General features: G+C 38.5%; 3 protein-coding genes and 1 long non-coding RNA gene across 10 annotated transcripts; 2 read left to right on the top strand and 2 right to left on the bottom strand.

The window, feature by feature from the left end:
* The first annotated feature begins 28,211 nt into the window (after window positions 1–28,211).
* On the top strand, window positions 28,212–103,343 carry map3k1 (mitogen-activated protein kinase kinase kinase 1). Of its 3 annotated transcripts, none has more exons than XM_062972398.1 (20): window positions 28,212–28,686; window positions 69,927–70,077; window positions 70,979–71,185; window positions 71,827–72,027; window positions 72,459–72,575; window positions 74,869–75,017; window positions 78,503–78,624; window positions 79,183–79,264; window positions 79,856–80,033; window positions 81,253–81,543; window positions 84,360–84,481; window positions 85,657–85,748; window positions 88,027–88,216; window positions 88,401–89,661; window positions 91,638–91,790; window positions 93,349–93,511; window positions 94,950–95,081; window positions 96,314–96,456; window positions 98,354–98,485; window positions 100,697–103,343. In XM_062972398.1, the coding sequence occupies exons 1-20, from the start codon at window positions 28,304–28,306 to the stop codon at window positions 100,844–100,846; spliced, it is 4,419 nt and encodes a 1,472-aa protein (XP_062828468.1). In that variant the 5' UTR covers window positions 28,212–28,303; the 3' UTR covers window positions 100,847–103,343. The 3 variants fall into 3 exon arrangements, with proteins under 3 accessions (XP_062828468.1, XP_062828469.1, XP_062828470.1); XM_062972399.1 differs by lacking the exon at window positions 28,212–28,686 and adding an exon at window positions 30,877–30,935; XM_062972400.1 differs by lacking the exon at window positions 28,212–28,686 and adding an exon at window positions 31,069–31,464.
* A 3,464-nt stretch (window positions 103,344–106,807) lies between these two features.
* On the bottom strand, window positions 106,808–114,553 carry LOC134296746 (uncharacterized). Its single transcript, XR_010003589.1, has 2 exons — window positions 114,492–114,553; window positions 106,808–107,089 (listed from the first exon to the last, which is right to left on the bottom strand). It is a non-coding gene; the product is annotated as an uncharacterized LOC134296746 (long non-coding RNA).
* setd9 (SET domain containing 9) lies at window positions 106,932–118,635 on the top strand. 2 transcript variants are annotated; one of them, XM_003216179.4, is made up of 7 exons: window positions 106,932–107,040; window positions 110,865–111,229; window positions 114,929–115,052; window positions 116,634–116,749; window positions 117,120–117,225; window positions 117,382–117,507; window positions 118,059–118,635. In XM_003216179.4, exons 1-6 carry the CDS (start codon window positions 106,952–106,954, stop codon window positions 117,467–117,469), a joined length of 888 nt encoding a protein of 295 aa, XP_003216227.1. In that variant the 5' UTR covers window positions 106,932–106,951; the 3' UTR covers window positions 117,470–117,507; window positions 118,059–118,635. The 2 variants fall into 2 exon arrangements, with proteins under 2 accessions (XP_003216227.1, XP_008100985.2); XM_008102778.3 differs by lacking the exon at window positions 114,929–115,052 and having other exon boundaries at window positions 110,865–111,257.
* A 1,994-nt stretch (window positions 118,636–120,629) lies between these two features.
* Window positions 120,630–141,718, bottom strand: mier3 (MIER family member 3). 4 transcript variants are annotated; one of them, XM_008102776.2, is made up of 13 exons: window positions 141,604–141,718; window positions 140,230–140,307; window positions 136,510–136,655; window positions 135,880–136,014; window positions 135,172–135,292; window positions 133,394–133,479; window positions 132,470–132,545; window positions 129,583–129,734; window positions 127,783–127,864; window positions 126,642–126,733; window positions 124,869–124,996; window positions 124,573–124,718; window positions 120,630–124,482 (listed from the first exon to the last, which is right to left on the bottom strand). In XM_008102776.2, exons 3-13 carry the CDS (start codon window positions 136,606–136,608, stop codon window positions 124,028–124,030), a joined length of 1,572 nt encoding a protein of 523 aa, XP_008100983.2. In that variant the 5' UTR covers window positions 136,609–136,655; window positions 140,230–140,307; window positions 141,604–141,718; the 3' UTR covers window positions 120,630–124,027. The 4 variants fall into 4 exon arrangements, with proteins under 4 accessions (XP_008100983.2, XP_003216254.2, XP_016846350.2 ...); XM_003216206.3 differs by having other exon boundaries at window positions 140,283–140,307; window positions 141,604–141,715; XM_016990861.2 differs by lacking the exon at window positions 141,604–141,718 and adding an exon at window positions 141,172–141,444.
* Between the last annotated feature and the right edge of the window lie 2,461 nt (window positions 141,719–144,179).

Below are 144,179 nucleotides of genomic sequence, written 5' to 3'. Positions count from 1 at the left end.
TGGGCACATCTGCTGCAAAACCCCATATTTCCTGATTAAATTAATCAGCAATTCACATGCCCTCCAGAAACACAGAATGCAAGAGCTGGAAATTACTACTGTGACCTGAGATGACTTCTTCAAATATGTCCTTAGACCTGTAAAAATAATATATTCTGCTGCTGTATATAGGCCAATTTGCATGTCTCATGTATATTGTATCTTCCAAATGTACAGAAATAATTTTGAGGAGAAAAATGAGGTGCCTGAGCTTTAGAGCTAAAGAGGAGACGAGTGCAAGAAGAAGTCCAGGAACCAGGTGCTGAGGAAAGAAATTGGAATTTGGAGCCAAGGAACACAACGAAACACACACAGTCAGGAAGACCATAATCTTTTTGGCAAAAATTGAGATCAAACAGGAACTGTTAGAATCTGAGGAACCCCAAAGGAAGCCTGGGTGAGCACGAGTTATGGAAAGACTCAGACCTTAAGGACTTGTCTACACTGATGAAAAAATTATGTTTGAACCTGCATTGATCTCATTAATGCTAAACATGTTCTAGTAAGATTGCCATAACTAGCCACACATTTCTCCCTGTCGGATTCACCTTACTGTTGTGGGGGAGCCCATATTTCCAATCCTTTGTATTATTGTCAGCCACATAGCTCAAAATATTGTGGCTGCTTTGCCTCCCACCCCACCCCACCAAATGTATGCGAATATACATATTTTCTGTTAATTGGGGTTAATGCTGATGAATCCAACTTGGAGAAATACACTTCCTGGTGGGAATAATCACTTCCCACCAACCTTTTCTATCCACCACTAACTTCTCCCCCACTATTCCACAGGAAAGCAATGTCATCTGGAGGTCTGGCCACACAACAAAAATAGAGACTTTATGTAAAACTCCAAAGTAAAAGGTAATATCTTTGAACTGGATTAATTCCCAAGCATTGCAAGCTAATTATCAAGAGCGTCACGTGTCAGGATTGCAGCACCTATGAGGTAAGTACCATTTCTTTTAGCCCATGTAGACAGGTCCTAAGATGTTCTCAGATGAAGGGCACTATCAAACACATGGGTTTATATCCCTGAGGCTTCCCATTTTCATTTCTGGTGGTTCACAACTCTGCTGTGGACCCTATGGTCCATTCACTTAGGTTCCTTGCACAGATAACAAGGTCTCTCACATTAGTCATTGATCAAATGCTAAAGGCTAAACTGTAATTAGAATGTAGTTTTACAGCAATCTGCACATTTTAATTATTGTTTTGGTTTGCTTGTTTGTTCATTTTGCAGGGATAAGATTATCCCAGGTCATAAGATTTCAGAATCAAAACGTGAAAAGTAGGGATTATCGCTTTGGTGTCATAGCAGGTGGACCCTGGTGATGTTACAAATATTATGTCACAATGTTCATTCCTGTTAATGTCCTTAAGCATCAATCACAATAGAGTATAGCATTCAAGTGAAATAGCAAATCTAAAAATGATGTAAAAGTATATGTGCACACTTTTCACGGTAGTCTCTTGTCCCTAGATTCTTCCTCCTTGTCCTGAGAACTGGAAGAAAGAGCCCAGGCTCTGCTATCTGTGGAGCTTAATGACATTATTGGCAACTCTCATGTATGCCTGCAACAATCTTGGTTCGTAGCCAGGCCTGCGAGCCAAGAACAGAAAATGGCTTTTATAAAGGATTTGAATTACTTCTATGTCCTGCACATACTCTTGCTTGTTCACGAGAAAAGCCTTTGAAGTATCCCGCTAGAATGTTCTTAAAAACATAACTTCCATCCACGTACCCACTGTCATTTAGTAGTAACTTTAATATTGTGAAATTTAAGAAAATAATATCAAAAGTATATAGTTCCTCTAGTAATAATGTGTACTACTGGAGACTGGCTGTACCTTTACATCTACAAAAGAAATGAGAAATGCAGTAGACATGCCCCTGTTAGGATATTCTAACTGTTAACTCAACAAATGCATGTGGAAGCCTAGCTTTTCTCCTTTACTCATTTCCATAATTTTCCTCTGTTGGATCCTCACTGAGGATCCCGCTGCTTCAAAATAGCAATTTCCCATGTTCTCAATTACATAGTACACCTCTATGTATAGAGGAGATTCTCTTATTTAGAAACCCACTCGACATATGGGGAAATGGTGAGATTGGTAGCAGCTTTAGGGTGTTCCCCCCTTATGTAAGCATATTTCAACTACCTTAAGACTGGAATGTTGAAGTTTCTTAGAACTCTTGACTCTTTAATTAAAAGTTTCCTGCTTTGAAGCCTTGCCCTTTTCTTTGCTTTGAGTTGATCATGATGGGGATGCTAATGACATATCCATTTTTCTTCTCCATTTATAAATACAGTAGAGTCTCACTTATCCAAGACTCGCTTATCCAACATTCTGGATTATCCAATGCATTTTTGTAGTCAATGTTTTCAATATATTGTGATATTTTGGTGCTAAATTCGTAAATACAGTAATTGCTACATAGCATTAATGTGTAATGAACTACTTTTTCTGAAAAATTTGTTGTCTAACATGATGTTTTGGTGCTTAATTTGTAAAATCATAATCTAAATTGATGTTTAATAGGCTTTTCCTTAATGCCTCCTTATTATCCAACATATTCGCTTATCCAACATTCTGATGGCCCGTTTATGTTGGATAAGTGAGACTCTACTGTAGCTGCATATCACAGTTTCATTATCAATATCAAAAGTGCAGTATTAACTTCTCAGTTCTCATGTCTGGGAGATGGGGCTAGAATGGCACATTGGGGAGATTGTGGCAAGAAGCAATAGTATTGATAAAGACCTTTTGCTGGGCAAAATAGAAAACGTTTTGTCATGAGTTTTCTCATGTTTGTTTTCTGCTGCCCTGCAGACTAGGACACGGAACAATGGCTTCAAACTACAGGAAAGGAGATTCCACCTGAACATCAGGAAGAACTTCCTCACTGTGAGAGCTGTTCGACAGTGGAACTCTCTCCCCGGGGCCATGGTGGAGGCTCCTTCCTTGGAGGCTTTTAAGCAGAGGCTGGATGGCCATCTGTCGGGGGTGCTTTGAATGCGATTTTTCCTGCTTCTTAGCAGGGGGTTGGACTAGATGGCCCATGTGGTCTCTTCCAACTCTACTATTCTATGATTCTATGATTCTATGAGTGGGCATGACACTTTAAATTAATTCCATCAGATTGCTGGCTAACATATTTTCACCTCATGGCTTCTGTGACATATTTTAAGTGAACACGTATTATAGCAATTTCTAATGTATTTTAATTGTCTTACAGGGTATATGTTTTAATGTTAGATCATGTTATTAGTGTTGTTATGTCTATCGGATTATTTTATAAACCACCCTGGGTCCCTTCTGGGAGAGAGGACAGTCTAGAAATAAACAATTTTCCCCAAAATAAGGCCTACCCCAAAAATAAGACCTATTGTGATTTTTCATCATTTCTGAGGATGCTTGAAATATAAACCCTATTTCAAAAATAAGCCCCAGATATAGTTCATTTAAAAAGTCAATTTGGAAAAATCAAACAAGTTCTAATTAATATAAGAACCTGTCTTATTTTGGGGGAAACAGATGGAGAGAACTAGACCTGTGAATGCACTAGACCTATTCCTGATTCATTCCCCCATTTGGGACCTGTGCAGAGAAGTGTTTTTTGCTAGCTCTAGAACCAATTTATCACAGCAGCCCAATATATATTTAAATTCTCTCCGTTTCTGTCAAATTAACATGAATCTAGCGGGTTCTTTCTTACCTTTAACCACAACTACTAGAAGTCAGCAGGGCTGAGAATAAAATGGTAGATCCATCTTGTTGTTCCGCACTAGTCCCACTTGATCAATAATTTCCCTCTCCATTGGAACAGAAACTGATGTTGGAATTGTTAAGTGATTCAGTCAGCAAATTGGGGTTTATTTGACACTTATCCCTTAGAGCTACAATCAGCAGGAAACAATACAATAAGCAGGACCTGTAAACAGGAGCATTTTAATTAAGACTGGAAAGGACATTTATTGAATGTGACATGCCTGGAGAAGAATCCTGAGTAAATGTAAAACACTGTTGAAAATTATGCTACTGTTTGTGGGGGCAGCTCAAGTTTTTATATTTCTTTAAATGTTATTCCGAGAATCCTTTTGTGATTTATGATGAGGGGTGCATTGGGATACACATTTTAGAAGTATCTTGGCTGCCATTTACATATCTAAGCATCCAGATAGAAAAGTTGGCTGTTGCCAATGCCATGCAGAAATGTCCTATGTTTTGAACATGCAGATACAGTAGCCTCCGATGGTCTAGGGGATAAAAGCCTTGTGACTTGAAGGTTGGGTTGCTGACCTGAAAGCTGCCAGGTTCGAATCCCACCCGGGGAGAGCACAGATGAGCTCCCTCTATCAGCTCCAGCTCCATGCGGGGACATGAGAGAAGCCTCCCACAAGGATGGTAAAACATCAAAAAACATCCAGGCGTCCCCTGGGCAACGTCCTTGCAGACAGCAAATTCTCTCACTCCAGAAGCAACTCCGGTTGCTGCTGACAACGAAAAAAAAAACCATGCAGAGATTACCAATGTCCATAGCTAGTTCAAAAATGCACCCACTGACAACCTATGCAAGGGGTAGGTCTTAAAATGGCTGGATCCCTGGTTATCTTTGTTACAACCTGTTAAATAAATAAAAAGATGAGTATCTCTTTTTAAAAAAATCCAGTTAAACAGACATACCATTTAGATTTTTCAAGAGTACAGATGATAGTTCAGTACCTAATTGACACTGAAAGCCAGTAAAAGGCAAATGCCCAAGCAGCAGCTGTGCCCTGGAAAACTTCAGTTCCATATACTGCACTTTGCAAGACTCTTCAATGCATTCCATTAGCCAGAACGTATAGAAACCCAGCATTCACATTAGCTATGCCCTACATAGCATATATAGTGGCTCCGAGCTTTCACAATGTCAGCTTTCTTTCATACCATATATATGCATAAGTGTTTTGTCAGATCTAGCAGAGAGCTATTAATATGTCAAGCCAACTTCTTCCTGCCTCCCACTACCCACATTACTTTTCCACAAGAAAAGTATTGCATAAAATCAAGAATGATCTTTAGTGCTTCTGTTTTCTCCAAACCAATTATCTATTAATGTTTTCTGTTTGGGCTCAAGCAAGTAATCTGTGGACAATTGCAAGTGTGAATACTTTCCACATCCCATTGTGACTTCTTCAGGATCTAAGGAAACATTTCCAATCATTTTGTGATATTTAATCTTTCCTGGACTGACATGTTAATGCTCAAAATAGATAGTATTTTGCTTGTAGTGATCATTACAAAATCATTCTTACAAGCGATCCTCTGTCTTTGACTTTATCTGTCTGTGGTGTCATTGAAATTGTATTAGATTTCTCTCCCTCTTTGTACCATTATCTTGAAAGACAATGATCCAAACGGCTACTTAGGCCAAGCCAGCAAGTTTTTTGATAAAATGATTGCAAACTGATTTTGAAAGCTCTTCTTGTTCCAAAACTAATTTGTCACATCAGTCCCAATATATATTTTAGCAATAATACAACAATGATAAACTAAACCTCACACAAATACAATGTTCCAAAGGTTTCATGCATCCAAAGTAGTGTCAGTACAAGATGTAATTGCAGAACTCTTCTGCCGGTGCTGCTCAGTAATTTTCAACCAATGGCCACTAGGCTTAATGTCACCCAACGCAGTAACTCATGGTGTCACCAAAATTACTGTCTACATCTACAACATGTTTGTGCAGTTAGATATAACAAAAAAAAAAAAACATTGTTATTAAGCCATGCGTATATTTATGATATCAGTTTACCTGAAAGGCTAAAAAGTTCTGCTAATATGTTTTTGAATTTTCTAATGTGCAGGCACACTAATCAGAGCTGCCATTATTATCCAGTCACAATGATGCTTTGAATCATGTGGTTTTGTCTGCACATGGTACAACATTGTTGTTTTCATTGCTGCTGGTTTTTTAATACTCACTAACTTTGTCAAATTATCTGATATTTTAGCTACTGTATTATGATATGGACTGTAAGACAGGGGATCTACGGTATGTGGGTGACATTATGAACCAACCCTCATGACGCCACTAGATTTCATAATAATGAAACACATCATTCACAACATTCACAAAATATTTGCAAACTATGCAAACTATTTAAAATTTAAGGGTCAAACAGAAGAGGGATATTGACATTAAGTACTGTATATATTCATATATAAGTCTAGAAGTTTTAGCCACAAAATCATCTCCCCAAAAATGGATTGACTTTTCCATGAGTCAGTGTAAATACTGTACCTTAACTCTTATGAAAAAAATAAACATCCCCTTCTTTAAGTAGCGTGGTGAATTGAACAGATTTATTGAAGATGAGTTTTTATGGCCTACAATCCTTTTCCTAAGGAGCATTGATGGAGAACAATATTCAGGCCTCAGGCATAAGTCACATAGTTCTGGATGTATGTAGCACTATTTTACTTTGTTTGGCATTATTTTACTTGAAGTAATGTCTTTAGAACTTAGGATAATTTCTTTTATTTGCTGTCAGCAAATGTTTCTTCAAAAGCTAGTTTATCATCATGTGTTTCCAATTGTGTTTTAACTCATTCTGTTTTGCATTTTAACTTGCAAGCTACTTTAAATGTCATAAAATGTTGGGATATGAATTAAGAAATAAATCCCAAGGAAAGCCATCAGTTATTAAACTAGGACAAAAAAGATGGATCTCCAAATCCTATTTAAGATATGGACCAGATGTATAGCGCAACAGAATTTAATGGTTAAACAAATTTAAAGATGGCTAAGTGGACTAAAGATAGGGGAATATTATTTTAATACTTTCTGAAGTCTCCATTACCAGGCTTAGTTCAACAAATATACATTAATATTAAGAAAGATGGAGGTTTGTATGGCAATGGATGAACGTTTTAATTTCTATTGTACAGTAGAGTCTCACTTATCCAAGCTAAACGGGCCGGCAGAAGCTTGGATAAGCGAATATCTTGGATAATAAGGAGGGATTAAGGAAAGGCCTATTAAACATCAAATTAGGTTATGATTTTACAAATTAAGCACCAAAACATCATGTTATACAATAAATTTGACAGAAAAAGTAGTTCAATACGCAGTAATATTATGTTGTAATTACTGTATTTACGAATTTAGCACAAAAATATCATAATATATTGAAAACATTGACTACAAAAATGGCTTGGATAATCCAGAATCTTGGATAAGCGAAGCTTGGATAAGTGAGACTCTACTGTATTTGCATATTTTCAAACACAAGGTTGTTTCAGCCTGTTTCTGCAGTAGTCTTTTTTTTAAAGCAGAAATATGTGTGCATATACAAATGTTTACAAGTTTATACCATCATGGAATTGCATTTCTGTGATGATGGGAATGAATTTTCCTATGAGGATCATCAATTTTGTCATAGGTTTCTGCTGCTCAAAGTGTTTTTGCATTGCTTAGCATTAACTAGCTGAATGAACTAGTGCTGAAAAATATCAATAAATCATACTGTCTATTAAACAACCAAGAACAATTAGAATAAGACCTTAGTTTTGTGGAAAGGTGGCTATAGTGTGTAAGTGATTTCACAAAGGGCCTTTGGCGTTTATCTATTTTAAAAGCCTGCTGATTCAGTTTCCATAATCTTCACAGGCAATGAATTACTAGTGCAGTGGAGCAGGAGGGAACTGGATGGTCTTGGCATGAAAGCATTCCATGATGGACTAGGCACTAACATCACTGCTGGGTTTGCTTATTCTCCTTGACAGTTTTGTAGACCCTACAAATACATATTTCAATGGAAGGAGAGAGAAATCATGCTGTCATTCTGGCTAGCACGTATGAAAGGAAGCAGTGGTCTGCACTGTCAGGTATAGATTTGAAGCCAGAATCTCAGTTAAGACAATCTGGTGGGTCTGGTTTTAAGAAATTAAAAAAATAGACCTGTGTCTAAGAAAGCAGTGTTATAGAATGAGCCAGAACAGAGAGGCACAGCAACATTAGCACCTAGCTGAACAGAACATCAGACTTCCACTTTATATAGGAAGCTGTATAAAGTTAGAGAGAACCTTTAGATTCTGTGTGATTCCTACAGCATCTGCTCACGCTTTACACTGCCATTAGCTCCGTGTCCTGGATGTCTTTTGCTAGTATATGGTGTAAACTTCTGAAAAACTTTAATTGTTTAAATAAATACATCTTTTCTAGTGTGCTCTACCTGCTGCCTCCCTGAGCAGTTGAGAAAGCTAATAGTATACTAATGACATTCAGCTTTCAAAACATGGAAGTATGGGTGTGGCCCTGCCAGGATTTTGGATTGACTATTACAGTTAGTGATGATGGAAGTTGTAACCCAACATCATTGAAGGCAGAGATGGTTTATGGTTGGATATTGAGGTGTTCTCATCTTGCCTTTGTAAGGTGAGTTTTTCTCTCTCTCTGTTGGACCACAATGTCTAGAAGGATATTAATTGATCATTCCTATTCCAAAAGTTTCTACACTACAAAAACATTCTTAAATTTTATGATCTCATTTATCTGTTTATTTTGCATCTTCCAAGAAATGTAAGGCAGTGCTTTCTTGTGGTGAATAAAGGGTGAAGTAACATTATTCTATGAGTTTCATACAATGGCTAGCTCCTGCTTATGATCCCAGGAAGCTGGTTCAACACATCCTGTTAGATATTTATCAGCCAGTCTCATAAATTCAATTTTCGGGCAAGGTTCTGGACAAGCTCCAAGGGGTTCTGGACAATATGAGTTATCTAGATTCATTTTGATCTGGCTTTGTGCCTAGTTATGGGCTGGAGAAGACTTTGGTTGTCTTGATGGATAATCTAATTATTTAGTCATTTATTTATTTAATTTATATCTCACTTTTCTTCCAATTTAGGACCCAAGCCAGCCTATGCTGGGAACTGGATGGGGGAATTTATCTTTCATGGTTCAACAGGACCTTTCAATAGTTATCTTAAATTTAAGGGTGAGGTGTTATCAGTATGCTGATGACATCCAACTGCTTTAATCTAATCTTTAGGAAGTTGTTTCAGTGCTAACCAGTGCTTGCAGTCAGTAATGGACTGCTTGAGGGCAAGCCAAACTGAAACTTTTGGCATGTCCAAAGTAAAATAAGGTAAAGGTAAAGGTTTCCTCCTGAAATCAAGTCCAGTTGTGTCCATCTCTGGGGTGTGGTGCTCATCTCAATTTCTAAGCCAAAGAGCCAGTGTTGTCTGTAGACGCTTCCAAGGTCATGTAGTCGGCATGGCTGCATGGAGTGCCGTTAACCTTCCCGCTGGAGCGGTACCTATTGATCTAATCACATTTGTATGTTTACGAACTGCTAGGTTGGCAGAAGCTGGGGCTGACAGCGGGAGCTCACCCTACTCCCTGGATTTGAACTGCCAGCCTTTCAGACAACAAGTTCAGCACTCAGCAGTTAAACCCGCTCCATCACCAGGGGCTCAGTTTAATCTAAGGACTCTTCAGAATTGACAAGACAAGACAGAGGTGCTCCTGGTCCGTTGAACAGGAAGATCTTGGAATCAGGATTAAGCCTATGTTGATAGGAGTATACTCTCTTCCTTGAAATCTCAGGTCTGTAGATTGGGCGTACTGTTGGATTCATCCCTGAGCAGCATGCAGGCTCAGGTCTCATCAATGGACAGAAATGTATCTGCACAATTGTTTGATTTATTTAATTTATATCCCACTTTTCTTTCAACATTTAATACTTGTCTAAAGTTTTCATGGCTGAGCATGGATTTGAACCCTGGTCTTCAGAGTTGTAGTCCAATGTTCAAACCACAATACCAAACTAGCCCCAAGAACGGCAGTCAAACTGATAATGTTAGCTACCTACAGAGAGTATAACATCCTTACTGCAACAGTTCCACTAGCTGCTGGTCTGTTTCTAGGCACAATTTGAAATGCTAGTTTTGATCCATAAAGCCGTATACAGCCGGGGTTCAGATCTATATTCTCCCAAATGAACCTGCCTATGTTTTGGAATATTCCAGGGAAGTCCTTCTCTCTGTCCCACCTGCCTTATAGCTGAATCTGCTGTGAATATGCAATAGGACTTTATTAGTAGCTACTCTCAGGCTCCAGAACTTACTTCCTAAAGAGGTAAAACTGGCACCCTCCCTACTATTCTTTCATGAGCAGGTGAAGACTTGTTGTTTTTGACAGGCCTTCTCAGGCTGGTTGTCCAAGCGAAAGTGCATTTCAGAAGGCGCCTTCTTTGTTTTTTCTTTTCTTTTTGATGAACATGCATTTAACAACTGTTAAATTATTATCAGTTAACGCTTTTCAAAGCATTTCAAATTACAGTATATGTAGTTAATTTTAAAACTGTAACTGTTTTTGTAATCTGTCTTGAGTCTCAAAATGGGGATAAAGTGAGATGAAGATGATGATATTCAAACAAAATACCAGAATTCAACTCTTGGATGGAATAAGGAGGTGGTGTAAACTATAATTGTCCAGGTAATTGGGACTACTGAGTACAGAAAGTATGCAAATTAATTGTTACGGGATGAAAATAGTAATATTAATTAACAGGTCTAACTATGATTGATTTTACAAAAATCATGTGAGCAAATTTTGAACTTCTGAAACCTGACTAGAGAGGATTTTAGAAACTTATTTGGGGCATATGCATGATACATACAATGAATTCAGATCTGCTGAATTGTACAGCTGGTTTTTAGTCCACAACCATAGTGTGGCTTACCACTGAGACTTGGCCTAATTTTTTTGTTTACTGCCGCTTGGGTGTTTCTTTGCTTTCCCTGCCTTGTTGTCCTGTGGTTACTGCAGCTGTTCTTTGTAGCTGTTAGTTTGCTGGGCTCTATTTTTTGCCAGTGTGAGCAGCAGGAGGAAAAGAGAATATTTTAATCGTCTTTGCTATATTGCTGGGATTGTGAACTATTCCTAATTAGTTTTCAAAACCTCAAGCACCAAAGATCCTAAAGGGCCACTTCATCTAGGTGTAACTTTTCTCAAGGCCAGGCTTACAGGTGAAAAATGTAGACTGTATCAATTGAGAAACATTGGGCTTTAGGTGATGCGAGACAAAAGAAGCTTTGGTTTTAGTGCCTGATGATCTGCAGTGACTACATTACATATTTGACACAAGAAAATATTTTATCTTGCAGCCATTCTATAATCGACATGTATGTTTGCAGTAAAGAGATTAGATTATCATTGCTTTAACTCTGAAGAATAGGGAAGGACCCCTTCGCCACAAAATCAACTTTATATTCATGGTCTTTTACTGTTTTGAATCAGCCTCATGGATCAAATTAACCTATAATCTAAATTGAATGCATATTATAAAAATAGATACACTACATGTATATACTCCCCTAGGGGAGATAGGGCAGGCTACAAATAAAGTGTTGTTGTTGTTGTTGTTGTAGTTGTTGTTGTTGTTGTTATGGTTACCGTGTTGTTGTTGTTGTTGTTGTTGTTGTTATATTGGATATATAATGGGTAGCAGATTTGAATGGTGCAGATTCCACATGCTAGATGCATGTACCTATTACTTATAACTTTCCTGATTACTGGTAATCATTTTAAATAGTCTGAATGATATGGGGCCAGGCTATCTGAAGTGTCTTCTCTATTACTATAATTTTGCCCATCTGTTAAGACCGTATTAGAGGCTCCAGTATGCTTTTCAATAGCCTATGAGATATACAGTATTTATTTGGAGTGAAATGGGAGAGGTTTGCCTTGGTGATTGCAACTGTTTACTGGAGCTCTTGACGATTTTCCTTTTAGGTAGGCATTTTGGGGTGTGATTTTAATTTTTATTTGTGCCTGTTTTCTGAATATAATAATGAATTCTATGCATGGTTCAGAAAGTTGGACAGTGAAGAAAGCTGCCAGTAAGATAATTTATTTGAAACGTGATACTATGGATATTGTGGACCACCAAAAAAACAGCAAATCAGTCAATTGAAGTGTCCTTAGAACCCAAAATGATTAAACTAGGCTATTAGGCTATTTTACTTTGGACATGCCATAAGACAGCAAGAAACGTAGTAGGAAGAGAGAAAGACAGTGGATGAACTCAATCAAGAAAGCCATAGTCTTAATTTGCAAGACCTTAGCAGAACCGTTAATATCAAAGTGTCTTGAGGGATTTAATTATTAGCATTGCCATAAGTCAACGCTGACTTGATGGCAATATAACAGTGCATTGCTGATATATGTATACAGCTATAAGTGTGTTTTTTATATGTAAAGCAGAAAGACTACTATTTTTATTATCATTTTTGTTGATAGTTGCTTAGAACTGCTAGGGGGAAAGGCAGAGCATAATGTGTATAAACTATGCAATTAATGTACTCCCCATATATTTTGAGTAGCAGCATTCTAACCTGCAATCCAATTTTTCCCAGCTCAACTTCTTTGGAAACTTTGTTGAGACCCGTGAGATGTGCTACCCAATAAATGTATGTCAGACTACAATGTGAGCATGCTTCTGAGTGCCTGTCTGCAACTGCCTCTACATTCCAAATGTTGCATGACACCAAGCCGAGGGTGCAGGCCAGAGGCTTATGTTACCCAAACAGCCCTGGGTGTCGCCACTTCTAATTCAGAGGGAAGTTACATGCTGGAAACTGCTTAAAGCTTCATGTTACACCAAGGTACTATATTTGAAATTTAAAACAACCAGCTGAAGATCCAGGAACTAAGATCCTCTTGTGACTACATTGTTTAGGAATACATCATTTAAGGTCTTTTGGACTCCATTAATACATTATGGATGTGGACCAAGTGCAGCTTATACTTTAGGTTCATTAAAAACTAGCATTAAGCAGGCCAGTCTTTAGAACTGTGTGACATGTTAAGGGGCATACTTAAACCACCTACTTACCTATGACAAACTTAACTGCCCTTAACTGACTTTTATTTGTTTTGTTGCTCATTTTGCTCTTGATTATACTTGCTTCCTTGTATTTATTGTATTGCATTTTATTAGATAGGAGACGTGGTGGCACAATGGATTAAACCCTTGTGAACGGCTGACCTGAAGATTGATTGGGTTGCTGACCTGAAGGCTGCTGATTCGAATCTGCAAGATGGGATGAGCTTCCGTCTGTCAGCACTAGCTTGTGGTGACATGAGAGTAGCCTCTCAGTAATACATCCGGGTGTCCCCTGTGCAACGTCTCTGTAGACGACCAATTCTCTCACACCAGAAGCAACTTGTAATATGTTCTCAAGTCGCTTCTAACATGATAAAAATGTTATTAGATGCACTTGGTGATTTTAAGAATGCTTGTATGTAGATTGAGCTTCTGTGAGGTCAAGTACTATACAATCAGAGAAAGGGATAGATAAAAAAATGTCAGGGATAATTTTCCTGGCCATGTGAAAGGTGTCAAGGTACATAATCTAGTTTGTATTTCTCCTGCAAAAAAGAAGGGGCATCTGCTAAAAGAGCCATCCCACATCTGAACAAAAAGAGAGAGTTTTGTATTGCACAGTTTGTGCTTGTATGGGAGTTTCTTATTTCTATTTCAGTCTCAGCAGCTATTCAGGTTGTACAGAGGTGTGGCCAGCTGAGTGGCAATTCTAGGGAATATTCCAGACAGGATACATATTCCAGACAATTAATGGCACGGCCTGTTTCTTTTTTAGACAGGGTGCTGATGGATACAACTGAAGGTCTACTGAAGGTCTGCAGATATAAGCTGTGGTGCAGCAGCCCTTCAAAAAAGGGTTCTATAGTGTATGAAAATCTACTGATCTTGCCATCATTCATATTCATTTTAAAACTGCAATCTAGATAGAAGACTGTGAAAGTAGCCTTTTCTTTCTGTATATATTTAGACAGGGCCATAGACAGAAAAAAATTCAGGAGCGGGGAGTTTGCATTTTTTTTTAGAGAATCATGAAGAGTAGTTCCATAACACAAAAATAATTTAGAAATCAGGCTCCATAGATAAACTTCAGTGGACACTCAAAACAGATAAACTTCATTGGACACCCATGGGGATTTGGTTAATCAGTTAAAATTCATGAGTAAACCACCTTTTTTAAACCTGAAAAATGGGGAGGGGAGTTAAACCCCTAACACACACACCCCTTGGCTACAGCCCTGCATTTAGACCATCAGATAAGAGCCACACAATACTGGAGTGAAATTATCCGAACATAAAGTAGCCTGTCATGTTAAATCACAAAGAAAGATCTTCCCTTACAAATAATAAAAAGATGATACAAGTGATTGTTATTTACTAGAGTTAGACTTCCAGATGTTTAGCAGATGTTTGCTGCAATCCTAAGTACATTAGCTCAACACTAAGTTACACTAGAATTAGCAGGACTTAACAAACATGAAGCTGCCATCAAAGAGGCAATTCCTTGTCAAGTTATTGCAGCATGCAGTACAATTTATCCCATTCACCGACATCTGTGTTATTCATTTCCCTGCCCCCGTCCCACATTATTAATTGCTACTGTTAGAGAAGAGAAACATGCCACATAAAGGCAACAAAGTTAGAATCACAGAGTGGAAGAGACTCAAGGGCCATCTAGTCCAAACACCTGCCATGTAAAAAGACACAATCATCTGGACTCTGAAAATCTATAGAGAAGGAGACTCAGTTCACTCTTGAACAGCTCTTTCTATTAGAAAGTTCTTCCTAATGTTTAGGTGGACTCTTTTTCCTGCAATTTGAATCCTTTCAACTATTTAAACATGGCTATCATGTCCCCTCTCAACTGTCTTTTCTCCAAGCTAAACATACCCAGCTCCCTCAGCCATAGGGCTTAGCTATCCTTCATAGCTACAATAAAATTCTGCATTAAAAATCAATGTATTTGGAAGTTGCTTTATGATAAGTTACACCAGATCTATAAAGCCCAGACTGGCAGTAGCTCTTCTCTTCAGAGTATTTGGCAGAATTCCTTCCTAATCCTGCCCGCGGATTCCTGATGCTCTCAAAGACTTACACACTAAAGATACAAAGCATCTATTTTTCTTAAACACATTTATGAAGTTAAAACATTTGTGTTTCATCTTTTAAAAAGGCCACTTGAGCAATGTGTTTTAGCATTTTATTTATTTATTTATTTTATTTACAACATTTATACCCCGCCCTTCTCACCCGAGGGGACTCAGGGCAGCTTACAAAAATTGGCAAAATTTAATGCCCAAATTGCAATCATAAAAACAAAACAATATAAACAGATCTGTTAATAACATTGTTAAAACACAGTATAAAAACTTTAAAAACGTATATATAATTAATTCCATTCATCCGAAATCCTCATGCTTTATCCTTAAATCAGGCCATGTCAACTTTGTCATTTACTCATTTTCCTTTGTCTGTTTCCTGTATATAGCCACAATGTCAGCAAAATTCTTGTGGTTTGCACTGTGTAAAGAGATAAATGTGTATAATAGGTAAATCACTTAAGATATAGTTATCTTTACCATTGAAATCAATATTTTGTAGTGATGGAAAACTTAATTTCATAAAAGGATGTGTTAACTACAGGAAAAGGGAATCCACTTAAACGTTAATAAGAACTTCCTGACAGTGGCAGCAGTTAAATATGTTGTGTGGCCTCGAATTGTGGAAGAGTTTCCTTCTCTGGAAGTTTTTAAACAGAGGTTGTATGCCCATCTGTTAAGAATGCTTTGATTGAATACTCCTGCATGAAAGAATGGGGTTGGACTGGTTGGCCTTTGTGGTCTCTACCAACTCCATGATTCTATGTTTACTTATTTCAAGAGTTATTTTTCAAATTATATTATATTTGAGATTATGAGAGAAGATAGGATATGCCTCTAGATCAGGCATGGTTAATCTTCGGCTCTCCAGGTGTTTTGGACTTCAACTCCCACAATTCCTAACAGACTCAAGCCCTTTCCTTTTCCCCCTCAGCCGCTTAAGTGGCTGAGGGGAAAAAGGAAAGGACCTGAGGCTGTTAGGAATTGTGGGAGTTGAAGTCCAAAACACCTGGAGAGCCGAAGTTTAACCATGCCTGATTTAGATTATATGTTATGTCTGTCTTGATCTAAGAAATATTAGTTTTATGTTGTAAATGTCTATAATAAAAAAATCCCTTTCAGAACTGTATTTAAGATAAACACGCATTGTGCTGCTGGATTGATTAAACTGCAGTGCTGACCATGTTAATCAGGAAAGCTATTATTTCATTTGTTAGAAGCACAAATATACTGAACAAATTGGCTGGAGACGATGTGGCCCCTGTTTTCCCAAAGGACAAATGCGACACACCTCATCACTATTCCCTAAGCAGATGGGAGGAAAGGGCAGAGGGGACTATCAAATGACATTCCAGAGAAACTAAGAATGGGATTGGCATGCGCAACACTCTAATGTTGCATTACATGATTGCTGAGTTGCAATGTCAGGATGCCACTCTGCCTATTCATGGATTTGCACAGGCCTTGTCAATGACAGTGGCTCAGAAAAAGCTCAAGGATGCAAATCTAATCAAGAGGAGGGCACGTCCTTTGATGTGTGAAGATGGCTGAAAAACCATAAAGCTATTGAAACTTTGTATTTGAAGACTTTTTTGCCTTCAATAAACATTGAAGTGTCTTTCACAGCATAAGAATAACAATGACTCATTTCTTTTCTATTATTTATTCAGAAGTGCTACCTGAATTAATGAACTTATTGTCTAGTAAAGATGAGTAGGATTGCAGCTTTTTACTACAGCCCTATACATGCCTACTAGAAATAAAACCAGCCTCACTTTTTAAAGACATCATGATCTCGCTGGATATCTTCCATTGACACATCTCTCATTCAAGTCAGTAAAATAATATGGTACAAAGTAGAAAGATGGGGGGGAAACTTTACAGAGTAATACAGCTGTGCAGAAAAGGCAAATATCAAATATGACAGATATGAAAAGCAGCCTGGTTATTTTTCTATTTTCAGAAAGCATTTACTGCTTTACTATAAAAACGATTTAAAAATAGACATGCCCTGCTCAGGGCTTATCTATGCTAGTGAAAATAAATCATATTCACCTTGCATCCAGTACTGGAGTAACACACAATGTTTTTGAGGATGTGAATCTAATTCAGTACTTTTTTACCCTGAGGGTTTAAATTCAAGCTTAAATGATCAGACTTTTATCCCTCACTTTTCTGAAAAACCTGGGTATTTTACATATGTCTGTTGTCTGAGTTGGCTTTGATGGATGAGATTCTTGGTGGATGAGTGGCACACAAAGATAGGTGGTTCCTTCCTGCAAAGAAACACTACTTGTTTCTGTTTTGCTGGAGTACAATTGCTTTTATGTTTTGAAGGTGCATTTGTACAGGTACAGTCACCATTACTTTCTGGAGTATTTGTGTGGATAATTCCTTATTGGTATTAATACACATCTATCAGCATTTGAAAATGCAGATATACATATTAACACACATCTGTCAACATTTAAAAATGCGGACATGCATGAGGGGAAAACCTTGAAATGGCCAGAGCTGTGTGGCTGGAAATAATAAGGAGTATAGCATATGTGATCAACTCAGGGCTGCCTTTGAATACTGAAAAACACTGGATGGTAATGCTGCTCTCACTTCAATTGAATAAGTATGTACTTGGTGTTTACGTGGTCACTATGGACCAGAAAAATGCAAGTTTCTTTTTTGCATGCACCTCAATGCACTTCTAAACATCACAATTTGTTCTACTACTTGGGACTTTACGTAAAGAACAAACAACACTTTCTTTACCTCGTGTGTTGAAGCCAAAGGGAATATTCTCAGCACTGTGGGTGGGATTGTGTCTTCTATCACACCTCAAGCAGATTTAAGGGAAATACGGGGAGCCCCGAGTTACAAATATCCGACTTACAACAACTCATAGTTCAGAATGGGGGTGAGACAACAGGAAGTGAGAGAAATCTACCCCTTGGAAGGGAAATTCACTCCAGAAAGAGTTATTGTGGGAAAAGGTGTCTCCACTGAAGCTTTATCACCAAACCTTGTTTCGACAACACATTTCTCAAAACCCAATTATCACAGGGACAGAAAGTGAGATGAAATCTTCTGAACAGGGGAACTGAGACCAAAGCAAGCACCATGGGGGTGTTAACCTCTCCCTAGACAATATGAAGCATATGTATATATGGAGTTACACTTAAAAATGGACTTGTTCCGATATAAAAATTCAGCTGATGAACATAGCTACAGAACCTATCTTGTTTGTAACTTGGGGACTGACTGTATGCAATTTTGTCTTCTGAATATCGGGATAGGGCTGACCCTACATTTAGACAAAATGGCACAATCAATCAAATTGTATGATTTATATTACACCTTTACCCAAAAGTGGAATTCAAAGTGATTTCCAAAATAAGAAAGGGACACGTGGCTGAAAAGGGCATCAAAAATTAAGATTAAAATATGAAACTATATATAACATTTATAACCACATAAAGCATGAATTTAGAAACAAAAATTAAAACATAGATGAAGAATTAAGAGAAAGCCCACAATGTAAAAAAGCTGGTGTGGTGTAGCAGTTTGAGCACTGAATGAGGACTCTGGAGACAAGGGTTCAAATCCCCGCTCAGCATGGAAACCCATTGGGTGACAATGACAAGTCACACTCTCGTAGCCTCAGAAGACTGTAAAAGCAACCCTCCCTCTGAACAATTCTTGCCAATAAATTCTGAATGAGGTTTCCCTTAGGGTCATCATAGGTTTGAAATGACCTGAAGGCACCACAAAACGAAGAACCATAATGTAAAGCAATTCGTTCTTAAACACTTGCGCCTCAGGCAGCAGTTTGGGAATGTTACGAAAGTCAGAAAATTGTTTCTACTATGCTATCATATTTCTACTGCTGGGGAGCACACGTGGAATTTTCTGCCTTCAGGGCCAAAACAAAAGATTGAGTACTTTCTCCTTTAATTTGATATCCCCCTAAGGCAGCAAAATTGCCCTGAATGGCATACTGGGGGCCTTTGGCATCCGTTGGGCTTTGGTTGCATGACCCCCCTGCATACTGCAATCCCTGGATGCTCAGGTCCATTACAGGAAGCCCCCACTTGTCTGGGAGGTTAGGGACCTGGCAAATCACTATCAGAAAGTAGACTAGATTGAAAAGTGGAACCCAGCCTACTTTAGCTTGCAAATGCATTTCAGCCACCGAAAAACATCATCAAATGACTGGAAAGTGTCAGCAATTTACAAGCATTTAAACTATGTAGAACAGAAGTATATTATAATGGTTTGATAGCTGCTTTCACTTGTAAAGGGAAGAAGTTGGTTGTGTTTTTAACTTTTTTATTTACTTATTTTTATGTTTTTTTTAAAAGGGGGTGATAGTCTTTTTTTTAGTTGGTAGGGGTGGGCGAAATTGTGTGGAGAAAATAAAAAGGTAAAGATTTCACCTGGCGTTAAGTCTAGTTGTGTCCGACTCTAGGGGTTGGTGCTCATCTCTATTTCTAAGCCAAAGAACCAGTGTTGTCTGTAGACACCTCCAAGGTCATGTGGCCGGCATGACTGCATGGAGCGCCATTTCCTTCCTGCCAGAACGGTACCTATTCATCTACTCATATTTGCATGTTTTCAAACTGCTAGGCTGGCACAAGCTGGGGCTAATAGCGGTGCTCACCCTGTGTTATGATTGAGCCTCATGGCTCTGTTACTGACAGACGTGGGCGTAAGACTCCTCGAGAGTCAGATACTCTCGAGGAGCGAGAGAGAAAAAGACTGCGAGACATATTTGCAGCACCATCTGACGAGGAGTCTTTCGAAGGGTTTACGGAGAGAATGGAGGAGGGGCTGGTTAGCTCAGAGGAGGATGAGATGGATTGGACTCGGGTAAGGGAGGAAGTGGGTGCCACTGGCCATGATGGGACAGAAGATGAATGGGGACCTTCAGGATTAGACCCATGGTTTAGCTGGAGGGATGGGACGGGATCCACAGCTGGAGATGCTGTTGGGCGTAGTCAGAGGTGTTCCAGCTCTGACGAGGAAAGTGATGAGGAAACGCCCGGGTTAAGGAGGACAGCTGACAGTGATGAAGATTTGTAACTGGCATAAAATGGGGCTTGGGAGCAATTGCAAATTGCGTTGGGCAAGGTAATCTGGGCAAACGCTTGGGATCCGTGTGTGTGTGGGACGCTTCCCTGAAGACTTGTGTGCTTTCCTGTGCTGTGACGTAAGTTGATTGGAATCCAGGGTCAGACGGCGGGAGGGATTGTGTGGGCATTTGTTTGTGCAAACCTGTGCTTACTCTTATTAGCTTGACCCTCCGTCGTCTTCTTGACGGACGCCATCTCCTGCTTTGAGAACTCGGACTGAACTGACCACGGCTTGTCTTCCCCCCTTCTTGGACTTGGAAAAACTACAAACGTCTGCTTCTGGCTTTGATCTACGGAACGGAACTGGTCTACTCAACTGCTACAATCCTTGGCTGTTTTACTCGTGTTGGAGATCCTGTCTGCTGTGTGTGTGGGGGAGCGACGCAAGTTACTCTAAGCACAGTGTTGGCAGCAGAGAGGAATCTGCTGCCAATTAGTTGCATTCTTTGTATCTTTTGTTCCTTGGCTTTCGTTTCGTTTATACCCAGGCTGACGCAAGCAGTTTGTTTTTACCCGGATTAAACTCCGGTTTAATCCGGTTTATCTTTTGAACATTTACTTTTGCCCCTTTTTGCTCCTAAAGGCAAAAACTGCCTGGCCCTTGTGTTTTACGGGCATTTTTGAGTTCTGTAATCTAATAAACTCTGTTACTTTGAATCTTGTGGCGTTCTGTCCTTGACAGATTGCCCAACGCCCATAAAAAGTTTATTGCAGCAATAAACCCGTCAGGAAGACGATGGATGAGTTACGGGCCAAAGTAGACCAATTGCAAACGGCTTTTACCGTTAGCCAAACAGCTCAGGCTGTGAAAGGACATGTTTTGACTCCTGAACGCTTTGACGGAACCAGGTGCAAGTTGCCAACCTTTTTGGCACAAGTGGAGCTTTATTTTTCTCAGCTCAGTGCTCATGCTTTTCCTACAGACACTAGCAAGGTGGCCTTTATTTTGAGTTTGTTGACCGGTCCCGCAGGACAATGGGCCACTAATTTAATTTTGGGAAATGACCCAGTCAAGGACAATTTGAATAATTTCAAAAAGTTGTTAACTGATACTTTTGGGGATCCTCTCCGCACGGAGAACGCTGGGTGGGCTCTGTATCGGTTGAAACAGGGAAAGGGGACTGTTTTGGATTACTTAAATAAGTTTAACCTGTATCGCCACCAGCTGGATTGGGGGGAAAATGCATTCATGCTTTTATTTACTGCCGGGTTAAGTGATATGCTCCAGGATGAATTAGCACGCTTGGAGCCGGCTGAAAGCTGGGACGCCTTAGTAGCTAAGGTGCTGCGTTTAGACGCAAGGTTCGAGGCTCGTAAAAACTCAAAAGCAATGTGTGCGCCACCCATGCATGTAACTAGGGCACCTGTGGTGATGGGGGAAGAGCCCATGGAGCTTGGGGTCTTTAAAAAGCTGTCTACAGAGGAAAAGAGCCGTAGGAGGCAGCTGGGCTTGTGTTTGTACTGTGGGAATGCTGGGCATTTTGCCAAAAATTGTAATGTGAAACCTTCCCAGCTTTCGGGAAAAGGCCAGCCCTAGTGCGACGTGAGTCCAACGCACTAGGGCTCCTCAAGCAGTCAACTGAGGGGAGGAAGCATGTTTTCGTACCCATTACATTATCTGTTGGGGGAAGGGAACTTGTTTCTACTTTGGCACTGCTGGACTCAGGAGCTACGGTCTCCTATGTAGATATTGAGTTTGCTAAGAAGCATGGCATTCCTAGAGTGCGCAAGGCATGCGACGTGTGGGTGGAAGGAGCAGATGGGAGACTGCTGGAGACTGGGGTGGTTAACCATGAAACCTCAGCAGTAACGTGGGAGGTGCAGGGAGTAACGGGAACGTTTGTGTGGGATATTACGAGCTTGCCTAGATATGATGTGATTCTGGGGATGGATTGGCTAGCTGTAGTAAACCCACAAGTAGATTGGGCAACACGTAAAGTGATCTTAAAGAGGCAGGATTGTTGCACTCTAAATGTTACTCATTCTGATATGGAGGGAGTGCCTGCTGAGTATGGGGAGTTCTCGGATGTATTTTGTAAAAGAGAAGCGGACAAATTACCACCGCACAGGCCATATGATTGCGCCATCAAGTTGGCAGAAGGTGCGAAACTGCCAGCAGGGAGGCTGTATGCCTTGACTGTACCGGAAAGGCAAGCTTTGCGGGAGTTTCTAGATGAAAATTTAGCCAAGGGGTTTATTCGCCCATCTAGTTCTCCAACTGCGGCACCAGTATTCTTTGTAGCCAAAAAGACTGGGGAACTTAGGCTGGTCTGTGACTATCGGATCCTAAACAAATACACCATTCGGGATAGGTACCCGCTCCCTTTAATCTCGGAACTGTTATCAAGGGTGCAAGGGGCTAAGGTCTTTACCAAGCTTGACCTGCGGGGGGCCTATAACTTAATCCGTATACGGGAAGGGGATGAATGGAAGACGGCATTTAACACGTGTTTCGGATGCCACGAGTTCCGAGTCATGCCTTTTGGGCTTTGTAATGCTCCTGCGGTATTCCAGAGGTTCATGAACGATGTGTTCAGGGACCTAATTGACCAATTTTTAGTGATTTATTTGGATGATATCTTGATTTTTTCTAAGGACGAGAAAGAACATCGTCAACATGTCAAGCAGGTTCTGCACCGACTGCGGGCTAATGGGCTTTTCGCCAAGGCTTCCAAGTGCGTCTTTCATGTGCCTGAAGTGGAGTTCCTAGGTCATGTAGTGTCAGGTAGGGAACTTAAAATGGACCCACATAAGGTTGACGCCGTCAACTCATGGCAGGAGCTGAAGACTAAGAAGGATGTACAAAGGTTCTTGGGTTTCGCTAATTACTACCGGGAGTTTATTCCGAATTTTGCAAAGCTCACGGTACCTTTGACGCAGCTTCTGCGCAAGAAACAGCCATTTGTGTGGGGGCGGGAAGCTCACGAGGCGTTTCTACAACTAAAGTCTAGTTTTCAATCGGACAACATACTAACCCATCCTGATGTTGACAGACCGTTCGTGGTAGAAGCGGACGCTTCTAGCTACGCGTTGGGGGCTGTATTGTCTCAGAAGGATTCCTCAGGGACCTTGCGTCCCTGTGGATTTTACTCGCGGCAACTAACACCCTTCGAGCAGAACTATACCATATGGGAGAAGGAGTTGTTGGCGATTAAGGTGGCGTTTGAGGTGTGGCGGCACTGGCTTGAAGGGGCACGGCACCAGATCGTGGTCAGATCTGATCACAAGAACTTAGAGCACTTGCAAACAGCAAAGAAGTTAAACCAGCGTCAAATCCGCTGGGCTTTGTTTTTCTCCAGGTTTAACTTCAAGGTGCAGTTCGTGGAGGGGAAGGCAAACTTGCGGGCCGATGCTTTATCTCGCAAGCCGGAATTTAAGACCAATGAGCAGGTAGTATGTCAGACCATCTTGCCTACTGCCTCTCTGTGTGTTGTAGATAATGAGCTTGGGTTACATGACCAGATCCTTGAGGCTCAGAAGGATGATGTGTGGACTCAGGAGCAACTGATGCTGCTCTCTGCAGGTAACCGTACCATACTGCCGCATCTCCAGGATCAAGACGGGGTATTGGTGCGTAGGGGGCAGGTTTACGTACCAGTGGGGGCCCTCAGGTTGGAGGTGATTAGAGCCCACCATGACGAACCCATGGCTGGGCACTTTGGCAGGTTCAAGACCGTACAGCTTATCACCAGGAGCTACTGGTGGCCAAAGATGCGGCAAGACATTCTGCGCTTTTGTGACAGCTGCGCCGTTTGTCAGCAGAGTAAGACGCCTGTTGGGCGCCCTAGAGGGTTGTTATCGTCTTTACCTGTTCCGGAGAGGCCATGGCAAATCATTTCCATGGATTTTATTTCAGATTTGCCTAAGTCTGGGGGTTATACTTGTATTTGGGTGGTGGTGGATTTATTTAGTAAACTGGCTCATTTTATTCCTTGTTCAACCATTCCGGCGGCCCCTACGTTGGCCTTACTATTTACAAAGCACATCTATCGTTTGCACGGAGCACCCGAGGTGATTATTTCAGATAGGGCTCCGCAATTTGTGTCACGCTTTTGGAAACACTTCCATGAGTGTTTGGGGACTAAGTTAAACGTGTCTTCAGCTTTCCATCCGCAAACGGATGGACAGTCGGAACGGGTTAATGGGCTCTTAGAGCAGTATCTGCGTTGTTTTTGTTTAGATCAACCCACGGCTTGGGTAAAGTGGTTACCGGTGGCGGAATTTGCTTACAACAATGCGGTGCACACGTCTAGTCAGCATACGCCATTTGAGCTAACTTATGGTTTTCACCCACGGGGAGGTGTGGCGCCGTCGACCAATGTGGTCTCTTCGGACCCTGTGTACCGCTCTTCGGAAATGGCTGCTTTGCATGATGTTGCCCGTCGCTTACTGTTGGAAGCTAAGGCAACGCAGAAGACTCAGGCTGACCGCCACAGGCAGGCAGGGGAGGAGTTGGAAGAAGGGGATTTGGTGTGGTTATCTTCCAAACATATTAAACAGGCTGGGGGAAAGTTTGCGCCTCGGTATTTGGGTCCCTTTCCTATTGTTAAAAAGATTTCTTCTGTTGCGTTTCGTTTGCGTTTACCGTCTAGTTTAAAGGTCCATCCAGTCTTTCATCGTTCACTGTTGAAACTTGATACCTCTAGTCGTCGTGGTGCTATAGCGGAGGGTATCACTGCCACTTCTCCGCCATCGGGGGAGGAGGCCTTTGTGAGAGGGGATAGTGTTATGATTGAGCCTCATGGCTCTGTTACTGACAGACGTGGGCGTAAGACTCCTCGAGAGTCAGATACTCTCGAGGAGCGAGAGAGAAAAAGACTGCGAGACATATTTGCAGCACCATCTGACGAGGAGTCTTTCGAAGGGTTTACGGAGAGAATGGAGGAGGGGCTGGTTAGCTCAGAGGAGGATGAGATGGATTGGACTCGGGTAAGGGAGGAAGTGGGTGCCACTGGCCATGATGGGACAGAAGATGAATGGGGACCTTCAGGATTAGACCCATGGTTTAGCTGGAGGGATGGGACGGGATCCACAGCTGGAGATGCTGTTGGGCGTAGTCAGAGGTGTTCCAGCTCTGACGAGGAAAGTGATGAGGAAACGCCCGGGTTAAGGAGGACAGCTGACAGTGATGAAGATTTGTAACTGGCATAAAATGGGGCTTGGGAGCAATTGCAAATTGCGTTGGGCAAGGTAATCTGGGCAAACGCTTGGGATCCGTGTGTGTGTGGGACGCTTCCCTGAAGACTTGTGTGCTTTCCTGTGCTGTGACGTAAGTTGATTGGAATCCAGGGTCAGACGGCGGGAGGGATTGTGTGGGCATTTGTTTGTGCAAACCTGTGCTTACTCTTATTAGCTTGACCCTCCGTCGTCTTCTTGACGGACGCCATCTCCTGCTTTGAGAACTCGGACTGAACTGACCACGGCTTGTCTTCCCCCCTTCTTGGACTTGGAAAAACTACAAACGTCTGCTTCTGGCTTTGATCTACGGAACGGAACTGGTCTACTCAACTGCTACAATCCTTGGCTGTTTTACTCGTGTTGGAGATCCTGTCTGCTGTGTGTGTGGGGGAGCGACGCAAGTTACTCTAAGCACAGTGTTGGCAGCAGAGAGGAATCTGCTGCCAATTAGTTGCATTCTTTGTATCTTTTGTTCCTTGGCTTTCGTTTCGTTTATACCCAGGCTGACGCAAGCAGTTTGTTTTTACCCGGATTAAACTCCGGTTTAATCCGGTTTATCTTTTGAACATTTACTTTTGCCCCTTTTTGCTCCTAAAGGCAAAAACTGCCTGGCCCTTGTGTTTTACGGGCATTTTTGAGTTCTGTAATCTAATAAACTCTGTTACTTTGAATCTTGTGGCGTTCTGTCCTTGACACCCTGCTTCCTGGATTCGAACTGCCAATCTTTCGGTCAGCAAGTTCAACAGCTCAGCGGTTTAACCCTCTATGCTATTGGGGGCTCCTTGTGGCGAGAATACTATGGGGTTATTTTTGTATTGGAGTGTTTTGTTTTCTATTTTAGTGCCTTTCCACCCCAATTCGTTGAGTTTAAATGACATGGTTGAAAATTTGATAAAAATAAAAAGGGAGGCACCATAAAGCAATTGATAAAACTCTCTCTCTCTCTGTGAGCCTGTATATACAACTGGACAATAAAATGGTGCTCTTATATAAAATCACAAAATCAAGGTTTGCTTTTGGTATTTTTAAAAATGTTTTTACCCTCCTTGTGGGAGACTTCTCTCATGTCCCCGCATGGAGCTGGAGCTGACAGAGCAGGCATGGGCAAACTTTGGACCTCCTGGTGTTTTGGACTTCAACTCCTATAATTCCTAACAGCCTACCCCCTCAACCCCTCAACCTCTGAGGATGCCTGCCACAGATGTGGGCGAAACGACAGGAGAGAATCCTTCTGGAACATTTTTTTATAATTCGTTTTTATTGTTGTTTTGTCATTTTATTCCACTCCCACCCTCCCCTCCTTGTACATACAATTTATACAACAAACTACAGAAGTTACATTTGAAATATCAATCTCAATCTTAATTTTTCCACTCCACATCTTAGTACGTTCTCTAAATAGTTCTTAACTGGCTCCCACATCCCCTTGATTATTGCAATCTTTTCAATTTTATCTGTATTATTCCACTTGCAATTTGTGATTTCTACATTTAACATATCAACTACAGTAGAGTCTCACTTATCCAACATAAATGGGCTGGCAGAACGTTGGATAAGTGAATATGTTGGATAATAAGGAGGGATTAAGGAAAAGCCTATTAAACATCAAATTAGGTTATGATTTTACAAATTAAGCACCAAAACATCATGTTATACAACAAATCTGACAGAAAAAGTAGTTCAATACGCAGTAATGCTATGTAGTAATTACTGTACAGTAGAGTCTCACTTATCCAAGCTAAACGGGCCGGCAGAACGTTGGATAAGCGAATATCTTGGATAATAAGGAGAGATTAAGGAAAAGCCTATTAAACATCAAATTAGGTTATGATTTCACAAATTAAGCACCAAAACATCATGTTATACAACAAATTTGACAGAAAAAGTAGTTCAATACATAGTAATGTTATGTTGTAATTACTGTATTTACGAATTTAGCACCAAAATATCACGATATATTGAAAACATTGACTCCAAAATGGCTTGGATTATCCAGACCAAACTTCAAACTTTTAAAGCAGAGGGCCAGTCCACAGTCCCTCAGAGTGTTGGGGGGCAAAAAAACAAACAAACAAATTCCTACGCACACTGCACATCTTATTTGTAATGCAAAAAAAAAAAAAAGATGAATGAACAATACAATATTCAAAAATAAGAACAACTTTAACCAACATAAACCTACCAGGATGTCAATGGGAAGTGTGGGCCTGCTTCTTGCTGATGAGATAGTCAAGTTAATTAGTATTGTTGTTATGTTTGTGTGCCTTCCATCTCAGACTTAGTCTAAAACTGAGGGCAGGGGCCAGATAAATGACCTTGGAGGGCTGCATCCGGCCCCCGGGCCTTATTTTGGGGACCCCTGATCCAGACGCTTGGATAGGCGAGGCTTGGATAAGTGAGACTCTACTGTATTTGCGAATTAAGCACCAAAATATCACGATGTATTGAAAACATTGACTACAAAAATGTGTTGGATAATCCAGAACGTTGGATAAATGAGACTCTACTGTATATCAATTCTTCTGGAACATGACCATACTGTCTGGGAAAACTCACAACAACCCAGTGTTAGGAATTGTGGGAGTTGGGAATCCAAAACATCTGGAGGGCCGAAATTTGCCCATGCCTGTGATAGAGGGAGCTCATCTGCTCTCTCTCCGGGTTGGATTCGAATTGGCAACCTTCAGCTCAGCAAGCCAACCTTCAAGTCTTTAGTGCTGCCTTAACCCACTGCGCTAAAGCCGCCCTTGCCCCGCCTCCCCGCTTCTCTTTCCTGCTGGGCCCCTCAGGTGACCTCTAGCCCCGCCCCCCAAACCTGGGCCCGCCCCTTCGCTACGCCATGAGCGCAGCCCACGCTCTTTCCGCTTTGGGGAATCCTCCTCCTCCTCCTCCTTCCTGAGTCTGAGGCGAGTGACTGCCTGCCTTGACTGAGGGACGGACGGAGCGCGAGCGTGGGATGTGATGTGACCCGCCAGAGAAAATGGCGGCAGCAGCAGCAGCAGGAGGAGGAGGAGGAGGACCAGGGCAAGGGGTGGCGGGGATGGCTTCGAACCGCCTCTCCGCCTCTTTGGTGGGGAACGAAGCCCTCGCTGCTGCCGCTGCCGCCGCTCGGAGCCCGAAGCTGCCGAGGAGCGGAGTCGGAAGCGGCGGAGTCGTGCTGGCGAGGGAGCCGCGCGCCTCAGACTGGAGGCGGAAGCAGCTGCGCAAAGTGCGGAGCGTGGAGCTGGACGGGCTGCCCGAGCCGCCCTGCGAGGGCCCCGCCGAGATGGACGCGGCCTCCTCCTCCTCCGGCTGCCTCCTCCTCCTCCCCGGGCCCGCCGCCCACGACCCTCCGCCGGCGCCGGAACCCGGGACAGAGAGCGGGTGAGCAAGGCGAAGGGGGCTGCTTTCGTTTGAGGCCCAGTTGGCGAGCCCGCCGGGAGGTTTCCCCTCAGTGCTGAGGGGAACAGCACAACACAGCCCTGCTTCCCACACTGAGGTTCAAGAGGCTCCTGTGTGTGTGTATGTGTGTGCATGGATCTATCTGCCTTAGGCATGGGCAAGCTTGGGCCCTCCAGGTGTTTTGGACTCCAACTCCCACAATTCCTAACAGCCGGCAGGCTGTTAGGAATTGTGGGAGTTGGAGTCCAAAACACCTGGAGGGCCCAAGCATGCCCACGCCTGGAGATAAATAAATACATATTTCCGGTAATGAGGACTGGAGATGCTGTGCGTGTTTACTTGAGGGACAGTTTTGCTGCATTGTCTGGGCCCCCGTCCACACAGGCTGAATAAAATCCCACATTATCTGCTTGGACCTGGAAAATATGGCAGTGTGGACTCAGATAACCCAGTTCAAAGCAGATATTGTGGGATTTTCTGCCTGTGTGGAAGGGCCTGAAGATGCCAGTTTGATTCCAGAACTGCTTTTGGTTGTTGCTGTTTCCGTAGAAATCTACTTTACCACAACTGGATTTTTTCGTGCCAGTAAAGTTAAAAGAAAACTTTGGTCTTCCAGGTGTTAGAGGCCCCTTCCACACAGTTGAATAAAATCCCACATTATCTGCTTTGAACTGGAATATGTGGCAGTGTGGACTCAGGGCCCTTCCACACAGCCATATAAACCCAGAATATCAAGGCAGAAAATCCCACAATACTGTATCTGCTTTGTACTGGGTTATCTGGGTCCACTCTGCCATATATTCCAGTTCGAAGCAGATAATGTGGGATTTTATTCAGCTGTATGGAAGGGAAGGGGGCTCTGAACCCAGTTCAAAGCAGATATTGTGGGATTTTCTGCCTCGATATTCTGAGTTCTGTGTAGAAGAGCCCAGAGATATAGCCCTTCTTTCCACATTGAATGTGTGTCTGCATCTCTCAATACATATGTTTGTCTCAAAAGTATTGAGATAAGTTTCCAGTGTGTGTCTTTGTATGTACAGATGCAGACATGTGTATATATATTTCTATTGCAGGCATGGGCAAACTTAGGGGTGTTAGGACTTTAACTCCTGGAGTCCAAAACACCTGGAGGACCGAAATTTGTCCATGCCTGCTCTATAGAAACACATACAAGGTGTTTCAAAAATATTGCGCTAAACCTCAGTATCGTGTGTAGCTATTTACTTGAGTGAAAGCTATTTACATGCCTTCTTGTGTGTCTGTTATATATATATACATATATACACACACACATACAAAACATGTATATATATTTATATATACACACACAGAGTGTCTCAAAACAGCCATAGGCTGTTAGGAATTGTGAGAGTTGAAATCCCAAACACCTGAAGGGCCCAAGTTTGTTCCATCTAGATACATATATGTCTCAGGTAATGAGGACTGGAGACTGTTTATTAGTATGGAGAGGAAAGGTTTGTCTTTGTGATAATCAAAATACAGACATACCCCTTCTTTGTGTGTCTGCGTCTCATATGTGTGTCTCCAAAATATTGAGAGAAGTCTCCAGTGTGTGTCTTTGTATATGCAGATGCATGCATGCGGGTGTGTATATATCTCTTTCTATAGCAGGCATGGGCAAACCTGGGCCCTCCAGGTATTTTGAACTCCAGGAATTGAAGTCCAAAACACCTGGAAAGCCCAAGTTTGCCTATGCCTGCTCTGTGGAAACACACACATAAGGTGTTTCAAAAACACTGAGATAAGCCTCAGTATTGTATGTAGTATGCATTTATCTTATCTACTTGCCTTCCTGTGTGTGGGTATACATGTATATATGCAAAATATGTATGTGTGTGCATGCGTATATGTATATATAATCTCCACCCACCCACCTACACACATACACAGGGTATCTCAAAACTGTACACCTTTTACAAGTTATAATTCTGGAAAACAGTTCTCACAGCCTCCCCTAAATGCACACACCCCTGAACCGGATTTTAGATTCCAGTACTAGAGAAGCGAAGCGAAATGACAAAAGAAACTTTCCAGTGAGATTTGCCACTCTGCCAAGGAGCGCATTCAAAAGGGAGGACCCTTTGAACACCTGGCTTTCGGTTGTAATTTCAGATAGAATGTGTGACTGATAATAATCATTACTGTAACATTTATTCTTCAAGATGGATGTATTTACTTAGCCTTCCAATGGTTACTGTCGCTGTTGAAGGGTGTGTAATTTTTGAAGGGGGGGGGGGGGGGAGAGCACGAAATCCTAATATGTGTTTTGCAAATGCAGTCTTTTGACTCAGTTGGAAGGCGTGTTGTGGGGGAAACTTGCCAGGGGTGCCGATGGGTCTTTCCCAGCGATGCATTGTTTTGGGTCCCAAATCGCTGCCGCCTTCTTCCTCCTTTGCTTCCCCCCCTTCCTCTGGTTTCTCCAGACCCTTCCCACCCTCTTGATTTATTTATGGGGTTTCGTTTCCCCCTTCTCTCTCTCGAGCCCTGGGAGAGTCGCAGTGCTGCAAATGTAGGAGGAATTGCGCGCGCGTGCGTGTGTGTGCTTAATGGACGCTCGGGGGCTTGGAGGCTGCTTGAGATCTGCCCGGAGACTGCAAAGGAGCTTTTGAAGTTTGAATTTGTCGTGCTGGTGGTGGTGGTGGTGGTGGAGGAGGAGGAGGACGACCCACGACCGAATGTATCAGCCATTCAATTGTGCTGCTGTTAGACCTACTAATTCTCCAGGCAGGGCTTTTCGCGGTAGGTATAGATATTTATAGAATCCGGACTGAGTTTTGAGAGTGGAGGCTTGAGAAATGGTCATGGGTGAGACTTGCTTATGTGTGTTTGTGTGTGCAAACAATACTTTCGCGTCTATCAAATGCGCGTGTTTTAACTATCTATTTGGGTTGTCGAAGGCTTTCATGGCCGGAATCACTGGGTTGCTGTGAATTTTCCAAATTGTATGGCCATGTTCCAGAAGTATTCCCTCCTGACGTTTCACCCATATCTATGACATGCATCCTCAGAGGTTGTGAGGTCTGTTGGAAACCAGGCAAGTGGGGTTTGTATATCTGGAATTTTCAGGGTGGGAGAAAGAACTCATGTTTGTTGGAGGCAAGTGTGAATGTTGTAGTTAATCACCTTGATTAGCATTGAAAAGCCGTGTAGATTCAAGGTCTGGCTGATTCCTGCCTGGGGAATCCTTTGTGTGTGTGTGTGGGGGGGGGGGTGTTAGCTGGCCCTGATTGTTTCATGTCTGTTTTCAGAGTGTTGTTTTTTATTTACTGTCCTGATTTTAGAGTTTTTTAAAATAATGATAGCCACATTTTGTTCTTTTCATGGTTTCCTTCTTTCAGTTGAAATTGTCCACATGTTTGTGGATTTCAGTGGCTTCTCTGTGTAGTTTTATATGGTGGTTATTAGAGTGGTCCAGCATTTCTGTGTTCTCAAATAACACGTTATGTGCAGGTTGGTTCATCAAGTGCTCTGCTATGGCTGACTTCTCTGGTTGAGTGAGTCTGCAGTGCCTTTCATATTCCTTGATTCGTGTTTAGGCAATGCTGCATTTGGTGGTCCCTATGTAGACTTGTCCACAGATGCATGGTATATGGTAGATTCCTGTAGAAGTCTTGTCTTGTCCAACAGATAGTTTTTTCTCCCACCCTTGACCTTCCACAGATATATAAATCTCTTTTGCTTAGTTTCCAGCAGACCTCTCAACCTCTAAGGATGGCTGCCAAAGATGTAGGCAAAACTTCAGGAGATAATGTTCCTGGAACATGGCCATGCAGCCCAGAAAACTCACAGCAACCCAGTCCATTTGGGATTTAGATGTCTATTGAATTGGTGTTGGTGTTCTTAATTGTTAAGACAAAGACAATTGACTGCGTTTTCATTGCCCCCCCCCCCCTTCTTCTGGTTCTTGTCCTGCCTCATTATGGGCTTGGAAATGCCAAACTTTCAAAACAAGACAGAAAGAATCTATCAATGCACGTGTCTCTTAAAGGTGGATCTGCACCTTTAGAATGATTGTAGCTTGTAAAACTATGCCTGTTTTAGTTTTACAAGGTCTTTAGCTTTCTCTGCCAAAGGTTGCTGGTTTCTCAAACTACAACTCCCACAATAGTCATGGCAGCTGAAGTGCTGTCAAACTGCATTAAATCTATAGTGCAGGTGTCCTCTGTTTTTATTTTTAAAACAGACCCTGGCAATATCATTCTAGAGGGCTCATCTTGTTGAAGATAAGTGTGGTGTATACTTGAACCTGCTGTCAGTTGTCCCTGTTCTTACTGTTTAAACAAGGCACATTGATATGAGCTTGGAGTGTAAAAACAAAAGAAACAAGTTTAATGTGTTGTCGAAGGCTTTCATGGCCAGAATCACTGGGTTGCTGTGAGTTTTCCAGGCTGTATGGCCATGTTCCAGAAGTATTCTCTCCTGACGTTTCACCTACATCTATGGCAGACGTCCTCAGATGTTGTGAGGACTGTTGAAAACTAGGCAAGAGGGGCTTATATACCTGTGGAAAGTCCAGGGTTGGAGAAAGAACTCTTGCCTGTTTGAGGCAAGTGTAAATGTTGCAATTGGCCACCTTGATTAGCATTTAATGGTCTTGCAGCTTCAAGAACTGGCTACTTACTACCTGTGGGAATTCGTTGTTAGGAGGTGTTAGCTGGCCCTGATCATTTTCTGTCTGGAATTCTCCTGTTTTCTGAGTGTTGTTCTTTATATGCTGTCCTGATTTTAGAGTTTTTTAAATACTGGTAGCCAGATTTTGTTCATTTTCATGGTTCATGAAACAAGTTTAACTGTCAGTTGGTTAAAATGTAGAGCAATACATAGCTAAAAGCATCTGGAGTTCCTGTTTCCATTTTCTAGTAGCTTTGCTGTTTTTGGATTTGTGCATTTCCTCTCTGTAAGTTTCTGCTATGTTTGGGTGGTGCTCATCTTGCAGTCATTCCACACTGAAGCAGAGCACCACGCCAGATTGCAGTGCTTCAACAACAAGAAACTTGGATCTGAGTCCTAAACTCACTTCCTCAGAAGTACACTGCTGTTGATATTAATGACGATGCTATTTTTGAAAGATCAGCATTTTAATAAACACCAGTTCTAGTGACAGTGCACTGAGTATTTAATGGTGGCAATACCATCTGTGTTGCTGTTGTGTACTTTGTTAGATGTAAGAGGTGCATCCTCATACGTTATCAATGAGCTTTGATTGAAATACTTTCATTGTAGAAATGGGCTCATTGGAGAGAATTATTGCTGAAATAAATGAAAAAGTATTTTACAGAACATATATGTAATTTATTGTACAACATTGTGCATAATATGACTGTTAGCTGTCTTATTAGTATATCTGCAATAGAGGAATATCAGTAGGATTAGGCATTGCCAGAAACATGTCTTTCAAATGGGACTTGCAGATTTTTTTAGTGGTGTGTTCTGTGAGCTCAAGAAGGTCAACAATTGCACCTGGCAGTGCTACCATTGTTCATTCATCAGAAGACTTTATTGGAATCTCTTTTGTTACCTTTTTAGCAGAAATATATGAATTTTACTTATGTTTTCTAGTTAGTGCAAGTTTGTGTGCATTAGCTAAATTTCAAGAGTGTTGTATGATTTTTCAAAGGATTGTTGAGATCCTTTATATAGCTAAAGTATGTGTAGAACTATAATGTTAAATGGCAGGTATAATGCAGGGTGTTTCAAAAAGATGGACCCAATTTGAAGTCTCTATATCTCTGCCAGCACCAACCACCCTTTAATAAAGCTTTTACTGCTTGAAAGGATGGGGGATAGTGTTTCAAATGATTACCACTAGATGATTCTCCCAGTGCACAATTAGCCCCTAGCTTCAGTCATTTGCAAGCTGGTGACGTCGCAACAGAAGGCTTAATGGGAATTATATTTTAGATTTGTTTCTGATTCAAAATAGATAGTAAAACTTGATAACTCATTAAACCATTTGTAACTTTTTGTGTAATTGTAACATGTTGCCATCATGAAATATACTTCTTTGAAAGTGATTCTTCATTTTGAAACACCCTTACTTTTGCCAGGAAGACACCTAGTGGGTTATACCACAATTATTATTTTTTAAATCTTGAGTTAATTTTAAAACAGCTTGATTACTATATATATCAATGCATATTTCCTTTGTGTGAAAGAGCAGGCAATATCATTTGTCCCAGTGGGCTGGTAACTTGAAATTAACTGCCACGAAATTGTTGAAGAAATACAATAGGTCAAACATTTTGGCTCTACAAATGTATTAGTAATTGTGCTTTATTTTGCTCAGAAGAACAACTCTGTCATGTCTATAGCTTACCACAGTTTTACTGGAATAAGTTTAACTTTACAATAAGTTGTACTTAAAGAGGCAGTGTCATGCAATTTCAATATAGAATTATTGACATTTTTAATGTAGTAATGGTCCACTCTGAGAGAAAGGTGGCAGATAAATTAATTAAACAAAAAAAATGTTATTAGGGTAAAACTGGTTGTGCAGTGGGTCAGATTTATTTATCTCAGCCTCTTTAAAATAAACCAGCAGTTTATCAATTTCAAAAAGGCCAGGGTGGAGTAGTGGTTTGTGTGTTGAACTACGACTTGACTCAGGAGGCCAGGGTTTGAATTCAGACCATGGAAACCCACTGGGTAACTTTGAGTAAGTCACATTCCTAGCCTCAGGGGAAGGCAAAGGCAAAACTGCCTCTAAACATATCTTGCCAAGAAAACCGTGTGATTGAGATACTTTCAGGCCATAAGTCATAAAATGACTTGAAAGCACACAATAGCAACAACAACATAGAAGTTTCAAAGTCCCTAAGTATTTGATGTTTGTGTGATGAATTTCCACCATTTCATTTGACTTAAATAGTAAGAATTTACCATAACCACCTTGAAATGTGAATATAGATTGAATATACCCTATCTGAAGTGCTTGGAACTGGAAGTGTTCTGTATAGCACATTTTCTTTTGGATTTTGGAATACAGTACCTTTTTGGAGTAGCCTCATATGTTGTTGGTTTACTATTTGCGTTGTTCAGGGCAAGCAAGTCTGGAGGGAGATTGAGGATCTGTGAAATGGTGAGAAAATGAAACTTTTTGTTGTTAGCTGGAAGTGGTTGCTTATGCCTTCCAGGCAGTGATTATGGTGCTTGCAATACAACATCTAAGTGGGTGGCAGGCAGCTAGGCCTCAGGTGTGTAGTGGACCACTTCCAGTTCATCCCTGAGCTCATTTAGTGCCACAGTGTCTACTCAGTTCCTCCTGCAGCATGCAGCAGATCTGAATGTACTCCAGTGTTTTGAAGGTTCTGAATAAGGGAGTTCTGGATATGGGAGAGGCTCAAGGTATATCGCTAACTCCTTTATGGACCATGAATGAGAGAAAACAGGTTTGCTACCCTTCATAATGTTACAGTTTGAATATTGTTAATATTCCAAGCACAAATACTCATGATTCTATGATTCTATATGTAGGATAATTCTTTGTAAAATCCATTGCTCTGAGTTATGATTGATCATGCACAAAATAAAGTTTATTTCAAAAAGATGGCCACAATTTGAAATTGTTATAGTTCTGCAACCACTAACTATCCATTAATGAAACCCTTACCACTTTAAAGGGGGAGACATGGAGTTTCAAATAATTATTGCTAGATGTCTCTCCCAATGCACAAAGAGCCCCTAGTTCCAGTTATTCACAATGTGGTGACCCTGTAACATACAGCCTAGTAAAATATTTTCCATTTGTGGAGTTATTTTTTAGCTTTGTTTCTGACTCAAAATGGTCAGTAAAACATGATAACTCATCAAACTGTAACTTTTTGTGTAATTGTAACATGTTGCCAATGTGAAATACATGGCTTTGATGTTGGGCCCATCATTTTGAAACACCATAATTTCTGCCATTCAGATTCGAATTGCCTTCTTGTGTCTTGCAATGTTAGCTATGTATGCATGTTTAGGTTTTCTAATTTTTGCTTTGGTTGCATAGTATCAGATGATCTGTTCATTTGAAGTAGCAATAGCCTAGTCCTTTGCCTTGTAAATCTTTGTGCCTATTTCAAGTAGTCTAACTCAAATCAGATCCTGGGTCTCTTTAAAGCAGAAGAGAAAAGGCCATGAGGTGTAGGCTGCAGTTCTAGACACATGTGAGAGTAACGTCCAGTAAACAGATTAAGACTGTTAATATAGGATCATAGTGTTTATAATTAATTATACAAAATACACCTAGTTTAGCTCAACCGTTGACTTTTCAACCAGTGAATCCAAGCCCACATGCTCTCCAATATTTGTACAGCTTTCACAGATTATAACTTGATGGAGTTACATTAGGAGTGTTCCTGCAAAACTATCATGCAGCTTGACTTCCAGTAATAGTGCTACATTATAACATATATTTTAAGAGTTGAAATGATACAAAAATTAACCTGTCTTTGAAGAAAATGGGAATAGTACATAGCAAACATTGGCCTGTGTTTATAAACCTAACATCATTATCTGCCAGATGGATTTAATTGGTTCATATACGGTATAATGCCAGACCAAAGTTTAAATCCTGGCCCTCATGTGCTCTGTTTTAATGCTGCCTGGATGGAAAACCATGGTTATCTCTTGCATCTTTTTTTTTTTTTCGTGTCAGGAGCAACCTGAGTTGCTTCTGGTGTGAGAGAATTGGCCATCTGCAAGGACGTTGCCCAGGGGACGCCCAGATGTTTTGATGTTTTTACCATCCTTGTGGGAGGCTTCTCTCATGTCCCCGTATGGAGCTGGAGCTGATAGAGGGAGTTCATCCGTGCTCTGGGATGGGATTCGAACCTGGCAGCCTTCAGGTCAGCAACCCAACCTTCAAGTCACAAGACTTGTGTGTGACCCCCTGTAAATCAGAATCATACTGTGGTTACAATACTGCTTTGTAGAGATTATATACTCTGCAATTTTCTGCTTTAGCTGTAAGGACTAGTTTCCGTGAAAGCAGAATAACATATGCCTGAGCGTGAGTAGGGGAACAGCACAGTTGAATATGGGGCTCATTTAATATAACACCAAATCACATGTGAAGTGGCACTTTGAGTTGCAGGTTGTTTTTCCAGGCTTGTGAGAGAATCATGGAGGAGGCATTACTTCAACATAAGGTTTATAAAGGAGTAGCATCTCATGTTATTATGGGCTTTATTACTGAAGCCAGTATCAAGCCTAGCCTGAGAGATATATCCAGGAAACAAATACAGAAACAGCAGGATAATTTATTGAACCTATATGGATTATCTTGTACAATTTTATGTCCATCAGATACCTGGATTCTGACATATTCTTCTTAAATTACCATTAAACATTGAGGACATTTATCTGATGAAGAGCATTATTTTACCTAGTGGTGTCCATTTCTATATTGAAGGCCGCCATGGACACTTTTAGCGGCCTGATATTTTACAGGTTTAGTTGGAGGTGTATCCCCATTTGTTCAATGTAGCCTATTTTTGAGAAGCATGAGCTGGGTATGTTTAGCCTGCAGAAAATAAGGTTTGGAGGATACATGATAGCCATGTATAAATATGTGAAAGGATGTCATAAGGAAGAAGGGAGCAGGCTTGTTTTCTACTGCCCTGGAGACTTGGCCTGTGAGCAATGGGTTCAAATTGCAGGACAGGAAATTCCACCTGAATATTAGGAAGAACTTCCTGACTGTAAGAGCTGTTCAGCAGTTGAATTATCTGTCTCGGAGTGTGATGGCATGGTGGCAGCTCCTTCCTTGGATGCTTTTAAACAGAGGCTGGATGGTTATCTGTTGGGGGTGCATAGCAGCAGTTTGGACTAGATGGCCCATGTGGTCTCTTCCAGCACTATGATTCTGTGAGCAATACCCATACTTTATCTTTCTGATGAACAATCTTACTTAAAATCTTGATGCTCATTGTTGGACTCAAGTTGTGGGAAACCATAATTGAAGTCCCTATTTAGTTACAGAAACTACAGATTGCCTTGAGCAAATTACATGTTCCAAGCCTTAGAGCAGAGTTTCTCAAACTGTGCTCCTCCAGATGTTTTGGACTTCAGCTTCCACAATTCCTAACAGCTGGTAAACTAGCTGGGATTTCTGGGAGCAGAAGTCCAAAACACCTGGAGGAGCATAGTTTGAGAAACACTTCTGGAGGAAGGCAGCGACAAACCTCCTTTCAAGTAACTAGCCATTGATAGGGTATCCTTAGCATTACTTAAGTCAAAGTTGTTTTGAAATACATAACATAATTTTATACTTAAACGAGTTTAGGTGCTATGAACAAAAGTTTCTGACTTTGCTTCCAGGTGGTATACCCTGTTTTTTGCAGAACAGTTTGGTGTAGTTATACCAACCATTTAGTAGCCACGTGTCTTCAGGAATGAGACCTTGGTGGTAGGTCCATGCTTTAAATACAGATCTTATATGGCACTAGCTGTGCCCGGCCACGCGTTGCTGTGGCGAAGTCTGGTGGTATGGGAAATAAAGTATTGAGGAATTGGTGGTAGTTAAGGTAAAGAGTAAACGTTTTCCCCTGACATTAAGTCCAGTCGTGTCCGACTTTGGGGGTTAGTGGTTATCTCTATTTGTAAGCTTGAAGAGCTGACGTTGTCCGTAGACTCCTCCAAGGTCATGTGGTATGACTGCATGGAGTACCGTAACCTTTCCGCTGGAGTGGTACCTATTCATCTACTCTCATTTGAATGTTTTTGAACTTTAGGGTTGGGAGAAGTTGGGGCTAACAGTGGGGGCTCTGTCTGTTCCTCGAATTCAAACCTGCAACCTTTCGGTCCAGAAGTTTAGCAGCTCAGCGCTTTAACACGCTGCACCATCAGGGGTATTATTTTCGTAAGGTTGTGAATATACAATATTTTTGATTGTTTTTGTCTGTTGGAGGGAAGTATGAATGCTGCAATTAGGAAAAATGATTAGCATGTAATGACCTTGTAGCTTTAAAGCCTGGCTGTTTCCTCCCTGAGTGAATTTTTTGTTGGGAGGTGTTAGCTGGCTGTGATTGTTTCCTCTCTGGAATTTCCTTGTTTTCAGAGTGGTGTTGTGTGTGATATTTTATGTGCTTCTACTGTCTGTGACCCTCAGAAAACAGAGGATTTGCCAGACTTTGGCGATGGGAATACTTTGTTGGGAGGTGTTAGCTGGCCCTGATTGTTTCCTGTCTGGAATTCCCGTTTTCAGAGTGGTGTTGTTTATTTAGTGTTGTGATTGTAGAGATTATATTGTTGTGTATTACTGCACCACAGTAATTATTTCATCTTACAGTAGAATCTGTTATCCAACATTTGGTAATGCAATGTTCTGGATTATCCAATGTAGTCTGCGTTTTAGTAGTCAATTTTTGTGTATTCAGTGTTTTAAATTGTGATACTTTTTCTGTCAAATTTGTTGTGTAACATGATGTTTTGGTGGTTAATTTGTATAATGATTCCCTAATTTGATGTTTAATTGGGATTTCCTGAATCCGTTCTTATTATCCAACATATTGAGTTATGCAATGTTGTGCTGGGATGTTTATGTTGGATAAGTGAGATTCTACTGTATATTTATAATTTTGCAAGGAAGGCGTTTGCGCCATCCCCCGGGCCCTGGAAAAGGGTAAATAAGAGAAGAGGAGAAGGCGCTCTGTACGTGCTCAGGGGCCAGGTGCGAGGCGTGGCGGGGTGAGGTCTGCCCTTCCCCTTTGCCCCTCAATCCCGGCCCTTCCCCTCCTACCGGAGGTGGCGCCGGTGTGGTGGTGGGTTGTAGGCCAGGCAAGAGCGGGCTCCAGTGGAGGCGCAGGCCTGGGGCGTCGCGGCTTCCTCCCCGCCTCCGCGCTTCCCGATGCCGGCCTCCATGTTCTTCCCGCGGAGGACAGGAGGAGGCCTGAGCAGCGGCGAGGAGGAGGGGAACCGGGCCAGGAAGGCGGGCAACGTGGTGCTCGTCCGCCGCTGCAGGCCCGAGAGGAAGAGAAAGGGGTGGGAAAGGCTTCCCCTCCACACAGAGGGAGAGAGGCAGGACTCGCTTTCCCAGAAGTGCCTGGCGCGGCAATGACAGTGTTGGCGCCAAAAACCAGGAAGGTCCCGAGGGAGGGACCTTTTTGTTTTCCAGGCGAGAGGTGAGGGCAGGGAAGGGTCGGCTTAGGCCCTCCGGGTGTTTTGGAGTAGAACTCCCGATTCGAGGATGGGGAGCTCAGCCTCGTGAGGCGGAGATGTGCCTTCTCCTGCAGAGTCCCTGGCTTCGGCGGTGGAGGAGGTGCAAGAGAGGGAGGGAGGGGAACGGTTCTGTGTGTGTGCGCGCGCGCGGAAAGAGTTGGGAGGACTGTGTTTCTGCGCATGCGCAGATTGCCTGTTGTGTTTTTTTGGTGTTGTGATTGTGTTTTTTGTTTGATTATGTTGTATCTTACTGGAGGCGGGGATGATGGATTGCGTTGCCAATTTTAGAGTTTGGGGGAGCTGTAGATTTGTTGTTTTGTCCATCGCCGTGATGCCATCACTCTTTTATATATATAGATTGCTCCAAACATATGTTGAATTAGAAGGATCAGGGAATCTGCCGTTCATCTTCCGGTCCCAATTCAAGGTGCAGACCATCATTTATAAAGCCCTAAACGGTTTGGGACCCGCCTACCTTCGTGACCGTATCTCCTATCATAAACCTGCCCGACCTCTCCGATCATCGGGGGAGGCCCTCCTGTCGCCACTACCTATATCTCAGGCTCGCCTTGTAGGAACAAGGGAGAGGGCCTTCTCTGCGGTGGCCCCTCGCTTGTGGAACTCGCTGCCCATTGAAATCAGGCAAGCCCCCACCCTTTTAGCCTTCAGGAAAGATTTAAAAACATGGCTCTTCCGGTGTGCTTTCGGAGAGTAAATGTTCTATGCTACTCCCCCCCGATATTTATCCTCTAGACTGGTTCACTATCTGATGTCCCGTCCCTCGAGGTTTTATTCTGATCCCTTTCTCACCCAGAGTTTTAATTTTTAATCTAGTTTTTAAATGTAGTATTCATGCGGCCCGCTCGTGTTATATTGCTGTTTTGATCTTATGTTGTACTGTTTTATTTTATGTAATGTATTATTTAATTGTATTATGTTATGGTTTATTGTATTGTCTTGGGCATGGCCCCATGTAAGCCGCCCCGAGTCCCCGTTGGGGAGATGGTGGCGGGGTATAAATAAAGTTTTATTATTATTATTATTATCTGAAAGACCTTTATCTCTGAATATATCTGGAAATCCACTGATATTAAATTATCCTGGGTTATGGATGTCATGTCATTTGATACAAGCTTTCTGAGTTTTAGGATCAGGTAGGAAACTTCAGTCTCACATTTTTATGACCCTTCAAGGGTCTCCTCCCCATCTTTGTTGTTTTAGCAGCAAAATATGATTTTTTTCTCCGTGGAAACAAGACACGTAGGTTGTACTTGACATTTTGTCAGGTTTGAGTTTGCAAGTCCTTATCCATTTAGTTGAGGTTTACAAACAACGTCATATGCTCAAGTTCTGTTTTTGTTCATTTGAAATGTTAAAAAGTGAATTTCTCCATATATATCTGAAGACAAAAGTTCATTTTATGTTCAGCTCTGAAGAAACAATGCATCTAGTGTTTTATGACTTTTACAACAGTTATAGGTCTCTCTAAGATACTCTTACGAGAAAAGGGAAAAAAATAAGTTGGGTACTGATTTAAGCCTGAAACTAATACTGAAAACATGAAAATAATCACCAGTAAATATTAATTGGAGAAGATAGGATTGGGGGAAGCTATTGATTTTAAACACTGATTTTGAGATTGATTGAAACCTTTTCATGCCTGCTGTTGGAAACAGGATGCCAGACTTTATTTACACCTATTCTGATCTCATAGGGCTACATTTAAGGCTTGTGCTGCTTTGGTGAAAGTCTTTTTGAGATATATCTTACATCTGTCATTCATTGTGATATGGCAGGAAGGAAGAACATGTGTTCTTCTCTGTGTTACTGAACTACATCTTGTGTGATCTTATATCTGTGTTGCAATACAACATAGTCTGAAGAACTACACATTCACCATTCTTCCACTCCCAATTCTGTGGAATCATTTGAAACTGGGGACTGATAACAGGGATAGAGCACACATGGATCAAATTCTGGTGTACCATCTTGTTTTAACACAACAGAGTGAGAATGGTCTGTGTGTATTCTTGGCCATTCCCCCCCCCCCCCTCATTGAATTTGCCATGGTGGTGTCAAAAGTAACTTAGAAAGTAGAAAATAAAGTCCTCTAGTCGTTTTCCCTTTTAGTAGAGTCTAGGCTCATGAGGCATGCATATCCTTTTTTAAGGAAAGTAGTGCTTCCAAAAGTGCAGTTATCCTTCAGAATAAGCTGTACTCATCTTTCTCCTCCAAATAACGAATCGTTGTTTTGCTGCCCACATTATATCAAATTGTGATCCCCACTAGTTTCTGGTCTATTGCTGCAGTAGCATATTGTTTGGAATATACATATTAAGCTTTATCTCTTTTACCCTGTGAGACAACTTGTTTACATTAATGAGTACACTAATACAAGCATGGCAGATTAACACTTTACAACTTACTAACTCTCCCTTGCACCTATTTACTGACTATTTTCGCCCTCTTCTCCTTTAGCTAACTTAGATACTAAAGGTAAGTAGAATGGGGCAGTCAGCAAATGGAGAGAGTAGTATTACCCTTCTCATCTGCTTATTATTAATTGCAAATACTTCTTCTCCACCTTTTTCATTTCTTTACTTTGGCAGACATTGATCTAATATGTATTTGCTTAAACCTAAGCTTTAGTATAGTGTGCAGTTTCCTTTGGGAAAGATTGACAGAACTGTTGATACACCCTTAATATTTTGGCTGCCTTTGTGGTGTTTGCCCATGTAAGGCCTCACCTTCATTTCTAGCTCTGTGCATCTCTGAAAAGCCAGACATTCTTTGAAAGAAGCTCTCATTTGTAGGTATTGAGGCACCTTGCATAATGCTCTAAATCTCTGGCTTTTGGAGTTTGTCTTCTGGAAGGCATTTGCTATTTATGGGATCTTTTCAGTGTGTATAAGTTTTAAATAAAACCTCATGCCCTTTGATTGGAACTGATGTAAAAGATATATACTTCAAATTCAAGAAGCCTGGAATGTAAAATAATGTAATTTTGAGTATGTGAACTAAAGTTAGCTCATAGTTCCTCCCAGCCCATTTGTCATTTCATTGAAAGAATCCCCACCTAATAATTGTGTTGTGTTGTTGAAGGCTTTCATGGCCGGAATCACAGGGTGGGAGATCACCCTGTACATTCCACATATTTATAAACCCCACTTGCCTAGTTTCCAACAGACCTCACAACCTCTGAGGATGCCTGTCATAGATGTGGGTGAAATGTCAGGAGAGAATGCTTCAGGAACATGGCCATACAGCCCAGAAAACTCACAGCCACCCTACTGTATTGTTATTGATTGTTAAATAATTGAAAGTTGATATTTGCTGATTGTTCCAAATCATCAAGAGATCAAGCAGTAGATCCTCATCTCCCTTTTGCCCCCAATGCCATAGGCCATTTGATGACTTACATTTCTGGAATTGTTATGCTGATGAACAGCGGGAGTCTGTTGCCAAGTGGTCTTGTAGACTGCTCTGTGTCTCCTTTTTGTGTTGTGTAGGCATACATACCAAGGATATATCCCCATAGCAAACCTCCCTTCCTTCTTGTGGAGTCTTTCACTACCCCTTCCTTACCAAGTTTTGCTTCAAAGGAGTATCTGCCAAGGTCTTCATGCAACTGGGACAATTTTCTCTTGGAAAAATCCTGCTATTACAATCTTTTATGTAGGATTGAATTTGTAGTTAAGCTAATAGAAGTAAAGCTGGGAATCACTATGTTCTTGGGAAAATGTGCTGCAGGGGCACAAAAAAACAGTTCCATAAATGGATGGTGCTGTGTAAATTAGTAACAACTAATGTGAAATAATTAAGCCACATACTGAATAAGAGAATGTAGTAATTAAGAAATGAGGGAATTATTTGTAGAGACCAGAGAACAGAAATTAGGATGAAAAGTAAGGCAACATGCTTTAAAGCAATTTATGTCTTTAGCCAATGGATGAGTAGATGTATTGGAATGCATATTGTATTCCTTTTACATAGGATGAAAAGGATAGTTTTCCATGCATATGCTGAGACATGTTGTTGGGTGTGTTTATTTAAATCACAGATATGTCTTACTTTTGAAAAGGTCATCTGAGTAAATTCTTCCACTGTAGCTGTTCATTCACCCATATTATGGAGGACTATATGGAATGATCCCAATCTTACAAGCAGTTAGGTAAAAAGTTAAGTTTCCTATAAATATATGCAATATTTTTGGTTTATTGGGGATTCTAGATAAGTTTACAAATGCATTGTGCGATGTTGAGCTATACTGGCTTGAGTAAAATCCTGTATGTGCAAATTTTTTATATGCCCTGCTCTAGGTCATAATATATCTGAAGGGTTGTGAATGCTTTTGTTGCTAGGATATCATCCTATCAATGGCAGTTTTCTTTCATAACCAAAGGGAATTTGAAATATTTTACTATACTTAGAGTATAAATGGTGGGAAAGCTGAATTTTCCTATTTCTGGATCTTTCTTTTCATACTCACTCCCCTTCAATATTACCTGATTATAGAACCATATGCTCCATTATACATTGAGAGTTGATAATTAGTTTGGCATTATCTGTAATAGTAAAAAATGACAAATGGAACTGAGAATCTTCAAAGATAAACTTTGAAGGATTAAAATCTTGTTCAAGAATTTACATTTGTTCAAGGATTTAAGTTTAAAATTTTATTACCCCCCCCCCTCCAAATTTCATTTGTAACCAAGACCCTTTTTGTAGAGCAGTTATTTATTGTGCCAGGCAGACTACTTAGAATAAAATATCTGCCACTCGGAAAAATAGTTGAGCAAGTTTTTGTCTATTTGTGAATTGTCTCATGCATTGCTTTTATGAAAATAGTTAAATTGGTGTTCAAAACAGCTCTTATCTGAAAAGCAACACAAATTAATGGAGGTATTCAGCTCCATATTCAAAACACTTCATATTTTTTGTCTTCTCAGTTTGTACTCCCATTGTACATATGGCAAAATACTGACTGATTAATATATGGAAATTAATCCTCATGGTTTGGCCTATATATTTAGAAACCATTGAGTTTATAGTGTTTATTTGAGCACAGAATAAATCATGGTTTGTATGTTTTTCCTTGATATATCAAAACTATTCTGTGAATATAATATCTTTTTTTGGACTAGATTTTGTATCCATAGCTTTTTCTGTCTGGTAGAGAAAAATCTACTCCCCTTTTTTGTCAAGTAGTGGTGATGGATTCAGCTCTGTATGAAATGTAATATTCAATTGCTCTGTTTTGACCTCTTCTACATTTTCTTCAGTGTATTGCTATTTTTATCTTTACTGTCGTTTGTTGAAACAAACCTTTTAAAATAAACTTTGATTTGAATTTGACTTACTCCCATAAATTGTTGTTACAATTAACTGCAGTTTGTATGTGTCCATAGCAATCCTAATTAAACCTAAATGGAAATGAAAGCTTTTCCTCCATAGTGATGCTGGAGAGGAAGGAAGTGTGTTAGACAGAATGTGCAGCTTACTTTATAGTGGTTTTCATTTTTTCAGTATACTACCATCCACCAGATAAGCATAATTGTTATCAAAAGAACAAATTAGCATTATGTATAGGGTTTTAAAAATTGTATATGCATATAATATACAGAATTCAAACAAATGTTCAATGAAACCCTGATGCCTGATAGAAGTCAGCCAATTCCTTAGTATTTGATTTACATGTTGCTGTTTAGAGTGCCTCATTTGTATTCCTCATATAATAAATCCATTGCACATATTGTTGGATCTCATTATACATGGATTCTCAACCCTTGGATTCAACAACCCATGTCTTGAATACATACATACATACATGCACTCGCTTATCCAACGTTCTGAATTATCCAACACATTTTTGTAGTCAATGTTTTCAATACATCATGATATTTTGGTGCTAAATTCATAAATACAGTAATTACTACATAGCATTACTGTGTATTGAACTACTTTTTCTGTCAAATTTGTTGTATAACATGATGTTTTGGTGCTTAATTTGTAAAATCATAACCTAATTTAATGTTTAATAGGCTTTTCCTTAATCTCTCCTTATTATCCAACATATTCGCTTATCCAACGCTCTACTGGCCCATTTACGTTGGATAAGCGAGACTCTACTGTGTATAAATATATATATATTCTAAAACGCAATCCTTGATTTTGCTATTTAATATAAGGGAAACAATTTTACTATGCCATTGTATATAATGGGATTTGAGCATCCATGGATTTGGGTCCCCCAGGTGGTTTGTATCTGTGAGGTGGAGGTGGGGTGGGGTTGTCTTAGAATCAAACTCTAGCAGATATCAAGGGTCCATTGTATTCACCTCATTTCTAAATTAATGAGACTGTAATAAACTTTATGTGTGTGTGTGTGTGTGTGTCTATATCTATATCTATATATATAAAAATGAGAAATGTTCCTTTATGATCCGAGCAAGAAGAACATATTCCTGTATGAATCTTTTTTGGTTTATCATTTTTATCTTCAGAGAAGTGTCCTTATTTATTTATTGGAAGCTATTGTAAGGAATGAAAAAATGATTCCTTACAATCCACTCTACTCCCATTTGCTTACCTAAATTGGTTTTGAGGATGAATCAAGATTTGTAGATTAATTCTTGTAAAATGGCATTCTTTATGATTATTAAGAATAATTGAGCTACAAATTGATGTTAGGATGAGACCAGTGTGTGAACTGGAAATTAATTTTCATGTTAGACACAGCAGTTGTTGAACATTATGGATCAGATGGTGATTTGAATCACCATAAGTCCATCACTATGCATGATCTTTGTATTTCTCATGGCAGTTGGGAGGGGGCTAATGGGACTGATTTGAGAGGCTCTTTTTTTGGTAGGGGTGGGTGAGTCTTGCTTATTAAGCCAGGCATGATAGGGAGGTTGAATTTTGGAGCCAGTGGAAGTCTCTGCTTGCGAAAAAGCTTATTATGTTATGAGAGATCTTAAAAGTGTTTGCATTCAGGACATCTCTGTGATTCTTGCCAGTAGGCATGCAAGATTGTCATCCTATGGAGGTGGGAGAATGGGGACAGTCTTAGTTATAAAATTTATCAGAATTTTGGTGATCAGCAGAGGTTCTTACCTGCAGAAGTTTACTTTCCAGCATAAAGAGAGCATTATGGGTGCTTATTGGGAGAATTTGGAATGAAGAAATTCCAAATAGAGTTATTGGCAAAAGAAATACGATTTGCATTCCTTTTGCCTGTTGACCTTTTATATGCATTGTTGCCAGTTACCCAAGATAACAGGTCTTTAAATTACATAACCCTTTAGTGAAGTTTTCAGCTTGCCCTACTAACCACATGTCCATCCTCCCTCTTTGTTTTCTAGGTAGAATCTCCCTGGTTTCTTTCTCTTTACTAAATATTCTCATGGATTCATTGGTTTTCAGTAATCTCAGGCTATCAGTTCTGTTTCTGTTTATTCTGAGCATTTCTAATTCTGAAGATGTTATGACCTAAAACAGCATATTGATATTTGGTCTTATCCCCTCTCTTCCTCAGCATTACTAAAAATGCTGCTAGAAAATTAATCTTCCCAATGAAGCAGCAATTCATCTTGTTGAAAAAAACCAACCTTTTAAAATTGTGCTTTTTGTAAATATTAGTTAAGTTTCAATTACTTGTGTTGAGAGCTTGTGGATGGTGATTGACATTTTGGAATTTCACAACTGAGCTGCAAGTTGTAAGATGAACAAATTGATATTTTTGAAATATTTCTCCAAGGCCCATAAAACAAATATAGGGATTTCCTGTTCTTTCCCTCCATAGGCCCCATGCCACCTGTTCTGGCAAGTCATAATAATACTGCAATATTTTGTTTCATGTTTGTTGTTGGGTGCCTTCAAGTAGTTTACAGTTTATAGTGACTTATCACAAGGTGGGTTTGGGCAGGGGTTATTTGGCAAATCTTTTTCAAAGCCTTTGCCTATTCCCAAGGTAGAGATAATATGACTTGTCCAAAGTCCTGAGTGGATTTCCATAGCTGAATGAGAATTCAGATCCTGATCTTCAGACTAATAGTCCAGTATTCAAACTGAAATAGCTAACAACTAGTAATCCAGCCATATATAAATGGATGGGTAGGCAATTTTCCCCTGACACACTCATCTTAGATGGGATACATTGCCAGAAAGAGTGCAGGGAGGATAAAATTTAAGGTTTTATGCTCGTAAATTGGTGTTTATAATATGATCACAATCCATTTCCCTTTTGTAAAAATACAGTGAACAGATTTTTAAAACAATGCTCTCTTAACTTGCTCTTGCCTTTCAAATTCCAGATGAAAGTATTAATTTTAGAATCATAAAGGTACAATCAAGAAAAATAAAATGGAGTTCAGTTGCTTTGTGAAAAGCAATAAATCTTGCTTGCATCTTTAAACATTTCCCCTCATGTAGAGCTTATAATTGGATATGTGCTTACTATTAGCTCAAAATCTAATAATTAATACTTCCATCATTTTAGGAAAGCATACCTTTTCAAATACAAAGGATTAAAAATAAATAAAACTAAAAAAATGTCATCATAATCTTTATGTCCAGCCGTTTACCCAAAGCTAGGACTTAAAATAATTTTCAAGTTAAAAAAATAAATATAGTTTAAACATACAGAATTAAAATACAACTAACAAAGTAGAGGTCTTCTAGGACATTACATCCTTAATAAACGAAAAATGGGTGCCAGAGGCACAAATATAGAAGTAGGATTAGATCTCAATACTCAATCATGAGTGAGAGTGCTTCAACATGTTTCAGTAAATCTTTATCAAAAATGATATGCAAATGTGAAATTGAATTGTCAGGCCATGTAAGTCTTGCATGTATTAATAGATAAATAAATAACATTTGGATACTTCTAGAGACAACTTGAAAGCTTTTTCCATAACACATCTGGAGTGATTTCTTTGAGTACCCTCCATATGATTTCTGTTTTTGTGGTCAAACTTATACATTTGTTTATTTATTAAACATGATGGGGATAACTGGTGGGAAAGATTTATCTTCTCTTTCCCTTTCTCTCTAGTTTGCTGTTCATGCATGCTCAGGCATACTAGAGGCAGCTGCTGCTTGCCTTGCCTGTGATAGGCAGACACATACATCTTCAATAGAATCAGCTAGAGTAGTGTCCTGTTTTTTTTCTCAGATCAAGCTTTTATCACATTGTTTACCACAGATGTGCTACTGCAATCTAAGTCTGAAAGTCTGTTTCTCCAGTCTTCTTTCGTTAACCTCTTCATTATCGTTGTTGTTGTTGTTATTATTTTTATCCTCCCAGTGCCAGTGGTGTCAAAAACAAAGCAAAGCAATATGTCCTTTTAGGTAGAGGACAAGCAGTAATTGGGGCCTGGGTGGATGTAAACATCTTTTTAAAAGGAGATTTTTGTCAAAGGCCTTGTTAACTTACTTATATCTCCCTTTTGCTCTAATTGGGACTAAAGGCAGCTTTAAAAAGTGGAAATATACTATAAAGCACATATAGTTAAAATCATACAAAAGTTGAGATTAAAACAGTATTAAACTAACAGCAGAATTAAAGATATTTAAAATGTCCCTTAAGTGTAACACAAATATTTAAACAGTAGAAGATTATAATAAGCACTCTTGTTGACAATTAATTATAAACACTTGCTGGAATAGAAATTAAAACGCAATTTGCATGATTAAAAACCCTTTAAAAACAGCACAACACTTATTATAAAATAGTTTCTTTTGAAGACTCAGAAGTCTGTTGGCATTTTAAAACAAGGTTGGATTACAGGCTTCCTGGGACAAGAGTTCCATATCTTGGGACGAGCCATTGAGAAGTCCCCAGCTCATGTCCTCTGTCTTTGATAGTGGTTAGACAGAGAAAGGGAGCTCCTCTGAGAACTCAAATACTGGGCAGCCCTATATAGGACTTAACACGTTGTATATTTTTGTTGGACATAGCTAAAACCTTTAAGTTGTGCCTGAAAACGGATTGCAACTGTTGCAGCTAAGGGAGCGTAATAGCGACATAAGAATACAGGCAAGGTAAAATTGTAAAAGAATGGGCTTTTCACATTCTTGCTTATCCTAGTCAGTGTAAATACTGTATTGAGCTGATACTGGGTAAGGTATTAATTCCTCAAATTCTGTCTCCCCCAGTTGTATCATCTTAAAGACTTGCTTGAGGAAATCAAGTCTGATGTCTAAGAAAATGGGCTATAAGTAGCTATGGTGAAATACTTCATGCTCATCCTTTTCCAATAATATACAACTAAAAAGCAAGAAGATCTATAGATGTACTACACACTACCACAATGCAGACATCATGTCTTTATTCTGTCTGAAATGGACTTCATTTCTTAACAGCATCTTCATAATTTATTGGAGTTAGAATTTAAGCAAAAACTTTGGCTTTCTGTGTCTAATCTTCATAAAGCAAAATGATGATTGAGTGTCACATATCAGTAACACTACTTAGTTGTTACTGTCAAGCAGTGATGGAAGTGGAAAATATATTCTGTAAGGAAGAAGTAGGGAGTTCTGCAACACCAATATTACTGTAGGCATGAACTTTATCAAGTTACAAACTTTATTGTGAAAAACTGCCTAGATTTATTTAGTGTTGGTTACATTTTAAACAACTTGACCCTCTTTTAGTGCTGTTTAGACCATACATGTCAAACGCAAGACTTGTGGGCCAAAACTAGCCCACTACATTATTTTGTGTGGCCCTCGAGGCTTTCAATGCCAGGGCAACATAGTTACATTTATAGGCTAAGGTAAAGGGTTTCCCCTGACATTAGGTCTAGTTGTGTTGGACTCTGGGGGTTGGTGTTCATCTCTGTTTCTAAGCTGAAGAGCCGGCATTGTCCATAGACACCTCCAAGATCATGTGGGTGGCATGACTGCATGGAGCACCTTTACTGGTGCTTATTGATGTCCTCACATTTGCATGTTTTCAAACTGCTAGGTTGGCAGAAGCTGGGGCTAACATCAGGAGCTCACCCCACTGGCCAGATTCAAACCGCTGATATTTTGGTCAGCAAGCTCAGCAATTTAACCCGCTGTGCCATCGGGGGCTCCGGTTACATTTATACAGTCATATAATTGTATAACTGGTCTGTTGAAGTCAACCATAAGGCTGATATGACCCTTGGCAAAAATGGGTATGATACTCCTGGTTTAGAACCTCAGAAATACAATTTGTCAATTTTTTACTGTGTGGTAAAATCTTCTGATGTATTTGCACAGCAGCTATATTAGCATTGTAGTACGTAGATTTCCGTTAATAGTCCTTAATAAAATCATTAAAATAGTGAGAAGCTTAAATGTTACCCTGTTACTTGTTTTTAAACATGACCTTTTATTATAAACAATATTTTGAGTTCAATTCCCTAAATGTTCCTACAAAACATTGACACAAGTGTCTTACATTTTTTGCCTGTTTCTTTATACAATCAGACCATTGGGTCTATGTTCTGATGAGCCTCAAAACAGTATGTAGATTGACTAACATAGTTATTTCTTCTTTTTCCTTGTCTTTTTAAAAATATTTTCACTCAATGGAGAGATTTGCGCACTTGAAAGTTTCTATACAGACCTTTGGTTTGCCTAAAAATGTGCAGACTTTGTATTATTGCTCATTTCACTCCTTGTACCAATTTTAACTCTTCTTATTTTTGAAGTACTTTACAAATACTGCAACGATACTAAGAACCAGGTTCTGCATTCTGCTGTGACAGTTGTTATATTTATTTCAGTTTTAACAACTGCAAAAAAGCATCTTCATCTGAATTTATAAAAACGTTGGATGGGACAATGGCAGAAAGGGAAGAGAAACAACGTAAAGGGTAAAAAATAAGAATGATATGTACAGCTAAAAATACTTACAGTATTGACTTAATCTATCTGTCACTTGATAGATACATATCATTTTATTTAGTACTGGTTTCAGTAGACAGCTTAAATTCTGTGGCATTTCTTTGTGTTTCATGTTTAAAACTTTTTCCAGTAAAGCATTTTGAGTACAGAAAACATTTCCATTCCTGTACCACTCCTGCCAGTTTTTTTTTAGTAGTGATAAAAGTACTGTGTCAAAACAAGCCTAACCTAATATCCTCTGTGAGGATATTTATGGCAATTTAAACGTAGGACATAATATTTCAATTGCCACAACATATAAGAAAATGTCTTGTAGAAAGATTATCAATCTTACTCTTAGGATGCATTCCAAATTAGTTTACATTTTGAATGTTTGCGTTTTATGCTTGGGCTTTGCTTAATTGTTAAACTACGGTAGGTTTACAGCATGGTATAAAAATGGTGACTACTTCTGCACTAACCAGGCCAGCATAAATCAACAGATTTGAAGGCATATACACATACAGAGAGATATTAAAGTATCCATTGGATAGGTTGGTTTAATTTACCATGATATAAAGAAAATAACAGTCACCTTTTGTTCATGCATTCTTTGCATTGCAGTTAACTTTCTCAAATAAATATTAATAATTTCCTTTAAAATTAAATTAAAATTAAAATTGTGTCTTTGGAATGTGTACAGTACTGATTTAGCACATCCCTTTGATCTCTGGGTAGCTTATCCCCATGCCACCATAAACAATAAGTAGGCTCAGTCAGCTGCTGTAAGGGTTACTGTGGAGTGCATATAAAAAGCTGTGAACATTTCAAAGTCAGAACTAATACAGCAGCAGAATGATTGTAAATTAAGTGTAGCCATAACATTACAGCTGCTTGACTCACTTGGAAGTATTTATTATTGCGTTTTTAAATCCTAGAGTTTGTAGTTACAGGTATTGATGGCTATTTTGCTGATTTATTGTCATGTCAATCTGCATTGGAGGCACACCTCATATCTGGGATGTACATGTGTTTATAGGCTGTAGAAAAGGTAAAGGGTGGATTGCATTGCCACGTGTGGATTGTTTCCTTATGGGAATGTGGGAGTATCAACAAACCATGTAGTGACTGTGTGATTCTAGACTTACCATGAATGTTCAGGGAGTATTTATGTGTGTTACTATATGAATGCCTTTTTCTGCAATACTCCTTTTGCTCCTCTGTTGGTTTGTAGTTGGCTCATAGGATCACATCTGCTTAAGGAGCAGGCAGATTAAATGGTTGAAAACCACCACCTAAGTAATAGTGCAAATTATTTATAGTGTGCCGAACTTACTCTGCTCTGCAGTAAAGACAGCAAAATTTTGGCCAACTGTTGGTTGAAAATGTCTTGTATCATCGAAGTCCAGTCATATAGGACTCTAAAACCTGAAGTAATAAAATTCAGTTACAAGTATTCATAGCCATTCGTGATAGACAATTGTGATTTGCAGTAATGAAGTGTGTCACTGAATATTATTGTTATATTCCCATTTTATAGTTCTTATGATAAATGCATATACAGTAGAGTCTCACTTATCCAAGCTAAACGGGCCGGCAGAAGCTTGGATAAGCGAATATCTTGGATAATAAGGAGGGATTAAGGAAAAGCCTATTAAACATCAAATTAGGTTATGATTTTACAAATTAAGCACCAAAACATCATGTTAGACAACAAATTTGACAGAAAAAGTAGTTCCATACGCAGTAATGTTATGTTGTAATTACTGTATTTATGAATTTAGCACCAAAATATCATGATATATTGAAAACATTGACTACAAAAATGGCTTGGATAATCCAGAAGCTTGGATAAGTGAGGCTTGGATAAGTGAGACTCTACTGTACTTACATTATAGTTTTTGCCATAATTGTAGTGATGTAACAAGCATTTTGAAAATACTGTATGTTATTTTTTTCTTCAGATTTTGGAAACTAAGACTAATCGGGCCTTTTAAATATTTTGATGGGAATAAATGGAATCAGTAGGTAGACTGCCCTATCTGGAACATGGAGACCCAGTTCCAGTCAAACAGTATTGATGATCAGTTATCTCAGAATGAAGAAGCTCAGTTAGGAATTACTTTCATTTCTAAATTGCATAGGCAAAATAATTTAAAGATGTGTTCCCTTGATATACTAGCAGGTAATCTCTCTAATAGGGCACATTGTATGTTCCAGAAGACCAGTCTCTTAACTGTGTTTTAGTTTCTGTTTACTAAATTCTAGTATGTGTAGATGCTGTTTTCATCAGGGACATAGTATTAGGGTGTTCAGTCCTCTCCCCATCTCTTTCCCAGATTGATGCCTGTCACCCAAAGTCTATTTGCACCTGGATAGTGCCTTTAATAAAAGATGGTAGAGAAAAATGTTCCTAAAAATAGTTGGTGTTAATCTGAGAACAGTCAGAAATTATATGTTTTATAGTCTTAATTTAGACAACAATAAAAATTACTGCTTTAGCTTCCAGATGATCGCCTAATTTGTATCTTGATTTTAACTTGTGTTGGCAGCTCTTCATGCATTGTCTAGGGTTGCATGCTGTGTTTGCATTTTTGTTGCTTTTAGACTGGATTAGAATTCATGCACAAGAACACTTTATTTCTTGAGTTATTACATCAGTTAGTTCTGTGATAGGATTAGTTTTGCTGTAGATGCAAACCACATATATTAATATTTGTGCTTTAGTAAAGATTCCACACTGAAATATGACTATTGGGAACTTGTTTTCCTACTTGAATCAAATAGTTGTTGTGTTCTTGGTTCACATACCTTCCATTCCGTTTATATGATTTGATAAAATATAATTTTGTCAATGTTAACTAAAATATAATACAGTATTAAATAGAAAATATTTATAATACAATAAGATAAAACAGTATTATAACAACAATAATAATTTTATTTCTTATCCACCTCTCCTCGTGCTTGAGGCAAGTTACAGCATACATAAACACCACAACGATTCTATAAATACACATATTAAAATGTATTTCTACAAAGGATTCACACCAAAATATACTTCTATAAAATACATATACAATCCACAGAACAAAGATTAAAACACAGGACAAAAGTTTAATATTCATGTTTAAAACTGGCTATGTAGTCTTAGATCTGTCTATAACTTGCTTTGGAAAGAACTTGACATTGCTTCAGAAGCTATTTATTTTAGCTGCTGCTTCAGTAGACACACTCTTTTCTTTGTCTTTATCTGTGCTCAGTATTTTAGTTTAGTCAGAGGTTATGACTTTGCTTCCTTCCAAGCTATACATCCATGGGAAAGAAAATACTGGTAGATATGAAACAGGGGAGTGGGATGGGTGTTGAAAGGTAATACAAAAATGTCTTAAATAAATAATAAATACATAACCATAAATGTGTGGCCTTTTTTATCTTCAAGTTATTGTAATACTCTGATGAATATAAAGAAACCTTGTATCCATATATTCTGCATTTTGCAGCTTCAGAATATTGTGATTTATGTTATTTAACAAATAGGAAACCCTGTAATAGCTATGCAGTGTGGAATTAAATACCCATGTGACTTATCTTGAAAGATATAAAAAGATAAGTAGGGAACAATTTCTACTATCAACATGTAGTTAAATGCCCCCTCTCTTCTGCAATAGCCACACTGGCAGGATTCCAGGAAACCAGTAGCTTCTGGGGTCTCTGAAATTAGAGTGACCATCTGTCCCACAACCTCTATCTTAAAATTAATATTGGAGACAAAAGAAATACTAGCGTTTAAATTGTAGCATCAGATCAAGCCATGTAGTGGGCTACTCTAAAAAAGAAAAACATTGCTAGTTACAGCTATCAACAGAGAACCTGGAATTTTTTTTCATGGTCTCAGTGGCTCACATAAATGGGTTATCTGCACATACACAGAGGTATTAACTTTCATTTGAAAGCCTTCACCCCTCAAATGCAGATGAGACTCGTAAGAGTGGATGGGGTTACCACTAAACTCCTTCTGCAATAACCAAAGGTTCCAAATGATGCACTACATAAGTGGAGATAATCAATTTGTCTGTGATCACAAATGGCTTCTCAAAGAACTATAGTTGAAAGTATGCAACTGTATTTCCCTTAATTACTGTATATACTGATGTTTAAGTTGATCTTATGGATAAGTTGAGGGCAGTATTAGAGACAAAAACTATGGATTTTGTGATAATCCATGGATAAACTGAGAGTCATTCCACGGAGAGGGGAAAACACTAGCGCTGCCTCATGCAGCCAGCTGTTCCTTGTGTCACCACTGCTATGCTCCCATTGAAGTACAGCAGAGTCTCACTTATCCAAGCTAAACGGGCCAGCAGAACCTTGGATAAGCAAATATCTTGGATAATCAGGAGGGATTAAGGAAAAGCCTATTAAACATCAAATTAGGTTATGATTTTACAAATTAAGCACCAAAACATGATGTTATTCAACAAATTTGACAGAAAAAGTAGTTCAGTACGCAGTAATGCTATGTAGTAATTACTGTATTTATGAATTTAGCACCAAAATATCATGATATATTGAAAACATTGACTACAAAAATGCATTGGATAATCCAGAACCTTGGATAAGCGAGTCTTGGATAAGTGAGACTCTACTGTAATCAAAAAGGCCAGAAGCATAACTACGGTGGAGAGTAGAGGAGGTTGGTGCTTCTTTTATGTTCTCCCAGGTTGGACTAAACTCTTGCTTTTTGTCACTCTACACCAGTGATTCCCAAGGTGGGTGCTACTGCCCCCTAGTGGGCGCTGCAGCAATCCAGGGGGTTGGTGATGGCCACAGGTGCATTTGCCATATGCATTAATACATATATCTTTCTGTTTAATTGCTATTAAAATAAAAAAAACAATAATTTTCAGGAGGCACTGAGTAATATTTTTTCTGGAAAGGGGGCGGTAGGCCAGATAAGTTTGTGAACCACTGCTCTACACAGAGAAGGGGATGGTTCCTTTTTTTACCAGAGTTAATATTCAGGACTCACATTAACCCATAGATATGTCAGCACAGTTTTTGGGATTGATTCTGTGAATAAAATTTCTAATTTATTCATGGGTATATTGTAATTGAAATTAGTTTGACTTGTCATGGGCTCATCTGACAAATGGCATTGTCAGCAGAATTCCAGATGAACATGACTAAATCAAGTCTGATTCCTCAGATTACGATTTTGCAGATTGTAGATTACCAGTTCAGGACGGTAGAGTTTGCTATGACCTGTTAAATATTGAAAGCTTGTTTGATTGTTTTTATTAGAGCGAGCAACCTTTTTGGGATTGATGACCACTGTTCATTTTGGTGGTCAGCCATGTGCCAGAAATGAGCAGACATAGATCCAGATGTTTTCCCCCTCTTTGAAATAATACTTCTGCTCACTCCCTGGGAAAACTCCTTCACTTTTTTCAAGTGCTGAAAAGCAAGAATTGTTTTTCCGTTCTATTCATAATTCCATTGAAAGAAATAATGTTTATAGAATCATAGAATAGTAGAGTTGGAAGAGACCTCAAGGGCCATCTAGTCCAACCCCCCGCTAAGAAGCAGGAAATCGCATTCAAAGCACCCCCGACAGATGGCCATCCAGCCTCTGCTTAAAAGCCTCCAAAGAAGGAGCCTCCACCACGGCCCGGGGGAGAGAGTTCCACTGCCGAACAGCCCTCACAGTGAGGAAGTTCTTCCTGATGTTCAGGTGGAATCTCCTTTCCTGTAGTTTGAAGCCATTGTTCCGTGTCCTAGTCTGCAGGGCAGCAGAAAATAAGCTTGCTCCCTCCTCCCTATGACTTCCCCTCACATATTTGTACATGGCTATCATGTCTCCTCTCAGCCTTCTCTTCTGCAGGCTAAACATGCCCAGCTCTTTAAGCCTCTCCTCATAGGGCTTGTTCTCCAGACCCTTAATCATTTTAGTTGCCCTCCTCTGGACGCTTTCCAGCTTGTCAGCATCTCCCTTCATCTGCGGTGCCCAAAACTGGACACAGTATTCCAGGTGTGGTCTGACCAAGGCAGAATAGAGGGGGAGCATGACTTCCCTGGATCTAGACGTTATTCCCCTATTGATGCAGGCCAAAATCCCATTGGCCTTTTTAGCCGCCGCATCACATTGTAGGCTCATGTTCAACTTGTTGTCCACGAGGACTCCAAGATCCTTTTCGCACACACTGCTGTCAAGCCAGGCGTCCCCCATTCTGTATCTTTGATTTCCATTTTTTCTGCCGAAGTGAAGTATCTTGCATTTGTCCCTGTTGAACTTCATTTTGTTAGTTTCGGCCCATCTCTCTAGTCTGTCAAGATCGTTTTGAATTCTGCTCCTGTCTTCTGGAGTGTTAGCTATCCCTCCGAGTTTGGTGTCATCTGCAAACTTGATGATCGTGCCTTCTAACCCTTCGTCTAAGTCGTTAATAAAGATGTTGAACAGAACCGGGCCCAGGACGGTGCCCTGCGGCACTCCACTTGTCACTTCTTTCCATGATGAAGACGACGCATTGGTGAGCACCCTTTGGGTTCGTTCGCTTAGCCAATTACAGATCCACCTAACCGTAGTTTTGTCTAGCCCACATTTTACTAGTTTGTTTGCCAGAAGGTCGTGGGGGACTTTGTCGAAGGCCTTACTGAAATCTAGATATGCTACATCCACGGCATTCCCTGTATCGACCCAACTCGTAACTCTATCGAAAAAAGAGATCAGATTAGTCTGGCATGACTTGTTTTTGGTAAATCCGTGTTGACTATTAGCAATGACCGCATTTGTTTCTAAGTGTTTGCAGACCACTTCCTTAATGATCTTTTCCAGAATCTTGCCTGGTATTGATGTGAGGCTGACCGGACGGTAATTGTTTGGGTCGTTCTTTTTTCCCTTCTTGAAGATAGGGACCACATTCGCCCTCCTCCAATCTGCTGGGACTTCTCCTGTTCTCCAAGAACTCTCGAAGATGATTGCCAGTGGTTCTGAAATAACTTCCGCTAGTTCCTTCAATACTCTTGGATGTAGCTGATCTGGCCCTGGGGACTTGAATTCGTTTAGAGTGGCCAGGTGTTCCTGGACAACTTGTTTCCCTATTTGGGGTTGGATTTCCCCCAATCCTTATGTACAGTATTTGTAAAACTTTTGTTCTGGCGCCACCTGAAGGTAAAGCAGCAGCAACACCTTTGAACATGCACAATGACTTCTAGAAGAGTGCTGTTCCCCGAGCCATTGGCAGTTAGTTCCTGATGAGTTTCCAGGAAAGAAAGAAAAAGCAATTATGGTCACTGGACACAAATATGCTGTCTGTCCTTGGCACAATAAAAAAAAACAGTTCCTAGTCCTCTATATCAGATGGTTTGAGAATATTAGCCCTAAAGTATGCTATGACTTCCACATGCTGGGGATATGAATAATAATGAATGGCAACACTCTAGCTTTTTTATAGAAGCATCTTAGCAGCAGCACTAATAATCTCTGCTACTGTAATAATGATAAACTGGAAACTGATAGGACTCTGCAACGGTTGTAACAGGAGTCAAGCAGAGAAAAAGAGCTATAATACTGCTGTTAGTACTAGACTGTAGTTTGGTAAATTAGGAATGTTCTAGTTTAACTTTTACCCTGTTTTGTTTTATATCCAGTTATAATTGCGACAAGTAACAGTGCAGTGTAAAGTACTTCTGCAGTGAGCCATCCCAATGTGCTTTTTAAAGGATGTTCTTCATTCAGTTCTCTACCCTAGTTTTCTATATGTCCTTAGGATAGGCACTTGCTTTATGAGGCCACTGAACATGTTCAATTAAGGGTTTTTCCCCCCGGTTTTTTTTAACTATTTGGGCTCCCTTAAGCATGCTGCTATCTCTATTTTTCTCAGTGTCCCCATTTTGTCTATTATCCTGTTAGCATTGACTGGTTGAGTTTACTATTAGAACTGACAACTGGGACCTTGCAATAGTGACACCAAGAGGATTGAACACAAAAAGTACAATTAATCTGTGTCCATGTCAGTTCGGATGCAATCCAAGCAGTGTAAATTGGTTCTTGATTTGTCTTTGTGGGATCAATTTATCTTCACTAAATTGAGAGGTATTGGCAGGGGAAGGGCTGACTTGAAATTTAAAACAACTTCAGCTTCACCTGCTCTACTATAATAACGGTAGGCTACCTTGCAGGGATACTAAAATCTGCTGTCTGTTAGTACTGTTATCCAGTCTGCAATAGGAGTATAAAATTGCACTATACTGTAGGGCTTTTCATACAAAACTCAGCTCAACTTTCAATGATGGAGATTAAAACAATGGGAAATATTGTAGAGTAGTTGTATGCTCAACTTCAGATCACTCTGCAAGTCACTCTGTACTCTAAAATCTGGACAATGTCATAGTGTCAACAACACAAAGCCAGATCTATTGCTTTCAATGAGAACTGCATTGCAGCCAGTCTTAAATCAACCACTTACACCCTGGTATAGTGAACCTCATGTGCTTCATTGTCTACATTACCAGGGCTATTTTCTTTACAAAGTTTCACCTTTAATAAGGATGTTAATGTTTTTGTTTTTTGAGGTGGCACTGAGCCCAGTGGTGCCCAATCTTGGCTTCATCTAAAGCATGCATTTTCCCCATTGACTCCTCTGGACAGCTCTCATTTCCATGCCTGGGAACATTTAACAATAGCGTCTTGATGGGAAGCAGGAAATTGCCTATCCAAACAATGAACTGGTTCTCTCTGCATCTTTCCTTTCTTCTTTGCTGGCCACTGTTTCACCTCTCATTTGGTTTTCTGGTCTTTCGCCACAATAGTCAGCGGTTTGTGTAAGTTTCTTATGTCTACAGATCCCTCTGTTTCCCCTTTCTGTCATTTTTGCTGCACTTTCCTGTGAAAGTTGGAAATTAAGATATTGAGAGGAGGTAATCTGTCACGTTCAGGCTTTTAAGACATTGCATGTAAACTGCTGAGAGCTGCAAGCACTATTGTAGAGACAAGCTTCCCTTTGGGCAGGAAGACTTTCACTTCCTCTCCTTTCCCAGTGGTTCCCTCTGTATGTGTCCATGTGCACACCACGTGCACATGCATGTGGGTGTAAATTCTTCTCTAAAGAAATTTTTAGTGGAGGATTTCCATTGACAGCAAATTTTCAGAAGTAGCAAGAAAATTTAGAAGAATTTAAACCACAAAATTATAGTAAACTAGCTTTGCCCGGCCACGCGTTGCTGTGGCTTATGGGAATCATTTGTTGGCCAGGTGGAATAGCAGTGAATAGCCTTGCAGCCTCAAAGCCTGGCCGTTTTCTGGAGTAGCACCCTCAATCAAAGAGCCGCTTTGAAACCTGGCTACTTCCTTAGTAGGGGAGTTCTTGTTTGGCCAGCTTGAACTGCACTGAATAGTCTTGCAGCTTAAAAGCCTGGCCGCTTTCTACATAGGGCATCCTTTCTAGGCCTGGTTGTATGGGACAGAGTAGCCTTGTGGCTTCAGAGCTTGGGGGTTTTCTATCTAGGGGAAATCTTGGTTGGCCAGGTTGAATAGCACTAAATAGCCTTGCTGCTTGCAAGTCTGGCCGCTTTCTACCTTGCAGAATCCTTGGTTGGCCAGGTTAAATAGCAATTAATAGTCTCAGTGTGGCAGATATGAATGCTGCAATTAGCCACCTTGATTAGCATTTAATGGCCTTGCAGCTTCAAAGCCTGTTTGCTTCCTGCCTGGGATAATGCTTTGTTGGGAAGTGTTAGCCCTGATTGTTTCCTTTCTGGAATTCCCACTTTCCATGCTTTCAGAGTGTTGTTTTTTATTTACTGTCCTGGTTTTAAAGATTATATTGTTCTGTATTATTATACCACAGTAAATATTTTATATTACAGTAGAGTCTAACTTATCCAACATTCGCTTATCCAATGTTCTGGATTATCCAACGCAGTTGGACTTTTAGTAGTCAATGTTTTTGTAGTCAATGTTTTCAATACATTGTGATGTTTTGGTGGTAAATTCGTAAATACAGTAATTACTACATAGCATTACCGCGCATTGAACTACTTTTTCTGTCAAATTTGTTGTATAACATGATGTTTTGGTGCTTAATTTGTAAAATCATAACATAATTTGACATTCAATAGACTTTTCCTTAATCCCTTCTTATTATCCAACATATTTGCTTATCCAACATTCTGCTGGGGTGTTTATGTTGGATAAGTGAGACTCTACTGTATATTTATAATCTTATATTATCTGCTTAGAACTGGATTATATGAGGCTCCTTCTACACAGCTGTATAAAATGCACACTGAAGTGGATTATATGGCAGTGTGGACTCAAGATAATCCAGTTCAAAGCAGATAATATAAGATTATAAATGGGTAATATAGCTGTGTGGAAGGACCTTGAGTCTACACTGCCATATAATCCAGTTCAAATCAGATAATCTGTATTTTATAGGCAGTGTGGAAGAGGCCTGATTGAAGAGGCCCTGGGCGCCATTAAATGGCTGAGTGGGTTGCTAGGAGACAAAGTGGGCGGAGCTTAGCCTTCTAACTGGCAGCAATGGGAAAGAAACAGTTATTCCTCTCCCTCTAATTAGGACTTTATTTTTCTTGTTTTTTAAATGTAAAAACACAGTCTGGATGACCATGTCTTTTGTGGCCAAATTTGGTGCGTTTTGGTTGTGTACTTTTTTGTTTAAGTTAAGGGAAAAACTATCAGAACATTTATATATATATAGAAGATGACAGTAGAAAAAGGCTGTTAAAGACACTAAGTTATTTTAAAGGTAGTTAATGAACATTGTTAATACAATCAGGTTCTGGTTTCTGTTCAAACTGCTCAATTTAAAATGTGGGGTACTTGGGCTTCAAATGTGTAGTACTTTTGTTTAATGCCTTATTAATGAGTTGTTGGAGAAAATACAGGCTCAGAGAGAGAAAAGGTGTTTGACTTGCAGCCATATTTTTTTTAACTTTACATCCACTTGCCCTTGTCAGGAAGAATTATATTGGGGGAAATCTGTTGGTCTAAAAGGTACCACAAGGATTCATTCTTTACATTAAAATGGCAAGAGCATACGTTTTTAAATTTTAGCTTTTTAAGACTGACAATGTCTTGTATATTTTATAATGTAAACATTCTCAGCTTCTGGGATCAAATTATGGCCAAACGTTAAGGGAGAAGGTAGGGCAGGTCCCTGGAATATTTTTTTGTATTTGTATTTCCTTTAATAGTTGACTATCACATAGTTGTACAAAGTGCTTTAGACAACTATTCTCAGTTCAAAGGTAGATTGCAGTACAAGTGTAGGGCTGCTGTGTTCAGAAAAACAAGCCAAAAGCACTCTCAGGCTCCTGGAAATAGTTTGGTTACTAGCCAGTCATTAGAATATTGTAGTGTAAGAATTAAGATATGTGAAATTCTTGAAGAAATATTTGTAGCAGTCATTTCTACATGTATGCTCAAACCAGGAAGTTCCCACAGCTATCATAAAGGGGCCCCACTTGTATTGCTAAATGTTATGTTAGCTTTAATGCCTCCATGACACATGCATTATTTGAAAATATCATTATGCAGGTTGACTGAACTATTGCTATGGGAAGTGTAACTTTGGAGTTGCAGGCATGTGTGAAAAATCTCTAACATAACATCACTATTATAATTACTTGCATTTAGATTAACAACTTTGTAAAGATGGCTTATGGGTTTCAGTAGCCTGGCATTTTTTTTCTCCTGACCTTATAGTTGCATGCTAATACTTCTATCATGCAAAATTAAAAATCAGTCATACTGACTCTCAAATGTAACCTTTAACGTCATTCAGTCAAGTGGTTGCCTGTATATTTTCCCCTCCTGTGGTAACAGTAATGTACTCCAGGAACTTCAGTCTCTTTTTGTTTCAGTCTGCTATGTTTTAAATAGTTTATTGTTACAATTACTGCCTTTATTTATTTTTTAAAAGATCCTCCTTGAGCTTGCATAAGTGCTTGAATAGGTATAAGATGTTTTTAGTTCTCTGAATTTACGTTGTTGAATATTCTGGTATTTATAGTTAGTGTTAACTTTTCACTAAGTGGCTGTGGAAAAGATAGAACTATAGAATGTTATGATTGGTTATATCCCATTTTTTCTCCACAAAGACTCAAAGCAGCTTACATTAAAAGCATTTCAATGCAATTTAAAATCTACACATATACAAACATTAAAACAGAGTTAAACATCAATGTTATTAAAAAATTCACAGATAAAATCCATAAAAACATATTCAAAGCTAAAAGCCACAGCACCCCTGACCAGATCTTAAAACCCTTCCTCAAATCTTGCCCTAATAAGAAGGTTTTAGCCTGCTGATGGAAGGACAGCAGGAAAGGGGTCATTCTGGCTTCTCCTGAAAATCTCGAGACCCAGGCAGACTTGTAAAAGGAGATGCAGATGGATCAAAATGAATGTATAATAATTTTAGGAAATAGGTACAAACGTCTCATAAACATCTTTCCCAGAGGTTGTTTTAATTAATGAGAAATGGTGATGTAAATGAAAAACAGGATGAAAATTAAAGTTGGTCATGTGACTGCTTCCAAGTTCTGAGCAGCTTCTCTACTTTTACCTCTTACATATGCTTTCTGTTTCTGGCTTTCTGCATTTGAAGTGCACGGGGCCACAGATGACCTAACAAGTAAAACTGTATGAAACAATGCCAGAAATATTAGTGGAGTGAACATGTGTTATCCAATGGAATGACTAGTGGGGTTTTATAGTAGGAAATGCTCAGTGAAGTGTTTGGCAATGTGTAAGTCTCATTAAGATACATTTGAAGGACATATAAATTATTTTAGCATTTTGAAGCATAGCAATTATTTCATTTTTATTATGGTTTTTGAAAGATTTTACATAAACAAACATAACCAGTAACCAAATTCAAGTCTAGTCTAGTGACATATATTTATTTTGTAATTTTGTGTTATTTGACTATCCATAGCAATTGTTTTAAAAAAATCTCTTTCCAATCTAGGATAGATTGGGTAGGGTAGGTGGATGTGATGGAGGGCTTCTCTGTCAAATGGTGATTGAACTGTGAAATGCATAATATTCTGCATTTTGACCTACCAAACACATATCCCATAAAGCTTTTGAAAAACAAAATGGCATAACAATGACAATAGCACAACTATGTGCATAATTTTAGATTCAGTAATATGTTTCAGAATTATTTCTTTAGTGCAAACAAGTGACATAATGATCATACGAGATGCATTTAAATCAGGCTTCAGTTTTGATTATGGGACAGAGACCACTTTGGTCACCTTGGTGGATGACTTAAACTGGAAACTGAAAAGAGTGTATGTGCGCCCCTATTGGTTTTGTTTGACATCTCAATGACTTTCCTTTGGGTCATCTTTCTGGGATGGACTTGAGAGGATTGGTGTTGGTCTGTGGTGTCTCTCAGGGTTCAGTTAACATGCTGGTTAACATTTACATGAAACTGCTAGGAGAGATTTGGAGTTTGTTGTCACCAGCCCACTGATTCTATCTGTCCTTTCCATCTAACTCTCTTGGGGAAATCACACTTTTTAGTTTCAGAGGAAAGCAATGACAAACCTTCCCTAAATAAATCTTGCCCAGAAGACCTACTGATACTGTAGTTACCATAAATTGGAGTTGATCACCAAGGACATGTGGCAACAGCAAACTGAGAGCAGGACTGCAGGAACTTTTTATCTGCTTAAAGTCTACTTTTGTTTCCTTTTTATATACTCTTAAAATCAATCCTGTAAGACAGGTAGATTTCATGGTTTGTGAACACATTGCAATCTGAAAATTGGGAAATTGGGGGAATGTGCTAAATAGAGTTGGTCTGTTTTCAGTATTAATTTCTTTTGCTTTAAAAATACTTATATGCCACTATCTACAAGAATCACAAAATGATAGAACACTAACACATTCAGTAATACTGTGTGAAAAAATTATACGAATATAACATTGGATTTAGTGCAAGGCAAGACTCCTTGGGGAAAGTGTTTCACAAACTGGGCACAACTAGTGAATGCCCTTTCCTTTCTTCTTACTCTATGAATAAGAAAACACAGAAAATTGGAATTGGAGGGAGGGTGCAAGTTCTTGTAGGAGGAAGTGGTTATTAAGAGGGCAATAAAACAGTTTTCTCTTAATCCACATTATCTTTAATCTTGTTTCAAAATGGGCCATATTAATAAACCAGATTTAAGCAAACTAACAACATGACAGCTTCTCCATACCTTTTGTACTTGTGCAGGAATGCCAATTTCAATAATATTTACTGTATAGCAGATTTTTAAAGGCTTCTCTCAATATTCCAGGATGGGATATTGTTTTAATCAAAACAGTAGAGTTGAAACAAACCATTTTAATCACAGATAAGCTTTTGTAAATCTTTGATAGACTTGCACTTTGAATCAGAACCTATTCAAGGTACAACACTCAATTTGACATTAATCTTTAGTTCCAAACAATTGGAAATATTTTGCAGGTTTTTCTTTATCTGAGATAGAATATATTTCACTCTCAGCTTATTATTCCAATCAGCATTTAAATGAGTCTTCTTTGTTGGAAGTAAGAACAGATTGCCTTTACTGTCACATGATAGGAAGCTACTTTCTTTCCCTTTTTTTTAGAGAACAAATGAAGGTTGTGAAGCTTTTATTGCTGGACTACATCACTAATTAATGCCTGTCTACATGTTAAAACAAAAATAATCTGGGCAGCTAACCAATGCAATAATTAACAGATGAATATGCTTGATTCTTCATTTGCTTGGTGTTTTTTGTGCAAAGAAGGTTCACACCACACTATTTTGATTCCATGGAAATACATCTGCAGTTTGTGATTCCATCTGTGGGACTGATCCATTCTGGGGTGATTTAAAGATAGGACCAGAGGATAGATGAGATCGCAATTAACCTTTTTTACCTGGACTTTTGGAATGTAATTTACACTGTGTCATGATTATGCTGCTAGAGATACATACTGGTAGAAACAGTATAGTTGTGCTGCACAGTATTCATATAAAGGTGGCATTTGAGCCCATAGCTCTTTTATACTTGTAGTTTCTTATGCTTGTTTACAAACGATCCATGCATGGATGTCTTTATTCATTCAGGGTAATGAATCATTTATCGAAGTCAAGAGAGAAGGTAAAAAGAGGAGGAAAATTTTTGTTTCCTGTCTGTGGATATATATTTTTGGTCTTTATGTAATATTTAAATAAAGAGAAAGGTAAAAGGTAAACGTTTTCCCCTGACATTGTCTAGTCATGTCCAATTCTGGTGGTTGATGCTCATCTCCATTTTTAAGCTGAAGAGCTGGCGTTGTCCATAGATACCTCCAAGGTTATGTGGCCAGCATGACTGCACGGATCACCATTACCTTCCCACCAGAGCAGCACCTGTTGATCTACTTACATATGCATGTTTTTGAACTGCTAGTTTGGCAGAAGCTGGGGCTAACACCCCATCCCTAGAATTGAATCACCAACCTTTTGGTCAGCAAGTTTGGCAACTCAGTGGCTTAATCCGCTGCGCCACCGGGGTATAAAGAGTACTGTATATTAATGCAAAATGTAAAACGCACAGATTAGTGGGGAAAAGCAAAAACACAGTACATATGCAGAACAATAATATTATGAATATATTAGTTAAAGGGTGATGTATTTTTTTAAAAAAAAATTAAATATGCTAAAGTAACGTAAGATCTTTTACCAGCCACTTAATACCTACTAAATCTTTAAAGTAGTGTGCTGTTTTCTTGTCAGAGTTGCATAGTAACAATAATAGTAACAATAATAACTACTTCTGTACTCTTGCCACTGAGGTAGAAGTGTGTGTTCACATATTTAATTAAATTTATATATTAATGATAATGGCAAGGTTGAAGCCTGTTTTGTGGGCAACCCAGTGTATAGTACTTATGGGAATCATTAATAGCAAAGCATCAGTGATGATAATGAATGTTGACAGTAATGATTGCTGTTGTGGTTCATTATTGGCATTCGTAATTTACTTTAGCTCATGTTGTAGGCTACACAGAGGGCAATTTCCATTATGATTATGGTAGTGTATGATAGTAGAGCAGACAAACGATATGGAATATGAATTGATACTATAATAGACAAAGAAGTGACTTGCTCTTCGGAAAAACATTTTTTGTCACATCCAACCATTTCATTATAAATTAAATATTATGCTTACACCTGTTAACTAGTTAGTATGACTTTATGGCTCACATTCTGCTTTCAATGTGGCGGAAAACAATAGCTTTGTGAATATGTCCAGTTGTTGGGTTGCTGTGAGTTTTCCGAGCTGTATGGCCATGTTCCAGAAGCATTCTCTCCTCCTCAGAGGTTGTGAGGTCTGTTGGAAACTAGGCAAGTGGGGTTTATAAATCTGTGGAATATCTAGGGTGGGAGAAAGACCTCATGTCTGATTGAGGCAAATGTGAATGTTCCAATTGGTCACCTTGATTAGCATTTAATGACCTTGCAGCTTCAAAGTCTGAGGGAATCCTTTGCTGGGAGGTATTAGCTGGCCCTGATTGTTTCATGCCTGGAATTCCCCTGGCTTGTGGATTTCAGTGGCTTCTCTATGTAGTTGTTGCATTTATTAATCTTATAAATGCTTTCTTTGGTTTGAATTGAATAGTTACAATTAACAATTTGCAGTTGCTTTCTAGAAGTTGTCATAAATCCATAGCACTGAAAGCCAGCCCTTAATGCAAGATCCCATTTCCATGCTTTTTTTTCCTAATGTACTAATAATAGAAACTTAAAGAAATTACTTTTGGAAAGGTCAAACACATATCACTGCAATATTCCTAGTCTCTTATCTGAGAAAATGAGGTTATATTTCTTTCAAGTGCTTCTCATGTTGAATCTTTTCAGAAAGTCCCTGTGACCCCAGGGCCCTGTCTTATGAATTTATGTGTAAAGACTATGAGAGATTAGCCACTTGAAGAGTTTATCTTTAAATGTAGTTTTTACACATGCATCCCCCCATGTTCTTTCTTTTCTTTTTTAGTAGGGTAACATGTTGTTAATTTAAAAGTCCTAAGTGTTTTGCCCCTGTTACTGTCGGTCTTTTTGAAGTATTGCAGAATATTCATATATAATCATTCAAATGTTAAGCATGCAACTGCGTGTACTGGCAGTGATATTTATGCTTTTTGCTTATTTTTTTTACTGTAGCCGTGAGATGGAGAATAAAGAAACACTTAGGGGATTGCAGAAAATGGACGACCGCCCAGAAGAGCGCATGATCAGGGAGAAGCTCAAAGCAACATGTATGCCTGCCTGGAAGCATGAGTGGCTTGAAAGAAGAAGTAGGAGAGGCCCTGTGGTAAGTAACACGCAGGGTTAAAATTGGGTTTTGCAAAGAAAAGTTGCTCAAATAACAGATTTTGCTTTCTTAGATTACCTGACCATAATGTTAATATGTACGTTGTCTCATTGCTTTAAAATTTTTCTTTCCTTATTTCCGTGAGTTGCTTATCATGAAACTTCACATTCTAAATAATTGATAGATTTATAGTGTGGAATTAAAACCAAACTTAAATTTCTGAATATTACAACACTGCCCTCTATTGTTAGCATTTCAAATTTAATTTGTCTTAAGAGAAACATAGCTCAAAGGAAATAATGAAAGGTCAAATACAATGTCAGAGAAAACAATTTTAAAATGTAGTGTATTGTGCAACTAGAAAAGCAAAAATAATAAAGTATAGTAAAAACTTGCTCCAGTTGTGCTTACGGTGTGAAACACAGTTTTCAAAAACCATTATGTTATAACATTGCACTCAGCTGTCACAGAAAGCCAAATTTCAGTGGGCAGATAGGCTTGCTTGTTTAAAAGCTTGTGAAGTATCAAATTAGAGCCCTGTTTTATGGGCAGCCCTGTGGGAGCCATTAATAACAAAGCTATGAAATTTAGACTTATTTCTGGATGCTTAGACCTTGGCTTCTCATATGAGAGAATCCAGAGTACTGGTTATTTTTATGGGGTCGGGTCAGTTTTCATGAAAAAAAGTTTTGTAGGTTTCAACAATTATGGGATTTTACAATTTTATGTTATCTGGGTCATGTATATGCTCATTTGACTCGTAACCATGAAAAAAAAATCTGAAAACATACTGTACAGTGGGAATCCAGGGAATAATGGCAAGAAGTTACTGCAAATATTTATTTTCTTTTAAGATGATCTTTAGGTAACTGTAAATCATGTCAATATATTTCTTGACAAGGTGGTAAAGCCAATACCAATTAAAGGAGATGGCTGTGAAGCAAACAAACTAGCAGCAGACCCTCCTCCTGAAGGACATCCTCCTGCTACTTCACCTACTCAGAAGGGAAGACGGAGCCCTTCCCCTAGCAGTACTTCTTCATCTTCTTCTAGGACTGTTAAATCTGAATCACCTGGTGTAAGAAGGAAGAGGGTATCTCCCGTCCCTGTAAGTTGGAAGTTCTTATATAGCTTTTACAGTATGCAACTACCATAAATATTTAAAGTATGTTTTCCACCTCATTAACCTGTCCATACAAAGGTGCCACTTTCAAGGCTGAAATTGTGGCAGCACATTGAAAGGGCTTTCTCTACTGCACTTTCTTACCCTAGGAGCTAAACTTGGGATGACATGTTGTGTTTTTTGAAGACCTTTATCCATCAAGTCTTTGGCATAGTGGGTGTATTACGGATTATATGTACATGATATCATGTGCTGCTTTTTTGAGTTCAGTATTTTTTAATGTAAGCCTTATAGTGACTTCAGTTTTGAAGTGGAAAGATGCATAAATGTTGTAATTATAGAAGTAAAATGGCAGAATGTTTAAAAGTAGGAGAAGTAGTTGCTGTTAATATGTTGCCATGGAAGTATTCTGATGAAAACAAGCACAGAATCTTATTTACTGGAAAAGGTGAAAGCATTTTATGCTATGGGAATACAGTGCACAAATGTTAGTTCAGTAAGATATCTTTCTTCTCGGTGATGGAGAAGTGAACAGTAGGGGTAAAGTCACATGTATGGAGGGGGTGGAGAAAAAGCTGGGAACTATCAACATTATTGGAAGTTTAATGTAAATAAATGGATTTAAGTTTCAGAGTGGACGAATAACTCCACCACGCAGGGCTCCATCTCCAGATGGCTTCTCACCTTATAGTCCAGAGGAAACAAGTCGGCGGGTCAACAAAGTCATGAGAGCCAGATTGTACCTCTTACAGCAGATAGGACCCAATTCTTTCTTGATAGGAGGAGACAGCCCTGATAATAAATATAGGGTATTCATTGGTCCTCAGGTATGCATACAGTACACACAGTTTTATTTTTTATTATTAATTGGATTAATTTGAGTAGATTAATACATTAAATAATCATTTTTAAGAATCCAGTTCAGAGCAGTTTTATGGTGTGAAATTCTTAATTTTTTTGAAAGTACTGGAATAGTTTTGCTTTCATTGAGTTCTCTGGCATATTTTATTTAATTCCCACCAACATGAATATTTGCACTGACAAACAGGCAATATAAGTATCAATTTTCTGTTGTCTTCTCCAAGTAATCATCCATTCCTTGAAAAGAAGTTATTAAAAGGAAACCATTGCTAATCACAAAATTATTCTTCAAAGACATAAACAGAAGCATAACCCTAATAACTAGTAGATTTTGGTTTTTGAAAGGAGTATGTATAAATAGCCATGAAAAACCACTTAAATATCTTTGTTTTCATAGACCTGTAGTTGTGGACGTGGAACGTTTTGCATTCATCTGCTGTTTGTTATGCTTCGAGTATTTCAACTTGAATCTTCAGATCCAATGCTCTGGCGAAAGACTTTGAAGAATTTTGAGGTAATGATGTCTTGACTTTTTACATGTGATAGGCATTCATAGTTTGAAATTCACTACGCAGAAGTTCAAATGAGCTTTTAAAGTTTTGCCGATTTCAACTCTCTCTCTCTCTCTCTCTCTCTCTCTCTCTCTCTCTCTCTCTATATATATATATATATATATATATACACACACACACACATACACAAACACACATACACACACACACGTTTATACATACATACATTTTTTAAAGAATATATGAGGTTTTTAGAGCACCCATTTCTCTCTTTTTTAAACAATTCTCGTGCTTAGCCACGAGAACCTATCGCGTGACCTTATGTGAGCTACATTCTCTAGGCCTCAGAGGACAGGCAAAGGCAATCTTTCCTTTGAACAAATCTTACCAAGAAAATACCGTGATAGGTTTGCCTTAGGATCACCATAAGCCAGAAATGACTTGAAGGTACACAACAGCAATGTTAATATATAAAAAAATACGACAAGTTAGTATCAAATACATTATAGTTTAATGAGTAATTCTCCATTAGTAGTTCTTAATACAAATAGAAAGACGTTACCACATACTTAGTGGATTTGATTACTCATCATAGGTAGAGAATAAGAAAAGAAAGCAAGGTGTTTCCTCTCTTGTTAGGTTAAATAACAACAACTTTATTTTTATACCCCGCCACCATCTCCCCAACACGACTTCTGGCGGCTTACATAGGTATTGAATGAAGTGCAGAGAACAAAATATTATCAGGTAGCCTAGGGACTGGATGTTTATAACAAGGGAACTAGGTGTTCTCAAATGCTAGCTGAAATGCTTAAATTTGTACAAAGGTTCCCAGGACAGATACTCATGAAATGCCATATGGAAATTAAGATTAATTCTATCATATGGCTCTGTAGAAACTACGACACTAACACTTTGCATCTATTAATCACCTTTGGAGATGTTATCATTCCTAAAGACCCTCTTTATATAGATGTGGAATTCAGGTGAAGAGGGTCTTTCAAGTCTTAGTTGTTGTAAGCCACCTTGAGTCCCCTTTGGGGTAGAGAGGTGGGGTATAAATAGAGTAAATAATAAAAATAATAAATTAGTTTTTCACCCACTTATGGACGGCCTCCCAGTAAGCCCTCAAAAGAAGAAATGGCCAAATGGTCCCTAGAAGTCCCTAGAATCTGCCTCACAGGCTCGAATTAGGAAGTCAGATTACAATTCAGCGTCTCCTACCCTCTCAAAAACTAGCCAGGGAGAACACCAATCCTTGCCCTTAGAATGACCCTCCATGAAAGCAAATGATTCTTTCAATTTATCTTTAGAGGAATCCACCCTGTGAGCCCCCCCTCCCCAGAACATCCCCTCCTGACAAATATTGGGAGTTGACTACCTTCCCAAGGTATATTAGCCCCCCAAATCCCCAAAAAAATGCTCCTGTGAGTGGGGAGTTCCAGGGTTGAGGAGCCACCATTGAGGTCTTGCTGGGGAGGCAAAGATGTGTTTGAATATTTTTAACATGATAAGGTATGGAGCAAAAAAGCGATCTCACAATCTCTTAATTAATATGAGTCTAAATCCTGTTGTTATTTCCAAATATAATAGATCAATTGAATCCATCATTTTTACCTGTGAGTTGACTAATCATTTAAAAGTTGATTCAGTGGATCTAGTCTAGTTGAGACTAATCAACAGAATTCCACTCATGCTTCTTTATTGTCCATGACCGTAAAAGTGGACAAATGAAAATAGTGTATATAAGACTAGGAACACTTTTAATGAAAACAGTACATCAGCACACTTCAGCAATTCTTTCTCCTGTTTTCCTCTTCTCTCCTAGCAGTGTCAATAAGTGGAAAAATCATTGCCTATTATGTTGTTTTCCATATTGATCTGGTAAACACTCAGGATGAGGGTCCACATGTCATACATCAAACGTGGGCAGTTATTAGCCCCCAGATGTTGTCAGACTGGCATTTCCTAGATTTAGTCAGTATGACCAGTGGTTGAACTTGTAGTTGAACATCTAGAGCAACACAGGGACCCATCTTGCATAAAGTGAAGTTCTTTGAACCTTTGAATGTGAGGAGCATTAATAAAAGAGCAAGGTTTAAAATGTATCCATCACCTACTGGTAGTCATGGCTGCGAATCTTTTGTACTGTAATTTTTTTATGTAAATGAGTGTTGATATTCTTGTTATTTTATGTATAATTACATCACACACTGATTACAATTAAATGTACACTTCAAATAATCAACTTAGAGAAATTCATAGCATACTGTTAACATTTTCTTTCAATGTTAGGTTGAGAGTTTGTTCCAGAAATATCACAGTAGGCGTAGCTCAAGGATCAAAGCCCCATCTCGTAACACCATCCAGAAGTTTGTCTCACGCATGTCAAATTCTCATACATTGTCATCATCTAGTACGTCTACATCTAGTTCAGAAAACAGGTTAGTAATTTTTGTCAAGAAAATAAATAATATTATTCTCAACCTGCCTCCCTTTTACAGATAAATTCCTTTTATGTTCTACAATATATTTTATATTTTTGCAGCAAAACAAGCACAACCTTTGGTTGTGTTTTTAACAATGTGACGTGAATTACAAATGTTTTGGTGCTTGCTTTTACTTTTATTGCATTGGATGAATTTTCTGTAATTTGATTCTTTTCTGGGTAGATCATCTGTCAAAGCAACATATTTCTAAACATGAGTTAATTGATACTTCCTGGAGTAATTTCTTCAAACAACTAAATGTACATTTGGTGATCTATGAATATAATAGCTGTTAACCATCTTGCCATGTTTTTAGGCACATTAGAGGGGGTTCCTTTACCTTTTGGAGCAGTACTCTCAAGCTCTAAAACATGTGGGACAGGTAATTCCCCCTTACACCCCGTGTGCCACGGACTAGTCCAAAATTGTGTCTGGCTGGTCTTCCCTGCCAAGTGAGATGCTGCTATGAACTCATTAAGGACTGGCAGCCAATGTACACAAAGTTTGTGTACATTTAACCCTCAGAAAGCAAAGGTGTCACTATCTCAGTTACCCAAGTGGTCAATTTTGGATTTCGGAGTATTAGGTAAAGGTTTCCCCCTGACGTTAAGTCCAGTCATGACCGACTGTGGGGGTTGGTGCTCATCTCCATTTCTAAGCCGAAGAGCCGACGTTGTCCGTAGACAGCTCCAAGGTCATGTGGCCGGCATAACTGCATGGAGCGCCGTTAGGAGTATTAGGCTTTTGGAATTCCAGATAAGGGATGTTCTGCTCAGCAGTAAAACTTACATAACAAAATCAAAAAATTTTTTTAACTCAATGCATGATGAAAAAGTAAGATCTTATTCTATCATATGAATGTTACTTATGAGAATACCAGGCAGATGCCCTTTAGGAAGACTTTCTACTGATAGTGAAGAGTTTCCTCATCACTATTAAGAATGCCCCATTTTGTGTAACATCACCTAGAGGAGACCTTCCAAAGATATCTTAGTAATTGGACAGAAACATATGGGAATATGTCCTTCTTTAAAAAAAATGTCCACAGTTGTAAAATAAAAATATTGGAATACTTCCCCACCATTGCTCAGTCTAATATTCCATCCCAGCCCTGCTATGCTCCCTTCTCCACAGCTGTGAGGAAGAATTGGAGAGTGAGGGAGTGGACAGACACAAGTAGAAATGCCTTTCCATTCATGCTAAGCATCTCAGTCAATTCCACGCTTCTCTATTTTGGACCATGTATGTGACAGGAATAATATTTATATGTAATGTTATGCCAGAGTGCCTGTATGCTATTCCTGTGAAGCCTATTCCTAGATGGCACCAGCTTTCTTTTGATGTCATATAAGTTGAGAGACTGTATATTTCCTGTGTGGAAATACAGTTCTGGCTGCAGGACAGTTTGCTAGAGATAGAGTGGATCCTGAGAATGCAGAACTTGGCTGTGCCTGAGTACCTGCCACTTGCAAAAGGGGTGACATTACTTCTCTCTAACTGGCTCTTGAAGACAACTGGGTTTTTGAATGTCCTTCATTTCTATGGATGTGAAGAGTTTTAATTTTGTACACCACCTTGGTGGCTTTATGGCAAACATCATAGCATAGATAGTAATAAATATCAATTAAATACATATGACAGACTTTTCAGTTTAAAGTTTGAACTGGCACTTTTTCCTAGATATACATCTCTAAAAAGGGGAATTGCAGGTGTATCTTACGTATTTTTGTTAGTGCCGGTTGTACTGAAATTAGGGTACATCTTACAATCGATGGCATCTTGTAATTGAAGAAATACTGTAGAATCATAGAATCAGAGTTAGAAGAAACCTTGTGGGCCATCCAATCCAATCCCCTGCCAAGAAGCAAGAAAATCACAGAGCACCCTCAACAGATGGCCATCCAGCCTCTGCTTAAAAGTCTCCAAAGAAGGAGCCTTCTTCTTTGTTACATGGCAGCTGCCATTCCCCACTGGCTTTCCTTGTACATTGACCTTAACAGAGTATTGTGAGCAAAAGACAGGTCTCAGCCTCAAGACTAATAAGGTGAATTTTAATATAATATGAACAGACTTCAACTTCCATATTAATCCTTTCTCACAATGTCCTTCTCCTGCACCCCCTCAAATTTTGCTTCAATACTCAGTTTTTCAGAGGTGGCTAGTGGGGGAGGGAAAATACTAGTAATATCATTTTGATGTCTGCATTTTATTTGATAGCTGAATTTTAAATTGTGTTTATGGGGTACGTTGATTAAATTGAATTTTATGTGGCTCTAAAGATATATATAAATCACCCCTGAATAGTTATTTGAAGAACAAAAAATGTAGCAATAAATCAAATACTTCTTAAATTTGAGTTATTGTGGCATACTTAATGATCAGCTTTGGAGCTTTTTATAATATGTGACCCAAAGATACAGAGATATAGTACATTTCAAAATGATATTCACATTCTTTAGTTGTACAGAGAAAAGAAGAAACACTAAACAGATTTATTGCCCTTTTTGCTTATTGAAAATATTGGTCAATGAACTGGGCATGTAGGATCTTATTTTGTATTAGGTTTGATGGGCTATAGTGGCTCTATTATGATTAATTTGTGAATTCCTTTGACATAGTCATTTTCAAAGACACAGAAAAGAAAATCCTCTGGCTAGATGGCAAATCAGCCTTTGATTGTTAATATTTCCATGAGGTTATTAATTTCTTCACATACCACCCCATTAGGTTTTAGAAGGAAGAGCCATAACAGAGAAACTAGAGCTATGCAACTCTAACACTATAACTATAATATTAATATTGGTTTGTTTGTTTTTTAAAAAAAACCCAACAGCTGTTAATCTCTACAGCCCCTTCATAATTTCTTGTGAAGGCTTGCTATATATTTGTCCTACAGTGGGGTTTGTTTTCAATAGCAAAGATGCTGTATTGCCTTGATGTACAGATAATTGTGAATGTAGTGATGGGCATCATGCCAAATCCTGTTTTGGGAAGGTAATATATCAATGATTTGCTTTAGCTATATTTGAAAGTAGGGATTTGAATATATCTGTTTGCATACATGAAATGTCCAAGCTGTCTTTACAATGATGATATGAGCAATGTGCCTTGTCTGCACTACTGCTGAAGGAAGTAATTTATGGTATGTTCTATGCCAGTGCTACACTAGTGCTAAAGTCCATTGGTATGGAAGAAAAATGGGATGAACCCCCATGTCCATTTAATCAGCATTATGATCCATGTTCAAAGTCATTTCTAGCTGAAATCAGTGGTAATGAAAATGTATAAACAAACATTCAGTATGTTAACCTCTTAGTGTTCCATCCCTTAAAGCATAATAGAATGTGCCAATTAAATACACTGGGTGGACAATGTTTTGGCTTGGTAAAAGAGTAAAAATGTAAATTAATTCAGAATTCTTAAAATATTTTTCTTAATAGTATCAAGGATGAAGAAGAACAGATGTGCCCCATTTGTTTGCTGGGCATGTTGGATGAAGAGAGCTTAACTGTGTGTGAAGATGGCTGTAGAAATAAGCTTCACCACCACTGCATGTCAATATGTAAGTCACATATGATATTAATTATGCTAATTACAATATAAGAGTGATGCCCTTTAAGATAATGGCTAAATACTAAGCCATAAGTTTGAAGGAAGTTATTGTAAAGGCTAATATTTTTAAATGTGTGTTTAATTAAAAAGGTCCATAGATCATACTACAATCTGGATAATTTTTATACTAGTCCAGAATTCTTGGTGTTGTATAATATATAATGTGCAAATGTGAAAGTCCTTTTGATTTTTTGTCCAGACCATGAGTTTGTAGATGTCCAAAATAAATAAAGTATGGCTTTCTAAATGAACAGTTGATAGAGTTGTATTTTGCATGAAACATGCTAAAGAATCCAGCTTTTGTGGAAAACGGTGACAGTGCTAATGTTTCAAGTTGCCATGTTTATTACAGAATTTAGTAAAAGAGAATATATTAATTGATTTCTTCGTGCCTACTCATTTATTCTTTTCTCCAAAATTGAACTATCCAGTATTTTATCTTTTTTGTAGTTTCTATATGTGATAGACTTATCTTTTTCTTGTTGTTATTGCATTGCTGCACTTTTAGGGGCAGAGGAATGTAGAAGAAACAGAGAACCTCTTATATGCCCACTTTGTAGATCTAAGTGGCGATCTCATGATTTCTATAGGTAAGAATTTGTTTCATTTCATTGTATTGATGTTTCCATTTATGGGCATATAGTTAAATGTATTTTGTTGTTGTTTGTAACAACTGCTTCTCTACTAAGGATCATGAATTGGTCTGTTTCTGTCCATTTAGCACATTTTCATTCATAGAACATTCCATCCCAATTTACATTTTGGCATGAATTCTTCTGGTAGTTCCAAAAAAGAGGAGACTGATTGAATTAATATTTGAATGTTTAAATCACATTGCCACAGTGTACTACTCTGAATTGTTTATTGAAAATCTAGATCATTTGCAGTCCATTTATGCAAATATTTCATGCTAAAATATTATTGGGGTGGTTAATCAGTTAGCAAAACCAACAAGACACCTTAAAGACTCACCAGTTTGCTTCACCTCATGTGTAAAATAGGAATATCTGCCTCCATTAAATGAATGGATTTTGAGCTATAGACTGTATTGTGAAATTTTCTGAAGTGGAAAAACTAAGTGATAACTATTTATTTATTTACAATCAATATATCAGTCTGAAATATTTGAATTGGGTCCAGTCTCTAATTCATGAAAAAAATGTTTATATGTTTGATTACAGCCATGAGTTGCCAAGCCCAGTTGATTCTCCTTCTGTCCTTCGTGTGGTCCAGCAGCAGACTCAGCAGTCGACACCTGGCTCACCGAGGAGGAACCAAGATAGTAATTTTAACCTTCCTCATTATGGGGTTCAGCAAATCCCACCAGCCTACAAAGATTTAGCTGAACCATGGATTCAGGTATGTTATAGTGACACTATCTTTCTTTATTTGTATTTTTATTTTGGTTTATTCAAACAACACAAATAGAAATGCACTTCTACTAGGTATGTTGGATGCTATCACCTTTCCAATAAATAGGGGCATGTGTATCAAGTTGTATTCTGTGCCCAAAAGGCGAATGTCTTTGTTGACTATCATTCTTCTGATGCACATCAAATTCTCTTCAATTCCATCTGAGGCATAATCGGTGTATTTGTGATATGGAAGAAGTTTAGTACCAATAAGATCTTTTTAAAATCCTCCACTGAAGTCCTGCTCTGAGTACCTCTGGCAATCAGGGTGGCAGTGTCAGGAACTAGATAGTGGCACCTGGATTTTGGTAATATATTACATGGCCACCTTTCTCAGATCCCTATATTACTTGCTTTTGGTTGTATACAAACATTTTGTCTTTATTGTCATTTGAGTTGGGGTTTTGTTGTTGTTGTTGAGGGCATGGGTTCTTAGGAGAACTGTTCAGATTTTGGAATAGATGGATATGGTTCACTCCATGAATCATGAAATGCCTCAGTTTTATCAGTATAAATTAAAATTTACCTATTTCATAGGGATTTTTGCTAGATGTGAAGCATGTCGAACTTGGTGTATAACAATGATCAATTTAGAATCTACAGTGGCATACAGAACAGGGATTTGAGCCAATCAGCATGATAAAAATAAGCATCCAATGATTTACTCTCTCATACTCTGAGAGCTCTTAATATTCCTGCTCCGGGAGAAAGACTTTTATATTTTGAAAAAGTATCCTGAATATACTGAGCACAATCCTATATTATTTCACTATTCCTTTTCCAAAGCATTGTGATTGGAGAGTCCTGGTAAAATCACTGAGAAAATGGTACTGCCAGTTACAACTCTTCTGTTTACCATTACATTGAGAGTTTGTGGAGATATTTTTGAAGACAGAGTATGTGGTAAAAAAAATTCAGAAGTGGTCTTCCTCAGAATAATCATAATTTAATTTGAAAATCTCATACATCTGTCATTATCAGCTCATTTGATTCTGGATTTGTCAAAGTCCAAAGCACATTCTCAATATTAAGTATTTAGAAGAACTCGTTTAATCCAATTTTTTAGACTGAACCATAATTTAAATGTGACTCTGTATATTTTAATTGCAATATATGAGTATCAGGGAGATACAATAAGCTTCAGTGTTGTAATGTCTGTGTTCTAGGTATTTGGAATGGAATTAGTTGGCTGCTTGTTTTCACGAAACTGGAATATACGTGAGATGGCCCTTAGACGTCTCTCCCATGATGTTAGTGGTGCTCTGTTACTGGCTAATGGTGAAAGCACTGGAAATTCTGGAAGCAACGGTGGCAATACCACAAGTGCTGGAACTCTAGGAGCAGCTAGTGGGTCATCACAGACCATTATCTCAGGAGAAATTGTTGTGGAGTCCTGCTGCAGTGTACTTTCCATGGTTTGCGCTGATCCTGTCTACAAAGTGTATGTTGCTGCTTTAGTAAGTAGTTTACGGTTTTCTAATGCTGAATTTATAAAAGTACCCTTATAAGTTGTGAGAGGAAAAAATGCTATTTAAGCAGTCACAAGATATTTAGAGTCACTTCTGCAATCTGGTACCTTCCAGATGTGTTGAAGTGTGAATCCCATTATTCCTAGGCAGTTGGGAGTTCAACTGCCTGGTAAGCAACCAGGTTGAAGAAATTGAATTGGGCATTTGTGACTCAAGATTGTTGGCTTCCCCCCAAAAACCATATGGTCAAAATTTTCTCATAATATGACTATTACCAAGACAAATTCATATACCATGTGATTTTGTGTAGATTAATTGTGTGAACCTCTGCATGGAAGTCTTGCCATACACAAGGGCCTTATGTCTGAGCTACAGGTTCAAACTATTCCATTTCATTCTGTCAATGATTGTAGTTAGTTTTTTGTTTTAAAAAGTGAAGCATAGGTTCTCTACTTCTGATTTTATTTGTACTACAGTAGAGTCTTGCTTATCCAACGTTTTGTATTATCCAACATAGTCTGCCTACCGCCTGGATCCACAGCTGTTTCTCTAGGCAGCAATTCTATCTTTATTTGTAGTCAATTTTTTTAGTAGTCAGTGTTTTTGTAGTCAATGTTTTCAATACATTGCAATGTTTTGGTGCTAAATTCGTAAATACAGTAATTACTACATAAAGTTACCGTGCATTGAACTGCTTTTTCTGTCAATTTGTTGTAAAACATGATGTTTTGGTGCTTAATTTGTAAAATCATAATGTAATTTGATGTTTAATAGGCTTTTCCTTAATCCCTCAGTATCCAACATTTTTGCTTATCCAACATTCTGCCGGCACATTTATGTTGGATACGCGAGACTCTACTGCAGGGGTCCCCAAACTAAGGCCCGGGGGCCGGATGCGGCCCTCCAAGGTCATTTACCTGGCCCCTGCCCTCAGTTTTATAATATAATATTTTATATCATTTTAAATAATATAATATATTGTATATACATATAATATTGATAATATTATAATGTTATACAATATAATACTAATAATAATACCATATAATAATATTAATTGTATATTAAATATAATATTACAGTATAGTGGTATAGTTTAATATAGTAATATATAATGCTAATATTGTGCTATGCTAATAATATAATATATTATGCTAGCTGTGCTTGGCCACGCGTTGCTGTGGCTAGGACTTTATTTTTCTTTTCTTTTTGTTGTATGAACGTAGAGGCGTGGATGAGAGGTTGTGCTGTCAATTTTCGAGGTTGTGGAGCATTTAGTTTAGTTGTTTTGTCCGGTGCCGCGATTCCATTACCCTTTTATATATATAGATGTACATACAGCTGCTCTGAGTCCCCTTCGGGGTGAGAAGGGCGGGATATAAATGTAATAAGTAAATGTAGTAAATGAATAAATAAATAATTTTAGACTTAAGCTTGCCCAAAGTCTGAAATGACTTGAAGGCACACAACAACAACAATCCTAATTAACTTGACTATCTCATTGGCCAGAAGCAGGCCCACACTTCCCATTGAAATCCTGATAGGTTTATGTCGGTTAAAATTGTTTTCATTTTTAAATACTGTATTGTTCTTTCATTGTTGTTGTTTTGCACTACAAATAAGACATGTGCAGTGTGCATAGACAGGGAGCTCTGGCGTGGACTGGTCCATGAGGTCACGAAGAGTCCTGAACGACTGAACGAGTAAAGAAGAAGAGTGTGCATAGGAATTTGTTCGTTTTTTTTTTCAAATGATAATTCGGCCCCTCCACAGTCTGAAGGATTGTGGACCGGCCCTCTGCTTTAAAAGTTTGAGGACCCCTGCTCTACTGTATTTCAAGCATTTTATGTTTTATGGTATTGGTATGATCTGGTCTCCAAATCCGGGAAATCTTAGAAATTTACTCAAAATGCAGTCCTCTTAGGGAGATAGGGCAGTCTTTAAATAAAGTTAATTGTTATTATTAATACAATATACAATTTTATTATCTGGTCATCTTATTGGATATTTCCCAGGGGTGTTCAGTGGGGGAAATTACAAAAAAAATTAGTCCTCTATCAACTTATAGCAGCCCCGTGAAGTAGACTCTGGCTGCCTCATTGCACTGGGGGTTTTGGGCTCCTTGCTCCTCTTCAGCCACAGGGCCTGCCAAGCACCATCGCATGACGCAGGATGTTGCCCCACACCATTCATGGCCAAAGTGGCGAGGAAGCATCACAAGACATTTCCTAGCCAACAACAAAATGTAAGGTGTCTTTTGTGTAGCGCTGATGGAGCTACCTGCAGCTTTGGCCCTTTCATGATGCCCTCATGTGATGGGGGAAGGAGGGGAGGGTCCACGGGTCAAAATGGAACTAAACAGGGCGGGGGGGGGGGGTCAATATGATGAGGTCCTGGGGAAGGTTCTACTTTTCCTGGTGTCACCAAACTCTTTTTAATAGCTTGGTAATTCAGTTTTTACTGAGGTTTTTTTTTTAATTAGAGACCACTTGATATTTTTCTTTGAAATATCAATAAAAAGATCTGTGGTATAAAGGAGAGGAATAGAGTGGTCTTCCTCTTCATGATACACTACCGCTTGATTAGTCAGGCCTTGGAGATTTGTATATAAGAGTTTTATCAGAATATTTGCCTTCAAACACAACATCTTCTTAATGAAAGTATATTCTATAATATATTTATTAAACTTGATTGAAATAAGGCTTTAGTTTTGCTGAAATCGATAAGCTGCTGCAGCTTTGCAGACTGTATAGCAGTTTGATCAGTAGGTTTTTCTTTATTTAAAAAAACCTCTTTTCTTTTAGAAAACCCTAAGAGCCATGCTGGTATACACACCCTGCCATAGCCTAGCAGAGAGGGCAAAATTGCAACAACTTCTAAAGCCAGTTGTGGAGACTATATTGGTGAAGTGTGCAGATGCCAACAGGTATGATATTCAGTCTGGTCAGAGTCTTTCCAAACGTAAATCTTCGAATGCACATGTAATAGAGATCAATTAATATGAAAGTTGATTTCAATAAATTGGAAAATCTTGATTAATTTACATGTTGATCTGCAGATGGAATAATGTTTGTCCTGGAACTGAGAAATGGATAACAAAGCAAAATAATCACCATACGTCTTTACCAATATTCACTTAGATAATACATTAGATTTTATTTTTTTAAAAATATTTCTGTTCCAAGAAAATGGTGTGACTGCTCAGAATTTCCATATCTCATTAGCTGAGAAAAACTTTGGTTGAATTAGTAGCAATTTATTGTGTCTATTATCAGTTGTAATCGTTGCACAGTACGTGTACTATATAAAACCACAGTGACAAACCTTTTTAAGATTTCTCCAAGCATCTCCCTCTCAACTTCTGCCAAAGTACTCTCTTCTTAGAAGGGGAGTAGGACTGGAAGATAACAGGCTACCTGTCAACTATCTTCTGATTCAGCTGTAAACAATTGCAGAAGGGAAAAAAATCAGACTTCCCTGTGTGCTTCCGACCAAGGCAACAAGAAACCTGTGGCCTCAAAATAATGATGGTGGTGGTGATAGTAGTAATATTTTGAGAGCCAGCAGGGTGCAGTGGTTTAAGTGTGAAGCTATATTTTGAATCCCTGTTCTTAATTAACTGGGTGATCTTGGCCAAGTCACATTCTCTCAACTTCAGAAGAAGACGAGGGCAACCCCCCTCTGAGGAAACCTTGTCAAGAAAACCCCAAGATATGGCCATAGGGTCTTTAGGGATGGAGATGCAGATTTGACACCATGATAATAGTCCAGCTAACTGGAAAAATTGATCATGTTGATGTCCAAAGCTGATGCTAACAAACATAGAATAGGGATTACATACTTGGTACGATAATGTCATCTGATTTGTTATTAGAGTACATACATCTTGCAAAGTCTAGCCTTGTTTTTCATTTTCAATGGTCTATTAAAAGATACAGCTAAACATGAAATAAAAGGTAGTAACTTATGAAAATTGTTTCTAGCTTTAATTATGCTTTTCTTAAAAAGGGATAAAATGCTTTTGTGTTTGTAAATAATAAAACTACATATGCTGCTTTTACAAAATTTAGCTAATGAAGATGTTGTTTTGATATTTTATAGCCGTACAAGCCAACTTTCTGTTTCAACACTGCTGGAGATGTGCAAAGGCCAGGCAGGAGAGCTAGCAGTTGGCAGAGAAATACTTAAATCTGGTAAAATTAAATTTTATACTTATTTATTAGCATAATCAGTGTTCCTGTTACTTACAAGTACAGTATCTCTAGATTCTCTCTGTTGAAATGTTACAGTGATAGCAAGGAATTAATATGACCAATTTACACATACTTCAGATTTGATATAACTGTAGATGAGGTCGAGCTTGGGCTTTGACAAAGAATTTGAAAATATGAAAGAGAAAAGGAACAGAAGTAAAAAAAAATAATTATTTGGAAATAAATGATTTAATTCTTAAGAGAGAAATTTCAATTGGTTCTGAAATTTGATTCTGAATGAAATTACATAAACAGTCACCATTGATTTATTTCACTTGTTTATGGTATTTAATTATTTTTCTATAGAAAAGCATTTTGCAATATGGGACCTTATATTTCAATCTAGTCATTTATCATCATAGATATATGCATTTTCTATTTAAATCTCCACTACAATGTATTAAGTGCCTAATATACATTTGGTCATACATTAAAAATGACAACAAGTTCCAGCTCACAAAATTACAGTTCGATATAAACATAAGCTATAACGGGAAGAGAGGAAGTATATTTATTACTGAGCTAACATAATGGGTACAGGAGATAAGAGAAGAAGAAGCAAAACTAAATATTGAGATGAGATGTTTCTAAAATTAGAAATTCAAGGATGCAACTGAATATTCAGAATTGTATATCTAAAACTCCCTATCATTTCACTAATGGAATGGCTTCTAGCAGGAGAATCAGAAGGGATTAGAAGTGTATGTCTAGCCCTAAAACCAGACTCCAGACAGCACAGGGGGCTAGAAGGAAATTTCAGCCATGGAATGTAAGTAGAAGTGCTGATACCACCAACAAATACAGTTAGAAGTAAATGGGCTTCATATAGAATGAACATTAGAGCATAGGCGGAAGAGAGGAAATACATAGTAGGGCCAGAAAAATTATCTAAAACATTTTGGTTAATCACAGGAGAATCAAATACTTGTTGCCATGATAATGACATAGGCTGAAATAGATTATATAAGAGAAGAGTTCAGAGTGCAAGTAAAAAAAATGTAGTGGAAGACTGAAAGTTAGTGAGACATTAAAACAATTACTTAAAATAGCTGTGGTCTTTAGGGGGAAAGCAGACAATAAACAAATGTTAGAATTCTGATCCATGTAACTATACTTGAACAAGATGATTCTGAAAAGATTTAGAACATAGAATACTTGCCTGCATTTAAGAAGCTATGATAACATTTGACTTTTAGAAATATGTATTTATGTTTATGAGTGAAATAAAAATGTAAAAGTGATTCACATTTTGAAGCCATAGATGAGATCTCCCCTTTTTTTCTAGAATAAAATGCAGGAATTTTTAGAAAAATGGGAAAAATGCAATTTCAGCAACCCAATTCTTTATGGGTTGAGTAACTTCCTTACTTTAGGAACATACAAATGCATTATATGTACTTTGATTTGGCCTGAATTTATCATGCTGATACGTTAAAAATAAAGTTAATTTTTTAAAACCGTACATTTAATTTATTTTTAAATGTTTTATTTTTGTTGCAAATCAAGCTACAAGGTCCAGAACTGTGAGACACACATGAATTCTCTAAGAAACCTCTTAGGTTTTGCTAATTGATGAGGACCAGGGACGGGAGAAGCCAAAAACAAAACCCCAGATGAAGCAAAAGAAACCATCAACATTAGTAAAACACATACAATTAATTTGACTCCTCTAGTTCTCTGTAGTGCCAAACAGACATAAAACACTTATTTTACTCACTGAGAAAGAAAATCTAGACCAGTAACAGCAATTGTGGAAGATACTGTGTGAAATCTAAGATAACAGTCTCTATGGTATATATTTTTTAGAAACAGTATGAGGGAATTATTATTACTTATTTATTGTCCCTCTTTTTCTCTCCATAAGGAGGGCTACAAGAGCACCTGCTATTAATTATTTAATTCATCTTGGTAAAGGAAAATATTCCATAATCTATTTTTGTTCTTAGTTTTTTCCAGGGAAATTTTTTTTTAGCTATAAAGTGTTTACTTTTTGCTCTAAACAGATGGAATGAAAGTGTAGTAAATTCTTTGTGGGAGTTCAATTCATAACACTTTTCGGAATTTTCAAAGGATCTTCTGGCACAGATTCACTTCAGTGGCAGGTGGAAGTAGTTAGAAATAAGCACTGGTGAAATGCTATGAAGTTGGATGATTGAAAAACATCTAGAATCTGTTTTGGTTACATGTGTTTAATTCTGCTTTTAACCACTTTTTATAGGATCTATTGGCATTGGTGGCATTGATTTTGTCTTAAATTGCATCCTTGGAACACAACATGAATCAAACAACTGGCAAGCGCTGCTTGGACGTCTTTGTCTTATAGATAGACTGCTGTTGGAGTTTCCGGGTGAATTTTATCCGCACATTGTTAGTGGGGATGTTTTGCAGGCTGACTCTGTTGTAGACAGGTACTGCTTTACTTCAAAACATCTTGCTCCTTGTTTAATTTTTTTTATTACAATATCAATATTTGATTTGTTCAGAAAATGTGCTTGGATATATTTTAAGTGCATTGTTGATCTGATCTTTTATTTTGTTAGGACATACTTTCAAAGATAAAGCAACATAAACTTTTATTTTATTTATTTGTAGGTACAAAAAGCTGCTGTCACTGTTGAGCTTTGCTCTGCAGTCAATTGACAACTCTCATTCAATGGTTGGCAAGCTGTCCCGGCGGGTATTTTTAAGTGCTGCCAGAATGGTTGCAAGAGTGCCCCATGTGTTTGTAAAGCTGTTAGAAATGTTGAGTATTACAAGTTCAACACATCATACAAGGATGCGTCGACGGCTGATGGCAATAGCAGATGAAATGGAAATTGCAGAGGCCATCCAGTTAGGGATGGAAGAGATGCATTCCAGTGAATGCAGGCATGTATTTGTGCAGCCTCTGGTTCCTGATAACTCTCCAGAGTCAACAGAGAGCAATACTCCAAATAACACAATCCAGTTATCAGGGAGAAATGGAAAAGATGTGGTTGATAAAAAACTTGCCAGTCCTGAAGACATTTCTGACACAGTGGCTGGTATTTCCCTGGGACTTCCTGTTTCTTCAGGATCAACGGAGCAACCAAAGCCAGCTGTTCAGACAAAAGGCAGATCCCATGGTCAATGCTTGAACTCTTCCCTCTCACCTTGTCATTCCCAGTCGGTCTTCCCAATTTCACCTTCCCCTCCTACTTCTATACCTGCAGGAGCAGATATTGCTAAACACAGACCTCAGGGATTTGTTCCCTGCAAAATACCCTCTGCTTCTCCTCAAACGCAGCGGAAGCTTTCCCTCCAAATTCAAAGAAACTGTGCTGAACATAAAGAATCAGAAAAACTTTCCCCAGTTTTTACACAGCCCAGGCACCTGCCGTTCAGTCATATACACCGGCCAAAGCCATCTCGACCCAATCCTTGTGACATGAATAAACAGGGAGAAACCTCTAAAAATAGCATGACACTTAATTTAAATGATATAGCACATTGTGATGGTGGTGGTAGTGGTAATGCAGTAATACCAAGTGGAGAGACTGTTTTCACACCTGTGGAAGAAAAACATGATCAACTGGATATTAATCCTGAGCTTAATTCCAGTATGGAGGATTTACTTGAGGCATCTATGCCAACTAGTGATGGAACAGTCACCTTCAAGTCTGAAGTGGCGGTTCTGTCACCTGAACGTGCAGAAAATGACAACACATACAAAGATGATGTAAATCACAATCAGAAGTGCAAGGAAAAGATGGAAGCTGAGGAAGAGGAAGCGTTAGCTATTGCAATGGCAATGTCAGCATCTCAGGATGCCCTACCAATTGTTCCTCAACTACAGGTTGAGAATGGTCAAGATATCATCATTATTCAGCAGGATGTGAGTACATTGATTTTTGTGCTTTATTCAGTTACGTATGTTAGTCATTACACACATAGTTAAAATATGCATTTCTCATTTAGCTTCAGTAGTAATATTATTCAGACAGAGGAAATCCACTACCAATACAAGGGTCTTATGGAAATAACTGGAGAAAAGATGGATATTATGTTCAGAGAGTATTTGAAGCACTAGAGAAAATGTAGGAAGCTAAGAAGGACTTAAAACTCTGACTCAGCTTTTCTTACACACTGCATATAAGTATATGCATTTACTTTACAGTTAAAGTGATTGTGTGTACTTAAGTGAAACTAAGGATTATAAATTAATGCCATTTGCTTATGACTTTTGTGAAACTGAGAAATTTAATCAAAAGCTGAACTGAAAGATTAGAAATGAACTCACCAACTACAAACGCACATGGGGCCAGCAAAATTAGAAGGAAAACAAGAAACATTAAACTATTTTATGGGTCATTTTTCCTTCAAGCCATTTATGGTAGGATGAGGCAAAAATACATATGTTTGTCTGTGTTTGAGAATGCATCTATTTTTCTCTTCTCATTGGAAAGAAAAGTCATGTTTGTTGAAACCACATGGCAAAATTCAATATCACATCATTTTACTTTCATAGAAGAACTGGAAAACATAGGCATAGGAAATACCATGAGATAATTTGTTACCTGAATATGAATATAGAAGGGAGAGTTAAATAATAACCCCAGGCCTTGATTTATATAATTAATTACAATTGAAGAAATAATTTAAAAAATCAAAATGACCATGGGGAAAATGGATTTCTTGAGTTCAAACAACAAATGGTATGTTTGGAGGACTCAAGTCAGTGTGGGTGAAACTATTATATCTAGAGTTAAATTTCAGCTTTGTTAAGCACTTCAGCTTATATTCCTGTTCTCACTTTCCACCGCATGGAAATAAACTGCTTAAGTACATGAATGTAGTGTGTATGTGAATGTGTTTCAAGACACTTGCCAACTTATAGTAGCCCCATGAATTTCACAGGGTTTTCTTAGGCATGGATAATTTAGAGTTGGTTTTGCTAGTTGCTCTGTAGTATACCATATGGCACCAGGTATTCTTCATTGGTGTGCCTCATCCAAGCACTAGTTATAGCTGGCCCTGCATAGTTTCTAGGATTAGATGAAAGCTGGTGCTTTTGGGGTACTTTTTGATTAGTTGTCTGTGTGGATTATGTGATATGATTTGGTCACTAGATGGCACTGTACATAGTAGTAGATGGTATTGAATTTGGCAAAAGACAAGAAAGTTCTTGTATAAGCAGTGGTTCTCAACTTGGGGTCCCCAGATGTTTTTGGCCTTTAACTCCCAGAAATCCTAATAGCTGGTAAACTGGCTGGGATTTCTGGGAGTTGTAAGGTAAAAACATCTGGGGACCCCAGGTTGAAAATCACTGTTGTATAGTTTCCTGACAAGACTTTCTCCAAAGCCAACATCCACAAATTGATAAAGTGTGAAATTTATCACTAGAAGCTTCTAATGATGACTGGTAATACTACTTCTGCAAAACAGTCATATCGGTGTACATGGTTTCAATTCTAAACTGCACACTGACAGGCTAATTGCAGATTCATTGTTTGAATTTTTAAAGTATGTTTTTCTAGGATATTATAATTCATGGCAACTAATAATGATGGCTGTATATTCAATTCAGTGCCAGTGCTAGTGGACATATACCCAATTTGTGGATTTCCTATGCATATTTGGTTGAATACTGTGGGAACAAAATGCTTGCAATTTTTTCTGGAAATTTTCTTACATTTGCAAATTTTTTGAGGTATGGCTATTGTTAGACATAAAAATATATTATATTGCCTCTGAACACAGACACTGAAGAACAGTATAAAGAATGAAACAACTTTTACAGTTAAAGAGCTATATAAATACAAGATGATGGTGATGGTGAAGGTTGATGACCACTAATTGCTTGTTTTGCAGACACCAGAGACCCTGCCTGGGCATACCAAAGCAAAGCACCATTACAGGGAAGATGTAGAATGGCTTAAAGGTCAACAGATTGGCCTTGGTGCATTTTCTTCATGCTATCAAGCTCAGGATGTTGGAACTGGGACATTAATGGCAGTGAAACAGGTAAATGGTCTATTTTGGTGAACAATTTGAAAAACATTAACTGGAAAATATTACCATGGTTTGAAAGCATAGTGCAGAGATCTACATGTGACCTCAGTTAATGTTGATCTTAAATTTCTGGGATGGATGTCTTGAGAAAGGCAGAATCTTTCTTCTCCAAACACTCTTTGGTTTGCCTTCCGCAGAATTGTTGTGAAATACATGTTAAAAGTAATGGCTTTCTTAGTGAATATGGTTGTTCAGCCCAGTTTCTCCTTTGTCTTCAGAGAAGAGGATTCTAATGTGACTGCCTATTTTATGCACATAATGCATTTGTTGTGTATATCCATCCTTTAAAAAATGTTCACAACATGCATGTGTATTACCTAGCAAATTCTGTTCATCTCGTATGTAAAGGCACTGTTGACTGTAGAAGAAAGGTGTGAACAAAAGTGACTAGGGGGAGACTTACCATTCTTATGTGTTTCATTTTATTAGCCTGAATGTCCCCTAAACAGAGTTCTGCTGAGTTCTCCTATTGGCAAAAAGGGAAAGGGAATTGGATCCTCAGTTTCTTATTTTCCACCTGAGAGTCTGCATTATTTATTTATGTACTGCATAAATATCTCAGAGTAGTTAATAAATATGACACAATACAAATTAAAGCAATGTAAATTCATTAAAGTACAAATACCTGTTTTAAAAGCAATTAAACCATTTGTGTCATTAAAATAATTAAACATTAAAATATTAATATTAATTACAACTCCACATTCACCCCAAATTCCCACTCACACCATCCCCAGCAACCCACCCTTCATCAGTCCATAAATACCCAGTGGCAGGGAAATATTTTTATCTGCCTACAAAAGGCAAGGTGGATGGCTCATCCTGGTCTCTTCCAGAGTCTGGGAGTAGCCACTGAAAAGGCTCTCTCCCTTGTTTCCATCAAACACACTTGAGAGGGTGGTGGGACAGAGAGAAGGCCCTTCCCAGATGATCGTAGTGTTCTAACAGACTCTTAAAAAGAAACACAAATAACTTCAAATAACTTGGATCGAAGCCATATATGGCTTTATAGGTCAAAATCAGCACTTTGAATTGTGCCTGGATACTAGTTGGTAGCTGCTCGAGCTATTGCAATAGGAGGATTGTGCTCGCCCTTGCTGTCCTTAGAAGGTCCTTTCTAGAGGAAACTTTTAGGAGGAATAGAGGAATAAAAGTATGTAATATCCTCAACTGTGCTATAGAAAATGCTTCACAGGACTAGAAGCCTTCTGAAATGCTTCTCTCTTTTGGAGGCAGGTGCTGTATCCCGCCCATTTTTTCTTTGTTTGTTGTTATCTCCCTTTCTAGAAATAGGCTTAATGAAGAGGAAAATATATCCATGCCAGACTGGATCCAGGTGTAGACATACTTTTAGCAAACATATTGAAATTGGTGGCACTTCAGTCATAATGAACTCAACTCCTGTTGATTTCAATGCATGTGTCCTTAGTATGACCACCTATCTACATATACAAATTGCAATTTGAACAATGGTGATGCAAAGTCTGATCCAGTTTTGTGCATGAAACAGGTGACATATGTCAGGAATACATCATCTGAACAGGAAGAAGTGGTAGAAGCATTGAGGGAAGAGATAAGGATGATGAATCATTTGAACCATCCCAATATCATTCGAATGCTGGGAGCGACATGTGAAAAGAGCAACTACAATCTCTTTATAGAATGGATGGCAGGTACGTTTTCTCCAGACTCTCTCTTTGAGAGACTGTGTCTTCATACATCTTTTCACCAACCTTTTGAACCCCCTGCTCCTCTCTCTGTAGCTATGGACTATTCATGTGATAATTTAAAATGCTAAGTTAAAAAGATATGTCCTAACACTATTTGTAATGTAGGAGTAGAACAATAGAAAGTTCCTTCCTGTGTGTCTGAGAAACAATCCTTGCAGGTGACAGTGTCCTTAGGAGAGCCTCTTCTGCAGATCCTAGTAATTAAACAGATTCATAATGAGGCAGACATTGCCTTCATTAACCAGATCCAAGGCTGGAAAAGTTAAAACCAACATGTTGATTTGAGTTCCAAGAATAATTGGCAAGCACTACAGGTCATTCATAATTGGTCTAAGATGGTTTCCCAAAGCATCCTAGTTCCCATATTTTCATAACTTCTGAAAACTCTTAAAGGATGATAACAGAATATTTCTGTGAATCGGTTGCAATAACAGATAATTCAGTCATCTGCCTCTCCTCAAATTGATTTACCTAATAAGAATCCCTTGTTCTAACTGCAAGCATATAATATGTATTGATAGAATATGGAACATATCTTTTTGAGGAACTATTTAAAACAGAAGTCTGTACAGAATAAGACAGATTACCAAATAGGATCATCTGCAGTAAACACATCATACTAGCAATAAAAGCAACTTTTTTATTTATTTGCTATTTGGGGGTTTGCTTGAATGTGCTGTTCTTAGCCATTAAAGACTTTAATCACTGGGACTGGAATTGTTCAAAGATGACCTCTTCCCACATGACCCTGACTTCCTACCAATTTAGATCCGCTTTAGAGATGCTGGGATTGAACCTGGAATCTTCAGCATGCAAAGCATGTATTCTGGCACCAAATAGTTGTCCCTCTACTTGTGACTTTTAGTGTACCAGGCAAAATGTGTCGTGTTCCTTTAATAGCTTTTCATTAGACATTGTTCCTATGCTAATTGAAATTGGCAACACAAATGAGAAAATTATGTGAATGTTCTAAGATAGTAAGAGTTTTGTGTGTAAAAATGATCAGTAAAGAGACTAAAACAGCTCTTCTTTCTCTCTCAAATTGGCAATCAACATTACAGTGTGACCCCCATGTCCACAGAATCAGTGTCTACAGTTTCATTTATCTATGTTCATCAACTTATGTCCTTTCTATGCATTTTCTAGGCCCTCCAGTATAACATGATGGTATTCTTACGCTAGAGGTTTTTAAAATTTCAATATGGTGTACATGATAAATAAAACATATAAAAAGAAATACACTAAAAGTATATTCACATACTTTGAATTCATCTGTCTTCATTGTATATCGGATTTTGCAACGTTTCCCAGTAGCAATCATCAATTAGTTTCTCTTTATTAGGAGTGTTGATATTAGCTAAAGTATACTCTTGTCTTCCAGGGGGATCTGTTGCTCATTTGTTAAGTAAATATGGAGCCTTTAAAGAATCTGTGGTTGCAAACTACACAGAGCAGTTGCTTCGTGGCCTTGCTTACCTTCATGAGAATCAGATCATTCACAGAGACGTTAAAGGTAAGAACAGTGCTACTACAGACTCTGTACTATACAATGTTTGTCTTGTAATAAACCCTCTCATGAAAAAAAAGAATTTCAATTTACTCAGCTTCATTGAGCAAGCCTAATACCATCCTATCTTATGCAGCTACCTACATAGTCTAAAGCTGCATGTTTCACAAATCTTGGAATAAATTAAAAATGAAAATGGTTGAAAACAACATCAAAGTATGTATTTATTTCCCACATTTGTACCCCACCCACCTTTCTCACCCCAAAGAGAACTCAGGGCGGCCTTACAGAATGCACAATTAGATGCCAAACAATATACAATTCCAAAAATAAATAGTTGCAATTAAAATCCAAACAGTTAAAATTTTTAAATCATCAATTAAAATCATGCAAATTCAAATAATAGTTCAAGGCCTGTTCATTTGTCAGTCATATTAATTCATTCTCATTATTGCACTGCTTCAGTTACTGCCACAAAGTAACATTGTAGTGCATATGATATGAGAAATGCTTGTTTAAAAGGAGACAATATTTTTTGTTTTGTTTTACAAGACCAGAGGTCTTTTTCTGATTTTCTCCATTTTGGGGAGAAATGCATCTCCATGTTTAGAGTAGGGAAATGAAGCTGAGTCATCCCTGGTTAGTACTGGAATGCAAGGCAGCCAATGAATACCAGATGCTGTAGGCTATATTTCAGAGGAAGAAAGTGGTAAAACCACCTCTTATTCCTTGCCTAAGAAAATTCAACAGGTGACTTGAAGGCACATACACATTATACTATCTTTGTAAGGCTTGTGGATATCTTATTCTTGGATACAAGCCCACACAAAGTAGGCTGCACCATAGTTCCTGAGTCTTGCAACTTAAATCAGGGGAGAGGTTGCTTTTTTCCAAAGAGTTTTTTGTCCTTTGATTTTCTTCTTTTAAACTCTTCTTTTTTGAGCTGGGGTAGGACCAAACAAGAAAAAGTATTGATAGTGTAGTCTCTGGGCAGAAAGAAGACTTAATCCATTCTTGGACATTTCCTTCACACAACATTAAAATGAAAGTTAACAACAAATGGCCAGTGTTCCTTTTTCTTTGAAAGCTTAGTTTCTGTTTACCTGACTTAGTTTTTGTAATATATAATCTTGAATGGAAACCATTGATACCTTGAAGGAAAATATCAAAATGTTGACTATTCCAGTAATTCAAATATATCTTATATGTACATGTATGTTTTCTTATGATGTTGATAGGTGCCAACTTACTCATTGACAGTACAGGCCATAGACTAAGAATTGCTGATTTTGGAGCTGCAGCTAGGTTGGCATCGAAAGGAACGGGTGCTGGAGAGTTTCAAGGACAGTTGTTGGGGACCATTGCATTTATGGCACCTGAGGTATGAATTCATTGTGAAAGTACTTACAGCATCATTTATATCCTTGTCTTTTAATGACTTTCTCAGCTGCAGCACATAAAGTGGCATTCTGTCCAATGCAAACAAAAATGTGTGTATAGCCTTGCCTTACTGGCCTTTTCAAAAAGATTATTCACTTCTTTACGAGATTAATCAGGTGGCAAATGTGCATGTGAAAAGACCCCTGCTGGATCAGACTGAAGTCCAGTATCTTTTTTACAGCATCAAGTCAGCCAGTCTGAGAATTGCACCACCAAAAATAAACTAATCAGCTTTTTCTGTTATTCCTTAGTAATGGGTGTCATAGCTTACATAGCATTACAGCCATTGATAAGTTCATTCTCCACATATTTTTCTCAAGCTGCTTTACCAACTTTTTTTGATTGTTTGATGAAATGGCCGAAATTGAATGCTTTGTTCCCTCTGCTTCCAATAGTGCATTTAGTCTACTCCATCCCACCCTCAGTATAACTATACATGCCTCATATAGATATAACAGAGGCTTCTCCAAAGATTACAGTACTTCAACTGAAGGGTTAGCTTACCTGGCCAACTATTTGTTAGGGTATATTTATTTATTTATTATTCAGACTTGTATGCCGCCACTCCCCTAGGGCTCGGGGCGGCTTACATAAACAGGCTAAAATCTAAAACAATTTAAAAATGTCAGTAACAGAGATCAAAAGCCTGCCGAAACAGGTGTGTCTTACATGCCCTGCGAAAGGCTGATAAGCCCCGTAAGGCACGGACTTCAGGTGGCAGAGTGTTCCAGAATGATGGCGCCACTGCCATAAAGGCTCTGCGTCTAGTTGTTGTTATACGCAAGGTCTTAAAACTGGAAACTTCCAGTAGATCTTGGCCCTCAGAACGGAGGGATCTCTGGGGTTGGTAGGGGGATGAGGCGGTCCCTCAGGTACATCGGCCCCAGACCATGTAAGGCCTTAAAGGTAAGTACCATCACTTTGAAAGTGATCCGGTGCTCAATTGGTAACCAGTGCAGCTGCAGTAAGATTGGTGTTATGTGACTTCTCATCGGGATTCCTGCAAGAAGCCGAGCAGCTGCATTTTGTACCAATTTGAGCCTCTGGATCACCGACACAGGAAGGCCAATGTAGAGGGCGTTACAGTAGTCCAGTCTTGAGATGACTGTAGCCTAGATCACCGTAGCTAGGTCATCCCTAGACAGATAGGGGGGCAGCCGTCTAGCCTGCTGAAGATGAAAAAAGGCAGTTCTGCTAACGGGGCCAAATTGTAAGGAAAACAGTGAACTTTGTTGCTTCCCGACTCTCAGTTTAGGTAACGTTATTCTAGACATAGAAACATAGCAATACACTGTGACTTGTCTGTCCGGATTGCTTTTTATTCCTGCATAGTCTAGATGTATGTTAAATTAGCTAGCTAGCATTTGACTTCTAAAATACTGAAGCACAATAGGGCCTCCCTTCAAGGATTTTTAGAAGCATCTTCTTTGAAAAAGCAGCTTTTACAGTAATAATTATTTAATTTTCTGAAATGTGAACATAGGTTTAAGCTTGCATAGGGGAAACAGTATTGTCTAGTTTTAAGTGTTTCTGAAATGTTTACTTGAAAACCCACTCCATGTTTGATGAATGCAATTTAATGATTCTGTTCATAGGCATCATCTTATATGTGGTTTATTTTTGTTGTGTGTATATGTAAAGATGTGCTCACCTGTAATAATGTCATTTTCATGCAGAATTTTGATGAACAGATCCTGGCATGATTTGACATTTTGAATACATTTCATAAATAAAATATTTGTTAAACCATATTAATAGAAAATGCATCATAAAATTCATGCTGTGCTGGTGATCAAAGATTAAAAGAAGTTAAACTTATTTGATATTTTCTTCTTCAGGTGTTGAGAGGCCAGCAGTATGGCAGGAGCTGTGATGTGTGGAGCGTTGGTTGTGCGATTATAGAAATGGCTTGTGCTAAACCCCCCTGGAACGCTGAGAAACATTCCAATCATCTTGCTTTGATATTTAAGGTAAGATTAAATATCAGTGAACATCTCCAGACCTATGACTGGAACACTCCAGTAGGAGCTTCCACAACACAAGTACCATTAAAATAAATGAAAATTGCACAAAAGAAATTATGTAAGATGGAAGGAGAGGAATCCACAATAAATAACTAGGCCATGCCCTATGGAAAAGCGGTAGATTAACATGCCCACAAGCTATAGCACTTGAACAGCATTGCACCCTGTGTTTTTAAAAAAAGCTAGACTTTAGGTTTTCTTGTATTCTGTCCTGTCCTATATCTGATAATCTTGAGGACACAGTACAGTCTTTACAAAAACTTCACAAAAATCCCAGGCAATAGTCGGTGTTTCTCTGGTAAAAACCAAGCAGTGACGATTGGCCCTTTAAAACCAAAACAGACGACCAAAATAGGTGCAGCTTCAATGCCAGTTACACCTGAAGTTATTCTTACACTTTAATTAATTACACATTTTAGTTCACTAGGATTCATTTGTGAATGAAGAGAGATAGCTCTCTCTCTTTGCCAGATTCAGCCTTGGGGAAAAACAAATAGCATTGAGGAAATACATGACATAGTTCTGTTCTGGCTGACTTGCTGTTTAAATTGCCTGCTATTCAGTGAATTTTAGAAGCAAAAGAATGGTGATGAAATGGGAGAATAGAATGTGGGGGTGATTTATTTGTTCAACAGGAATCTGTCATGGCCCTTTCAGAATGTCAGGCTCTTCAGAGCTAAACCCAGTTGTCTCCTCCTCCTGTCTCCATTGGCTTGTGTGAAGTTTTTTGAATGATAAGTAAGGAGACATTGCAACTCTCTTCAGTTTTTCCTTGAATTTGTATTTCTTTTTTGATTTTGGGTATTACTATTTGGTGTGAGCTGTAAAAGGTCCCTTTGTACTCTGTTCATGTTTTTATTATTAATGCAGTGTTGGGCATTTCAACAATAAAGTGAAATATCAGTATGTAAAGCAATCTTTCAGCATCTTGGAGACTAGCAGAGAGAACGAAATTGGTATCACAGCCAAGTAGTCTACTTCCTCCTACCTTGGCTTCTTCCTCTCTAATTCTGCTCTCCAGCCTATTCACAGGCTGAAGCATTTAGACAGAACTATTAAGGTGATTTTTCTTAACTGATGGATTGAGAGGAGGAGATTCTAGGGCTTGGTTACAGAAGACCAACAAGGTCAGGCTGTCAAAGTAGATGTTCAGCTTATTCACAGGCAGAAGCATTAATAAGCTGGAGCCTATTATTATAAACTCCAGTTTATTCACAGGCTGAAGCATTTAGACAGAACTATTAAGGTGATTTTTCTTAACTGATGGATTGAGATGAGATTCTAGGGCTTGGTTTACAGAAGAGCAACAAGGTCAAGCCATCAAAGTAGATGTTTAGGATTGCTTAATAGTCGAGTCCCTAATAGTTTGCTGCAAATACCGTATTTTACATGTGTCAAGTGAATATTGTCATGCCTTTCTTTCATTAGCCCTAGTGTGCAGATTTAAATAATGCCAAGGTAATATGGGTGCATAGAATAATAGGTTTATTAGATATTGGGGTTTTTTTTAACTGGATGTGCCACAGACTAAATTTGGGATCTCTAATTCCTAAATACAAAACCACTGTATGCTCTAACACTGCTTTGAACTGGGTTATCCTGAGTCCACACTGCCATATATTCCAGTTCAAAGTAGATAATGTGAAATTTTATTCAGCTGTGTGGAAGAGGCCTAAGACTTTCAAAGATGCTTTGAATAGATCCCAGAAGCAATTACACCAGTTTGAAGGGACAAATGCTTTGAATCAAACAAACCAAAAATGTTTGCAGGGATCTCACTAATCAGATTGCAAAGTATTTTGAGCTGAGCACTTTTTGTTTTGCTTCCTTCTGCCAGCACACTCTTATGACATTGTATCTGTGCATCATAAAATGTTAAGTGTTGCAAAATACACATGAGAAGACAAGCACATCCAGAGATGTGCTTGCTATAAATTAATGATGAAGTGCAAAACCTGTACAAGTTAAAATGATGATAAGCAGGGCAAACCAACCTGTATCCAATATAACAAAGATGCTCCACATTTTTACAAAGTGTCAGAAAAGCATTTGGCTTTGGTCTATATCTGGTGTTGTTTTGTTGTGTTTTGTTTTGGGCGGAGGGTTCCTGCTAGAGAGAAATGCATGGTGAATTGTTTTTTTCTGTTCTGTGTGTAGATTGCCAGTGCAACTACAGCTCCTTCGATTCCGCCACATCTGACTCCAGGCTTAAGGGATGTGGCGCTTCGATGCTTGGAGCTTCAACCTCAGGACAGACCCCCCGCAAGGGAGTTGCTGAAACACCCCGTCTTCCGCACTACGTGGTAATACTGTAAAAGTGGAGAGACACTGAACACGATGCTACTGAATAGAGAACAATACCGGTCTTCCTGTGCAAGTTTGCACGGCAATATGTGTTAACTGCTTTGCTGGCCTTAATGATACATTTGGAGAACTTGAGGTCAGTAGAGGACCTGTACTTAAAAGTATGTGACTGACAAATCGAGATCTTTACCTAAGCTCAGTATGCAACATTTCACAATTTGTGCAGAAATATGTAAACTGTGCCTTTCTCAAAGATCTGGTTCTTTGTGAACAGAAAAGCAATTCATCTTTTAAATCTGCATGATTATTTAGTGGAAGAAGTGATTTTTTAATTTTTTTTAAATTTTGGAGCACTTTTTCAGCAATATTAGCAGCTGAGGGGCTCAGGAGCCATTAAAAACTGCAATCACTGTTCCATTTCATGCCATACAAACATCAGCAGTTTGGGCTCTACAACCCAGTTTGTTTTCCTCACTTGTCATAGAAAAAAAAGAAATCAATGTTTGTGCATTGTATTTTCACGAAGCTTGTTCTTTAAGTAGAGAAAGAGATCATGGGTATTTTAAGACCACATTTTGCCTTTCTAAGAGTCATTGACCATGGAAGTTGTGGTTCACTGTGCATATAATTGCTATTCTTGCAGCTTCCCTTTGGAAGTGACAAGTCTGTGTTTTCATTTAATCTTTCATATTCAGGGAAAATATTTTTAAAACACACCCAGAATAGCTAGAACTAGGTTCAAGCTAAATGTTGCTGGATAGCTTGATATACTGTAAGAGACTGTGATACAGAATGGTTTGAAATCTGGAATAAAATGCTGCCCTCAAGACAGTGTTTTGAAGACGTGTTGGAGGAGAGAATGCTCAGTTGGTTTGAACAACAAAACCTCTGTAACCAAGGATCAAATGAACTGTTGGGGTTTGGAGCCTTTTTATTGTCAACATTTTCATGGTAAAACTGTTTAGAAACATGATAATGTATCATACTTGCTGCCACCCAGCTTCCATTCTAGTCAGCCTTTAATGGGAGCCAAAGCTTTAAATCCTGTCTTACCCTCCATTTAGCACTGTATTCATGTTCACTGTTGGTTTTACCTGCTGTTTTCCTTCTGCCATACATCATCTGTTTACAATTATAATCACTAAACAATTGGAGGAGTATTTCAAAAGGAAAAGAGAACAATTTCATCTCTTTAAAAATGTTTTGTGGAAAAATGGACTTGAAAAAACAGCAACCCTTAAACATAATGTGAAGAAATGCTTCACAAAGAATGCAAGACTACTTTTTAAGCAAATGTTCAGTTGCTTTATGATTTTAAGGGCAGCCTTTTAGAGCCTGATGAATGGAATAGTGAAGGAAAATGGCAGTTCTTTTGCTTTTGGCTGAGTCTTTTTGAAATAAAGTAATATTGTGTTTAATCAACTTCTGTTAAATAACTGTTCAAGTTTTAACTCTTCAGAAGCCAGTTACCGGAAATTGGTTATGCTCAAAGACTCAGGACAAAATAAATAAGCTATTATACTGTACATTTTTAAGCAATGTACAACTCACAAATTGGAAACAAAATAGGTAAGAGGTTTACAGCAATGATTATGCTAGCATTAACTAAAAGCAATGTCATAAAATGTGGATGCGTATTTCTTTTTGAAATGTTACATTCCATTGCTTTTTGAAGATTGGCAGACTTTGAAGAGTTAAACAATCGAAATGTGAAATTTGGTAGCTCTGTTTTTGTATTTTGACTTCAGTTTCTTGACAATTTAGAATTTCTCATTCTAATCAAATTGTTTTTAAGTCTCTTGTGTGCAAGCTTTAAAGAATGCACTCTTGCCGGTTCATGTACTGGAAGATTTGTTGTTGAATTAATGCCGTTTCTGAAAAGAAAAAAAGTCAAATGTATAAACTGATGAACCTCAGCTAATCAGTATTACCTTTTTAGATGGCCATGTCTACCACATATCAAACTCAGAATGCCTCTAGATGCCTAAAAGCATTGTTTGAGTTTGTTTGCATTTCCCTCAGCTTGCTGTAATTGTGGTGTTTTTTAAAATGCATATGTGATGTAATCGTATTTTCTTTGGATCAAAGCTGGACTGAAAATTGTATTGTGTAATTATTTTTGTGTTATTAATGTTATTTGGTACCTAAGTTGTAAATAACGTCTACTGCTGTTTATTCCAGTTTCTACTACCTCAGGTGTCCTATAGATTTTCTTCTACCAAAGTTCACGTTCACATTGAAATTATATTTGCTATGTGACTGATTCCTAAGACTTCCAGGGCTTAAGGGCTAACTTCTATTAGCACCTTACTGTGCAAGTAAATTTTAAAGATCTCTGGGTTAAGAAAATTTGGCTTCATTATATCCTTGTTGTTTTAAATATATCAAGATATTTTAATTAAAAGTTTTTACCCCTTTGAACCAATTTTATAGTATAATTTGTACCTATTTTGGTGGTTTTGTCTTTATAGTAAATAAAAGATTTTGGACAAAAGTTGAACTTACTTTGACAGTAAACTGTGTTTAACACTTCTTTGTATTTTTATACTTTCCATACAATACGACTGAAGTCAGCAAAGAAACAAAAGATTTGAGAAACAGCTTTTGTGAGCTATTTACACAATATGAAAAAGTACCTGACAATAGTCTTTGAATGTTTATCTTTGTTTGATTTCTTAGCTGCATCAACACTTGCGAATTATAATTAGGCAAAGATGATCTTTCTTCCTCAGTTTTATCACTGCTGTAGATTACTAAAATTTTAACATATAAACCTATAGATTAAGAAGTAACTGTATGTTAGACTAGAACACTATTTGTTTCATAGTATATAGTTGCATACTTCAATGCTTGGAAGTGATGTTCACAGGGATACTTCAGGAAAAAATAGATACCAGCTTAGTAGTCAATTTAGATCTCTATTGACCAAGGAGCTAAATTCGCCACCGGAGTGAGTGACATACTATGGTATCTCTATTTGCAAAAACACCATACACACGCTTTCAAGTTCTTGCAGCTTGAGAATGATCAATACACAGGTACCTGAAGAGCACACAAGACCATGGCATGTTCTCTATTCTTCCTGAATAACACTGTGACAAAACTGGCAGCAATTAGTTGTATGAGCAATTTCCATGTATAAATATATTTATTCCAACCTCCGTCCTTGTCATGAGACAACTCATGGCTGTTGAGATGCTTGACTGTAGTTCCCATTGGCTCCAGTCAGCATGTCCAGTGTAAATGATAATGAGACTTCCAGTTTCACAATGGAGAACATGTTGCCCAACCTTGCTTCAGGAGTGATTTGCCACGAAGTGAGTAGTAACAAGTGAGTAGTAACAATCAGAACCACTTCGTTTTTTTTAATGACAATTGACTGTTTATTTTTCTCCAAAAAAGCAAAACAAAACACACTTATCTGCCAGTGTGCCTCACTAAAGGTCCAAACTGTTACATAACACCACCTCTGTTCCACCTTAGTGCCTAATTGCCGATTACATTTATATTATGGGTTGTTGCCTTACTAGATTTTAAAAAATTCAAACAGCACTGGAAGGTTAATGTCCATTAATCATTGAACTGAAAGCCTCACAACTTCCTCAGCATTTGTCTCATAAACTCTATAGGCATCTATTTGGATATTTAGTCATTCTTTCCTTGAAATTTACACCTAAATGTTTTATGTGGCTAATACAATTGGCCACAGATGTGTTTTCTGTTTGTTTATCTTCCTTTATTTAATTTCAACATGATTTTCTACACAATAAAATGTTTCAAATGGGACTTTAGGTCACGGGATATGGAGGTTAAACCCATCTGTAATTCCATTTCCCAGCAGTGTGATTGTGATGGGTAGGGAGCGCTCTTGGAGGATCTCATATTGGCATTTTATTTAGTATAATATCCAGCCTTTGGGGGGGAAATGTAGCCACTGCCTCTGACATTTATTTGACCTTCAAAAGGTGAAAACTATTTCAGTACCAAATTATCACTGTAGCATTGATAAAGTTCAAAGTATTTCACACTTTTTTCTTATATAAGTACCATTATTTTTATGTCTTTTATCACCATGTGCTTATCACAAATGCCATTCTGTTTTTAAGAAATCTTCCTGGTAATATTACAAGCTCAAAAACACATGCACACTACAATATCAAACTAGGCCAGAAGCATAATTCTACACTTTACTCAGAAGTAACTCCAGTTTAGGAGTCACTAAAGCACACATTCATGACTGTTTTCACATGGCTTTCCTTTTGAAATTGAGGCCGACACAAATGAAACTATAGCAAACTTTTGAAAACAAAGAACTTCGCAATTTCCTAGAATCTTGCTTGTTGTTGCTATTGTTTTCCAGTGATGTATATCAGTGACAGCAGAAACAATAAATCAGTTTTCAGTGGCAAAGGCAGCTTGTCTTCCCATTACTTTCAAGCTCTTAAACATTTGGCATTTTTATCTACAGGTAATCCTTGAGTAACAAACATCTGACTTAGAAATAACTCAACATTTGTGAGACAACAGGTGGTGGGAGAAATCTACCCCTAGGAAGGGAAATTCACTCCTGAAAGAGTTATTAATCATGGGGAAAGGTGTCTCCATTGAAGCTGTATCATCAAGCCTTGTTTCCACAACAAGCCAAATATTTCAAAATCTATCATAGGGACAGAAAGTGAGGTGAAATCTCAACGGGCACAAACTGCAAAACAAAACACAGGGGTCTTAACCTCTCCCAACCAAAGCTTAGATAGACAAGTCTCTCTGGCTGAAGTTACACTTTAATATGTATTAGTTCCAGTGCACATACAAACTCAAGAACAAACCTACAGAACCTATCTTGTTTGCTACTTGAGGACTACCTGTATTTTATGTCAGTGAATCAAATTGCTTTGGAGATCTTATTAGAAGACTTTTACCCCTTGCTGTTGTGTGCCTTCAAGTCATTTCTGATTTACAGTAACCCTATGATGAACAAGCAAAGTGTATACAGACAGGGTTGCCTTTGTCTTCCTCTGAGGCTGAGAGTGTGTGCACAAGGTGAGCTGTGTTGTTAAAAGGCTTTCAAGGCCAGAAGCACTGGGTTGCTGTGAGTTTTTCAGGCTGTATGGCCATGTTCCAGCAGCATTCTCTCCTGGTGCTTCCAGGAGACAATCAAGTACCAGAACAGCCCGGAAAATTCACAGCAACCCAATCAAGTACCAGTTAACACCTCCCAAAGGATGCTCCCAGGGAGCAAACAGCCAGGCTTTGCAGTTGCAAGACTATTCAATGCTAACCAAGCTGGCTAACTGCAGCATTCACACTGCTTCAAACAGACAAGAGTTCTTTCTCCCACCTTGGACATTCCAAAGGTAGATAGGATGGATGGATAGCTAGGATGGATGGATAGATAGGATGGATTGATAGATAGAGAGATAGATAGGATGGATAGATAGCTAGGATGGATGGATGAATAGATAGGATGGATGGATAGATAGACAGATAGATAGATAGGATGGATAGATAGATAGGCTGGATAGATAGCTAGGATGGATAGCTAGGATGGATAGATAGGATGGATGGATAGATAGATAGCTTGGATGGATGGATGGATAGCTAGGATGGATGGATGGATAGATAGATAGCATGGATGGATGGGATAGGATAGATAGGATGGATAAATAGCTTGGATGGATGGATAGATAGATAGGATGAATGGATGGATAGATAGATAGATATATACACACACACCCACTTGCTTCAGTTCCAACAGACCTCTGAGGATGCCTGCCATAGATACAGGCGGAACGTCAGGAGAGAATGCTACCGGAACACGGCCATACAGCTTGGAAAACTCACAGCAACCCAACGAGGGTTGTTTTGGGCTCAAAACACTCCACCAGCCCGGCTTTCTTAGCCACATACTGCAAGATATGTTCCTTCCAAAGGAAGTTGTAGGGATGAAACTAAATGACAAAGAGATATTTTGAGGCCATTCTTGGCTTAAGAACACCAAATTCCAGCCAACGTTTTAAAGGCACGCGTGGGAGGAGCGGGGAGGAGGCTTGAGTTGGCTCTGCCTTCCCTCTTTCCTCTTCCTGCTCCTCCTCTTCCGGGGCGGCAGCCATGTTCTGGAGGGCTCTGAGGAGACGCTGGGAGTCCTACAAGTACCGCTTCGTGCCCTGGATCGCCTTCAATCTCCGCCACAAGCGCAGGTGAAGGGGCCCCGGGCCAAAACCCCCTCCTGTGCCTCTTCCCCGGTTTCTGTGAATTCAAGGGTTAGGGAGGGAAGTCAAGCTTTGTTACTTCAAGGATTGTGGTCATCGTCGCTTGTTTACATGCACAGCGCCATCCAGAGTATGTGGCTCTTGAAGACAGTGACTGCTGCATCCATCACAATCTGCCATAGACCAGGCCTGGGCAAACTTGGGCCCTCCCTCGAGGTGTTTTGGACTTCAACTCCCACAATTCCTAACAGCCGGTAGGCTGTTAGGAATTGTGGGAGTTGAAGTCCAAAATACCTCGAGGGAGGGCCCAAGTTTGCCCAGGCCTACTCTTTGTGAAACCCATACCTTGCCCTGCAATGATCTGGCACAATTGGAGTTTGATGTTATGGCCACCAGCTATCCTGACTGCGTGGAGAGTTTCCTTGCTGTTTGTTACAAGGTGCCGAGGTGTTGTGGAACAGTTTCAAATTTTGCATTTTGGTATGTGCTGTGAGCAGTGTCACCTTCCACAAACCAAGCTGTAGAGAGGTCCCGGAGGAGTAAAGGCGGACTTTTTTGTGCTAGAATCTTAGGGCCCTTCCACACAGCTGACTAAAATCCCACATCATCTGTTTTGAACTGGAATATATGGCAGTGTGGACTCAGATAACCCAGGGCCCTTCCACACAGCCATATAACCCAGAATATCAAGGCAGAAAATCCCACAATATCTGCTTTAACTGGATTATCTAAATGCAAACAGCCATATATTCCAGTTCAGAGTAGATAATGTGCGATTTTATTCAGCTGTATGAAAGGGGCCTTAGAGTTTCACTCACAATATTATTATTATTATTAGTATTATTATTATTATACCCCGCTTTATGTCCCCAAAGCGGACTCATCATGGCTTGACGTAAAAGCATTAGTATACAATTTAAAATATACAAACGTTAAAACAGAATTAAAGCACAAACAGCACTAAAAATCACATTTAAAATTCATCAAAAACATATTCAAAGTTGCTGTGAGTTTTCGGGCTGTATGGCCATGTTCCAGAAGGCACTGCAGACTAATTCAACCAGAGAAGTCAGCCATAGCAGGTCACTTAATGAACCAACCTGGATACAACATATGATTTGAGAACATTTGAGAAATATGGTGCTAGAGCATAGCTTTGTGGATGCCTTGGTCAGCCAAAAAAAAAAAAAAAGAGCAAACCAAGACTGAACTCTCCCTAGATACCAAAATGACTAAACTGAGGTATCATATCTTGGAAATAGCATAAGACAATATGACTCATTGAACAAGATGATAACGCATAGCAAATTGAAAGACTGTAGAAAAAGAAGACTGCATTACAAATGGATAGGTTCAGTTAGGAAAACCATAGTTTTAAATTTGCAAGATTTGAGTAGGGAATAGTAGGTCTCTTGGCAGTCTCTCATTGTAAGACAAGTCTGACTTGACTGCAAATAGAACTAGTTGGGAAGAGAAGGCATGCATAGGCCATCTTGAGCTCATTGTTGGAAAGCAAGGATACATGTTTAACAAATATAGGTTTATCTATAGTTTATAGGCCAGAAGTTGAAGCAACAAATCTTATCAACCACATTTGATATGATGATCTGACATCAGTTTCTAATAGCTTAATTTGTCCAGATACAATTTTCCCAGTGAGACAAGTTCTTGTCTTGCAGTATTTTTAACCAACAGTTTTTCTTATATGAATTTCTCTTTTCCCAGTCTTCCCCTCAAATCCTCATACATATGATGGATGATAGGATCACACTTTCAAAGAGACTACGAAATGGCTTCTCCAGAGGCCCAAGTCATTAAAGTTAGCAGTGAGGTATTTCTGAATAAATTGTAAAGGGGACAATTCGGCACTGGCTGCAGTGCGCATTAGGTCTAATTGGCCTTTTCCCCATCTCTAATTTCTGTAACAATAAACAGATGCCTGGAATGAATAAAAGTTTAAATTGATTCTTGGTTCTCCGAGAGAGCTAATAAATATCTCAAGCTGTATACTTGTGGGCTAATGATCTCAGCATAGTTCTTCTAATGAATTACAGCCATGTATTCTCTCAAGGATCATTTATTACTCTCAGTTACTATATTTATGCTGCTTTAGAAAAGATTTTGTCTTTAGTAAAAATAAAAATTCTGCTGGTGACTCATTACAATCGGAGTGTTTGTCTGCACAATCTGTCCCTTCATCCAGGACTCAATAGAGTCAAAGAAATAAGAATTAAGAAGTCAGTTTCCCTTCTCTCAGTCAATTTCAGTTGTAGTTAACAGGAACAGTTCTTTCTGATATTACTTTCCTTAGTCAAGAAGCCTCTGATTCAAATGCCAGCAATAGTAGCTTTCATGCCAACCAGACTCCTTGGGTGAACATGGATATACAAACATTGCTGTACCTATACATAACCAGTATAGAAATATACTGCCACAGGGTAGTACTTCTCAGGGTATATAATACTGGCAATTCTTTCCTCAATTTGTCAATAATTGTGACCATATTTTTGTTGGTCTATTGGTTGCACCTCTTTCTATCCCGGAAACTTGCTGTTTGGCTGACATAATCCATTATCATGAGGTTGACTTTTTTTATCATCTGCAGTTTAAGGCAGAAGGAAAGTAAACTTCATGCACAGAGGCTGACAAAGTGACAATTCCCAGAATTTGAGGCTACAGTTTCCAAATTTCCTCATGGCGATTCAGGAGGATTTAGGAACTTCTAGTCCAAAAAATTAACTTGCCTAGGCTCACCCCCCTGCATTGCCTGGGAAAAACCACCACATTTTTTTATTGCTAATCCAGGAAAACGTGACCACATGATGCTGGCAATAATTTTATGGTGCCTTGACCACTTTTATTATCTTAGGACAGAGATGGGGAATGCATGCCCTCTTGATGCTGTTGAACTGTAACTCCAGTCATTGGTCACAACTGCCATTGGGCCAATGAAAATTGTAGCATAGAAGCATCTGGAGCAGTGGTTCCCAACTTGTGGTCCGCAAGGACTAAAATATGATCTATGGCCTTACCGTTACTGCTGTGGATAATAACACAGCCCAACCCCCCCCCCCCCTCAAATTATTGGTATCTTCGTTTTTAGGCCTGTTACTGTGATTATTTGGGGTGCTGATTCAGAAAATTGCATTGGATAGACCACATCAACTCTAGATTATTATATATGGTTTTCTGTGGATGAGCATTCACTACTGGATGGCATATGTTCTTTATCAGAAACTAGAGCTGATGTGGTTTATCCAGTGCAGTTTTCTGAATCGGCACCCCAAATAACCAAACCAAATCTGAAGTTGACCAAAAACTGATTAATAATCATTTTAGTACTAATGTTGGAGAGTAGTCCCTGATCAAAGTGGTCCCCGGTCAAAAAAAGGTTGGGAACCACTGAACTCAAGGAAGGCAGCTGAATGCCTCACCGCTGATTTCCTTGTTCTCCAACAACATGGAAATGGCATTGGGGGTGGGCTGTGTTGCTTACAAACTGAGTGTTTTGAGGGTGTGTGTTGGTTATTCCATGATTGAAACAAAGTTCTGGATCCTTGATAGGATTGAGACATGAAAAAGTGAGTTGCAATGACATAAGTGTGATTTAACCCTAATAATTCACTAACAGAATGCCAGCAAGTTATATTTTTAAGAAGCACTGTTCATATTTTTGAAGTTGTAATAATTGTCTCCATCCTAATAACACTTTTATTTCAGAAGCTAATAACTACTATTTGTTAAAGAGACTGAGCCCAATTATAGTGTTTTAAAAAAAAATCTTGTTTCACTGTTTTTTTCCCTCATTGCAGAACCCTGCGGTTTGTACCAGAAGAATCAAAAGACAAAATAGTTCCTGATGAAGATGTCCTTAAAACACTACTGAAAACCTTTAGAGCCTTATTTATAAATGACTTGAGAAGGCAAATGTTTCTTCTTAACTTCCTTCCGAAACTTAAATCCAAATATCCAGAGCTAGAGACAGCTTGTTCTACGATATCCAAAGTAGTTGATGACAACCAGCAAAGTCAAATCATCTTTAATCCAGAAGAAGTTCTATTTAATACATTAGGATTCAGTATTACACGAAGCTGCAGTTCCTTGGTTTCTGCTGGCACAGGAGTCTTTGTAACCAAAGGTTTAGTTCCAAAAGGGACAGTTGTATCTATGTATCCTGGTATGAAAACCATTGTATTTTCAAACAGGTGACTGTATGAATCTGTCTAATGCTGAGTCAAACTGTTCTAATTCATTTTTATCCACAAAAACTATCAGCAGCTCTCCAAGGTCTTGGCCTGTTGTATTTTCTGCTTGCAAAACATGTACTCTGCCAGAACTGTAATCCTGCTCCTTGATAGGGTTGAGCATTAAAAATAGTGACTAGTGTCCTGCATTCCAGTTATGGATCTGTAATCTAATGATACAAATCCACGTGTATTCACAATTGTGATGCTACTGCCAAGATTGCAAATGCCACCCCCAAAACCCATTCTAAATTCTAACTACTCCAAGCAACAGAAGTTTGTGGTGGGAAAAAGTGGGGTGCTTTAGGATGACATAGTCTGCCCCCTCCAGCCACTAAGCCACAATGTGATGTTCACGTAGTTATAGATATGATGTAAGTGTCTCAACCAATGTAAAAAGAAGAGGTAAAGAATGCATCTATGCTGCTGAATGCAGTTGAACATCATTCTGACCACTATGGCGCAATGCTATGGAATCAAGGGAATTGTAGTTTTACAAAGTCTCTAATCTTCTCTGCCAAAGAATACTGGTGCCTCACCAAATTGCAATTATAGCATTGAGCCACAGCAGTTAAAGTAGTATTAAAGTGCATTAATTCTCCAGTGTAGATCCACCCATAATATCAGACATACATTAAAGAATTGCAACAATATCCATTCCCACGCATATGTTTTTAAGGTGCTTCTTTGAAACCAGCATTGCAGTTTTCAAAATGTCTTGTACATACTGTTTATTTGTATATATAATTGTATCTGCATTAATAATTAATCTATATATATAAAATGATAAAGTTGTTTGCGCAGTGACTATAACAACAAAACTAAACATCCCAGAAATACGAAATTTGGCAACACAATGCAAAAGGCTTGCCTCCAGGTTACAACAACACAACCACACCACAAAACCACAATCCAGACCCACAAAACTCACAACAACACATCATGCGATAACAACACAACTAAACTCCCCAGAAATACAAAACTTGGCAACACAATGCAAAAGCCTTGCCTCCCAGTTGTAACAACACAACCACACCACAAAACCACACAGGACCCACAAAACTCACAACAACGCATCGTGACTATAACAACACAACTAAACGCCCCAGAAATACGAAACTTGGCAACACAACGCAAAAGCCTTTCCTCCAGGTTGTAACAACAGAACCACACCACAAAACCACAATCCGGACCCACAAAACTCACAACAATGCATCATGACTATAACAACATAACTAAATGTCCCAGAAATACGAAACTTGGCACACAACTAAACACCCCAGAAATATAAAACTTGACAACACAATGCAAAAACCTTGCCTCCCGGTTGTAACAACACAACCACACCACAAAACCACAATCCGGACCCACAAAACTCACAACAATGCATCGTGACTATAACAACACAACTAAACATCCCAGAAATACGAAACTTGGCACACAACTAAACGCCCCAGAAATATAAAACTAGACAACACAACGCAAAAACCTTGCCTCCCGGTTGTAACAACACAACCACACCACAAAACCACGATCCGGACCCACAAAACTCACAACAATGCATCGTGACTATAACAACACAACTAAATGTCCCAGAAATACGAAACTTGGCACACAACTAAATGCCCCAGACATACAAAACTTGGCAACACAATACAAAAGCCTTTTCTCCCGGTTGTAACAACACAACCACACCACAAAACCACAATCCGGACCCACAAAACTCACAACAACGCATTGTGACTATAACAAATACAAAATTTGACAACACAACTCATCCACCTCCCCAATCCCTACATTCACACTTGGCCTCCAAAAAACAATTACAATAATAACAATGACAACAACAACAGCAATAAGAATCAACACCATCACAGGCAAGAAACAGCCAGGCACTGAGGCTGAGAGGCCAGTCAGTGCTACACTGGGCCTCCAAAAAATACAGTAGCATCTAACTTATCCAACCTTCATGACCACTACAACAACAATAATAATAAACACCTATACAGGCAAAAAAAAGACTATTGTACCACAATAAAAATATAAACCGCACTCAGCAGAATCAGACATTACAACTAACAACAAACCAAAGACAACAGGGATCTCAAGCAATTATCAATCAACACAAAAATTGAAGAAGGTAACAGACTTCAAATACTACTACTAATGTATTAAGAAGGTGGAGGTCACAGCATAAATACAACCTAATGTAGACTGACCAACACCACCAGACTAAGCCACAGCAACGCGTGGCCGGGCACAGCTAGTTAATTATAATTTGATATGAGACATTTATATATGTACTTATTGTTGCAATCCTTCAGTTTATGCTTGCTTAGAATTTATTGCCGTACATCTTCTGTACCTCCCATCTCTTCTTTCGACTGCTGTTGAGGAAGGCCGTACAAGTATTTCCTTGTCAAAACTCATTGGACTAATTTGAAAAAGGACTCCTACATCAGAAGACATAACATCTGGCATGTAGCTACCTCTCCTGGTGGCAGTTTCATCCCATAAACCTCACCTTTTAATTGACATACACTCTACCCCCAACATACACACATGCACAAAAGGCATCTGTGGGGATCCCTGAGCTTCCTAAAGTTGATTAACCTACTGTAAAATATATAGGTGCATCTCCACTGATCCACCCAACTCTCTTACAATAGGAAATGGCCATATTGGTTTGGAGGCTATGCTGCTTTAAATGTAAGTTTGGGAGGATACTTTGATCATTGTGTGGACAGTAAATAATTTCAGCCTCTGTTGTTGAGTGCTTTTGAGTCATTTCTGACTTACCTTGTCCTTAAAGCAAGCCTATTATGGGTTTTTCTTGGCAAAATTTGTTGCCTTCCTCTGAGGCTGAGAGTATATGACTACAAAGTCACCAAGTAAGTTTCTAGTCCAACACTGAAACCAGTAAACCATGTTAGCCCTCCAAACCTCTGTAAAAACGTAAAAAGTTGATTACATGTTGGACTTAGTATCATAACTTACTGAAAAACCTTTTTCTTACAGTGACAAGCCCTTGCTAACTGGCTTTCTTTAAGTATGTTTGCTTCTATTGTTAAACATGACCTTGAATCCTATACTGTGGAAAAGATGGGATTATAATAATGACAATTACGGATGCAAGCTATAATCTTTTTCTCAGCCTAAGACTTTTCTACGTTTTACATTGAGCATTTCTAGTACCTTCTGCTTCTGAACTGTACAAAGCTCTCATTTGTTCTGTTGGTTAATTCTGTTTTGAAAGAAGTGACAGTTTTGATGGGGAGGGGCTGGTAAATGTCTTCCTCATTCCTTTGTGAGGTCACTGGTCAAAGCACAATGGAACCTCAGCCAGGATACTAGCTTTGCCCCTTTTCCCACAAAGACTACATGAAGCAGATATTCTTTCTTGATTAGGCATCAATAAGAGTTGCCCCTTGCAAATATGAACGTTTTTAAAGGCCATTGAGATACATATGATCACGTTTTCCAAAGGATTGTTTTACAGCAAATCCATAATTACACCAAGTTAAAGCAATTTGATGCCTGTCTCCAGAATAAGAAAAAGTTGAAATCTATGCTTTTCTGCATAATTCATCACCTTACCACTGAAACCTAAAATATTTTTTTGTCTTGAATAGGTACAGTCTATGAAAAGTATGAGCCCATATTTTTCCAGTCCATTGGCAACCCATTTATATTTAGATGTATAGATGGGGTGCTTATTGATGGGAATGACAAGGGAATCTCAAAGGCTATCTACAGGTGATAGAAAAAATTCAATCCCAATGTTTTATGTTTTGTAAAAATCAATTTATTTGCTAATGATTTTGTTATCTGGAAACAAACTTGGAAGTAATTTTTTCACCTTTCCATTTGGAATAACATTTTAGCTGCAGATTTGGAGACGAGTCTATCTTCTCTTTGATTTTTGTGTGTATATGTTTTTTCTTGAAGAATGCTGGAAACTTAGAACATGTGTTTTGTACCTAGACTGCTTTAGAACTGAGAATGCACAATTTTTAAACAAATGTTTTTTTAAGGGTTCAGCATAGGCTAATGTAAAGGTGATAGAAAATAGTAGAGTCTCGCTTATCCAACATAAACGGGCCAGAAGAACATTAGATAAGCAAAAATGTTAACTAATGAGGGATTAAGGAAAAGCCTATTAAACATCAAATTACCATAAGATTAAAAAAATTAAGCACCAAAACATGTTTTACAAAAAATCGAAAGAAAACGCATTTCAATACATGGCAACATTATGTAGTAATCACTGTATTTAGAAAATCAAGCACCAAAAACATCACAATGTATTGAAAACATTGACTACAAAAATATTGACTAATAAAAATTGACTACAAATAAATATAGAATTGTATAAAATGAACTTACAGTAACAACACTGTCAGAAATTAAATCCATAAAAAGTTCAGTCCTTTGAAGATTTTTAAAAATTAGTGATCCTTGCCTGCCTAGAGAAACTGCGTTGGATAATACAGAATGTTGGATGAGTGAAGGTTGGATAAGCGAGATTCTACTGTAGTTGACAAAGCCTGATAATGTATAAATTCAAGATTAACATATAGTTTGGTGTTAGTTGGAGGAGGTCTCAATACCCTGAAAACAGCACATCCCATCTGATTTTGGAAGCTAAACATAATCAGTCCTGGTTAGTACTTGGATGGGAGACCTCCAAGGCATACTAGGTTCTGCAGTCTATACTTCAGAGAAAGCCAATGGCAAACCCCTCTTGGATATTCTTTACCTAAGAAAACCATAAGTCAGCAGACAACTTGAGGACATAAACTAGTATTTGCAGATTCATGAATCACGTGTAAACAATGCAATGCCATTGATGTGCTCATCCATGATTAATTCCATACTTTGAAAAGAACAGAGATTCATGGCTATAATATAAGATGCATTTCATTTGTCAGTGGATCACATTTTACCGACTTACCTGTCTCCTTATCTATATAATGCTTCCACAAATAAAGCTCCCAGGGTTGCTTACATGTAAAATCCAGTATCGAATGAGACCATTTCTGCCCTTGATCTTGCAATCTAATAAAAGGGTAAATGCTATGGTTTTATGCTCTGGAGATTCCTCAATGCCACTTGATATGTAGTTACAGGAAAGAGATGTGTGTGTGGGGGGGGCGGGGGAGGAGCTTACGAAGTTAATATACCTCAGTTCCAATATGTTATTTTGTAGTACAGTATTTAATAGGATTTGTGCGTGCTGACTAATACAATCTTTGCAAATGAACTCAGTTTAGTGAACAGTGTCTGCATCAATTGTGATCAAAATATGGATGTGCATTCCATACCTTTTTTTTCCAGGTCATGCAGTAAAAGAGACCAATTTGGTCCTTTAAAGATGAGTGATGCCTTTTGGCTTACAAATAGTATGCAGAATCCACTGGCAGTGGGGCAGTATGTCAACAATTGTTCAACAGGTAAATAGCACTATCCCCCCCTCCCTTTGCAAGATTGGCTTGGCAAAGTTTCCATTGATCCAACCCTGCCAGTGTAAAAAATAGACTTTGGACTCTGTGCCATCATGGCGGACATGGCTGCTGAGCAGTGCAGATTCTGTCAGTGTTTGGCCTCATTTCTGTTTGTGGACCTTATCCATAGTATCGGATCAGTCAGAACCTTAGTTTCTCCCTATGAGAATATTCCATGTTGAATGCTTTAGAGTATCAAAGGCTCTTGATATAGTAAAACCACAATGATGCAAGTGATTCAGATTCCAAACAAAATATTAATATGAATGTAACTCTTAGTAAATGTAGTCTACATTTAAGATTTTTCTTTTTTCATTAGAGAAATCAGCAAATGTATGTTACCAGGAGTTTGATGTACCTGAATATTTTCCTATAGAATTTAAACAGTATCTTCCAAATATCAAGTACAGTCATGAAGTACAGAGGTAAGGATTTAATATGATGTGATAAGATTGAGAATTCAGTCAATGTGATCAAATACTTAAAGCATTTAAACTTTACTTTTTTTTGGAATTCGAATAACAACAAATATGCATCATAATCTCTCCAAAATCCATCTATCTATCATGCATAACCTGCAGGCCCTTGAGATGTGTAGTTCTTGTGGCTCTACAAAGTATTGGGCCAGGAGAAGAACTTTTCTCAAACTACTACACAATTATCAGCTGAGCCCGAGGAACTTACATGAAGAACTCTGGCAACCTCAGGTATTTGCATTGACTGTCCTTGGTTGTGGTTGGGGATGCTTAGTGCAACTCCTTAAGTGTCCCTTCTAACTGTTGTTATTTATTTATGTTATGTTGGACTTACCAGTGGTCTTCATCCTATATTTTCTTGCTACTGTGTCCAAGCTTTTACTCTTCTATTTATACATGTTATATGTTGATTACAAATTGTGGCTGAGGCCCTGCATTTGCAGATGCAACTGCAACAGAACTCCATTATTACATCAGCAGCCAATTTATGAGAATATACTGTATATATATGTGTGTGAGAAATCTTTTTTTCTTTAGATGTTAAGTGTATCAACCAGCCACATGTTATTATAGCAGTACTGCAGTTTGTTACTGTTATTACCATAAATCTTTAAAATTATTGAAGACTGAAGTCTTTGCAAGTCCAGATTTCACATGTTGTCAATATTTTGCCATTTCCAGTTATTAACTAAATTGGAGAATCTGCATGGATTGCAGTTTAACTGAGAATTAAATATACGTTAATAAGAAACTACATTCTTCACCTTTTTGTTTCTATGCAGTTTCCTCTTGTATGGAGTTCCATGCACCTGAAATCACTCCAGAACTCCTGACTTTGGTATATGGTTTCCAAGGGGAGAGAGAACTTCCATAAACAAATGGCTTAACCCACCAGGGAATAAGAAGTGGTTAACTTCAGGAGTCTGAGCCTCTGAGTGGCAGCAAGTTTCTTCTAGCAATGACCACAATCTGATTAAATTCACCTGAACGCAACTATACAAGGCAATGAAAAGACAAAACTGTGGCCAAATAAATCCATTTTTAAAACTGTATAAGCTATAGTACTCTACAGCAAGACTAGTAATACTTACCACTTGCTCACTATGTCTTAAGCAATATTATGCAAAATTACACAATTCAACGAACTTTTGGAAACATTACTGTATTTATTGTCCCAAGATGCCATTGCCATTTCAAAAAATGATTTACAAAGCGATTTGTTTTTTCCTGTCTTTATTTTTCAGATGTGCTTATGGTGAGAGTGGGGGCTACCATTTTTGAAAGTCATTTTTGTTATTTCCCAGTACTGATCTGTTAAGCCTATGAAAGAGGTTAAAATAAAAAGGCTGAATTGCTCAAGGCAGCTGAATATTTTTTTTAAACTGTGTAGCAATCAAACATGAATTTCTCATCTACAAATTTGCCTTTTCCATCTCCCATACTGCCTACTTAAAAATGTATATAGGAAATATTAATTGGCAGTATCTATCACAAATATTTTTAGTACTGTTGCTGCAGAAACTAGTTCTAGTGTTGGAACATAAGTTATTCTAGACAGGACTGATACTTCGATATTGCCTACATCATTTATTAAGTAGATGTGTATAACAGCTTTATAATAGACACAATATATATCTGTTCAACGGGATTAAAATTCATTGCAAGAAGTTCCCAGTTCTGTTAGGTTTAAGCTTTGTGTGGCATTTTTGGAGCTTAGAATACGAAATTTTAAGCCACAATCACATTTTCCAAAAACTATTCTAGTGGATTTCAGTACTTTTAAACTACAGTCCAATTCTCCATTACCCAAGAGTTATATCCTGTTGACCTCAGTGAGGCTTACTTCTGAGCTGGTATATATAGCATTCCTATGTGTTTGGCTTGTCAGACAAAGTGGCTTTTTTTGTCCCGGATCGGTGAATGAAACAACATATTTACAACAGTAGGAGCAATTAAAGTTCTAAACCCTATGAAAGTCATGAGGTCCCCATAAGTTCAACCAGCAATTTGAAGGTTGGCATTCCTTGCCATTTGTATGCATTTATGGTTGCTAGTTGCAGTACAATATCTTGAGGACCTTATTTTGTCCATTCCTAGCATAGATTTAGCAAGTGATCACTTTGTCATTGATGCTTGCCTTTTACTTAGTATTCAAACATGTCAAAAGGACACCATATTTATTAAGGCACTGCTTCTACAAAAAAAATTAAGTACACTCAGCTCTTCACATTTCCAGGTTTGACTTTTGCAGTTTTGATAGAAAGGCTCTTTCTAGGAATCTCCAGGTCCTCCAGTATAATTCTATACTGCTTAGCTTCCAGGGGAACTTACTGTAGTCACACTGGAAGACAGAAATGGCTAGCGATATTTTTTTTCTGGTAAAAAAAACCAAGCAACATTCTTCACTTTCACAGGGGTTCTGTGCCCCTTATTCTAGCAAATAAAAAGCACTGACCATCAGATGAGATACTAGGATTAACATGCCTGAGAATCTTTATCCATTCTCAACTACCAAGTTTAGTGGTGTGAGACTCAACAGTCACAAGACACGGAAAGACTACAAGTGGAAAAGTGGAGTTATCAGCTGGAACAGTCAACAAGCACACTAAGAATAAAGAAAACTAAATTGGCCAAGACAGTATCCAGGTTCGCATTTTGATGCAAACTACATTTATGCTTACAACTACATCAGTCTATTGAGATACTTATCGCACAGAAATTTGTGCTGCACAATGACTCACTTCTGAGGGTGAAGTAGTTCTTATCTGTGCTTTTACTCCAGGTCATATACTCTTGTCCTACCTCTCAGGTGCAGTGGTGATAACGCAACTCTTGTCTCACTACTGTGTTTGCACATCTCATTGAAAAACAGACACTTGAAAATGCCTTTAAAATGTATGCATCCAACCAAGGGTGCACCTATACTGTAGATTTGATGCAGCTTGACACTAACCACCATGGCTCAATGCAATGAAATCTCAGGAGTTGTGGTCTTTAGCCTTATCTGACAAAAAGTATTGGTGTCTCGCCAAAATACAACTCCTTTGGTTCCATAGCATTCAGTCATGGCAGTAGTGTCAAACTGCACTGATTCTACAGTGTATGATGCACCCCAAGAGTGCTTCCAGATGGATAGCTTCTAGTTCTATCAATCTACAAACACGATCCCTGCTTTTCCTTCTTAACAGATCTTAACAAGAGAGGTTACAGATGGCAAATACTATCATCTGCACCACTGCTAAAAGTTTGTAAAATAGGAGGAATACATAACAAAAAAGCTTCACCTAGGAGCACACTAAAATACTGAAGTTAACAATATGGCAGAAGCATGAAAACCTTCACAGAAGGGGAAAAAGGGTTTCCAGACATTTATTTCTGGAACTGTACACCAGGTATTAAAATACAACAAATACAAAATAATGTTCAAAAAAATCAGTGTTTATGTACAAATATTAAAACCAATGCAACAATAGCAACTTCCTTTTGGGTGTCAGATACTAAAATGTTGCGATTGTCACTAATTTCGGTCGTTACGCACAGGAGATACCAAACTGAACCTAGGAATGACTGGAAGGAATTACCGGTTGCTTCTGGGAGGGTTGCAGTCCTCCACAGGACCTCAAACAATAACTGGAACATTCTTCCATGGAAAAATTATAGCCATGATACCATATCAATTTAGTTCCCATTTATAGACAATGTGCTTATAACACTGGGCAAACAGTCTTCTAATGGTCAGTTTATCCACTAGCTTACATTCAAACTTGAAATATTCACTAAAGACTTTGGTTAAATTAAATAGTATCACTAATACACTATTGGATCTGAAATTAACAAAGGCTTTGACTTGGTTTGAAAGAGGAAAGCTGCAGAAATCACCCTACTTGTACACAATTCAGTATACTTCAGATGGTATTGTACAGCCTTCAAGTAAAATTTAGCAAGAAGAAACACACCAAGAGGAAAAATAAACACTTTGAAAGCTACCAGTGAGAGGATGAATGGCTAACAAAAGTAGAAGTATTGCTCTAAGCACAGCACCGGATACATTTCTAAGTGAATTAGCTATCTTTTTCAGAGTCCCTGTAGTTAAGTGATACACCTACAAAACTGCATTTGCCCACGATGAATTTTTGGTTTGTTTTTATGGGAGGCAGGGAGGAATATAAGCAATGAACAAAGAAGTCATCACAGTTTGTTAGAAGAATTGTGCTTTACCCACTAAAAATCAAGGCAATTCAGATTTCTTCACATACTTTCAATACGGCCACCTTCATACCGACCCTCAAACCCAATTCTTTTAATAAACAGTAACAATTTCTCCATAAAATGTTTAAAGTAGAGAAAAAGAACAGGTTAAGTCCAGCTTTTAAAATAAAAGAAATTCAATAAATAGCTATTTTACATGAATAAAGTCATAGTGGTACAAATGTATGAATGTCACATCAAGCATGCACAAAATGTTACTATACACAGAAGTAGTCAGAAAATATTGAAATAGATATCTAAAAAGATATGCAGAATGTACATATTTACATAATCTTGCAAATTATTGCCTCATTTTAACAAGGAATTAAAAGTAAACATTACCAGCTAGCTAGCCAATAGGCTAAATTAGATCAGCAATTAAAAATCTATTAAAACTAGCCAGAATTCATTGTTCTCTCATACCATTTTCAGAATTTTGGTCAAAAGTCTTTATTAAATAACTAAAGTGTCCATTCAACTTGCTGACAATCAAAACTTTAGACGAGAAACTAGACTGTCTCGGTCTTCATTAAGACCCCAGCAATGCATAGATAAACTGAACATAGTACTGCATCAGCTAATGAGAATGGGTGAGTTCATTTAAGTGCAACTGGCATTATAAGCATTCAGACATTTTTTGTGTAATGATTTTTATACAGACCAGCCACTGTAAACCCATAACTTGAATGTATCAACAAAAAATTAAAGAAAATATGGCCAGTTATCTTACAAAATGGCAGATGTGTTGATTCAAGAACAAATATTTAAAAAGTACAGAGTTGAGCACAAATCACAGCAACAAGAAAAGAAGCTGACAATTTGGCTAAAAGTGTCAGAATCTGACACAGGGCCAAGGCTACCCATCATTGACTGTGTACTTATCAGGACAGATTGAGCTGAATGGTTTGGAAAAGCTCGCTGACAACAACTTTTGCCCACAACGTTAAAAGCTGTTCCCAAAATGGTGAAATGTGCTCTTCTTGTGTGGAACTCTCCCAAGCCATCTAACAATGCTGCAAGGAGCTCACGGCACTAAACGCTGCATCTCAAACTCAGGATGACAATGCAGTTCACAGTATATCGAATAAATACCCTCCCTTGAAGTATTAACTAAGGCATCTGCTTTCTAGTAATGCTGTGCAACCACAAAATCACTACTTGAAACACTGAGAAGTTTACCCTTTTTCTTTTTTAAAAAAGCAATCTATTTAAAGAAAATTATTTATGTATAATGCCAAGTGCAAAACTAGACACGTTTTACTGCATTTCAACTGTACTGTAAGAATGTTCAGCATTTTTATATAAACATGACCCATTCAGGACAGATAACTAATACCTTTTGATTAATATTGTAACAGAGCCAATGCTCTAGTGGCCTCTCCCAAATCTTTGTCTGTGAAGGTTTTCCCAAGCAAAAAAATATCCTTAGCCAAGTCTTTCTGGAATATAAAATGCACTTGGCCCTTTATCTATTCAGGAAGAAAATATGCATGTATACCTACATATATGTGTGCATATATGTAAATATATGTTCACACTTTAAAATACAGTTATGGCTTCAAAGCCCTACTGCGTTATCACCATCTGTGAGTCTGTCATTCATACCGTTAATATTTTGAACTGCAGTGCTCTGAACTTAAGGCGAGTCCCCAGGTGAAAGTCATCAGTGGTAAATCCTACACTGTGCAGACTGTACCATTATCTTTTAGTGGCCTTACGAATAAGTTACATTATGTTTGATGGTTTTGTCTCAACATTGCACTCCTCAGAAATACAGACAAACCTGTCCCTGCCCCTGGAACAATATCCCACACCATTTGAGCCAATATATTGAAGTACACAAAAAAATAAACTTTGGACAGCGTTTTCTGTAAAAGGTAGCCATGGCCTGTAATTTGGTAAGAGCATCCATGTGTGTCTTCAGACTTTGCTCCTACATTCCCTTGTGCCATCATCAACTTGTGGTTTTGTAAACTGAAGTGCTCTGATTTAATATTGGATGAGAGAAGGTTCTGTTTAAAAATATCCTTGTGTGTTTGTGCAGTTTAAATTAAGGAAACCTTTCCCTGCTTTTTTTTAAATGCTACATTGAGCAGGGATCAGGACTGGTACCTGTAAACAATCACTATTCCACTGCATCCATTAAGCAGAAGCAACTTAGACTAAAAAGCCACTCCAATCAGTTCTGAACTTCTGTGCTGGTTTTGAGACAGCAGTCTCTGTCTACAGGTTTAGAAAGAAAGAGGAAGCAGAGCTTAAAGCTGCATCACAGAGTTCTTTTAGTCCCCAAACTCTGCTAAACATGTATGAAGTTTCCACATTTATGGACTGGGAAAAAAGTGAAATTACTCTTGATAAATCAAGATATAGTTCTGTACATAAAGACATCACTGATGTCATATAGTTCAAACTTCCAGTGAAAGACTAAGCAAACCTGACCATAATCGTCAAGTTTACTATAAACTGCCAACGAGGTCCACCATCTCTTCTTTCCAGATAAGACTTATTCTGAGTGGAGGGCAGTGTGCTGGTGTAACGCATGGGCACTGATGAAGCCGTTGGTCTCGTTTGCAGATAAACTGAAGTCAGCCACTGAGACTGCCATTTTGGCACTGGTAATGTGATGCGTGTGATTCTCAAAGTCAACCCCCAAGTTGTTTACAGAGACGTCATTCATGAAGGATTCTGGGACTGCAATTCCCATTTTTAGTCTCTTGGCAGGCCTTTCAGACTCCTCGTTGCACATGTTCATTGGGTTTAACTCTGAGTGATAAAACCCAGTCTCAAATAAATTAAAACAATCACTTTCGCCATTACTGGGCAGGTTAAGCAAATCTTCTGTTACAACAGGCACATGATTAACTGCTGTTCGGGGCAAGCTCTCCAGAGGTGGGAAGGCATCATCTAAGCAGTTCACATCTGTAGAGTGGCAGACGGTGGCAACACTGTTGGTCAGCGCTGGAAGAAAGCAAAAGGTTTTTACCCATTATCCTCATACATGGAAGAAGCAAGCTGACCATAATGCATTTCCTATATAATTAAACTCACCTGTCAAATCATTGGCAGTGATAGAATTCAGGATACTTAGCTGTTGGTCAGGAATAGGCTCCGATCTGCTATTTGAGGTTATGGCTGAAGAATGGACAGCTCCACCAAGAGCTTCTGCTTCATCTACCAATCTATCCATATAGTCCCTGTAAGAACATAATCATTTGAAGATTGAATTGCCTCTAATTGGAAAACACATCCTCAAAGTAATATCAATACAACATTAGGTAATGGGGATTCTAGAAGAGAAATTAACGAGACAAAGAGAAAAGAACTTCCAAGACATTCAAACTTACGTCACTCCAGGATGGTGGTTGTACCTCTTCTTTCCAAATCTTGTTTGCTGAGCAAAGTAGTCATATCGTTCTGATTTCTTCCACATATAATAAAATGCTACACATTCAGCAACTGTTCTAGTCCTCACCTTGAAAAAATGAAGGAATAGCACACACACGGCTTGATATTAGTCTCTGTAATAAATTCTTTCTGGAAAACTATCAGTTCAAAACTATCACTAGAAGTGATTGAATTATTTCCAGGTTAAAGAAGCAAAGCCACTGTGAACTCCTTCTCAAATGTGAATAAAGAAACAGAGCAGATGGCTTATTATTGGAATCATAGAATTCAATGTGGCTTGCCAGTTAGCACACCCAAAGAAAAGCACAATCTTTTTTACTACACAGTGATAAAGACATGAAAAGTTACATATTTATGTAATTCAGAGTACAGGCAGTCCCTGAGTTACAAACATCTGACTTACAAACAAGCCATAGTTAGGAATGGCGGTGAGACAACAGGAAATGAGAGAAATCTACCCTTCGGAAGGGAAATCTACTACTGAAAGAGTTATCATGGGGAAAAGGTGAATCCACTGAAGTTTTATCACCAATCCTTATTTCTGCTCTGCTTATACAATAATACTATTCAACAAGGGATTCAAATCAGGAAGGGGCACTGCAAATGCTTTTTATTTTAAAATGGTAGAATAACTTATTTTATTATAAGAATAAAATGCAGAATGAATCATGCAGATTTCCAGATGTTATTGGACGGAAATTCCCCAGCTTTCCTCATCAGTGGGCAAGGCTGGTTAGTTGGCAAGGCTGGGACATGAAGTCCAATAACATCTGGAGGATGGGTTAAGGCATCTTTCCTTTTGTTCAGTTATGCCTTCATTTGTAGGACTCTTTCTTAGGTAAATCCACAACAGTGATTTAATATCTTTTTACGTCTTCTATAGAGCTTTACATTGTCTCACACATCTTCCACTTGAAGACAACATTTAAATGTTTATGCTCATATCTATTCAAATTATGTATTCTCCACTTGCAAACAAATCAAACTAAAAAGATCACAACATGTTATGAAGCAAATTGAATAGCAATAAGGGAAATGCTAGACCATAGATTTCTACTTAGACATAGGGCTGGATACAGAATTGGCTTTCTATAGAATAGATGATAGAACCCCTTCTGTCTACAGCACCACACTAGCAGAATCGAGAGGAGTGATTTATGTTGATTCCTCCTCTCTTTGTAATGGAAGTCACAGCTTGAAAACGCTGAAGGCCTAATACAGCTGGAGGGAAAGAAAGAAAATCTGGCTAAAGGCCCATCATCACCCCCTAGAGGGCATGGCATGCTTTTCTAAATCAGAAATTGTTGGGAGACGCAATTCTCCTAAGTCTAGGGATGGCATGGCTCTCAGGCTTCTGAAAATATCAACCATGATATCTGGTGTAGTCTTAAAATGAAAGAATTTAATGTGGTATAAATCTTCATAGGCTACATTCCACTGTGTTAGGTACATTTCACTGACACTGGTATCAATCAGCTACTTGATTTCATAACAGAAGTAGAATTGACTTAATATGTGACACATACCAAGACTGCACTAAATTGGATACCCCCCTCTATTATTTGTATGGAATAGGGAAACATCAGACCATTAGCTTGCAAACAGCCAGTCAGTGGCAGTATAGTGCTTAAGTTACTGTATTTGTTATATTAGTTTTAATAAGCTTCTTCTCAGACTAAACAACATTTGTTTCATTTATTGCATTTATTTACCTTATTTTTTTGGATGAGATGAAAATCCTTCCCATAAATCAGAAGTGCGTGTTCAAAGTTTCTACATTCTTCTTCTGTCCAAGCTGTCATCTCTTGATATGGGAGAAGAGAGAAATTCAGATTTGGGCTTTTGACAAATCAAACAGCTTTCTTGACCCTAACATTTTGCCAACAAAAAGAACCTGCCTGACTCAATAATTACAATCCATATGAAGAAGTAAGCTTTCATTAGCTGCAGCAGGCATAGAACAAGTTAAGGAAAAATCTCAGATCTAGAAGACACTATATAAATAAAACATCATGTCACTCTACTTTGATTTCTGGTCAGCAGGATTATTCTGGACAACTGAGGTTTCTCACTTTTGTATAAAATACTGAAAAACTAGTGCTTATTATGCACTCACCTCATCATCTCTACTACATTTATTCAGGTAAACAGCTTAGCATAAACACAATTCTAGCCTGTATTATTTAAGAACATTTCTAATTTTTGACTTTTAAAATTGCAAAACATATACTTTGTAACAAGAAATAAATTTAGCAGACCTCTGACTTTTCATTCATTAGATTTTAAAAAAATTAAAGTGGATGCTTTTAATGTGAGCTGTAGTCTATTCAAAAGAACTGAAAGTAATTTAATTTCATGTGGAAGTGTATAAACACCGTTTTCTATCATTCAATGGCCGAATTGTTTTTTCTACCTCCTTTATGTTGCCTGAGATGGCATTATTCTGCAGCACCTCTATCAGGTGATGTTCTGTCTCTGAAAACTACATATAACGCTTAGCAATGAACTATTATTGCAGAATGAAATTTAAATCTCATATAATCAAATCTCTGAGAGGCTTTGAAAGGCTTCCTTTATCTAATTAAAAATAAAAATAAGTAAAAATAATTATATGGTAGTTGCTACTGTTCCATCTTTTTTGATATCAAAGTAATTTTTCCCACTGACAGAAGGAATGAGGGCTGAGAGTGATTTATTTGCCACTCCAAGTCATTTCTGTACATTGCAATTTATGAGTCCTTAAAATATCCTTAAATATAATGCTATAGACGTCTTCTCAATATTATATGTGGGACTTGTTCCCATGTAAACTGGAATAATATTGCAGCCTTAATCTTACTAAAGATTTCTTACCTTGAGACGCTTTTCCATTTGAGCAGTATCTCTGAATTGCTTCTTTTATGTTGTGGTTACATTTGAAGAGCTCATAGAGTGCCTAGTAAAGAGAGAATGTTTTTCTTTGTAAACCAGCTAAACAAAAAGGTAAAGTGATGATGATGCTATAACAATCCATTTTATCACACTGTGTTTCACCACTTGTTCACATGGCAACATAAAATGATACTTATGCACATTAAAGCAGTATCAGAAGATAATCTGGGAAGAATATAAATTTCGCCTTTCATTCCAGGAAAAATGCCTTTTATCTTGTGTAGAAAATTTCTGGAGTTGCAGGAACCAATGTTCTGTATCCTTCTATATGTAGCACACAATAGTTTCAATCCAGACTTGATTTCTTCCAGTTGGAGCATTGCTTCCTTGAAGGAATACTTCTGGGGTAGTCTTGAGAGAAGGCAGTATTTTCCCCTTCCCTGTGTGTCTTTCAAAAATCTGTTCTGGAGGCTAGCTGTTTCTCATGAACAAAGTGGGAATTGTGACTGAGGGTACAGGGAGGGGGAAATGGAAAAAGCCACTTGCTCCCTACCCTGGTTCTACCAGCAGGAAATAGAGGCTCTTTTCCTATCTCCCAAAACTACAAATGAAAAGTTTTAAAATATACTAAGGTGCAATAAATAACAGGGAAAGCTTCAAGGGACTTAGTTGTGATGCCCATTATCCAGCTGGCACATGGGGAACACACAACAGTACATGTATCCAAAGAATAATGAAACAAACCAAATGGGCTTTAGGTGAATTCATTCTAGGCCTTTTATAGAAAGCTTTATATGCCCTCTCTACAAAAAAGAATCTGTAAGGCCATGAAACATGACGGGCCTGAATCAGATTTCTCATGAGAAGAACTCAAGGGGTACTTCCATTACTGGGGAAGGAGGGTGTTTCTACCATTCCTCCTTCTGCAACTACCTCTTGAAAATCTTCTTTTCAAATTCAGGAGACCTTCTGAAACAGCATAGCAGGTGGGGTAGAGCAAAGAGGAATCAGTAATATTATTGTGCATCTATGCTATTTCCTCTGCTTTGAACTCTTCAAGAACAAGGAGGCAAGCTTGTTCTTAGTATACCCTCCCCAGCAACATTTGGCAGGCCCCAACTTTCCTGGGCTTTAGAAAAACCCTAAAGACATGGTTATGTGTGCAAGCATTTAATGAGTAAGTTCAATGATTTCACATGGTCTGAACTAAGATTTACATATGAGGATCTTGGATGAATGGATTTAAATTTATATGTTTTTAAATTTTGTATGATGTGTTTTTACTTGTATTGCTATTTGATTTGTATGAGCTGTTGTTTTTATTGTATTGTTCTGGGCAATGAATTTTTGCCAATTAATGTAAGCCACCTTGAGTCCCCTCGGGTGAGAAAGGCGTGGTAAAAATGCTGTAAATAAATAAATAGTATTTATTCTGTTTTAAAAGGCCTTTTGAAAATATTGATATTTTATGTGATATGGCATTATGCATATTTAAATGATGCAAGATATCCTAACCATTAGCTATCAATATACTTTTATCAAAATGGAAACCACCCATGCATACGTAGGCTGTATCTCAGAAAAAAAGAGGCAAAACCATCTCTACCTATTCCTTGCTGAAAAAAATGATGAAGTTTGTGGGATCACCATAAGTGGACAGGTTTAGTGGCACAAACAGCTGAGTTGAAGGCACAGAATGTGCTCATTGCAAAATTAAATTAAATGTAAGCCTAAAAAAGCACTACGAGAGCAAATTATATATGGGAAGGCTTTCCAACATACCTGTTCATTATCTCGTGTATGTATTCCCTCAGGAATTCTCCCAATCACTTTTTCATTTCCAGTTCTTAAAGAGGTTTCAAAAAGGTACTCTTTAACTTTACTCTCTGTAATCACATCAGGCTGCCAAAGTAGCTGATCATCATTTTCATAAGCTGTTAAAAAATTATTGAGGGAAAATTCTTGGTCAGATGATGACAAAAAGAGGCAGACAAATCTGAAGTTACAGTTCACTAAACATTTCTTCCATAAAATAAAGTGCCTAAAAATCCTAAAAGTATCAGATTCAAATATTTAACCATGACTATCATGTGCTCTCTCAAATTTCTTTTTTCCAGGCTAAACATACCCAGTTCCCACAGCTGTTCCTCATTGGGCTTGGTTTCCAGACCTTTCATCATTTTGATCCTCTTCCTCTGAATTGTGGTGCCCAGAAATGGACACATAGCTGAACAGAATGCCAAAATCATGCTTGTGTGTTTGTAAGTTATCCGAATGATTCAAAGATTCATAAATCTTGGTGAAGAATTGCACTTTTCAGATATTTAAATAAAAAAAGCCACTGTCTATTTAAAATCTTATACTTGACTCAGATATTTTGATTTGCGAATAAACATCACTCAATTTAAACCATTCGTCTTAGTACTTTTTTTATATATATCACTACATTGTATAAGACTATTTGTACAAATTAGCAATAGTGAAAACACTGAGGTAAGCTTGCAGTCCTTTTGAAAAGCTTCTCAAAAATAGCAAGAGGAAATAATTTCTCCTGCTTCACTGAAATTATACTACAGTGTAGCCAATAGAATAAGGTGAAACAGTTCCCATTTTTAGAAATATACTGTTTCCTATAGTAAAATAATGAATTAACAGAACATAAATCAAACTGGAACATGCAGTATCAGGTCAAAAAAGTTCACGTATCAGGGGCAAAAGGCTATATAAATTAATAATATAAATTTAATGATAAAAAGGAAACGTTGTAATTTAATTTTCCAAGTGAACTACATTCACGTGGCCAAAGATTCTCAGGCATATTAAAACTAACATGTTAACAGCTTTCAATGCCATCATATTTTCTTAAAATCTAAGTAAGTAACATCAAGGAAGTGTGTTCTGTTGTGTGTACATTTTTTTCACTTGGAAATAAGTTCTGAAATAACATTTAGACCACACCCAATGTACTGGTATGTCCAAGTTCAAATACTTTGGGTCACAAGAAAAGAATTTTCAGACTTGTATACTACAATTAAAATAATAATGGCTTACTTTTTATATCACTGCTTAGGAAGTAAATGTAAAGGTAAAGATTTCCCCTTGACATTAAGTCTAGTCGAATCCAATTCTGGGGGGTGGTGCTCCTAAGCCAAAGAGCCGGCATTGTCCGTAGACGCCTCCTAGGTCATATGGCTGGCATGACTGCATGGAGTGCCATTACCTTCCCACCAAAGTGATACCTATTGATCTACTCACATTTGCATGTTTTCGAACTGCTAGGTTGGCAGAAGCTGTGGCCAACCCCGTTTGCAAATTCGAATTGCCAACCTTCTGGTCAGCTCGTTCTATAACTTAGCGGTTTAACCTGCTGCGCCACCACAGCCTAGTAAGAGCATACATAAAATACAAAACCCAGTTTGGGCAGTGGATTTTGTCTGCAAATTTCTTCAGTTCAAAGGAATTCTGAAAGAAACTCTTACTATTGAATATAGCAGAAGTTTTGTGATTTAGCTGTGGATTTCTGGGGCTCAGCAATATGGACTATGTAGTCTTTAAAAGTCTCTTCCAATGATATATCTGCTGCTGTTAAAATATAAAAATACAGTAGAGTCTCACTTATCCAACACTCATTTATCCAACGTTCTGGATTATCCAACACATTTTTGTAGTCAATGTTTTCAATACATCATGACATTTTGGTGCTAAATTCGTAAATACAGTAATTACTACATAGCATTACTGCGTATTGAACTACTTTTTCTGTCAAATTTGTTGTATAACATGATGTTTTGGTGCTTAATTTGTAAAATCATAACCAAATTTGATGTGTAATAGGCTTTTCCTTAATCCCTCCTTATTATCCAACATATTCGCTTATCCAACATTCTGCCGGCCCGTTTATGTTGGATAAGTGAGACTCTACTGTAGCTCAGAACAGTCCCACTATCTATTCATTGTCTCTCAAACACAGTATAAGATGTTAGTAACCTCATGTAGCTTGAAATAAAGTGTGTCCAGGTGAGGAGGCCTGCTTCGAGTTCCATCATATTATTGCATTAAACAAGCGAGATTTTCAATTAAGACCTTCATTATTGTGATCCTAAATTTTCTGGTACTTCAGAATTTGATGTGACTGCTAAGGCTAAGAGAATAAAACATTTCTGTCTACAAGATAATATGCTGCAAAAATGACAAAAGCCCCAACTCTTTCTTGCCTGTGATGACAGAGGGACAGACTATACAGTACAGTGTCAGTTATTGTGCAACCGAAATGCCAGCACCTCATTCTGAATCCTAAATTCATTGTGGAAATCCCCCTTTGCTCTGCAGTCCTCGGAACTGGGCAAAACGGGCTCTAGAGGGTTTCACAGTCCTTGACAGCAGGTGCACAGAGACCTTATTAGAAGGGAAGACTGGTTCAAATACAAGAATGAAAAATGAATTTTAAGCCAATGACACACTTCAGTTGATTCAAACTACTTTGGCCTGCAGAAGCAAACAATATTTTTTTCTCCTTTCAGCCTCCTCCTTCATTCTAAAAAGCTGGATAGGAGGTCTACAAATCCCTGTTCAGCAGGTTTCTGTCACTGTAGAAGGATGTATGGGAAAAAGTCCTGATGCTATTGTCTACTGTTTCATTTAGCCCATAGTTCAGAAAAATAATACATACCCTTTTCATCATTATCACAGTTTTTACCCAAATAAGGTGGAATTTCTGCTTGATACTGCGAGCCAATCATTATTTCCTGAAAATATTTAAAACAGTATTTAGTTTTGTGTTTACATACACCAATACTACAGCAGTACCTCTTGATTTCTAGCCCAGAAATGAGGAAAGCTAATTTATTGCACGATTCCTCTCTGAAAGCTATGCTGGTGCAAACAAAGGACAACTTTAGTCCAGCAACATTTGGAATAGCACAAGTTTCCCAGTTCCGCCTGAGAAGATCCTCCAAGGGATTGAACTACTGTCAACTCAAACACTGTCCAAAATGGTTTAAATCCGGCCAACAACTAATATATATTTGCGAACTATTCTCTGATATTTTAACTTCACATTGTTATAAACCCAGAAGATGTAGCTATTTAAATTTCTCGATGGACAATTGTAGAAGGCTGAGGGGCATCAATTCCTAAAAGTCATTGTATTCTATTTTTCTGTTTCCAAACACTCTTTAGGGGATATGGGGGTTTTAGCACCATGTTTTGGGTATTCCTAGGCTATTATAGTCCCTGGGTGACCCTTTATAACAACAGAGGAGTGAGCAAAAGTCCATTTCTTTTCACTTCTGCATAAAAGCCCTCTCCTGGGCCTAAAGTGACCCAGTTCTAACCCCACAAAATGTCTTGTAGATGTTCCCTGAACCCCTGGAAAGCATGAGTAGCAAACCAATTTTTAAATGAATATTTTGCATAAAGCATATTTGATAGGGGGACAGGAGGCCCCCAAAATTGCAAAAATGCCCTCCACAATCCTTATAAGTCATTTTGGTGCATTTTTGAAAACTTCTGCCTGTGGCCACACTTTGCCCTCTCCTGATACATGTGCACCCATTAATGTGGATTGTTCAAAGATAATTCTTAAATAACTCACTTTTCGCAAATCTTCAGATGAGTTACCAGTATCCACTTCAACATCTTCACCATCTGATTCTTTATCACCGTCACATATTGTGTTTGCTTTTTATAACAGAAAAAGATTAAAACAATTCAGAATTTAAAGGTTAAGATCATATACCTTATCACGAATACTGTAACTCTAATATATTTGACCAGGTGAGGCGGGCTGAGATAACAAAAAATATCTTCAGAGTACAGACTTAACAGAACAATACTATTTACGTTTACCTAGAGGAAAATTCCACTGAGTTCAGTACAAATTTAAACCAGGTAAAAGTGCAGTCTAAGTCTATAACTAGGGCTCTCAAGTCTGAGATGTTAAAACTTTCAGAGCAATAGTTACAAATATCTACCAGCTTCTGCAGAACTATGAAACTCAAATTACTTTCTCCATTTGCCCATCTGTGCTTTATCACTGGACTGCTCTTCCTTTTTTATATTAATTTGGCTTTTCCACTGATATATGTGTTAGTCTAATAAAAGCTTACTTCTTTAATTTTTTTCCTGTTTTTCCTCACACTTTAACATTTCCCTTGCATGTTTGGTTTTACTTACACTGAAGATAAAGCATTACCTTTACACTGCCTTATATACACTATCTTGCTAAAATGAACATTATAGAACTATTTATTTATTTATCCTATTTATATCCTGCCTTTTTAAACCCCGAAGGGGACTCAAGGCAGCTTACAAATGGCAATTATTCAATGCCTTAAAACACATACAAAACATTTGCTTAAAAAACAAATTGAATTAAAATTAATACATGTTTATTTATAGCTCCAAACCTCATTGAAAACTAATACAGACTATACCCATGTTTAGCCATTTTTTCACTTTCTTATTACTTCCTATGGCCCCAGCCCTGCTTTCAATCACAACTCAAGTGAATTAGGCTGATTGTAAATGGCTTTCAAAGGGGAATTAGGACAATCCCAGCCTCAATGTTATCTCAAGAAGGGCAGTACACAAAACAAGTGGAAAAATGAAAAATGGGGTTGACAAGAAAATATAGTAACAACAATCAATGATGGGCAAAATTTCCTCTGCTTTTTTGAATTTCACAAGGATTTCAAGTCAATATGATTTTATACATTTTGTTCAAAAATACAAAGTTTCTAGCTCACACAAGGAAATGTTTCATGATACAATCTAACATGTAGGGTTTTTTCTTCTGACTATATAGCAGTATTCCCCAAGTGCACGAAATAATATACGCTTGGGTGAATTACACTATGTCTAATGCTTTTTAGGTTGATGGCAGTATTGACTGAGATCTGAGTGCAGTCATTGACAGCACTTGGGTGCTAATAACTTGTTAGAGCACTAAAAGTTACGTTTCTCTATGACATATGTGGTTTACTTGTGTAAATGTGAGCAACACAAAGTTAAAAGAGTGTTCTAGGAAGTACTGCCACATTGATATTATCAACTATTATAATACCTTTGTTTTATATTGTATTTTGTTTTTATCTTGTTATGTTGTGAATTGTATGTATGTTGTTTTTATCTGATTATGCTGTCTGGGCTCTGCCCCATGTGGGCCGCCCCAAGTCACTTTGGGGAGATGGTTGCAGGGTATAAATAAAGTTGTTGTTGTTGTTGTTGTTGTTGTTGTTATTATTTGCATGAGATCAGTAAGCCCACACAGATTGTGCTTAATAACACAAAGAAATGCATGTCCAACAAAATCTAACAATGAATTAAAATTCTGAGACTTGAATATTTATAATATGAGCATTAATCTCCTACATCTTAAAGGTCGAGGGAAAAAGTCTGTGGTTTCATGTGAAGTAACTGATGGTGTCAAATCATCAGCAGAAGACTGTGTTTCTTCGTCATCCCCTGACAAAAGGTCTTTGGCTATTTCCTCCTGTAACCAGAAGAGTTGAGGATTAGTATCATTTGGGTAACTGTACCTTCAATTTCATCTTACAGCAGTGTTCTTTATTACATTAGAAAGATCTTTATGTGGAATCTTGGAGAATCAGGACAAGACTTCTCATTAAAAATATCATTTACTACTTACGCCAGACCTAATTTGAGTTATGCTTATGAAACTGCTGGAGAAAAGGGAAAGATTATAGTATCCAGTAGTTTTAGGTTTCATTAATTACATAATACATCTGGACTGTGTACACATGAAGTCTCATATTCTACTACTGGAACAATAAATATAATGTGGCAATTTGAAGAAAACTGTATTCAAGAAAAATTACACAAAGTAACATTTTATGTAGGGGGTATATGTGTTTTACTGAGTTTTGATAGATTTTTTTTTAGTTAAGATTTTTTAGAGTTCATTTATATTTATGTTTTAGAAACTAAGGATATACCAATAGGAAATTCAAAAGAATTGTTCATGCCACACAAATTTGGATGCCAGCATTTAGTGCACGGAATTTTGGTGTGCTAAATGGGATAGGATCATGGTTTACACTTGAACAGAAAAAGACTTACTTTATCCAGAGTCATGTCTGGAAGTTCATCAGCAAGTTCACTTGGGGAACTGTCTGCACTGGAACTTGCTATAACAGGAATTGCAGATTCATAGCCATAGAATGCCAGTAAGTCTTCTAAGGGCATGCTTCCTTCCTAATTTTTTAAGAAGAAAAAAGCAATGCAATTTGTACAAAATCTGTATGTTTCTACACAAAAAGAAGTCATACAATAGTTTTAGGTTACTCTAATCACATAACACATTTAGACTGTATATATATATGAAATCTCATATTCTACTGCTGAAAAGTTAAATAAAACGTGGCAATTTAAACACAAAAGATACAAAAATTGATTCAAATAAAATAGGACTTTAAGTATACAAATCTTATGCAGGAATATTTTCAGTTTAAGTATCTATTATGTACAGACTCGGTAGAAAAAGATGACTCATCTGCAGTTTCCTGGTATAAGTCATATTGTCATTTAATAACAACATAATAAGAAGTACTGGTAAATGTATTCTTAAGAAGAACTGAGCTCTCAAACTTCTAAAATGATACTGAATGTTTTGGCTACTTAAAAATGATTAACTAATAGAAAAAAAATACTATGTATTCAATATGTCTAGGGAGAAAACCCTTTCCTTACCTTTTCCAAGTCCTCAATCTCAGAACTGAAATTTTTCCCTTCATCCATCATTTCCTCCTCTTCAAGAGTTCTCTCATCATCATAGTCATGTACCAACATTTCAGCTGTAGGGTCAAAGTCATGATCTTCAGAAGATAAAGAACCAACTATAAAAAACAATGTGAATCCCTTTAGCCACACACAAAATGATAACAATAATAAAAAGCAGTGTTATATATTAATTTAAATTAAAGGTCAATGCTCAGACAAGCATCAGGATTGATTTTTATGATGCAAAAGTTGGAAGCATATTTGTATGTTCTGCAATTCACAGGACTGCTCTGGAACAGAAGTCCTCCTGCAATTGTGGAATCAATTACAGCCTTTGTTGCAAGCACTGTAATCTACACATATCTGCATGAATACCAAATATGCATACCAGTATAAGCTATCTTTATTTGATAATAGCTTTCCTGATCCTAATTTTGGTATCATAAATCAGTGAATGAGAACAAACCAATGCATGAATAATGGTGCATATGAAGGGAACCTACAGTAATAAAATTTGGATCAAAGCTCACAGAAATATGTTAATATGAACATAATAGATTGCAGTAGATGGTTTAAAACTCAGAAGACAGTTTAAAACCACCACAGACTGGAGGAAGAGGAAAAACTGTCTAAAACTACTTAGAACAAACCTGGTTTATGTGGATTTTTTGTTTTCAGAATCCAATCCAGTTGCTGTATAGATGTCTTTACATTATTTATTTAAATATTTATATCCTGCTCTATACCATGAAATGTCAGTGGCATACACCCAAAATCAAGAGATTTACAGTATGTCCATTTTGTATGACTGCAAAATTCAGGACAATTTAAGGACCCTTCCACACAGCTGAATAAAATCCCACATTATCTGCTTTGAACTGGAATATATAGCAGTGTGGACTCAGATAACCCAGTTCGAAGCAGACATTGTGGGATTTTCTGTCTTAATATATACAGCTGTGTACAAGGGCCCTAAGACTAAATTATATTTTAATTAAATGTAGTTTACCTGAATTTTTGCAATAGAAGAACACCCTTCAAGTAAGCTGCAATTCTCAAATAATGAATGTACACTATATAATAATAATAATAATAATAAACTTTATTTCTAGACTGCCCTCTCTCGCCAGAGGCAAACATTCAATGCCACAATTTCTTCATTTAGATATATATGTATGTGTGTGTGTGTATATAGAGTACCACATTCTGTTTAAGAGTGTTTTCCTCTTTAACAACTGCTGCGTTTGATATTAGAGTAAAATAAAAACACTTTGTTTGATAACAAATCTTATGCTCATATAATGCCCATAACATTATAAACAAGCATGGGTCATCTGAACCAATAGCTTATTTTAAACTGGTGTAAGGAAGACCCAAGGATTTCAGTGGAAAATCTTGAAATATGTATAAAAACAATGATTTTGAAAACACTTGTATCTGAAGTGTTTTGTTTTGTCTGGACTGTATTTATTTTAAAGCTAAATTAATCCTAGAACTAGGTGTAGCTTATAGTGATCCAATTCAAAGCCATGTTTGTGTTAATCTGGATAAGTATGAAAAGGGATACAGTTATAGAGACACACAAAATCTTACCAAATACATATCTGGCTTAATTATGAAGCAAATGAATGATATGAACTTAATTTTTAGCTATCCTTACTCACTGTTAGATCTCACTCTTTTTAAATGTGAGTCTACTTCTGAAAGCGCTCCCCCCCCCCCCCCCCTGTAGTTGGGCACAACAAGCCTAACAAGCACAACTGGTGAATAGGGACTAAAATGACAGATGACAAAAAGGGTTTGGAAGCCAAGTCCTGAGAAGGACATGATAGCTATGTTTAAATATTTGAAAGGATGTCACAGCAAGGAGGAGACAGGCTTGTTTTCTGCTGCTTTGGAGAGTAGGACACGGAAGAGGAAAAGACATTCCACTTAAACATTAGAAAGATCTTGATGGCAAGTGGTGCTCAGCAGTGGAATATGCGGTCTTGAAGCATGATGCAATATTCTTTTCTGGAGATTTTTAAGAAGAGGCTGGATGGCCATCCATCTGGACTGCCTAGATTGTGGGTTCCTACACGACAGGGGGTTGGACTGGATGGCTCTTTTGGTCACTTCCAGCTCTAGGATTCCAAATCCTACTAGAAGATGGATGGGATGGGCTCTAACAAAAACATACTCAGTTGATCTTTTTTTGTTTTGAATTTCTACTCCAGTAAAAGTTCTTCCACACCTATAGGGGGGGTATCATGTTCCTCTGCCCACACAATTCCTCTTTACACACCTGCCCCATCCAAAGTCTGTGACTAGAATAAGTAGAATAAATTTAAAATCTCCAATGTAGAATGTTATCTGTACTTTGAAAATTGTGGTTGCCAACAGCTGCTTTAGCCTGTTTAATATGTACATATATAGTCATAGAAGAAGTACATTCCATTTAAAGACTACCTTTAAGAATTTTTGCTGATCAGTGTAATCCTATAAATTTTACTGAGAATTACTTCTCATCAAACTCCAAGTCCTATCATTCAAATAATTTAGTTAACACTTCATAAATAATGTAATTTTTATCAAGAGCAAGAAAGTATAAGTTTTGGAAAGTTTTCAGTTACCTGATTTGCATGGTTTAACCTTTCATTTCAATAAAATATAAACTAAACCCAGGATCAAATGTCCATCTTTCACGAATGCTTTAGTTATATATCCTTGTATGGAAGTGAGTTGGACTAAGTGATCCTTGTAATGCTTCCAGCAATATAATTCTAAATCAGTGGCGTCCAATCTTTGGTTCTCCAGGTTTTTTGGACTTGAGCTGGAGTCTCAAACACCTGGAAGACCAAAGATTTGATACCACTGTCCAAACTTTTAACTTTACTGACACGGAAAATTCTGCTTCTTTTTCTTTTTGTTTAGGTAAAGTAGATTCTATGGAAACAGCAACAACCAAAGAAACAGAAGCTCTGGAATCAAACTTGCATCTTTGGGCCCTTCCACAGCCATATAACCCAGACTACCAAAATCTGCTTTGAACTCGATTATCTGAGTCCACACAGCCATATATTCCAGTTCAAAACAGATGTGGGATTTTATTCAGCTGTGTGGTAAGGGCCCCAGACAATACAGCAAGACTGTCCTCCAAGTAAACACGCACAGCATCGGACTTGACGGCTGCAATACTGTGTACATCCACAGTCCAATTCTAGCAATAGTTAGTTGGAAAGCAATCTCCATATAGTTCAGGCATGGGCAAACTCCTGCCCCCCAGGTGTTTTGGACTTCGACTACCACAATTCCTAACAGCCTCAGCCATTTAAGGGAGAAAAGGAAGGGGACCGAGGCTGTTGGAAATTGTGGGAGTTGAAGTCCAAAACACCTGAAGGGTGAAGTTTGCCCATGCTAGATACAGTTGATGAAATTTACTTCTATGTAAATATTATGTTGTCAGCAGCATTATTCAGAAGTGAGCCAAATTTACTGTCTGATAGGTGACTTCCATCTACATTGAACTATTCTATATAACTGAACATCTCTATACTAGGATATCTGGTGACTTTAGAAGAATAAGAAAACTGAGCATGAAACAGAGAGGATGGGATTGTGAGGAAATAATTCCAATATGTCATCATGAACAAAACAACACACATAAAGCATCTTTGACAGATGCGCCTGTAACCTGGCCCTTAACCGTACCCAAAAGCTTCCCACTGCCGGAATCACAGAAGAAGGAACTGAACAGGACAAACCTGGGCTCGAACTCCCAAAGGAAGCCTGCAACAAGCAACAGGAGAAGAAGGAGTCAAAGGGGGCTTCTGAACACCCTTCTTTATTATTTATTTAATTTATGACATTTATATTTGGCTGTTTTCACCCCAAAGTGGATTCAGAGCGGCTTACATGGGTGGCATTACATGAGTGGGGCCTTGGACTCTAAGAGGCTTCTGTCTTTTATAGTGACTGTACCATCTTCACTTAGTGGCCTTAAGAATATTGGGGGGGGGGGGGAGTATTTATGTATGTGAAGCTGCTACTTGACCAAAAGTCTGTGAAATATATTAAGCAGCTGAACTATAACTAGGATTGGTGTAATGTGGTATTGGTGTATTGGATTTATTATGCTTAATATGTTAATGTTTTTTTAAAAAAAAAATTATGTATACTGTTTAATATTATATTATGTTTTGACAGTTTGTATAATTGAGGCATTGAATGTTGCCTAAATATATGATGTACGCTGCTCTGAGTCCCCTATGGGGTGAGATGAGCGGGACACAAATGAAGCAAATAATTAATTAAATAAATAAATAGATTATTCCACGCCCGAACAACAACAATTAAAGGCAATTCAACAACAATTTAAAACAGTATTAAAACAACATATGTAAACATTACCCGACTATTGTGCATAGGTCCAAAGCCAGATAATCATACTGATCAATCCAAAGCCAATTCCAACTATATTGCACAGATGATTAAGCTGGGCCAAATGCTTGCTCCCAAAGCCAAGTTTTCACTTGTTTGAGGAATGACAGGATTTCACCTTTGCTCTTCCCAACTTCCCTTTGTCTTTCTTTCTTTCCCCCTTCTTGGGAGACTCTCTCTCCGCATCCCTCTCCCGCCCAGCCACGGACGCACCTTCAGAGCCTCCATCCTTTTTCCAAACCGGTCCTTCCTTCCTCGTCTCTTTCCGCCTCCTCTCTCTCTCTCTCTCTGAATCTCTCTCTTCCTTCCTCAAATCTGTATGTCGCCCCCAAACCCGGACCCTGGCCGTCCCCGCCGCCCCTGACGCCCGAGCCGGGCCCGGGCCCCTTATTGACCATCGCTCCGTGGCTCTGGGTGGAGAGCGGGCGGGCAGGCACCAACTGCGGCCTAGTCGCCCAGGCGGCGCTCCGCCGGCGCCCGCGGCTCCCTCCGCCCCCAGCCGGCCCCGAAAGCCCCCTCGGCGGGGCCGCGGCCTCCGGAGGGCTCTCCCGGCTCCGCTGAAGGGCCCCCCCGGCGCCGCCCCGCCCCGCAGCCCGGCCAGGCGCCCTCCGGACCCCCGCGCCCCCGCCCGCTCTCCCCGCTCACCTCCGCCATATTGGGAGCGCTCGGCCTGAGCAGCAGCGATGCGCCAAGTGCCCGGATGGGGCCGCTAAGCCAATGGCAGCGCGGAGGCCCAGGAGAGCTCGGGCCGGGCGGAGAAGGGAGGGGCCGGCAGAGAGAGGGGGGGGGGGGGGAGCGGAGAGAGAGAGAGGAGACGCTGGGCCTTTGGAGGGATACGCTCAGCCTGTGCTCTTCTGTTGCCCTCCAATGTATACAAACCCCTCACCCCCCATATATATAAACAGAACAGCAAGAACTAGAAATGCTATCAGGCAGGGGCAAACTTGGGCCTTCTAGGTGTTTTGGACTTCAACTCCCACAATTCCTAAGAGCCAGTATTGTGGGAGTTGAAGTCCAAAACACCTGAAAAGCCCAAGTTTACCCATGCTTGCAAACGGTTCTGGTCCAACTTACCTGTCCGAACGCATCTCCTCCTATCAGCCCACGAGAACGTTAAGATCATCCGGGGAGGCCCTGCTCTCGATCCCACCTGCCTCACAAGCGCGGCTGGTGGGGACGAGAGACAGGGCCTTCTCTGTGGTGGCTCCTCAGCTGTGGAACTCCCTCCCTAGTGACATCCGGCAGGCTCCATCCCTTCTAGGGTTTAGAAAGAAGTTGAAGACCTGGCTATGTGCGAAAGCGTTTAATGAATGAACTCAGCGTTGACATGGATTGGATTAAGGCTCTTGCACAAGGTCTGATGGATGACTGGCATATATATTCGGCGTTGCACTGTGTTAAATCTTTTATATATTGTATTTTAATATGTTATTTAACTATTTTAACTGTTTTATTATTTTATTGTATTATGATATACTGGTAGTGATCTTGCCAGTTGTGTAAGCCGCCCTGGGTCCCCTCGGGGAGAAGGGCGGGGTAGAAATAGCGGAAATAAAATAAATAAATTATATACAGTGTGTGTATACTGTATATATATATATATATATATATATATATATATACACACACACACAAACATATATAGGTATTACTTTCTTAGGCGATCCCTCATAGTTTGAGGACGATTGTCTTCCATCCGTGGGGTCTTGGGGGTGGGTTCTTAGGTGGCTGAAGAAACCTATTCTTGATCTGCATGTTCTCCCGCAGTGAGGACATCAGTTTCCAGGTGGAAGGGGGTTCTGGTCAGGATTGGCTTGACGCTCCTTCCTCTTGGCACGTTTCTCCCTCCATTCGTGCCCCTTCGAACTCCACAGCACTGCTGGTCACAGCTGACCTCCAATTAGAGCGCTCAAGGACCAGGGCTTCCCAGTTCTCAGTGTCTATGCCACAGTTTTTAAGGTTGGCTTTAAGCCCATCTTTAAATCTTTTTTCCTGCCCACCAACATTACGTTTCCCGAGTTTGGAGTACAGCAACTGCTTTGGGAGATGGTGATCAGGCATTCCAAGAGATTTGCAGGATTTTTCTGAGGCAGCGTTGATGGAAACGCTCTAGGAGTTGAGTGTGATGTCTGTAGACTGTCCACGTTTTGCAGGCGTAGATATATATACACGCACACACATATATACAGTAGAGACTCACTTATCCAACATAAACAGGCCAGCAGAATGTTGGATAAGTGAAAATATTGGATAATGAGGGATTAAGGAAAAATCTATTAAACGTCAAATTAAGTTATGGTTTTACAAATTAAGCACCAAAACATCATCTTTTACAGAGAAAAAGCAGTTCAATACATGGTAACGTTATGTAGTAATTACTGTATTTACGAATTTAGCACCAAAATATCGCAATGTATTGAAACACACTGACTACTAAAAAAATTGACTACAAATAAAGATAGAATTGCATAAAATGAACTTACAGTAACAACACTGTCGGAAGTTAAATCTGTTCAGTGAAGATTTCCCTTGCCTGCCTAGAAAAACAGCTATGGATCTGGGCAGGAGGCAGACTGTGTTGGATAATATAGAATGTTGGATGAGCAAAGGTTGGTTAAGCAAAGCTCTACTGTATTTCTGTTTTAATGACTATTCTAAAACCTTTAACTGTGTGGATCATAATAAACTGTGGCAAATTCTTGGTGGTATGGGGATACCAAGTCACCTTGTCTGTCTCCTGAGGAATCTGTATAAAGACCAAGTAGCAACAGTAAGAACAGACCACGGAACAACAGACTGGTTCAAGATTGGGAAAGGAGTATGGCAGGGCTGTATCCTCTCACTCTACCTATTCAACTTGGACACAGAACACATCATGCAACGTGTGGGGCTTGATGAATCCAAGGCTGGAGTTAAAATTGCTGGAAAAACATTAACAACCTCAGATATGCAGATGATACCACTCTGATGGCTGAAAGTGAGGAGGAGCTGAGGAGCCTTATCACCAAGGCGAAAGAAGAAAGTGCAAAAGCTGGGTTGCAGTTAAACATCAAGAAAACCCCAAGATTATGGCAACCAGACTGAATGATAACTGGCAAATAGAGGGAGAAAATGTGGAGGCAGTGACAGACTGTATTTCTAGGTGTGAAGATTACTGCAGACTGAGACTGCAGCCAGGAAATCAGAAGATGTTTACTTCTTGGGATGAGAGCAATGACCAA

This window comes from Anolis carolinensis, chromosome 2 (assembly GCF_035594765.1).
Source record: "Anolis carolinensis isolate JA03-04 chromosome 2, rAnoCar3.1.pri, whole genome shotgun sequence".
Lineage (NCBI taxonomy): Eukaryota > Metazoa > Chordata > Lepidosauria > Squamata > Dactyloidae > Anolis > Anolis carolinensis.
The sequence above is the reverse complement of the archived record's forward strand: the minus strand, read 5'-3'. Positions and strand labels throughout refer to the sequence as shown.

Excerpts from the sequence above, each read along its gene's own strand:
- map3k1 (XM_062972398.1), top strand. The coding sequence starts at position 28,304 with ATGGCGGCAGCAGCAGCAGCAGGAGGAGGAGGAGGAGGACCAGGGCAA. Across the intron at positions 78,625-79,182 it reads CCACCACTGCATGTCAATAT|GGGCAGAGGAATGTAGAAGA; the intron begins GTAAGTCACATA and ends CTGCACTTTTAG. Across the intron at positions 80,034-81,252 it reads TAGCTGAACCATGGATTCAG|GTATTTGGAATGGAATTAGT; the intron begins GTATGTTATAGT and ends TCTGTGTTCTAG.
- setd9 (XM_003216179.4), top strand. The coding sequence starts at position 106,952 with ATGTTCTGGAGGGCTCTGAGGAGACGCTGGGAGTCCTACAAGTACCGC. Across the intron at positions 107,041-110,864 it reads AATCTCCGCCACAAGCGCAG|AACCCTGCGGTTTGTACCAG; the intron begins GTGAAGGGGCCC and ends CCCTCATTGCAG. Across the intron at positions 115,053-116,633 it reads ATCTCAAAGGCTATCTACAG|GTCATGCAGTAAAAGAGACC; the intron begins GTGATAGAAAAA and ends TTTTTTTTCCAG.
- mier3 (XM_016990862.2), bottom strand. Across the intron at positions 132,546-133,393 it reads CATCTGAAGATTTGCGAAAA|GAAATAATGATTGGCTCGCA; the intron begins GTGAGTTATTTA and ends AAATATTTTCAG. Across the intron at positions 126,734-127,782 it reads AAATGGAAAAGCGTCTCAAG|AGATGACAGCTTGGACAGAA; the intron begins GTAAGAAATCTT and ends TCCCATATCAAG.